General features: G+C 38.0%; 8 protein-coding genes across 11 annotated transcripts in view; 4 read left to right on the top strand and 4 right to left on the bottom strand.

Annotated features, from left to right (window-relative positions):
- The first annotated feature begins 39620 nt into the window (after positions 1-39620).
- LOC117291263 lies at positions 39621-46401 on the top strand. The gene is made up of 7 exons (XM_033772893.1): positions 39621-39648; positions 40093-40099; positions 40598-40612; positions 41890-41922; positions 44393-44458; positions 44950-45045; positions 45881-46401. Exons 1-7 carry the CDS (start codon positions 39621-39623, stop codon positions 45990-45992), a joined length of 357 nt encoding a protein of 118 aa, XP_033628784.1. The 3' UTR covers positions 45993-46401.
- A 978-nt stretch (positions 46402-47379) lies between these two features.
- Positions 47380-51830, bottom strand: LOC117291713 (dnaJ homolog subfamily C member 27-like). The gene is made up of 6 exons (XM_033773574.1): positions 51703-51830; positions 50804-50946; positions 50383-50455; positions 49905-50101; positions 49212-49282; positions 47380-48363 (listed from the first exon to the last, which is right to left on the bottom strand). The coding sequence occupies exons 2-6, from the start codon at positions 50936-50938 to the stop codon at positions 48249-48251; spliced, it is 591 nt and encodes a 196-aa protein (XP_033629465.1). The 5' UTR covers positions 50939-50946; positions 51703-51830; the 3' UTR covers positions 47380-48248.
- A 142-nt stretch (positions 51831-51972) lies between these two features.
- LOC117291507 (dnaJ homolog subfamily C member 22-like) lies at positions 51973-58434 on the top strand. Of its 2 annotated transcripts, none has more exons than XM_033773253.1 (4): positions 51973-52030; positions 54839-55516; positions 56165-56406; positions 56781-58434. In XM_033773253.1, the coding sequence occupies exons 2-4, from the start codon at positions 54919-54921 to the stop codon at positions 57006-57008; spliced, it is 1068 nt and encodes a 355-aa protein (XP_033629144.1). In that variant the 5' UTR covers positions 51973-52030; positions 54839-54918; the 3' UTR covers positions 57009-58434. The 2 variants fall into 2 exon arrangements, with proteins under 2 accessions (XP_033629144.1, XP_033629145.1); XM_033773254.1 differs by lacking the exon at positions 51973-52030 and adding an exon at positions 52067-52120.
- Positions 58435-58499: 65 nt separating this feature from the next.
- Positions 58500-86404, bottom strand: LOC117291264. Its single transcript, XM_033772894.1, has 39 exons — positions 86288-86404; positions 85816-85976; positions 84768-84819; positions 84165-84268; positions 83382-83463; positions 82288-82481; positions 81636-81760; positions 80883-80971; positions 80452-80559; positions 79876-79971; positions 79207-79281; positions 78540-78707; positions 77878-78102; positions 77466-77537; positions 76854-76924; positions 76075-76213; positions 75072-75140; positions 74198-74313; positions 73369-73485; positions 72855-73012; positions 72235-72411; positions 71515-71667; positions 70587-70675; positions 69734-69775; positions 69080-69260; positions 68677-68726; positions 68175-68252; positions 67412-67571; positions 66749-66818; positions 66219-66390; positions 65603-65722; positions 64887-65120; positions 64098-64475; positions 63366-63863; positions 62816-62858; positions 61569-61836; positions 60893-61105; positions 60055-60256; positions 58500-59256 (listed from the first exon to the last, which is right to left on the bottom strand). Exons 1-39 carry the CDS (start codon positions 86402-86404, stop codon positions 59026-59028), a joined length of 5697 nt encoding a protein of 1898 aa, XP_033628785.1. The 3' UTR covers positions 58500-59025.
- A 711-nt stretch (positions 86405-87115) lies between these two features.
- Positions 87116-100684, top strand: LOC117291547 (T-complex protein 1 subunit beta-like). The gene is made up of 14 exons (XM_033773338.1): positions 87116-87228; positions 89495-89623; positions 90806-90917; positions 91752-91828; positions 92432-92544; positions 93289-93415; positions 94122-94298; positions 95128-95255; positions 95562-95746; positions 96446-96613; positions 97595-97698; positions 98122-98221; positions 98605-98746; positions 99138-100684. Exons 1-14 carry the CDS (start codon positions 87226-87228, stop codon positions 99163-99165), a joined length of 1593 nt encoding a protein of 530 aa, XP_033629229.1. The 5' UTR covers positions 87116-87225; the 3' UTR covers positions 99166-100684.
- A 4878-nt stretch (positions 100685-105562) lies between these two features.
- Positions 105563-120720, top strand: LOC117291729 (protein split ends-like). The gene is made up of 18 exons (XM_033773597.1): positions 105563-105677; positions 107837-107937; positions 108325-108945; positions 109185-109339; positions 110075-110290; positions 110972-111426; positions 111628-111728; positions 112013-112538; positions 112983-113249; positions 113779-113912; positions 114798-114935; positions 116369-116426; positions 116988-117151; positions 117878-117973; positions 118356-118544; positions 118935-119135; positions 119661-119876; positions 120412-120720. The coding sequence occupies exons 2-18, from the start codon at positions 107872-107874 to the stop codon at positions 120691-120693; spliced, it is 3885 nt and encodes a 1294-aa protein (XP_033629488.1). The 5' UTR covers positions 105563-105677; positions 107837-107871; the 3' UTR covers positions 120694-120720.
- Positions 120721-122650: 1930 nt separating this feature from the next.
- Positions 122651-126343, bottom strand: LOC117291265 (phospholipase A2 AP-PLA2-I-like). Its single transcript, XM_033772895.1, has 4 exons — positions 126337-126343; positions 124566-124725; positions 123407-123543; positions 122651-122828 (listed from the first exon to the last, which is right to left on the bottom strand). The coding sequence occupies exons 1-4, from the start codon at positions 126341-126343 to the stop codon at positions 122677-122679; spliced, it is 456 nt and encodes a 151-aa protein (XP_033628786.1). The 3' UTR covers positions 122651-122676.
- A 3338-nt stretch (positions 126344-129681) lies between these two features.
- The window catches only part of LOC117291873, a 17947-nt gene continuing 3449 nt past the window's right edge, over positions 129682-144179 (bottom strand). For 2 of the 3 annotated variants that reach the window (XM_033773816.1, XM_033773815.1), the window contains 2 exons: positions 136214-136345; positions 129682-130889 (listed from right to left, as the gene is read on the bottom strand). In XM_033773816.1, coding sequence (XP_033629707.1) covers positions 130621-130889; positions 136214-136301 — 357 coding nt within the window. In that variant the 5' untranslated portion in view covers positions 136302-136345 and the 3' untranslated portion in view covers positions 129682-130620. Of the gene's footprint in view, positions 130890-136213; positions 136346-137500; positions 137690-144179 lie in introns of those variants that run through there. The other variant, XM_033773818.1, reaches the window with a different exon arrangement.

Here is a 144179-nt window from a genome sequence, read left to right on the forward strand (position 1 = left end):
TGTCAGCACAATTCTTCAATCATCCTAGATTACTTCTCAAATTTCCAAGTTCTCAAAGTTCAGGGACGGTGTTAATTACTCATAAAGATCTCTTCCTTCAATTCCATAACAAAAATCACTTGGTGTTCCCCCTTTGCCTTTCAAAACAATAATAATTTCCAGCACTTGGGGGAACACAAAGACACACTCGATTGTCATAGTCACAAACCTCAAGGAATACTGGCATTGGTATAGATTCATTTAGAAAAGAAAACAGGGGGAATTTGTTGGCGGTTCTCCGTCATCATGGCCGCCGGGTTAGACCGAAGGCCAGCACGGTATAGACGCAAGGTTGTGACACACATACAACATCCACACAGACTCCGAGGTGAGCATAAGCACTATATGGTACTACATCAAAGCTGAATCAGTTGCAGAAATGAAACGGAGACATTTTGACAGACATAATTTAAAACGTCTCCTCTCAGGTTACAGTAATCTGTATGAATAATTAGCCAGGTTCTTAAATCCTTATGAGCAATGCATTAAAATCTATGAGTGAAAAATATTTTTAAAAACATATTTGTTGAGACCTCAAACATGTTATAGTTTCGCTTGTTTCGGGATGGGTGCAAACAGAAAAATTAATTCTTGTTTTAATCATTGAAATTACTTGATGTGTTAAGACTTGCATAAACAATTCATAGAAATTGATCCGTCGGGAATTCTGTCGCTTATAGGAGAAAGATATTTTAAGAATATAAGGCAATTTCTTATGCTGGCAAGGCACAGATAAATAACCGTACAATTATGTCTGGCAAAAAACAAACATTCTAAGAAACAATGAAGGAGGAATACATGTATACATTCTTACCAACAAATACAGCGACATTTTATAATATGGATAACAAATTTAGTTAGAATATTTCTTGAATTCATGGAGTGATTGAACATTCTCTTCCGAAACTGGATGCTTCACCAAACCGTTGACAAATGTATCGATTATTTTGTTAGTTTAAGATCAGCCTTTGCAAGGCCACGATACCACAGGATCCTTAAAACCTATTCATTGAAATGACCACCAACAACCCCCCTCTGCTGCCACCCTGCCCCCTCCCAAAAAATACCAATAACTTGTCTGGGTTTTTTATTATCGAGAAAACAATATGAAGGAAGGAGTTATTTCACAATTTGGGTGTGTTTGTTTGATCAAATCGCGGAAGAAATATTGGTCAGGAAACATACTACTTTCACGTGTAATTATTCCACACTTATAAGTTGTTTCTATTTTGTTATGTTATCTATTACGTTTTGATCGTTTTCCCTGTTCTTTCAGGACATTGATATTAAACAAAAACAGCCAAAAGGGCAAAATCTTTTATAGCAAAAGTGTTTTTAGACCAAGGTTTGAAGACATTGCTTTGTGCCGTTATCGTGACCAGACACTTGGAAGGCTTGGTGATGACAATTTAAAATTAAGAAGGAACGCTGTCCTACTTGGTGATTTAACTCTCAATAAAACAAACAATCAACAGGGTTAAACAAGTGACCCAATCTTAAAGATTTAAGCACTTCATTATTTCTGAATATACCCATTTGCTACAGGGTAGGTTTATTCAAGCTTAGCGAAGACAGGGTTCATGTAGGGTTGGTACAGGACCCAGTGTCTTGGCTGCGGTAGTCATCATTGACTTGCTTGACCCAGTGTCTTGGCTGCGGTAGTCATCATTGACTTGCTTGACCCAGTGACTGTATACTAAGTGACTACTGTATAGTATTAACATCGACAATGCTAGTATAACCCTGTCAATTTAGATTCATTCTCAAACTAGTCATCAAGAAAAGACCTATATACTTTAAGAGATTCGAATTCACGTTTATCTTTCATCCGTTTTTGTTATTGACCGGGAAAATTACAAAGGAGTAGGAAAAAATACTTACTTTGTTTGAGGAATAAATCGAATTCTAATCATATTAGCCAGGCAGGGGTGTCTGTATGTCTTTTAGACACTCTGTTTTAAATGTGGACACCCTGTTTTATCTGTCATTTACTTGCAAAATGTGTTGTGTGTTTAAAAAAAACAGATACCCAGTTTTAAAATTTCTAGCAAATTTTGACAACCTTTTACCAAATACTGTCTAAAACCTTGGTTCAAGGAAAAGGGGTTATCCCAAAAATATGCATTTTGTTTGTAAGCATCTGGATTAATGAGTTCAAGAATCCTTTGAACTGCCGATGTGAGTAATAGCGTTTTTGTTGTAACACAGATTGTGACTAACTGCACAACTAATTCAAGCTAATTAGGAACTGAGTTGCTAAGGTTTGGAATGAATCTGACAGCGGTTGATCAAACGCCAATCCGCAAATTATTTTGTTGATGTCACCGCCGAATCAAAATGATTTGATTTTCAAAAACACGTCGTCGCAATTCCTCAAAAACAAAGTATGCATACGCATAAGGTTTAAATGAAATTACGATTTATGGGGGAATAAATTTGTTTGAACATTTCACAACATCTGTTTAAGAAATTGTTCGGGACTTTTACGGGAAGAAAGCTTGAAGGCGTGAGTGCAGAGTGTTGGTTCATGGCCATGAAGGAGACAGTTAGCTGCCGTGAAACGCGTTGTCTGGACGGTAGCATTGACTTGCTGTCACCGGTCGGAACAACAACCATGAATTTGCACTGAGAGCAGTCGGCCCGTTTGTCGGCATCAATACCTTGTGTTTTCAAGGCTAAAAGACATACCGAAAATGTGTAGAAATGATTTTTTTCAATTATGGCCATATGGATCAACGATCATAAAAATCAATTCATAAGTGAGATCTGAAGGAAAACATTAAGACGGTGAAATGTACGCCTCGCGGCCTGCGATTGAATAAGAAAACGTGAACACATTTTTTACCGACTCAAAGGTAAATCGTGCCACCGGCAAAATGTGATGAAACACGGCAGCGGAGAACAGTGGCCCAGGATGACTGGCTTCTTGTCGTAACTTATCAAAATAGTAAGTTGTTTCAAGAACAAACCGCGATATGAAGTGAAATAAACTGAAAAGACTTACCCCAAACAGAGAGGTCATGTCCAGGAGAAGAAACCAGTTGCAACCTGAGGTGGTCTCTGTTTTTTTGTTTTTTTTTGATGAGGTACAACAATCTATTTCAAAACAGTTTCCTTAAAGTGTCCCGTGAACTGCCTCCGTATTAAGTGTCCGTTATAATAAGCGGATGACACCAAGGCTAGCATAACTAGCTGCCTGACATGTATAGTGTATAATGCTCAAGACGGGCCAAGCGTTGATAATCTCAGATGCCTTGTAGGGTACGGTGAGGCGTGCAGGACACCCTCAATCTACCTGATGCAATACGGTTAGATCTCGGTGTCGGCTGGCCGGACGGACGGACGGACGAGGGGCTACGGAGCACCGAGTATGGAGGGCAGCGTAGCGTGACGACGGGGAAGTCAATAGACGTGCACCTTAACGCCTACCGTCGCTCACCGTTAGCTCATCACCCAGAAAGTAGTCAAGTAGAAGAATTATTCACGGGGTGATTGCTCCAAGCGGAGATATTGGAATGAATAGCTCCGCCCACCAGTGCCTATAATTACAACCCTTTGTGCTTTGAAGAGCCGCTTCATGGCGGATCTGTCAATGGCCTCTCGGCCCTCCGGCGAATTGGACAAAAAGTGACAGCTTAGATATGCCAGGAGAAGCAGCCAAAGCGAGGCTGTCCTTCTTAAACAAAAAAGCGCTGGAAATGAAGTCCTCACAAAAAGTATGTTTCGCTGGATATCGAATGAGTAGGTTTCACGCAGTGATGTTGGGCATAAGGAAAGCCCCAAGTGAGGTTGCCAACATTTTTGTGGCTAGGAAATAGTGCGGTCAAAATTCAAAGTAATATGAAGTGCCTGATTTCTCAAGTATATACCACTATTACGAGTCCAACACCACTAGTGACTGCATCTGTATGCATGCGACCCAATGCTAACGGTTTGATCCCTGAAGTGGCGTGGTTCGAGATGACATTTTAGTCTGTCATATCGGCACGAGAGGGCGGCAGTTATAAATTACGTGGGTGAAAAGAGGGACGCAAAACGAAGATGTAGAAGTTATTTTTATATTTTAGCCAAGAATTAAAAAAAAAATAGGTCCATTCTGTAATAATCACAAAAGAAGTGTTGGGTAAGCTTACACTTTGCCAGTGCGTTTTATACACGCTTCATACAGTTTGATTATCGAAAACGAATGAAGTTTGGGTACCCATTAATTGAATAAAAAATATGAGGCACTCTCCGTGTTATTGTTATGTAATATCTATCAAAATAAAATGAAAAAATTCGAACGAGTTTTGTTCAACGATATTCTCCGCTCCTTAGTTTAGTTATACTGGTAGAACGATCCGTAATTATAGAATGAAGATGAATTGGCAGTTAAACATCCTATATTCAAATGAGCCAACACCATACATTTAATTAGAAACTGCAATTGCATCACAAAAGACAAACTCGGTAAATTTGATTTGAAATCTGACACATATTCTCTACTATATAAAATTACGTAATATGTCATTTAGTTTATCCTTTTAATATTGTTATTGGTATTTGCAAGAGGGTGTGTGTTTAATCGAAAAAAAGGGTTTTCCCCTGAGGATGTTTTTAAACTGCCCCTTGAAGTTGAACACGACAGCACATAAAATAGAGCAATAAAGGACATACCATCTTAAAACCTGGAAATACAATATCTTTAGTACATTTTGCATTTTGTTTACAGGTAAATTTCATTTTTCACGTTCGTCCAGAAACAGTTTAGACCAGTGTTGCTCCTCCCGCCCCTCCATCAATTCACGAAATTCTTGGTGACATTCTATTAAGGGTTACGTGGGAATTTAGTCTGGCGTAAAGATATGTCTGGGGTCAAAGAGCAAGAGGGTCAAGCAAATCTAGGTCTTTATGCTAATTTTGTCCCTGGCGTAATGTAGTTCCGTCTTATTAGTCACGTGATCACTCACGTGGCTGTCAATCATCTCATAAAGGCACTCGGTTTCATTAGAGATATGAGATACTGCGATGGAAACCAAGATTTGTTTGTGCATTAAAAGATCAATTAAAGGCAAAGTAAATATTTAGTTTTAGGAACCGTTCGAATGTTCCAATCCTACATTAATGAAGATGTACACATTACAACTATGGTGTGAGCATTACATTTCCAAATATGGTTGCGTTTTTTAGATGTTGCCGATATCCGGAGCGACTAATGTCCACGCATAAAGAATAATCACTGATAGGATTACCAAAGTGAGAACGTGTCTCATATTCAAATTATGGGGCATAAAATCTTATACGTTTTTAAATAACCCCTTTATTTCGACTTAAATCGTTCGCAAAATGCGATGTACCACCGAAAGCTGCTGTATGCTTCTAACCAATAGTTTATATTGTCGTTAACTTTGAGAGTGATTTACCAAACGTTAACACTCCCTTTAAAGCTCAGTCGAAAAAATGATCTGAACCTAACATTGTTCTTGGTTAGAGAGTAAACAAATCACACTGCAACAATTTCTTCGCAAACTAAACAGGAATGCTTATTACCAGGAAGGAATGGATTAGTGTCAATCTGAAAACTAGCTACACTGCACAAATGTTTTAAAATTTACATCATTTGTGTCAAAAAGAATCAACATTAACACAATGACGGTGTTGAAATATCACTAACTTATGCAAAAATAATTACGTTTGTGTTATTGTAACGCCCTGGGATGTTAGTTTTGATTCTCTATTCAGTATCCATATGTACACCCACTTTTATGCAGTGTTATTTTAAAATTTCATACACCAATTTCAATCTGCCCTATGTTAAATTCGATGAAAACGGCACTTAAGGAGCCCAACATTGCATTTACTTATTACTGTTAGTGTTCAATAGCGCAATATGAATTGGTAACTTCTCAATTGTCAGCATAAAACCTTGCTTTGTAACAAGCAAATGGAAAGCTGTAGATAGTATAAAACATTGTGAGAAACAGCTCCCTCTGAAGTAACATATTTTTTTGTAAAGAAATACTTCTACTGTAGCCTTTTTAGGCATCTGAAGGAACACACATTTGTGCAACGAGAGTGTTTTCTTTCATTATTATTTTGCAACTTCGATGACCGTTTGAGTCAAAATTGTTTCAGGTTTGTTATTTTATGCCTAAGGTTGGCATACCTCAGTGAGTAGACTTATCTTTGACAATGAACAAAGGTGTCCAGAGCCTTTAATGGTTTTGATATGATCAGAATTATTTTTTATTTTTCTCAGTTACACTAATAAAAAAGAAACAGATTTTTTGTTTGTTTTTAATTTGTGTTTTTCGGTTTTTCTATTGCTGTCTGGTTTTGTTTAGGTATTTCTTAGCAAAGAAAATAATATTGAAGAGATCGCGCTCACATTTAAAAAAAAAATTTATAACAAAAACGTACATAATTGTGAAATTATTATTGGGTATATTATTGTTTTTAATGATAGCACACGAGATTTGAACAAATTCTTACTCATTTTATGCGCACCGTAATTGACACAAGCTATCTAAAAACAAGGAAACACTTTAGAAACCCACATGTCTACGACTGTTCTATGAGCACTTGTTGTTTATCATTTCTGCTAATAAAAGTCACACCCATGGTGCTTACCGAAAACATTGTTGATACTATTTTGGTTATTGTCCTCCTAAAATAATTTAATGAAACGGACAATTAATTACTTAAGCAAACGGACAAGAGAAATTGATAAGCTTGATGTATGGTTGAATTAGACCACAGGCTGATGGAACAAATTATTAAACATTGCATAAATCAACCAGAATAAATTTCACAACAAACAAATCAATAAATAGAACCTGGTTTTCCCTATCTTCACATGACAACAACAACAGCAACAAGATCAGCAGCACAACAAACAAACAACAAATTCAACAGCAATACGATACAAAAAATATGTTGTTTTATTTTTAAAAAGTACGACCGTGAACGCGTTCTTTATCAATGGTTTTGGTCCAACTACCCAGACCCAAGTTACAATTTGTAGCTCTGATAAACAAATATATTATATTTCCTTTGATATGACATTGTGCTGTTTATGTAGCAAGAAGCTGTTCAATCAGTGGGGGTGTGATTCAGGAGGTGTCGGAAGCCCGCCCACATCTCCCGCTCCCCGGGCAATTTATATTATTTCTACGTTTCGAAGAATTTGCTTTTCACTTTCAGTAACAAAGAACGAAAAAAAGAAATGATTTGCTCAGGAGGGACGATACATTTCTATGAGGGGAGAAGGGGTAAACGACTTTGGAGTAACACTTTAATTGGATATTATAATTCTCACCAACTATAGGGACCTATGGATGAGTGCAGAAAAATAGTTAATGACCTTACGCTTCGATCCTAGCAAAGGCTTTCTCGAATGTTTAGAAAAAAAGTATATTTCTCAAATGCTAAACAAATTCAAGTTAGCCATATAGGATCGAAACGTCGGACAGTTTACCTTTTTTACTTTGCAATATCATAAAGCAATGGAATTTTTTTTGGCTGTTAGGTCGTTTGTTCGAGTTTTGAGTGACACACATCTTGTACTGCAAAATCGATTAAGTCAGTTTATTATTACTATTCCTCTGTTTTTATATCTTAATATAATTTTTATTTTATACTCCATCGTCAAATTACGATTGTTACCTTGAACTCTTTAATTAAACAAACCGTGACTGTAGTTACAATTTCAAAAGCATGTGTCGATTTCGAAAGCATGAAAACGATGTCATCCTTCAGTATATAAAAGTTCATTGTCCAATGGAGACATTCTCCTAAGATTTTCTTAACCTCAAAGCTGAAACAAGTTAGTCATCATCACTTTCCTTGAAATGTTTTTGCTAAAGAACAAAAAATAGTTTTTGAGGAAAACGATTGATTTTGATTTTGCGAGTCAAAAAAATGATGGAAAACAGTGAAAACATTTCAGGATTTTGTATCCTTGTTATTCTCATGACTCCCATGATCGATTGAGCTTGAACTTTTACAGGTTTATACTTGCTTAATTTACGAGTGTATGTTGGGTCACATACAAAGCGGATTCTGGTCTTTGACAGTTGCCAATGGGACAAATGTGCTTTTTAAAAACATTTTAATGTTTTAAAAAACGGTCGCCCTTTGAAGTAACGTAAATTTTTTGAGAAAGAAGTAATTTTCCACCCAAATATTTGAATATGATACAAGACTTCAGGCCGGAAGCCTTTTTATCCATCTGAAAGCACACACTTTGGTGCAACTAAGGGAGTTTTTCCTTTGATTATTCTCTTACACTCCTTCAATGGTCAATTCTGTATGTTATGCATACTTTGGGATACGTGAGAAAACTGTTTATTGACAACCACCCATGCAGTTCATTTAAAGAGGTACATTTTATCATGTAAAGAATTTTTGCTTACTTCAACCTCAAACCAAATGTTTACATTAAAATATGACATTTTATGAACTAACAACGAACTACCCCAACCTCTTCCGTCTGATGCTCAGTATTATTAGGACTGCATAATATTGTCACATTTTTGTTATTTATGACCAACTAATAATTCCTGATGAATATTGATTGCGAGTTTAAGGCCTACGTGGGAGACAAGATTACCCAACAGTCATCTAATAAATTTAAAATGAAGCACATCATGTTATCCTTCGATACAATTTAGTATGAAGCATGAACACGTTTCTTAGGATGGCAAAAAGGATGAATAAATTTCTTGATTCATATATGTCATCTTTTCTTACATTTTTTGTCTGAGCTGCTATTTTTTATATAATATTATGAGTCTGAGTTGAATAACCTCGCAGGAGTCAGCTTGAAGGCCTGATCCTGCGCCGATCGCCAGCGGCAAACCTGGGCACTCTCGCACAGCCTCGAACCCCAACACAAACCTCGACAATGTTAGATTGTAGCGTGTTATTATATTGTTCTAGGAAATACCGACGCGCCTTCACTTCGCTAAACTTTCCCCTTCAATCAGGGAAGGAAGAATGTCCATCTACAGTGTTTGATTCCAATGTATTGTCCAAGCATGAGCAGCCTCCTTGCTATGCATAATAATAATGATGAAGGACACTTGTTTAATTTTGTCAGCGAGGGGAGTAAAATCATTAACTAAGCTACACATTCTATTGAATATTACTTATGTCCATCATAATATGAACAAAAGAACCTTTAGCTACCGTCACAATACTCAACGCATTAAGCGACACCATACAAAAAGACAAACCTACGATAGAAATTTACACATTCAAAGGGCGGCGTACACAGAGTGAAGGAGGAAATGCCAAATTTCATTTTGAAACATTAATTTAAAAATAGTTTCTTAATATTTTATTATTTATTTTTTCGTCTTGGTTTTTTTCATTTTGTGTTTTGTTTTCTTTTACAAAGCTTAGACATGCTCTTATCCGGTTGGAAGTATTACTTTTCAAATATCGAAAAGAGTGTTAGTGTTTATACTTCTAAATTAAACTGTTCATATTGCAAAAGTAACGGGAAAAAATGAGGAAAAAATGATCAACCGTTTTATTTGGGGAAGTTGGTGGGCGTCAAAAATCCTGATCAGAAAATCTAAACATCGCATACCCGTGAGACATGAAGTCAAAGATTAAGAAAAACTCGTGAGTCTTTTTTTTTCAGATGCTAAATTAAATAATCGTCATGGCGAATTAAATAATCGTGCATGACAGATACCTTGTCGGGCTTGTAAGTGACTTTTTAAACACTTGTTAAAGTGTATTCCATTCCCATTGTAAACGACATGATAAAACAAAATATCACAAATGATGTTAATGTGACCAACAAACCAACCCTGCAGGGGGTGACTTTCACGGATACATGAACTATTTATATTGGAGAGTATACTAAAATCATGACATATGGTTTTGGACCGCTAATAAACAATCCAGTTTTTCCTATAAAAACCCCATCTGAAACTAAAAAGTGTAACAGTTAACAGACTGTGGGTGCTGATCAATTTGTTGATTTTGAAGATTGTCTCTAATGCTCGATGTCTTATTTCGATCCGCCGAAATATTCATTTGAGTATTATGTGTCCCCCATCAAGTCTCTGTCAAAACATAGACCGCTATTCAGCATGTGTTTTCTTGACAAATAATAATATCAACCTTCAACTTTGAGTTTCCATGGATTTACTCTGACAAACAAATGTGTCGTACATGGGCTTCTAGTGGTAACCTAAACTGCCACAAAAATCAGGCAAAATGTTTCTTTTAATAAAGAAATCGCACAACATCACACAACTAATATATAAAATAACAAACCTGTGCAAATTTAGGCTCAATCAGTCATGGGAGTCGGGAGAAAATAACGGGAAAACCCACCCTTGTTTCCGCACGTTTCGCCGTGTCATGACATGTGTTTAAAATAAATCCGTAGTTCTCGATATCGAGAATTGATAATTGTTTTAATGTTTTCTTAAAAATTAAAGCATTTCATGGAATAATATTTCAAGGGAAGTCTTTCACCATTACCTTCTGTAAAACCTGTAAGTTATTTGTAAATCTGTTCAGAAAGTGTCCAATGGTTTTAATGTACTCTGACTGATGATTTCTATGTTTTTAATATCCTGCGTAAAAACAAGAAGCGCTGGACTGCTGGTTGGAGCGTAGGCTACACGGCGGACAGTCAGCTGCGCCTGAAGCTAACACCCGATCATGTAACTGTCACTAGAGAGCCTTTGACTGTATCGATTTACCCGCCTCTTTCTCTTACACAAAAATTTAATTTTAAAAATCACTCATAACTCCATGTTTCATGTTTATGAAAAGAAGAAGACAGAGAGACAGACGAAAAAAAACATGATAACATGGAATTTAGTTTTCAATGGAAAAATTGTGATTAGATGAATTTTACACTACGGTTTGTATACAGAAAGTTAAATTTTTTTACAAATGTTGTACAGCCCGTATACAAATGATTTTTTTTTTCACAATCACTATAATCATAATTTATATCGAATCAGAACTCGATGTTAACAATAACAAGCGTCCACAATGTAATACATTGAGAGCAGTTAATGTATTCGGTCCATTCAACGAATCACATGAAACAAGGACACAGTGTTCGGTTTAAGTACCCTCAACATTTTACTCGAGACGTGGAACATTTTGATCAACCAAACATTCAGCCGAACATTCACTACAAATGTTACCCCATGAACACATCGGAACACATCTCCCAAATAAAACCACGCAAAGAAATAGCTCAGGAAAATCCTATTCATTTATACATCACATCACTGCATTAGACAGAGAGTACTATTCCCAAAACACGTCTGATTAGACATAAATGATTTGCATAATTCCAGTGTGCAGATTCTAGATTATTTGCGTGTTTCTAGTTTGCAAGTTGAAAGTGAAGAAAACTCCGAAGTCGGGGTAGGCACCCCGAACTTGGTATGGGGCAAAACGGGTCTCTGTCACGGGTGCTTGTTACCCCTTGTTACCCGCCCGATAAGGTTTTACTTCCACAATCGCATTGGAGTCTCAAACATTTACAGCTTCACTCATTACGTATTCATCTGTGAATCACAAATCTATAAGCATATCCTGTACGATTATGCGCGAGATTACTGGATTTACTTTTAAAGCTGGTTCAGTCATTCTTTTTCATTCCTTTCGTTAAAAAACAAAACACGTTAAAAGCATGAGTTATATATAAAAGCGAAACAGCAGCAACGAAGTGTCAAACGTTTAGGCTTGCAATTTACTTGCATCTGATATAAGTCTAAACCAGGCAAATCACAATGAACACAAACGGTTTTTATGCAAGTTTGTTTTCCTTTCGTAAAAGTAAAGAAAAAAACACGAGTTGTAATAATTAGCGAGAAAAACGAAGCAGCAGCAACAAAGTGTCATATTATGTTTAGGCTATCATTGCGTTTACATTTCATGAGTTTTAACCAAGCAAGAATCACCTTGAATTCAAACTATTCATCGATTATAAAAATTATATTGTGGACAAATTACAAAGAAACTTCTATTTATGAGCATGAAGTTGATCCACCGTATTGTGATTCTCTGAATTCAAATCTTCGTTTTCTAGTTGCAACTCGAATCCACAAACGGCATTAACTTAGAAAATAAGAACAACGTATGTCCTGGTATTATGAAGATCTTCTCATGTGTTTGAACCGTGCCATCGAAAAGGCAAAAAAAAATAAAAATATTTATTGAACACCTTAATGTCTACAGTACGTTAGTGCAACTAATCCCATGACAACCCATTTCGGCTTTCTTCACAGTCTTTTCTTAATGGGAATATGGATCCATTTTGATTGAAATGGTTTATTTAAAATCAAGTTCGATAAATTGACTGTCACTATCTTGACGGTTGTCACTACTTGACAATAAGTTGATCTTATAAGTAACGAGCAAAAATCATCCAGGTTTAACAAGATGAAATCCAGATTGGGTTAAAGGAGGGTTTTACCTCGGAGCGAGGCTTCATGAAGCCAAGCTCCCCGACGGGCCTCAGAACGCGGAACGCCGCGCCCGGGTAACTGGTGGTGAGCCCTCGCTCGAGATACCCACGAACTCGGTGGTTTTCAGGAAAATAAAAACAAAACAATGGAAATGAAAAATGACTGAAAATTGCACTTAATCTACGTCTTGATAAAATGGGAAGGATGTTAAGTCAAGTTTGTTTCGACATGATTCAAATGAATTCTGTTATCGACTTCCAAGATTATGTTTAAAACAATTCTTCAAAAATGCTCTTGATTTTTTTTTTTAGCTTTAAGACAATACTCTGTCCAAGCTTTATTAAATATTTTGTGATTGGATTATTGGGTGTGGAAAATAATATGTGAGAAATATTAAAACTAACCCATTACAATGTTATATTTTTAATCAATAAATTCCAGGAAATCCTTTCAATGTTTTACATTAACTAAAAAGTCGGATTGTAAAAAATAATAATAAAAACAACTTAATCATGTCATTGGAACCAAATGTAGTATAAATTTAGCAGAATGTTCGACTTAGAAAATATTGAGAAACTCACAAATTATATACTGGACCAAATAACACAACCAAAGACCTGGAGTAAACAGTTGGAAATACGCCAATTGTGAGGAAAGAGACAATTTTAACGACTTTCGATCGCTGTTAGTGGAACACATTGCTATTTAAAAGTTACATTGTAAATCAGTTTCTTTATAAACAAATTATGTTTACCATCATAGTTTTTTTAATTTTTTAAATGGGGTTCTTGAAAGGGAGTTTAGTCTCACGCTCTCTCTCACAACGGTGCGGTAAGTATGGCGTGTTAAACTACCCGGAAAAACACCACTGTGTTGATACAGTCAGAACGTATGGAAACTTTGTTTATTCGTTCATTCATTCTTTTATTCATTCATTCCAATAATGTCGCAAAACCAACAAACATTATGAAATGTCCAATCACCTGCACCAAATTTCACCAGGATGAATGACAAAAAAAAAACAGGAAACAATCATGTTCAATTGAACTTGATAACAAAACCAAGTCTTGGTTATCTGTAACTCATAAAGATGGCGAAAGTTTTGATCGTTGTAGGGACGACAACGTCTGGAAGGCTTCGATTGATTTCTTCCGATCGCACGGGCAACATTTCGCGCTTATAAGAAAAGGCTTAGGCCTACGTATTTTCATTGTGAGCTAAAAATAGAAAATGGTAAATTGTTAATGTCATTGAACTTGGCGTCAGTGACTATAGAATCATTATCAATCTGTCTTTATCGAGAATGTTTCGGTCTTTTAAATGTTGGATTTTATTACTTTATCTGTAAAGTGAATGTCTCCAAAGTTTTTTTTTAGCATTATGTGGACCCTGCCAATTACTGGTAATGTTAGTTGGGTGCTTAGTGATATGTTCCAGTCGATAGTTATATAGAAGTAGTTTTTGAAATCGCAAACAACCTAATGGCATGGTAGTTATGTGCCAAAACATTCCTAACCACTCAATGGGGCCTACTCAGCTCCTTATTTATGGTTTAATATTTTTATCGTTTATTGTCATGCGCCTTTGAACAGGTTGGCCTGGAATTGGCGCAGTATAAATAAATTTGTATTATTGTTGTTATTGTTATTATTATTTGTATTCATGAATAAACAAACCAGCCGAGAAAACAACAAATATATCTGATCCTGCTTTTGTAAACAAACAAATTAAAACTATTATATTACGTCATCTTTTGTAAGTAAACAGTAACTGAGCTGTCTTCGCGGAGTACACAATCGTCATTAAGCAGTAGGTCTCGTCATAATCTGAATTCTTGAAGGAAAAATTTGATTTGAAAAAACGACTCTACATGCTTCCTGAACTGTGCGCAATTAGAATTGTTTTGCACTATAATGTGCAAAAAATCCACGCCACAATTCTTCTTCAGGCAAAATCTCGATAAGTCATCGCACGGGAAGACGAGGACTATACATTTTTAATTTCTCCCTAAAGTGTCCATGATTAAAACCATGAATGACATTGAGAAGTTTAATTTCTGAGCATGGTCCAAAAGGTGAAAATTGAATTGGTTAATGTCGAGCTATAAGCAGGGGCTATACACACTCCAAGGCCCCGCGGGAAATCTGACTTCAAAAGGCATCCATTGAGCATATCCACAGAAAAGCAAACATTGCAGGACAGTCTTTGGCTTGGTAGTCTGAATCAGTGACCTGAGATTTGGGTTTTTCAGTCCAGGCTGATTTTATTCCCCTGTAATCCGCTAACTAATCTGGCTGAAATATTCGGAAATAATATTATAAGCCTTGTAATTATTGTGTACTTATGATTCTAGGTTAACTTGATCACATCATCTTCTTTGCCTTTCAGGAAAACGTCTACTGTGTTTCCTTTTTCGTCGAAGGGCTTTGTTACAGTCTGAGGTTGAGGTCGAATGAAATGTCCAACATTTCTTTTATACTTTCTTCTGACTTGATCGGGTCAGTGCATGAACTCTTCACAAGATAGCAACGTGTTAATGTATCTATACATTGGTATCCATATACAAAAAAGGCTCATGGTTTATGGTACTGTATATTAATTATGTAAACTACAATTTTGTATATTTTAAATATTGTTATAAGTCTACCCCAGGGTAATGGGGTACATTCCTTTTAGAATAAAGAACCAACATTTAATCTTTTGTTTGAATTTTTACTGCAATTTTAAAGTGTTTAAAGTATAGTATATAAATGTTTACCTTTTATATGAGCTAGGTCTGGGAGGGCACATCTTTTTATAATAATATTAATCTTAATATGTGATTCAGTAAACGTTCACATGAGAGGACATTTTTTGGTGTATTTTCAGAATTGCGTCTGACGCCCCTTCCGCCCCGCCCCCCCCCCCCCTTCACCCCTCTTCTGTGGCTATTTGTACTGGGGTTCGACAACAGCCTTAATGCCAAGGGACAACCCGAACACACCACAGTGTGACGAAAGAGACGGGTCACCTTATGGTCTGAATGATGGGTAACACTGATAACTGATCATGCAACAAGTCTGGATCCCAGATCTATACACACAGTCAAGGGTGATGAATATAATTTGTTGGTGATGATAATTTACGGATGGGTCTGCATTCATCAATCACTTAACACATCTGATAAAGATCCACATAAGAGTCAGTGCAACAGGTACTTTTTAAGTACTACTTGTGAAAGGGGTCATTATTTTTCCTCATTTGCTGGTAATTACTCAGATTACGTAATCAGAAATATAGGTAGTTTCCTTTTTATTTTGTTGTTTTTCGGCAGTGACTTAAGCGTTGTAAAATAAATTAAGCGGCTTTAATCGCATATTTTTCATCTTTGTGCTATTTTGTTAGCTATATTGCTTTATTAAGATCATTACGTAACAGTCGCTCCTCCTCGTCTTTAAATGTTAAAAAATTATTCCACGGTGGTAAACTATTTTCATTTCAAACTTAATTTCTTCACAGGGAGTTGATTTGAACTTGCACAAGTTTGATCAACCTTTTTTTCGTCTTTGCTTTATGAAGATCATTACGTAACAGCATTCGTCTTTTTACTTAAACAATCAAATAACTCCAAGTGATAAACTTTTTTCATTTTAAACAAATTTCTTTACAGGGAGTTGATTTGAAGTTTGAAATCGCACAGGTTTGATTTACAGTATTTTCGACTTTGCTTTATTAATATCATTACGTAACGGTATTCGCCTTTTATTAAAAAAAAAAAAAATAGTTCCAAGTAATAAACTATTTTCATCTTTAATTAATTTCCTTATAGGGATTTGATTAGAAGTTGCACAAGTAGTATCGTCTTCGCATTGTTCCAGTGTGGTAAGGGAATCAATGGGCTAATCATTACGGTCAGGATCCAGGAATAATTTTGTCTTCTCTCTTCTTCATCATCAAGGAGTGATTGAACCAGAGAGAGAGGGACTCACCTGTTTTCTTGTTTCTTTCTTGTTTCTTACAGAGCGAGATGATTAAGATGACGACGTCCCCAACGGATCTTCGATCTTCAATGCTAACTTAAAGATATCCCCCAGTGTTATCTCCACCGTTTAGCTGGATACTCCCGCGGGGACACGATCTAGGCTCGTCCGTAGTGTATTGGGTCCCTTCTACCAATTACCACCGAGCATCGACGTGAAAATTACGGGGTAGTGAAATGAGACTGTCCGCTGTGCCTGAGCCTCCTCGTCGTAGCTGGTGGTTGAGATACCGACTTCCTTGGAGGCGTTTTCAGCTCCGTGGAGGCACCACGGCTGATGCCTGCAAGGGAAGAAAAACACAGACTCTGATAGAAACATACACGCAGACAAAAGCCACATCTACAACCACCCACCTGTGCCTAAGGCTAAACCCGTCGCCAGTGTATAACCCCTGGTACTGTGTACGTAAGACGCAGCCATACCAGGGTCTTCAACTCACATTCAAAAGGCATCTTTCCCGCTTTCGGCCCCATCCCGGCTAACGATCAAGCATGTATAACCTCTAGTTCGTTCACCCCCTTCGTGTTTTCATTTTCGATGTTTTACTTAAGAAGTCTCGGGTTTTTTGTTTACTTTTTTTCCTTTCTGCTAATCCGAGCGAGCGTTCACTCTCTTCACTTGCAAAGCGGTCAGTGACTTTCACGAGCGGGTCCGGGGTTGATCGTGGGTCCCCAGCCTGTGAGTGTACCGAGCGCGCGCACCGTTCAACGGTAGGATCGGACGGTGAGCTTGTTCATAATGCCGCGGGCAATCAAGTTGAATTGCAACAGTTTATACCTAGTTGCAATCTCCGCTATGAAAAGGCCAAGTTGGTGCCTGCGGAGAAGGTGAAGGATTCCTTTTTTGTCTTCCCCCTCCTTTTATGAAGGAGAGGCGAAAAGACAGGTTGTGTTTAGAAGCCACAGACTTCCATCTCGTAGCTTGACGCCGCTTTGTTAGTCCCCCGGGGTAACATTCTGAATCTATGTGAATAATACGATACCCTATACATATACCGTAATGGTGTCCATCAGACTCTACCAGTATTGCCAAATTGAGCGTGAGGTCACGAGTGGGGTAGACTAGAATGGTTACAAGAAGCTACCCCCTTCCCTGCCTGTGGCACGCAAGTGGGAGGGGTTAATGTCAAACTATCTCGATAACCCCTTAACTAACTCTGGGGATTATGAAGGTTCAGTGACAGTGATTGGTTCGTATATGATCACATGGTACTATCTTTACATAATGTCAATGGAAGGGGGCGTGGCATGGTGCCCGTGTCAAAGGTCAAAACTAATATGCACTCTACAATTGAATGTACACATTTGGGATTACGTTCGTATTTCCGACACATGGATTTTGAAGGAACTTGGCTTGGAGTTGAATAATTTTGAAAACAACTTAACATAAACAATAACACAAGTTTAAATAATGAATACGAAATCGGTTTATTTATTACACTCTTGTGAGTTATTCCATTATCATCTTGCCTTTTAATGTTTTTTTTTTTTTAAACTTACGTACACTTTTGAGAAACTTCGGTAAGATTGTTTTGCTGTGAACTGCGACCGGCAAGGTTGGATCCGAACCCACTACTTGTAAACGGCAGAACTGAAACACGACGCACCACCCATCGAGGTGCCAAGATCTATTCAATGCACACAAGACCGACTGCTCTGAGCGAACTGTCACCAAGCCATTGTGAAGGTTACAAATGAGTATCGTCAGATTGAAATAACTATTTGTTTTGATTAAGGGAATCAATGTGTGGTGAAGAGGTTTTCAACTAGTGGTTTAAACCCAACGAGGCCTGGTTCTTGATAATTTTACCGAGACGAAGGTAAAATTACCAAGAACCAGGCCTCGTTGGGTTTAAACCACTAGTTGAAAACCTCTTCAACACACTTTGATTCCCATTGCAAAAAATATAATTGATCAATGATTTCTTTTAACACCCCACCCCACCAGCTATGAAATGGCAAGGCCCTCGGGTAAACAACTCCTTATAAGCGAATGATGTGCGCGTCGCGCGTTTCGCGTGATTTGGCATAACTGTTTCAGCCGTTGCTCTCGACCAATAGGAATGAAGAAACTGTCTTTTTTAGTTATAAGAACAGGTGTCACACCCATGTTTCAACACTTTTTACTGGCCAATAACAAAGGTTTATACACACCACCGTGACGCGCTCTCCACCAATAGGAATAGCGAAACTGTCTGAGGTATTTATGAATATTGTTTAGCTGATCTTCTCGTCAAGGGAACTCGGCAAACTCAATTTAGGGGGTACAAACACCAAGCTGGCAACAGCCAAACTCTCTCATACAAACATTGGTTTTACGTCTATGATTATGAATTGCACAAATCAAAAAGTGGTGATTCAGTAGCTAGACCTCAATACTTATTCTAGTCATTGTGAAATCAGCGGTTAGCGTGTAGGAATCGAACCAACAACCTTGTGATTGCATGTTCTTCGGTCTAACCACTTGACAACGGTAACCCCCCCACGCAGCAGCAAAACTGCAGACCCTTGCTGTTGCTTCTACATCCATGTGCTCTTCTACGCAACAGCAACTAAACAGGCTCCAATAACATCAATAACCTTATTTTTGTTAGCATAAATTTTGTGATTAAAGGGAAGGTACACGTTTGGAAATTACTCAAAACAAATATAAACTTAAAGACTGACTTGGTAACGAGTATTGGAGAGCTGTTGATAGTATAAAACATTGTGGGAAACGACTGTTTTTGAGAAAGAGGTAATTTCTCCCTCAAATAATAAAAGACTTCTAGCTAGAAGTCTTTTATTCATATCTGAAAGCACACAAATTCGTCCAACAAGGTCGTTTTCTTTCATAATTTTCTCGTAACTTCGATGACCAATTGAGCCCAAATTTTCACAGACTTGTTATTTTGTGCTTATGATGGGATACACCAAGTGAGAACAGTGGTCTTTGACAATTACCAAAAGTGTACAGTGCCTTTAAGCAGCTTTATGAATTTAGCACAGGTAGTTAATTAATGAACGTACAGAGAAATCAAGGAATAATTATTAAGGGTATACAGTTATTGATGAAAGGGCCAGACACCAAGTTCCTGCTGGTAGAAACCTTGTCTCCACCGAGATTAAGGATTCTAGCTTATATATCATTTGTCCCAACCGATTGAATGATTAATGAATATCCAATGACTGAGTTTCTTTTGTCATCTTCTGGAAGACATCTCTTGAGTGGTAGTAGGTCGTCACCATTAACTCCCGTATCATTATATGGGATTTTAAAAAGTATCACTAATCAACATGGGCCCTCTCTTCTTCCCTCAAACTGTATCAAGGATCTTAATTGATTGGGGTGTTGTAAGATGTCAAATAAACGTCAGAACTGGTCATTCTATTTTGTCAAATGTGAGGAGGAATGAAAAGGGTGTACTTGAGGTGTTGTGGTGAGTTCCAGTCACCATCAAAGTCACACTCAACCTTGGTTGCCTCGGTATGGGCCTCGCACATCCCAAATGGTTTGACAGTTCGTCTTCAGATAAAGACAAACCTTGGCTCACTATATACAACATCTGATTAAAATGTTTTTGCTCTATTGTATGTCACTTTCCAATTTGTAGTAATTTACAGTACATCCCATTTGCAGTCAGATCAAGAGCCTTTTGGTACAGCTAAAGACACTGGACATCTTTGGTTATTGTCAAAGACCAGTTTTCTCACTTGGTGTATCCCACCATGATGCATACAATAACAAATCTGTCAAAATTTTGACTCAGATTATTGGTCAACGAAATTGCAAGAGATTAATGAAAGAAGAAAACAACACTTGTTCCACAAAATGTTGTGTTTTCAGATGCCTATGGGCTTTAGGTCGGTGTCGTATGCAATTGTGTCCGCCATGCAATACTGTCTGCTACGGACACTTTTGCATATGCAATCGTGTCCGGGGCTATGCAAAAACCGTCAGGTGGACATATACATGACTGTACATGTATGTGCACGCGTAAGCGAGCGTGCATGCACTGAACCTACATACATGCAGCATATTATGTTCACGCATGTTATGATTGCAGCAAAAAAAATTGCGAACCTGTTCCGTCGACCAAGGGCGGTTTAATTTACTGTAAGGACGGTTTTGCACGGGGGCGAACACAACTGCATCCGGACACAATTGCATTATGCAGCAGCGTCCGGGAGAACATGATAGCATATGCAAAACCGTCCGGCGGACACTATTGCATATGCAATAGTGTCCTCCGAATAGTATTGCTTAAAGGACATAATTGCATGCGACACCAGATGTCTTTTAATATTTTAGTGAAAAATTACCTCTTACACAATAAGTTGCTTCAGAGGGAGCAGTTTCTCACAATTTGTTGAACTATTAATAGCTCTCAATCGTTCGTTACCAAGTAAGTTGTTATGCTAACATTATTTTGAGTAATTACCAATAGTAGTGTCCACTGCCTTTAAGCTTCATTCAAACGTCTTCGGTTGATATGTTTGTTTACCGCCACTCAGTATTTGTGTATTATGTAAACGCTTCGGTTCATTGTCAAGCTTATTGGGTTAAAGGTAATTGCTTTCTATTCATCGGGGTTTAATCCCCGGTCGATCGGATACGTTCTCTCTACCAATGTTTGGATACCACTTCAGTCCCTCATTTAGTCTTGGTTCAGGACGTTTTTGATGAGTTGGTAGGCGCTACATGTACTACACACGTCGCAATTATTCCACCGATTGGGTGGTAGTGAATACCAACGTCTTGCACCAAGACTATCCCTCATTAAATAAACTCTTCGTTCACGATGCTGGGAAACATCAACGGATGTAGCTGCAATCTCTTCGCAGCTATTTTGCATTCTAATAGACTTGTTTAAGCTAGAAAATCGACTGTATCCGCTTTGACATCTCGATGGGATAATTGGGATTTCTCTGGATAAGAAGCCATGCTGGAACCGACAAGCTACTCGCAGCTACAGGGAAATGGACATTTCAAGTAGTCAAATCGCGTATTGACGTGTTCCAACGAAGCGTATGGTACTGGGCGTACTCTTTCAATCACAGAACACAAAACTTTCCAAATAACCTTAAATTATCGGCCCAGAGCGGGATAAGTTTTCACAAAAGAGCTCAGTTTTTAGTAGTGACTCAAAGTCTGCGGTAGAAAGCATTAGTCTATGGTGCTGTCAAGCTTACAAGTATTGCATACTGCTATTCTGCAAAAAAAGGTGGTTCTTTAAACTTACAATTACTCTCAAATTCGCTAAAATGAAACGAGAATTTTACTTTTTTTTGTTTTACTTAATTGATATTTTAAATGCTATAATTCTGGTTATAAAACCAAGGATTCCTCAAACAATGAGGTTAATTATAGCTCGCAAGAGAAAACCTGTAACAAAGGTGATTGCTTTGTGAACTATGTAACAAAAGGGGATACCCCTATCTATTCCACAATGTGTTATGGGTTCGTTACGTGCACTGCCGATGGTTACCAATCATATGTATATACACGGGACCTAGACGGCTTATTGCCTAGTGATTAAAGGCAGTGGACACTATTGGTAATTGTCAACGACTAGCCTTCACAGTTGGTATATCTCAACATATGCATAAAATAACAAACCTGTGAACATTTGAGCTCAATCGGTCATCGAACTTGAGAGAACCGAGAAACAATGAAACAATAATGAAACAAAAAACACCCTTGTCACACGAAGTTGTGTGCGTTTAGATGGTTGATTTCGAGACCTCAAGTTTTAAATCTGAGGTATCGAAATAAAATTCGTGGAAAATTACTTCTTTCTCGAAAATTATGGCACTTCAGAGGGAGCCGTTTCTCACAAAGTTTTATACCACCAACCTCGCCCCATTACTCGTTACCAAGTAAGGTTTTATGCTAATAATTATTTTGAGTAATTAACAATAGTGTCCACCGCCTTTAATTGATTTATTCATTTAAGTAGTTAAACTTGTTTGTTTGTATCCTCGTTGTATGGTCATTCTTTCTACTTGTAGGCGTATTGTACCCCTTTTCATTTTGCAATATAATTTCTGAAGCAACATCTGTAATTATATATTTGTATTGTAGTTTTGTTAATTGTATTTGTAATTCCTTCCTGATATAAGCGGTTTATTAGCAGTTAACCGTCGCATATTATTATTAGTATTATGGTTTATTATAAGAAATTGCTCATTGCAGCCTACTGGTTGCAAAACAGTGTACATTAAAATTAAAAAGAATACAAAAAGTTAATGGCAGGTGAAATAAAATAACATACAATAAAAAACAAGTAAAGAACTATTGTATGACAATTTTCTCGCACATAAAATCCGACAGAGAGAATTTGTTTCGTCAGAAAAATTAATTTGTCAGGTTTAAAAAGCTACTTAAACTATAGCCAAAGCAAACGAGTCACCAAAAACTCGACATGTCATTTTCAAAGACTCAATTTCAGATACTCCACAGTGAATTTTTTTGATATTAATCTTTTTTCCAGAATCCTGTGAGTCATAAAAATATGGTTCGATCGATAAGGTTCGACACCTTGGTTAAATTGTCATCGCTTCCTTGCAAATGTTGTCTGGAACTTTCAATACCTAGTTCATGCTTTATTCTTAGCACTTTCACTTGATTTTAAATCTAAAATTAGATTCAGTTTCGTATTTCTGTGTTTACTCTCCAAGTATTTTTATCATCTTTTATTTTTTAACAATTGGCTAAGTTTAATTTGAGGGAAACGTCATATGACATTACTCGATCAGACAACAGGCTAACCGCTAATTTCACTAGAATAAGCATTATCATCTTATATTACCATGAATCACAGTTTCTTGATTATTTTGTGCAACTCATATATAGTCATACACGTTAAACCAATGTTTGTATGAGAGAGATTGGCTGTTGTCAGCTTGGCGTTTATATGTCCCTTGTGGGAGTTTGCTGAGTTTACTTGACGGGAAGTTCAAACAAACAAACAAACAAACAAACAAACAAACAAACAAACAAACAAACAAGCAAACAAACAAACAAACAAACAAACAAACAAACAAACAAACAAACAAACAAACAAACAAACAAACAAACAAACAAACAAACAAACAAACAAACAAACAAACAAACCCCTCACATTCGTACTGCATGATAAAACGAAAACCGCAAACCCGCAATATAAACCGAATAATAAAACCACATATTGAAACTAAAAATGAAACATCATTAAAACCGAATGATAACACCTCCCCACCCACTGAAAATAATATTCGGTTTAAGGCCAACGTTATAGGGTGGGCCGCTGGAGGCCGCCAGATAACTGCATTGATAAAATAGTCACAACCTCATCTCAAAGAAAGATTATCACCAGTCAAAGAAAAATGTCCCCCTAATACGGGTTACCGTAAAGAGAGGTGTACCACCACCGTAAAACAAATCATAAAAAATAACGGCATAAATTAAAGTACTCCCATGTCGAGCTATTATAACAACCACTTCAGACTAAATAATTATTAGAAGTACACTAAATAACACAGGACAAATGAGAAGAACTTTTATTACTGAAATGGTCGTAAAATTTCAATAAAAAAATAATAATAAAAAACCGAGAAGTTAAGTTTACTTCACTTGGACCTCTCATCTTTATAACCACCATCACATCGTCAAATTCATTACCCGTGTTCTTGTCAACTGGATGTTTTTAGCGTTTTTCATACCAGTATTTAAAATTGTAAACACTCTTAACCCATCAGACCAAGGACAATCAGAAACAAAAGACTCAATCAAACGAACTTAAAGTCAAAACCATTTTACTGCTAATTGAAAGTGCAAACATTACCAACATAATAATATCAAAGTTGTCTACAAATGTGGCAGCTCTTTTAATTAGATACAACATGGCACCGTTATCTGCGGATTACAATAGAGAAAAACAATTTTTCCGGGCTCCCTGAATATGATGTAGGCCCTAAACTAAGTTTAAGGTTTGATTTGAATGTATGTGATTATTATCCGACAGGAATAATGTTGACTTTTTGTTTTGTCTGTGTGTTTTCCATATCCCTCTTTCTCTCTATTCTTATATTTTCACTCTACTGTTGTACTTGTATCTTGTATAATTATTGTTTGTTGTGTTGTCTTCTTCAGCCTTCGAGAAAGACTCTGCTAGGGTCAACACGTCAGGCCATTAACTATTGTTTGCATTTATATCAGGTGCTTTTGATTTGTAAGCATGCAGTTAGCTGTTAATGTTATTTTTAAAAATAATATTATCAAAGATAACTTCGTTTGTTTAATTATACGTTTAACAATGGTTGGAAAAGGTTTCCGTCAGAATTAATTTATAGGCGGGAATTTTTTGCTCGAATTGTTGAGAACTTACCAAAAGAATGTCTACACATCCTAATCTAACCTGGTCATTGAAGTTGTAAGAAAATAATGGCATAAAAACACCCTTGTTGCACAAACTTGTGTGCTTTCAGGGAAGGGATTTAGGCCTGAACTCTTTCTCAGATACAAACATTTTCTAAAGAAATTACCTCTTTTTCAAAAACTGCCGAGGGAGTCTTTCTCACAATGTTTTATATCAGCGTAGGTAAGTTTTCATGCTCTGTATTTTAAGTAATTACCAAAGGTGTACAGTGCCTTTAAGTAGTCTGGCAACATATTCGTACGTTGTGAGTCAAGTAATAATTGATAATTAAACTATTACACAATAAAAGTTTTTAAAAAATCCGTGGTGCACCATACCCAAATGTCATTACTTATAACTGCGATAATGAATGTCAGTTTTTGAAGCACGCATGACTTTATATCGTGGATACTTAAAGATGTCCAATCTTAATGGGTTTAGCCCTATAAGCTCAAATTAATACACTAACTATTTACCGTCTTAAAAGCCTCCTTACAATCTCCACATCCCTAACGCTGGAGCACTTTCCAAGTGCTTTCCCCTGAAGGCTGAAACAATTATCTCCCGCCATGGTCTCCCAAACAATTTGCTCCGAATCAAAGTTGTGTAACCTTCCCAGCTAATGTCAGGAAATTGGGACCGGTTGTAAAGCGTGCTTTACTGGGCGGAAGTTTCCCGTGCGGTAGGCTCGGCCACGGAGTGAGGAGTGAATGGGCTTGCTCGTAGGGTGCTGTTGGGAAGGCAGCACACCGGGAGAGTCTGTCACAAACTGCGGCAGCTCTGCTGGGCAGAGAAACATCATTTTCCAAGCGAAATCCCACATGGCTTTCAATGTATTTAACAACTCAGCTCCGGATTGAAGTGTTTTAATTCCATTGGCCTTCCACTGTCAATTGTTAATCTGTGATGTAAATTCATGTTTACTGTTGTGTGGTTGATAAGCTTAGGGCCTACCCTTTGAACCAATACGGATGAAAAGTCAAATCTACTGTACCCGAGCTACATACTGCCATCCCTTTCAACAGTATATCAAAGTTGTGAAATTCCCATTAAGTACTAAAAGGTCTCACTGATGACAATTCCAATTCGATGATTTAAAACAACCTTAATGTTTTACCCCCATCACCTCAGCAGAAATGCAATAAAACGCAATTTGACGCATCTTGTCGCCTGAGTAAAACAAGAAATTGCCAACAACACAAGGAAATAAACTTGGTTGCGTCTCCGATAACATTGAAAGTGTGGGTCGTGGGTCTTTTAAAATGGGTAAGCCCAATGATTGACAGCTCCTCATACAGATTACACTTACCCAACCTGTCCACAAATTGTAACCAACGGCTCTTTTTTCAATATTCACCACAAATCATTTAGTTGGGATCATAATATTTCGCCATGATAAGCAATCAAACACACGAGCGGGCAATTACATCAGACACGAATCGACGCCACACACAGTGCCTTGCAGGGATACTCCTTGCTGAACAGAAGAAAGAGAAGTTGAGGAACTCCGATGAGAGAAGCGTCTTTTTCCTAATGATAAAAGGGTGAGGGATGGAACACTTAAGCCCCGTCTTCAAACCACTATCTTTTCACGAAGACCATAATAACATGTCTTCATTTTTCCTACAGATGAGGACACTTCAAAGGGGTATTCGATATCTTACTCCTAAAGGTACATTTGTGGTGTCGCCATCACTTCATGCAATGAGAAAAAAAGGTCTCGTCTGAAGAGTGTAAATAGACCAAGTTTTAAGTCCATAAAAAGAAAGGATTGTTGCATATTTTTTGTTCAGCCATGCCACTTGGTGTGTTGCTCAATATGGCTACGGCTTCGGCTTTGGATTCGGCTTCAGGCTCCGTTCTCTCGTTTGAGCCCAGCACGTACGCAAAGCATGCGATAACAACCGCGGGACCAAGCTAGCCTGCGCCGAATCTGGAGCGGAAGCCGTGGTTTCGAAATGGGCCTATGGTAGTTTATTGTTTTATCAATTCAGGAATTCTAAAAATTGTCTATACCGCCCCTTTTTGAGCATGGTATGTAACTGATCCTCAAGGCGAGTTTTAGGGATCTACCCCCATCAAAGAGTGAGTGGTCCTTTCTCTGTGCCCCCACCAAAGTCCTGTCTCATCATTAGACTTTGCTTGATATAAACTAAACAAAGCGAGACGCTCACCTTGGCTGCCGCACCTCAGGCAGCCGACAAAAACAACCAAACCTTGCAATTCACGAAACACACCCCCTCGGTATTAACACAACTAACAAAACTTTGTTTTCAACAACACGGCCACTTTATTAAAGGACACACACAACAAAAGAAACAACATCGCCTTCTGATAATCATCAATCAAACGCACGTGTAAAACCCTCCTTAATACTGCCAAGGTTTCACTAGCGAGGCCATTACAATTAAATCCTCCCAAAAAATAATTTGTCATTTTTGCCCGAACACCATGAGTGTACTCGACACGACACCAATTACATGCCGACCGGTAGTCGTTCTTGTACGGGGGACAGACAGACCATGGACAGACGGACAAAAAAAAACTTGGAGGAGAGGTATGCAATAACATCACTAGATCTTTAAGTGTCGCCAATTATCTCCACATATCTTACGGAATTACTCTTAGACTGCGTTTTACGTTGCGTCAATTTATTACTTTAATTTAAACCGGGGGCAATTATTTTTTAACAAATTGACGACAATTACTTTAACTCACTCAACGGTGTCTTTGTTAACCAGAGAAGTAAAATGCTTTTTATTTGCAACGTATGTGTGAGGATGGGCAAGGGGTAAAAAATCATTCAATGAAATACATTTAATGAGAAGATGTGCCGTTAGCAATGCATGGTGTGTAGACAGCTACTTGTGTGTTACCGAGTTTTGTTATTGTCACTCCTTTCTTATCGAACAAACATTTTGTACTGTTTTATTTTTACAATAATTTTATGGAGATTATTAAAATGTCACTTTATCTAACACAAAAATAAATTTTCATAAAATAATAAGAGAAAGGACTTGTTTTTAAATTATTCAAACAAAATACCGAAGTCTTACTTCTTCAGACTTGGAATACATACACTAAAAGCAATATGCTTTAACAGGCACTGGACACTATTGTCAAAGACCAGTCTTCTCACTTCTTCTCACTTGGTGTATCTCAACATATGTATAAAATAACAAACCTGTGAAAGTTTGAGCTTGATTGGTCGTCGAAGTTGAGCGATAATAATGAAAGCAAAAAAACCCTTGTCACACGAAGTTGTGTGCTTTCAGATGCTTGATTTCGAGACCTCAAAGTCTTAATCGCAAACAGCGCAAAGCGCGTATAACATGAGAGTGGATAGAAAACGAGAAGAACTGTTTTAGATGTGGACATGAAAACCCAAATGTGGGACACCAATGGAGCCAGATAAGGGCTGTATTAAACCCTAGCCACATGACCATGTCCGGTCATGATTCGAACAGGGGTCTAAAGAGGTGCGAGGCAGGGAATGAGAACGTTTTCTTCCCCCAAACCTCGGCCTCGGCCTCATGGTTCGTTTGATAAAAATACTTTGTATAAATACACATTAATCCACTAATTAAGATGATCAAACCGAAGCCCAAGCTAAGACTCGAAAAGGGCCCTTTGGTTAAAACAAAATAGCTCAACTTCGGGCTAAATTTAACACAACACACTAAGAATCATTTTAGGATGAATTGTCATCGTCACCATATGGTTTTTATTGTGAAATCACACTTTGCTTAAGCAGTAAGGCTGATTTCCACTTAATAAACATTGCATTCAATATGCTTTCTGTTGACACACGAATTTACTTCTCCTTAAGGGGCGTATTCTTTTGAATCATATTGCACCAAATGACGCACGCGGCAGATGTCTGCCATGCTTTCTATTATTTTATGGACTCAAATTGCACATAAAAGATGTTTTGCCCCTGTGGAACAATGGCTTGGGCATTTTGCTCTATGGTTGAACATAGGCGTTGGCTTAGGTTCTATCCGCATGGTTGAAGCCCCGTTTGAGCTTCATTCCCAAACATGTGACGGAGCCTAATAAAAAGCCCAAACCCATCAAGCCGTGGTTTCGAATGTGGCTTATGATAGAGTCAAGTGAATTGGATTTAATGCCAGTAAACAATGCATTCTGTAATAACGCTAAAACATGAAGGGAACATTGGCAACTGTCTTATTCGATTCAGAGTACAGCCATAGAGCAAGGATACAGCCAACAAAAGCGTGTATTCCTTTTCTCACAATTATTTTTACAAAGTCCTAAACGAAACGCCTTTCACTTTCCAACCGCTTCAAGTGAAGCCTGCCCTCTGTCGTCCAACACCGTATTATTTCGACATTTTCTGATATTGTAAATGTAAACAACTATTCCAACGTTTTATCAAAATCATACGACATTACAGATGAGTCAGTTTGAAAGTATACATTTCAGAAGAAAGTAAGCATGCATAAACATGGTGATGGTTTTTTAAAAGTCAAGTGGAATCGCGTTGAGAAGGCAACATTTAGACAGAGGGCGGTATATAAAGCGGTTTCTGAAAACAATAGACCTTTTCGCAAATACTGGGGCGCGCGCGTAAAGCTTGGAATTAGGTGCATTGTGGTCTAGCTGGTATCCAAATTTGATCCATATCTATCCCACAATGCACCTCATTCAACAGTCTGCGCTTGCGCATTGGTATTTGCGATAAGGTCTATTCTTTTTCACACAAAAAATACAGTTTTGTAACAGCGCCCTCCATTGAAAATTTGACAGTCTTTTACTCAGTTACTAACTTAGACTTATTTAACTTGTATATAAATAATGGGATTTTAATCACCATTTCAACTAACGCGGTTAAATTAAGCTCGTATGAACGCCTCAAAAATCCCCGAGAACACATCAATTGTTTTTCATTGTTTCACCAAGATTGACATTTGCTGTTTTAGGGGGATTGACCAAAGGAGCTATAGGCCCGAGTGTGCGTTTATTGAAGCTGTGACGATTGCTACCAAACCAACGACGTCCCCCTTTTTAATTTTAGACTACTTGCAAATTAAAAAAAAAACATTAAAAAGTTCATGATGGGAATGAGCAACCTGTTTTCCGCACAACCCTTCTGTTAATTCGTTAATATAAGATAATTGTTCGTTCAGTGCTTTTGCATTAACTGATTGACGAAGAAAATGCCCCTCCATGCTCATTCATTCCTTTCCCATTAAACCTACTACAAAGAATAGCAGTAACAAGTTATACTCCAAAGATACTCTATTCTTATTTAGATTCTTTACCTTTATCACGTTATGTAGCTTCTGAATTCTTGCAAAACAGTCGTTATCACGGACCTACACCAAACACGGCGAAGTTGGTCGTCCATTTCACAAGATGTCCAGGGGGTCTCCGTAGTTTAACATACACCTCGCTGCGTGCCTTTCTTAGACTACAGGTTGTATACTACATTATTTTGTACACCATAATCAACCTTCTGAGAAGACTTTTCGTTCGATAATCCTATTTGGGCCCAATCCACTCCTTGGACCCAAATGGGGCTAAGTTCAAGCAACATTCTTACAAGGTATCGAAGGCATGGCAATTTCCTTTCTCCATGGATGTCACAGAAAAATGCAAATGCTTGGAGGTTTATGAATATTCATTCCTTTCCTTCAGAGATATTGCCTAAATTTATTCAAGTTCTTTTTAACTTTGTGTAAATATTCATGAAGGGCTTGGTGCCCGGACCCAATTGGCCATGGTTGTTTGGGGTCAATATTAATTATTCAGTATGCACACTTTTGACCCAGAGGGGATACCCCAACATGAGGAGCAGTGAACCTCAAGTTTAACCTTTCAGCTTATTTGCATAATCTTGGGGGTAAGTGTATTATAACAAAGGATCAGGGTGTCGGCTCATAGATTGTAGATAGAAGTGTGTGTGTGAAGTATGAGAAAGGATAGTGGGAAGAATTCAGTTGAGTTTCCAGTGGTGAAGAGTACATGCCATTTTGTTCTGCTGCTCTGCTGTTCTGCTGCTATTTGTACAGATATAGGTACAAGCTGTTCCTTAAAACCCATAATATTAAGTGAACATTTTCTGCGAGCCAGATTATATTTTGCAGCCAGATTAAATTAATTTATGCCAGCTGAGTGCGGAGGGTGTGATTTATCCACCCAATAGTTAACTTTGGCAACAAGGGAGACAGGTTGGACGACGCGATCAACAACCGTAAGTTAAATCCTTTTAATTATCATTTTCATGGAAGAACCAAGTGTATAGTTGTGCTGGATTTAAGTGAAAACCTAAGTAAGGAAGTTCTATAGTTGTGTTTGATTTAAAAGAAAACCTAAGCAAGGTATTGATAAGTTTGAAGTGCCCTTGAGTTAATTTGAGCTGAGGTGTCTAGGGACACGGGGAAAGTAAACCATCAAGTATTAAGATTGACGATCTTTATTGTGGGGTATATTGGAGTATAAACTCAAACTGAAGTTATTTATGAAGGATTGTGTATTATTATCAAATGGCCGAAATTATGGCAAAGTGTGTTTCATATGAATTTTCAGATGGCCTTTATGGGAGTGTGAAGGGCGGGCGCAAGAAGGCGCACCCAAGTGTAACTTTCAGTTGTGTTACATGAACATCCCACCCCTGCATGGAGTGGAAGTGAGACGACGTGAGTCAGATTTGTACGGCGAGGGGGAACGTACGCCCACCATCGTGGAGAGAGGATTCGCTGGATGGGCAAGTTTCGAGTATACAGCAAAGAGTGAACTGTGAACAAGAGTAATAATTCCCCTCGGCCAAGTAATTTATTGCGAGTAAAGTGGGCGTCCCAAGGTGTGGGGACAGACGACAAAAGGAAGTCAACGAGGAGACATTTTAGTTTTGGGAAGTGACAAACGAGATATTTTGAAGAACGGTGGTGGGGGATATTCATCCTCGGTTGGGAATTTATTTAACGCACTTAAGTTTGTATTGAGAATACTACTGTGGAAACAAGGTGGTCTTTTTTCTTTAATTGTAGAGCCTAAGTGGGGCTTAAGATAATCGTGGGGTTTTACTCGAGCTCGAGGGAGATTTGGGGGTTGTAATTAGTAAATACGCAAGTGTGTATAGATTGGTTGGTGCGGGAGTTGATTTGTTGTATAATAAAGTATAGTACCAATGCAAGAAATTGTCTTTCACGTATTATTTATTGTAGTTTGAATTCGGGAGGCGGATCGGTTACCCTTTGTTCTGACAATGGATTAACGGTACAATAATGTGTTCAGGAATGTTGCAGACAGCAAAAAGCTCATCATGTTGCATAATAGAGACGCCAAGAAACATTCTTTTTCCAAAAACACCTGTCGGCTGATGGTATCTGCTCGCTGATTGGATGATACCTGCTCGTTACTGTAATTCCAACCAATGGGAGACTTTCTGGGACGATAGAGGGCAGCAGACTTACCGGGTAAATTTATTGTTCGCAGAATTATGCGCATGTTCAGAACTACGTAAACAATGGAAATTTACCCGGTATGTCTGCTGCCACCTAGCGTTGGAAAGTCTCCTATTAGGCGGGTACAATTTGCATTCCACTTGCAAAGTGATATAGCGCTGTTAGATTTTGCGTCAAAGTTTCATCATAAGTTATCGTCTGTGAGTTTTTTTTGCACAGCAGTTTATGGATGACCAAAAATCAAATCGAATATGATTTTTGTTTATCATCTTGAATATTGATAAAAAGAATAAAACTATGAGCAAGTGTATGTTTTCTTGGAAGAGAAATGATTTCCTCTTTAATTTTCTAGTTTTCAATAATCCTCCTATATAATGAAGGTGATAAAAACTTTTCAAATTCGGCGGTAATTTTTTAGCCTAATCAATCATGACAATTTGACAAAGTTATGTTTTACCAAAGACCCGTTTTGGTTGAGGCAATCAACATTAAGGTGTCAGTATTATTTGGTCACCATGCTAATTCTCGGTTTGAGAACATTTAATAACATAATTACAGAAATGTTTCAGGAGAATAATTTTTTTCTAAAAAGATATTTAAGAATAGACACAGAGCTAAAAAAAACAATGATTTATCTGATTAATAACTGTACATATTAAAGGCAGTGGACACTATTGGTAATTACTCAAAATAATTATAAACATAAAACCTCACTTGGTAACGAGTAATGGGAGAGGTTGATAGTATACAACTATGTGAGAAACGGCTCCCTCTGAAGAAACGTAGTTTTTGAGAAAGAAGTAATTTTCCACGATTTTGATTTCGAGACCTCAGATTTAGAATTTGAGGCACAACTTCGTGTGACCATGGTGTTTTTGTCATTTCTTTATCATCTCGCAACTTCGCGACGACCAATTGAGCTCAAATTTTCACAGGTTTGTTATTTTTATGTTGAGATACACCAAAATGAGAAGACAGGGCTTTGACAATTACTAATAGTGTCCATTGTCTAGGCACTGCATAGACACCTTTTGAAAAAAAATTGTCAAAGACGAGTCTTCTCACTAAGTGTACACCCAACATAAATGCAACCTAAAATAACAAACCTGTGAAAATTTGAACTCAACGGGTCGTCAAAGTTGCGAGAGAATAATGGAAGAAACGCCCTTGTCGCACAAGTTGTGTGTTCAGCAGATGCTTGAATTCGAGCTCTCAGCCGAGGTCTCGAAGTCAGTTCAAATATTTTATTGAGAAATTACTTCTTTCTCAAAAAACTATGTTACTTCTTGGTGTTACTACCTGACATTGCTTGTTGCCAAGTAAGTTTTTACGCTGACATTATTTTATTCTGAATAATTACCAATAGTGTCCATGCCTTTAATTACACAATTCTTTCGAAACCTTCGAGGTCGGAAGAGGGCGTTGCGTTCGTGTTTATCATTTCACGATTATGGAAAAAAAGTTTTTAAAATAACCAAGTAAATAGACTTTGATTATATTTTAGCTGCAGTGTATTTGACCCTCGTTTGATGTTAACAGAGTTCGGGTACTTTTTGTAACATAAAACACAATGTCCACAGATTTGCATTGATCTTACCTCGTGACATTGTTTTACTCATTTCTCAAAAGAATACAGCACGTCAGCAAGTAATTTTAAGGGAAGCTTTCTACCATCACTATCTTCAAACCGGGTACGTTTTATGTAAAAAAAAGAAGAAAAAAAGAAACTGGCTTCAAGATCATGAAGGTATGAAAAAAGAACGGGGGAAAAACTCACTTGCAATCGAAAACTTAAATCCTGAAATCTTTAATTTATTTCTCACTAAAATATTTGAACCGAAATGACCTCAGCTGAGGTCTAGAATTCAATCGTCTGAAAGCACACAACTTTTTCTGTTTTCTTCATTATCATCTCGCAACTTCGACGGCCAATTGAGCTCAAATTTTCACAGGTATTGTTGTTTTATGCATATGTTGAGATACACCAAGTGAGAAGACTGGTCTTCTTTTAAATGTGTTCAATGCTTATAATCTCCCCCAGGTTTCTCATTGGTGTCTCGCGCCCAAGCCTCTGAGACACACGGCCGTTTCCGACTTGGCGTCTACGGCTATGGATACAGTTTGATCACCACCTCATCATGTTTTGAAGTATACGAGGTTCCCTTAGCAACTCCCTTAGCACTAGCCGTAGCCATATAAAATCAATACGCTGCTCTCGATCGCGTAAGTTCGTTTTGTAATTAGCGGGTATTTTTTGGAATTATTTGGGTATCTGCGGAAGATAACCTTCGAGAGTCGGAAAGGAGCGAACATTCGTGTTTTTTATCTACGGAATTCATCAGCACCGTCGCCAACAAATTATCAACTAGTCGGACTATATAGCACGGCACAATATGAATAGAGGTGTCACTCATGCGAGTCGCGGAGCAGTTTAATTCATCGGACTGAAGGTGTTGTTGCTGAATCATAGTCATTTGGGTGTGGGTTCGAATCCCAGTCATGACACTAACCCTTGTGTCTTTGATCAATTAACTATAATTGCTTCTCTCCAACAAGGGGTGGCTACCTGTAAGGTCAGAGATGGTGCTTGTAATTGATTAAGCTGAGTGCGCTACATTGGCAGCATAAGGCTGTATTCCACAGGGCTGAGGTTGTTTATGGAATAACGAATGACACAGGACCAGGGATTATAACATGGGCGGAACAATATTGTACTTTTTTGAGCTGCCACCTATGGGGGTTTCAGCGGGGGGGGGGGGGCGTGATAGGGGTGCAGTGTACGAGGACAAGTCAGAAATTATATCCTAATCTTCCCTCAAGTTATTTACATATTATTATTATTGTATCTTTTTTTTACAATTATTTATAATTGTAATGGTCTTATAAACTTATTTAAACAATCGACAAGAGGGGATCAATCAATGTGGAGATGCTGTCAAAAGGGAAAGGGATTGGAGAGGGGGGACTTGAAGACTTTTCTAGTTCTCTCATAACTGAGGTCTCTTGCATTCCGAATTACTATAGGTTTTCTCGGTCAATTTCGGAAAATGAGCAGCCAATTTAACCACCAGCCTATTCTATTTTGCACGAAATCGAATGCTACTGAAAAGGGTCATTCGATTTCGTTTTAAGACTAGTCAAATATACTTTGACGTTATTCGATTTAACAAAATAATCATTCAATTCAACAATTCATCAAAGCTGCATTCAAATTCGCAGGAATTTTTTGAGGCGTGTGTTATGTCATTCGATTTCATTTCGGGGCAATATTGAAATTTGTACAATCTTAAAAACGCTTGGTTAACTTGTTGTTTCCTTACGAATGTTAAAGGCATGCGGTAAATGTGTCGGCACTCTTGAGTATAATATGCCAAGATGTCTGGCACGCCAACAGATTGATGGTTGGTGAATATTTACAAAAACAACAAACTGGAAAAAACATTAAACAACTAAAAAAAACATTCATTAAGCACATTCAAATATCCGGTCTTGGTCAGTTAACCATTAAAGGTCTCGCGAAAAAAATAAATAAAGAAGAAAACAACCTTATATGGCCCTAGGTAAAGTCTACTGGAAACATAAAATAAAGAAAATAGGGTTTGCTTGATTTAAAAGTGAAGGTCGAAACAATTGCCATTTATATAGGTTTTCTCGGTCAAATTCGGCAAATTAATGAGCAGTCAATTTAATTTTCAGGGAGACCTTCAATGGTTAACTGACCAAGACCTGACATTTGAATGTGTTTGAATGTTTTTTTTTAACTATTTTTTTCAAAGGTTTTCCAGTTGTTGGTTTTTGTAAATATTCACCAACCATCTGTTGGCGGGCCAGACATCTTGGCATATTATGTTCAAGAGTGCTAACAAATTAACCGCATGCCTTTAACATTCGTATAAGGAAACAACAAGTTAACCCGGCGTTTTTAAGACTGCACAAAATATCAGAATTGACTGCCTCAAAATGAAATTGAATGACTAAACACACGCCTCAAAAACACTCCTGCGAATTTGAATGCAGCTTCGATGAATTGTTAAATTGAATGATTATTTTGTTAAATCGAATGACGTAAAAGTAGATTTGACTGGTCTTAAAATGAAATCGAATGACCCTTTTTTTTTAGTAGCATTCGATTTCGTGCGAAATAGAATAGGCTGGTGGTTAAATTGGCTGCTCATTTTACGAAATTGACCGAGAAAACCTATAGTTTATCTGTTTATTCGTATGTCTTGATAGTCGTATTTATTTGAATCCTCGTTGAGCGAAATTGGTTACCTCTTTACGAAAATGAAAATTATTAAATCAGCACAATTTCTTGTCGAACCAGCTTTGCTAAACTGAAAGATGATTGTGTGTCATGAAAAAGAATGAGTGTGTTAGGAACTTGAATGCCTCAAAACGAAACTGAATGACCGAATTCTGAATTTGAAACGCAGTAAAAAACGGAGAGGCAAGATAGATTTAATTCGAATGCATGAACATTAATTTGGCTGCTCATTTTCCGAAACTGACCGAGAAAACCTATTATAAGAAACAAGACACCGACTCAAAAGATTATTCTTGATTGTTAATTCCACAAGAGGGCGCTGTTTCACTGTGCACAAACTCTACTCCTTCACGCATATTAATTATGCACTCAGCCAGCAGGCAGACCACGTACAGGCAGGCAGCTAGCAGGCAGCTAGTAGTAGTAGCAGGCAGACATCGCGGCAAAATATTGAACCCTAAAATCATTCATTGCAGGCCATTTGGATTGGAAACGACTGCAAATGACAACATACAATGGGGAAACGTGATACTAGAGTGGTAAGTGTTAATCTAGACGGCAAACCTGGTCTCGATAATTCGTTGAACCATTTCTGTACGGTTCTGAATCCGAGGATCATGAGTATTTGATATTGAATTGTCCACATACTGACAGTGACACTGCATACGATTACGAGTGCGTTTTGGCGACCCAAACTAGAAACATTACTGGTCATCGGTTGATGTTTTCGCTGGGTCACACTAAATCCCGATAAAACACTTTCCGTATGGCGCCACCACTGTTTCACTCATTTTTACAAAAAGGGATATCTCATTGCATTTGAGGTAAATTTAGATATTATTACATTTAGAATGAAAAAGTGGTGGCGCCATAGCCCACATACGGAAACTTTTCCAAAATCAGCCAGGCGCCGCGGGATTCGCGATAAGGTCTTATTTCAAGCTTCCTCCATCGTTCTCCATCCATGCCTGGGCAGACAAGGAGCTCCCAGCTCCCAGTGGAAAAACTGCCTTGTTAAAGTTGTTGCAGTCCTTAAAAATCAACTGTAATATTCGGGAATAACTGGAGAGTATTCGTTCGAGACAAGATGTCTGCCTTCATAAGCATGTTTACATGTGCTTTAATATGAACACTTGAGGGCGCTATAACAATAGTGCGGAGACATTATCCTACATCAACCAACTCCCTTCAGCTTCAATCCTTGCTTGATCTAATATCAATGATCAGCCTGACATCCGAATTTAACCAATTGCATCCAATGGTTATTTGTTAAACCTGCCCACCTCGACAGGGCTCACATTCAACAAGACCATCGTAGGGCTTTACATGAATGGCCCGGGCCCTGTAGTTTTAGTAGATTGGAGTCTTATAATTTGTATAGCGCACATCCACCACCAAGGTAATCAAGGTGCTCAAACAAAGTATCAAATTATAAAATAAGACAGTTGTTGAATTCATGAGACCCATTTATGTATCACGGCCAGGCAAACCCCTTATCTTCTTAGTGATGATTGTAACTGGTTTGTTTTCTCTGTGCAATTACAGTTACACAATGCGCTGTATTTATAACTAAGTTACGTCTCATCCGAATGATGAAGAAATAATAGTTTTAGTGTCTTGCTCAAGGAGACGATTAATCATGATTGGGATTCGAACCCTCACTACTGTATGCTAATAATAATAATAATATATATACTAAATACCGCGCTTTTAAGCGGGTATTTAGTATATATTAAAATACTACGCTTCTAGGCATCAGAGCTTGAGTTCATCCACGACACTGTTGTACTACTTTGTTCAGATGAATGATTGGTTATTCCTTAGGCCTATGTGAACCCAATAGCAGCGGCCAGATCTTCAGGACCAGTCCAAAATGCAGGGCCCTCAATAAGAGATTACCTCAATCGGCCAAGACCAACCTGGTAAGTCCAGTTTATTATTTTTAATATTTTAGATTGGTTTATTTAACACCTTCACAGCCTTAAAGACACTGACACTGTTGGCAAATGTCAAACGCAGTCTTCTCACTTGGTGTATGCACAAGTATTGAAGAAACCTGTGAAAATTTGAGCTACATGTATTGGTCGTCAAAGTTGCGAGATAATAACAGGAAAAAAACACCTTGCCACATGAAGTTGTGTGCTTTCACATGCTTAATTTCGAGACCCCAAAATCTTATTCTGAGGTCTGAGAAGTGGAAAATTACTTCTTTCTCGAAAAACTTTTTGTTACTACAGAGGGAACCGTTTCTCACAATGTTTTATACTATTAACAGTTCTACATTGCTTGTTACCAAGTAAGTTTTTATGCTAACAGTGATTACTAACAGTGTCCAGTGCCTTTAAGGAGGCTGAATAGCAGGGAGCTTGGGTCCAGTCTGATCTTAGATTTTTAGCCGTCAGAAAAAAATCAGCAATATTGTTATTAAAGAATTCCGAAAAAGTCAACCATTCGTGTTTGTATATTTGCCCCTGGAAGGTACTCTAATTAACTTTTCCCTACCTTTTTCCACGGGCTTTTTCCACATATTTGTATGATATACAATTGTTGCATGCTGTGACGGAGTCCATGGCGTTTTGTACATCCGAGGGGGAAAATGGCACCCAAGGGTGTACAAAACCCATGGAACTCAAATCACAGCGTACAACAATTGTGTTGTTATACCTTGGTAATATGATTATTCTCAGAGTTATGTTGTCATCTTCAAATATAATAATGACGGAGTATGCATAACTTAATAAGCAGACGAACAGTTGTTCAAATAAGAAACCATTCTTCACTGTTCCCTCGAACCAGCGTCTGTTTCGTACTTAGCGCTGGAAATCGACCAATGGTATAAAACTTCACAATTTGTTACCGAGGTATAACAAAATACAGTGTATTCTGAGCAAAATACACTGTGTTGATTTAGAGCCCTCCACTAAAATTGGTCTAGCTACATGTATGTACAACACCGACTGTACTATGTTGTAGTTTCAGGTGTATACATTTTCATTGTTGATATTATGTGTAAAATGTTGTTATTGTTATTTGTCAACAAGGGATGAATGGAAGGACATGGTAGACAAGAAGCAAGGAGGATCGAGTACTTTGGCTGACTGGGAGAAGAATATGAATGATGTAAGAATCCTTCTTTCTAAGGAATCCAAGCATGCATAGCTTCATTAGCTTGGAATAGACAACACATTACTCCATAAGTTCCCTTCATGGCTCCCTGTTCGTTGTCAAATTACTTTTAAGTTGCTCTTGTTTGTTATTCATTGCTCTAATGACTCAGTAAAAGGCTGCTACTGCTAGGAGTCTAAGATCTTCAGATCTGTCCTGGCTTGGTGTCTCTCTCAATCACACTATTGGGAGATAATGTGTAGCGATCATTCTTACATGCAGGTCCTCTTCTTTGGAAACAAACTTTCTTAAAATATTCATCATACGTGCATCTCCTGTGAATAGTTTTTAGGGAATGCTCAAAACATTGTTGTTCACTCAAACTTATAGTCCATAAAAGATTGTTCTGCTTTCTTTCTTGTAGTTGCCAGGTACAGACGATGTGACCTATGTTTACATTCAAACCGCCCTCTGTTGATAAAACACTGTTTACGTCATGTTTCGCTGGGCAAAAAGATGCGTAGTCATGGTAAGATTGAATACACTTTCTAGCTGGCTGCCAAAACACAAAGGTTTTGCCCGGCGGTATGCGCGCGAATCATGTTATGGTTTTCGAGTGATGTCAGAGGTCACATCATATATACTACATCTACCTACTTTCTTTTATGTAATTTTTCTGTTTGACTGCGCCATGAGCATCATACCAGCGCCTTATAGATATTCAATGCCCTGTCCGAATTCGACACCAGCTGTAACTGTTGGCTTAACTTGAAAAGTGTGAAGCTAGAACAGAAGTGTCTTTCACTTCTAAAACTGTCCACTGTTGGTTAATAATCGTTTGTGACAAATTTGTTTTGTATTATTTTTTTCCCCAGCAATTTAAAGAAGAGCTGAGGAAGAACAGGGAAGAGAAGCTGAACCAAAAGAAGAAAAAGAAGAAACCGGTACGTACTGGACAATCCTCAGTCTTAGGGTAGCTAGGGTTGATTTATCTCGCTTAGCATTAAGAAGAAAAAGAAGAAACCGGTACGTACTGGACCAACCTCAGTCTCAGGGTCGCTAGGGTTAATTTATCTCGCTTAGGGTTAAGAAGAGAAAGAAGAAACCGGTACGTACTGGACCAACCTCGTTCCTAGGGTGAATTGATCTCGCTTAGGGTTAAGAAGAGAAAGAAGAAACCGGTACGTACTGGACCATCCTCAGTCTTAGGGCTGCTAGGGTTGATTGATCTCGCTTAGGGTTAAGAAGAAAAAGAAGAAACCGGTACGTACTGGACCATCCTCAGTCTTAGGGCTGCTAGGGTTGATTGATCTCGCTTAGGGTTAAGAAGAAAAAGAAGAAACCGGTACGTACTGGACCATCCTCAGTCTTAGGGCTGCTAGGGTTGATTGATCTCGCTTAGGGTTAAGAAGAGAAAGAAGAAACCGGTACGTACTGGACCAACCTCGTTCCTAGGGTGAATTGATCTCGCTTAGGGTTAAGAAGAAAAAGAAGAAACCGGTACGTACTGGACCAACCTCAGTCTCAGGGTCGCTAGGGTTAATTGATCTCGCTTAGGGTTAAGAAGAGAAAGAAGAAACCGGTACGTACTGGACCAACCTCGTTCCTAGGGTGAATTGATCTCGCTTAGGGTTTAGAAGAAAAAGAAGAAACCGGTACGTACTGGACAATCCTCAGTCTTAGGGTTGCTAGGGTTGATTGATCTTGCTTAGGGTTAAGAAGAAAAAGAAGAAACCGGTACGTACTGGACCATCCTCAGTCTCAGGGTCGCTAGGGTTGATTGATCTCGCTGCACCACTTTGGTTTCCTGGACGCCTTGCTCACTCTTAATCCGTGGTATTGTTCAAATTTATTACGCTAGTATTTGGCAGAAAGTCTGCTGATTGTTATGTCATAAGACAATCTCAAACATAAGAAGAAACTATAAATAAATAGTAATCTTGCAGGAACAACCATGTGTAAATCTCTTAGGGTGAGTGCTGGCTCTGAAAAGAGCCGGTTGGGTCTCGATGTTTCGAACAGTATACTCTGCTCGTCTTCAGGAGAATGTCTGAAAACCGGCTCTTTCCTTTGAGCCAACACTCACCCTAAGAGAGTTACACATGGTTGTACCCGCAAGTTTATTATTTATTTATAGTTTCTTCTTATTTCTCCACACCATGCAAAGCTTTAAACAATACTTAATCTTAAACATGTTATACTTTTATATTTGGCATTTCAGAAAAAGAAGTCTAAAAAGAGGAAGGAAGAGAGGGTGAGTATAGATGCTGGAATCAGACCAGTGTTTTAGACAGAATTTGTTAACTGACACTCTTTTGACATGACCCTTTCCACCGTTTTGTTTACAATTATAATTTTTAAATAAATTTTTTGGGGGTTGAATCAAAGAATTGACTTGAGTGGGGTTCGAACCAACCACCTCCGGATTAACTTGCCGGCGCTCTACCAACTGAGTTATCTAGCCCTATATTGGCGGTGTCCCTGTTTTGTCAATATCTTTGTTTTGGGGTGCCAATCAGAAGCCTTACAACCGTAAACTCGTGTAGCCAGGGATCACACCCAAATCACAATACAACCTAGGAATTATAATTTTTGTTAAATGATTTCTCTTCACAAATTTAATAACGTTACACACAAAAGCGATGCACTAAATTTTCCTTTATACCCGAAAGGTTGTCTGCCAATAACTTTATTTTTATAATGTTCAGACAGGCAATATACACTGGAAAATAACTAACATATAAACCATTAGAAACTTTGAGTTCTATGGGTTCAAGAATCTGTTGTCTGCTGCTTTGAATAAAGAAACGGATGTTTCAGAAGAATATCAATGGACAATGAGTTCCACAAGGCAGGCACATAATTAAAAATAAAAATACTTTGAACTAGGACATCTAGAAAGAGGAATTTTGAAATAAAGAAATTCTCTTTGTTGGGTGATTCTAAACAAAGAGTTGTCAATTCCAGTGTGAATATAAAAGATTTTATAACAATCACTTGTTTGTTGTTCGTGTGACGACACCTCTGTGATTAATTGATTTTCTGAAGGACAAATCCAACTTGATGACAATAGACAAATCAATTAAACGCTGCCCCGTCATTAACTGATCAATCACAGAAACTGTTATGCGACCAAAAGTCTCTGAAGCATGGTCAGACATCTGGTCTGGAATTTCATGTTTTGAGGAGAACAAGGTAATTTTTGTATTGCAAAGGGCACATCCAACTGAAAACCTTAAAAGTCTATTCATAAATACCTAAGACAGTTTTGCTATTCCTATTGGTGGAGAGCGCGTCACATGGGGGTGTTTAAACCTTTGATAATGACCAGTAAAAAGTGTTGAAACATGGGCGTGACACGCGAGCTTGCACCTGTCTTTATAAGACAGTTTCTTCATTCCTATTGGTCGAGAGCAATGGTTGTGCCACATCACGCGATACGCGCGACACGCACAGCAATCTCCTTATAAGGAGTTGTTTACCCGAGGGCCTTACCATTTCATAGCTGGAGGGGGTGTTGAAAGAAATCATTGAACAATTATAATTTTTGCATTTTATTTACTTTTTGACAAAAAGTGTTGATGTTTTTTGACCGAAAATGTATTTATGAATGGGAATTAAAGTTAAATTAAACCACTAGTTGAAAACCTCTTCACCACACATTGATTCCCTTATTTAAAATTTGTTGAAAGGGCACCAAGGTTTTGATTATTTTTTTTCATGATTCTCTTGTACAGCGCTTTGAAACTTTTGTACAAAGTGCTATATATAAACATTTAAATTACTATTCCAGGCAATGGACACTTTTGGTTATTACTCAAAATAATTATTAGCATAAAAACTTACTCGGTAAAGAGCAATAGAGAACTGTTGATGGTATAAACCAGCAATGTGAGAAATGGCTCTGTCTGAAGTAATGTAGTTTTTGAGAAAGAAGTAATTTCTCAATCAAATTATTTCATTTTAATAAAAGACTGAACAGGTCTTGAATCCCTTTTTAGGCATCTGAAAGCACACACATTGTGCGAAAAGGGTGTTTTTTTTTCTATTATTATTCACTTGCAACCTCGATGACCAATTGAGTCAAAATTTTCACAGATTAGTTATTAGTTGCAATGTTAATTTTTGGGATACACAAGTGAGAATACTGGTCTTTGACAATTGCCAAAGGTGTCCAGTGCCTTTGAAACCAAGGTCAACAGCTACAACCAGGGCCAACAGTGGCCACAGCCTCTGTGGCCAGCTGTGCAATGTGAGGCCCTAGACATCAAGCTGTGATCAATGCAGCCATAGAACGCTGGATGACAATAGGGAAAACAAAATATTTATGTAAGGGCTAAATAAATGGATTGATTGATCTATCACTCCAACCTTCCACATAATAAGTAATATTAAAACAATGCTCTTTTGTTCTGCTGGCCATTCTATACTGGCGTAAACTGCTGTTCGACAAAATTCTATGGTCAAAGAACCTTCAACTTTATTGCACCTTCATTATGAAATGACCTACAAGTTCATATTCACCAAGCTGACTCTTTTTAGATTTCAAGGGACCTTTTATGAAATCGCTTCTTTGAATTAAATTGTTTGCCCATTGTCTTGGTGGTTTTTTTTTTATCTACGAGTAGTAGATAGGTTAAAATGCTTGTATGTACAAGCAGTAAGCAATGTCTAACATAATGCCCATTGTCTCGGTGGGTTTTCTTTTGTTTTTTCTTGTCAAGTCTTCTCCTTCACCCTCATCTTCTTCATCATCGTCCTCCGACAGTCAACAAGAATCTGAGACCGAGGTAAGTTCAAGGATCATTGCCCAAAAAAGCTCTCAAAATTATTGGCTTAAGGCACCTTTCCAACCATAACCGAACAAGTGGATAACTTGCTGATAAATACCTCAACAGTTGATTTCAAAACCCACAAGCAATCCAACTATATTGTGGATAAGTTTGAGGGGAACTTTAAGCCCTAAAAAAAAAAAGAGAAAACAAAATAAGTTTTTGTGTAAACAAGTAAGATTTGAGGAGATACCAAGTACAAATGTGATAAATATCTCTTAGGAGCTGTGGTGGTTCTGAGAACCAGTGGTTTAAAAACTTAACTTTTCAATCAATATGCAATTTACCTTTTTGATCTGTGATTGTCTCAGTGTTTTTAGGGCTTGTATAATTTCATTTGAAATATTTATCGTATATAATATATAAAAATTAAAAAAGACTCATAGTTTCATTCTTTTTCCCCCTCCCAATCACATCACTCAAACCACACACCTCTCCCTGTCCACCAGCAGAGGAGAGAAAAGAAACGGAAAAGCAAGAAGAGACAGAAGAAGAAGAGGCGACGTGATGACAACTCTTCAGGCGAGGAAAGCGACAGACAGTCGGTGAGTTTGTCATGTGTGTGTTTTCTTGTCATCTTTTAGCCTTCGAGAAAGACTCTGCTAGGGTCAAATAGTCAGGCCATTAACTATTTTTTTATAGTTCTTACCTAAGACTGGTCCCGTCTTTAATTGCAAGGATAAAGACAGGCGCTGGTTTTACAGACACTAAGATTTCATTGTATACAATGATGTCTATTATTGTGTATATTGAGGAAAAATTGTCAAAGGACAAGGATCTGTACATGTATGTGTGAGTTACATTTATATAGAAGAAATATTGAATGCATTACGTTCGTTCGTTGTCGCAGAAAAATAATTACTCAGTAAAATCTGGCTTTTCCATTTCACTCAACTTCATCTCAAGAAATGGAATAGTCCAGATATTACCCAGTTTGTATATTCTGCACTCATACGCATCCAATAATCTCAACAAGATTTATGAATCGAGGATTGTTCATGAGGTGGTATAATTGGAAGTTATAATTTGATAGTTCCTGAGCATAGTTATCAGTGCATTAAGTGTTTGTCATTAAAGGCTACTGTACCTAGATTCAAACATACATGTACTGGCCTCTATTTAAGATTAAGCCAGATGTTGTAAACTGTACACTTTGAAAGTTATTGTCTTCATAAATATTTTATTGTGCGTTGTTTGTTATTTTGATTTGATTATGACGAATTTCTGTACAAAGACACATTGACATCTTGAGTTTCTGTCTTTAATATTTTTCAGATTAAATCTTCCAAGAATTAAGTTGTTGACATTCCGTGTCTCAATAATTAATGCGACGACCTAGTCACATTTATATATTATTTTTTTATTTATATTTATTTGTAGAAATCCAGTACAGAAAAGAGGAACAAATCTAAAAAGCACCACAAACACAAGAAGAGACGGCGATCCGATAGCGATGACGAATGAGTGTAGTCAACACTGCACAGCCTTGTAGACGCTACTCGATACCAATGTCATCGTCTGGTATTCTCGTTTGGTGTTTTTTTATTTGTGATCTCCTGCTGCCTTAAAAGTTGTGTCAGTTTGGCAATTTGCCAATACAAACCCACCTACTATTCTGTAAAATCTGAATAAGAACAAATCTGCCATTTTTGGGATGTTACTTTTTATAAAAATGTCACAAATTCATTTTGTAGAAAAATTATCACAAAATGAAAGAAAAGATGATGGAAACAAATTTCAACTGATAATATTGTTTACAGAGGTTTTGATGGACTTTTTATACATTGGCATTACTAGTTTTGGCTTTACTGAATGTGGTGTTTTGTAACATTTGTATAGATTTATTGGGAACTCTCTTCTCAATTCTGTACTTTGTTTTTTAATGAAGTTGCCACACAAGGTTTGGGGGGGGGGGTGGGGGTGGGGAATCACGCTCATACAACAATTCAATTTAATTTATTCTATAATCAACACCCCCTCTTCCCTAATGCTGTAGTTTCATTATTTCCCAGAAATCCTCATTTTGGCCATAGGAAACATCAGGAAAATTTAGATTTCAGCCTGAAAAGTCTATTAAGGCCTACATCATGTGTACGGGTCAGCCCTTGTACTTAAAAAATACCACATTTCCTACTTTTTGTCAGGACCAAATATGTCAAAATAAAGGAATACTTAACAGACATTGAAGTCGAATACTGCACGGTTCTGACTTGCCACAAATGTTTGCACATTAATTGCACCAAATGAAACATTCTCATATAAACTCAAAAGTGTTGCATTATGGACAGGTTATCGCTTGCAAAGTTAATGTTATTTCAGTGATTTGTATCAGAAAAAAAGTTGCCCTGAATTTGGCTTCTTCCAGTTTCAAAAAACAAAATTTAAAAATCACATAAAATTGTTTCACCTTTAATTTTGCAAAGGGCACTTTCATCTGAAATTTGGACTTCATGTGAAACTTGTTAAGGGGCACCAAGGTGAAGACCAGGTCAACAGAGGTCATGGCCTCTCTAGCAAGTCAAGGCATTGTCCATGCCATGGCTGTGTGTTACGATCCATACTTTGCTCATGATATGTACTGTATGTGTTTTTATGCCGAATAAATAATAATAATAAATAATGATGAAAAAGCCACAAGAGTTTCAGAAATGCGAGATTTTTTGTTTGCCTGACAGCCAATACAGTGTTTACCTGAAAAGAGAACCTATTGTCTAGCGCCCTCTTGTGACACACTCTTGTGTGGATTAACCTTAGGGCGCAAGAAAAATTGCATATTGTGTGGCTGATGCAGGCAAAAATAACAGCAATCTCAGACTTGAAATCTAGTCTAATCTAGTATCTGTTGTAAATAAAACACTCCAGTCATATTCAACCATTCATAAGTGTTTATTTATTTATTTGTTCATCTGTCGTTGTTTTTTAAATTTGTCTGTGGATAGCTCAAGATGTGTTGATCAACCCAACACATTTAACTACATTTTGTGGATGTATATTTTTGTTGGATGCATCATGTTCTACTAATTATTTGATGCAGAAGTACTAATAAAACAATGACAAATTGATCCAAATGAATGCTTTTGAAGTTAAGTCTTTGTACAGTAAATGTTGTGTGATTCAGGAATTTGAGGAAGATGGTAGAATCTACATGTAATCTCGCAGAACCAAGAATTTTGTGTTCATCATATACTGTGAGACTAAACACAACCTCTGGACACCCAGAAGGTTTCAAGGCAACCTCGGTTACTCCACACACTTCACATATCCAGCAATTGGGAGGATACAAGCTTTTCTTCGGAAGCAAACAAACATGGTTAGTCTTGCAACTCCAATGAATAAAAAGCGTTTATATTCCTACTCATGATGGACACCTGTATAAGATTCCAATGAGGCTACAAGTGACATCAGTTACATGTACCTCTCACACTCGCAAAACCTCACACAATTCACATAATCCAGGCTGTTCTTCAGTGCCATCTGACCAAGGTTTAGTAATGTACCTCACAAGGATAACAAGAGTTTACAATCCATTTGTTTAACTCCAGGGTACTCATGATGGACACCAGTAAAGGAGTTCAACGCCTCATACACTTCAACTTCTTTCCTTAATGAGGTTTAACTGAGAGTACCTCTAGCACCTCACAAAATATCTTATAAAGACTTAGCAGAATTCCAGTTCCTGTTCATGTATATTATCTAGGCTACTTAAGTTTGGCACCTCCAGGAGTTCAATCAGAATCATTCAGCGGTCTCATGTTCCTATTGCACCAGACTGTCCCTGTGTGGCACTGAGAGAGGCTACCTCTAACACCTCACAAAACATCTTCTGAATACCCTCGCCACTTAGAGCAGATGTTTCATAATATCTGGAGAACAAAGACACCACAAAAGGAAAGTTTTTAGTTCTGCTGAATTATGATATAGAAAAGTTTGCGGTAACACCATGTAATAACAATCTCTAAATGAGTTGGGGTGGTTCTGAAAAGAACCGTTGGATTAACTCAACGTTTCGATCAGTATGCTCTGATCGTCTTCGCTGGAGAATGCTGGACTCTGATGCTGCATGCTGCTTAAGTACTGGGCGGCGGATTAGCTGTGATGCATGAAGGCGGGAAATAGAGGCGGGAAGGGAACTCGATGATGCGTGGTGAAACGTGTTGTGGAGCCTTGGGTGGTGTGTGGGGGGTGTGTGCTCACTGAACCGTGTCAGTAGGAACAAGCACAGGGGATAGTGAGGGTGTCGGGCCTAGGTGACTGAGGGTATAGATGACCCAAAGCAGTCTAATGGTTGGGGCCTAGGGGGTGACCGTGGATATAGAAGATCCATTGGTCGGGAGAAGGGGGAGCCAGATGTCGCTGATGTGGAAGCCGATGTCTTGGGGTACGGTGTCATGCTTGTGGATCTCTATGGCCTCTCTGATGCGTCTAGGGTGCCACGCCTGGATTGGAGCGATGATCAGAGCATACTGATCAAAACGTCGAGTTAATCCAACGGTTCTTTTCAGAACCACCCCAACTCATTTAGAGATTGTTATTACATGGTGTTACCGCAAACTTTTCTATATCTTACTTCCACCATGCAAAGTTTCAAATCCTACTCTGCTGAATTAATTCTTTTGGAGAAAATATTTTTAGCTTAGATTGCTAAATAAGCCTTTTTGAGTTAAGGCGGTCATGATAAGAGTGTACTGAGAAAACAAATAATGAAACTTACTTGAGTTTTCTTGAGGCTGCCCACTTTGCTGCTTCGTCAGGTGTAATTACCCTCTTGCCTTTTATGTCAATCTGGGGGAATAATGAGTGTATTTGAAAGCATTTGTACAAATGTTTATTTAGTGGTTTCGGCTTTTGTGTGAACGTGTATACTGACAAATCTTTCATCTGAAGTCACAAAAGATGAAAAGGAAATAATACTAAGAAGTTGCAGCTTCTTTAATTCATCATTTTCTTTTGGAAGAGTTAGATTCATCCACACCTAGTGTATCATGAATATACCATATAACCAACTTGTTAAGAATTCATCAAACTCAAGTTTTTTAAGTGGAAATAATAATTTGTAAGGTCAGGGATTAAATTGAAAAATTGTGGGGTCTTAAAATATTTTTCAGGTGGACCAGTGCTGGTATGAAGAGTTAGTTTTCATATTAAAATCAATTTTAAATAATTACCATTCCTGTTGCCAATACTAATTTGGCTCTTTTCAAACCCATAGCTTAGGCCCCGGCTTGGGCTCCCAATTAGGCTCCGTCAGCAATTTTCAAATAAGAACTTTTAGTATGGGATTGCAATAGAGGCAGGATGAAGCCTAAGCTGAAGCACAGTGTTGTGATGATTTTGTTTGAGAATAAATTGTTTTGGGGAGGGTTGGGGACTGCAAAAACAACCACCATAATTTCAGATGGTTCACCTTGTTTGCCACGACCACAGTGTGCATAGCGCCCACTCCGTATCTCACTGTTTCTTTTAACCAGAAGTCCAAGCTTTCAAATGAGTTGCGATTGGTCACATCAAAGACTAAGATGCATGCGTGAGTGCCGCCGTAGAGTTCATTACGTACTTCAGAATATTCCAACTGTCCGGAAAGATCCCATAGATGGACTCGCACTGTAGACAAAATATTAAAAATAAACATCTATGTTTCATTAGGGTATTATGAGTTGTCCACAAGAACTCAGAAAGTATACATCCTTTTAAATAAGTGAGTGTGTTTACATTGAACTACTTGGGTTATTAAACCATGGCTTCCATGGTTAAACTTATTGAATAAGCTGTTAATTTGCCTACCCCCAAAAAAATAAAATCAAAAAAAATAAATTGGAATCTCTTCTAATTCAACTGAATACACAAAAGCTGTATGGTCATAATTGCCTTCAAAGTTTGCTTACAGTCTTCTTTCTTGACTTTCTGTATTTTAAACCCATAGTCAACACCAACTGTAGGTTGATATGTTGCAGAAAACTGTAGAGAAAAAAAAAAAAAATTAAATTCAATATAATATTTCTATATAGTGCAAATCTAAAAATTATTTCGAGTGGCTTCTTAAAGTTTATCAGATTGAACAAAAAAATGGTAGGCTACGAAACTGTCAACACATTTAACTCACTAATAATGTACAATTTTATTTTCTGCAAAATAAGAGCTATTAAATGGCCTGACATTTCAACCATAGAAAGAGTCTAAGACGACAACACACTTAGACAGGTGTAGTGTAACAGAATCAGTCAAAAAGAGAGAGAAGCACAAAATGAATGAATCTTTCAAAGAATTTGTTACGACCAAAAGTCAGAATATCAAGGGCTTAATCACCTTATCTTCACAGAAATGCTTGATGATGCAGGTTTTACCTGCAGCTGATGTTCCTACGGCGATGACCTTGACCCAGATGAGAGATGAGACTGCATCTTGGACGCAGACAGGAAGATGCCCTGGTTCTCTATCCATTATGTCATCTTTAGAATAGAAACCAAAAGAAACAAACCAAATGATTGGAGTGACACTCACAATCACATGGGTTTTTAGTTTATTACCGGTAGTAGACCCAGTAACTGGGGCACTGTACTCCTTTTTTCGAAATGTTGACATTCTCCGTCATACTAGTTATTAGTACTAGAAAAAAGGAGTACAGCGCCGCAGTTACTGGGTCTATACCGGTAGGTGCTTTACTGGAGCCCCAAGATTTGGACATGCAAAGTGTAAAAAGTCGCTTTGCATTGGCTTCGGGTGAAATAAACATGCATAAGTTCTTGGAAAAGAAATATATATTTTTTTTCTTCGATATTTGAGTACCAAAGGGGTGACCTGTACATGTACACACGGTGTAGGCTATAATTACAATAACAGTTTCTTTTCAGATACATGTATGTTGTAAATGTAGGTCTACTAGTAAATTTTACTAATCTATGTCAGGTCCTGGCAGCGGCTTGTCCTGGCCAAGCGGTCAGCCACACCGGACTCAAGCTCTGGCTGGTGTTTATGATCAGCAGAGTGTGAGTTAATTTCAAGTCCTGGTCTAACCATATGGAGCTGTGCAAAGTTAGAGGTTTCTGCTGAAAAACTTTATGATATTGAATTGATAGTACTTATTATAAGTAGAATAGATCATGATGATGTTTGTTGGAACAAAAATTCTGAATTTAATTCAATAATCAATTATCATCAGTGAAAGTTCCCCTTTAAGATAATAACGAAAGTTGGGAAACTTTTACCTCTGTTAAAATGTCAATACAAAATCCATGTCCAGCTCCAACATATCTAGTAGTACTACTAGTAGATAAGTTCTCATCACCTTCCCATCTTCAGTTCAGTCCCCATCTGTTCTGTGTCGCTATGGACGCCCAAATGAACTGGTTAAACAGCGCCCTCTCCAATTATCTTGCAATTTATCAAGTACCTTGACGTGTCAAACGAAGTAACAGCACTGAACGGATCAGGGTGTCATTTTCAACTGAAATACAGGTGTTTTTTTCGATTGCTTGCAAGGTTCGGGAGATATAAACTAGCCAAGCAGAGAAGTACACGTCGTACTTAAGCATGGTAAGTATTTGCAAGTATTCACAAGTATTTGTAAATCACAATTGTGTAGTGCACTGTACACTGCCGTTTACTTTGAAGTCAGACAGACAGGTAGTTTTTAAAAGTAACTTTAGATTTTATTAACTAAAGTTTAATCAAATAATAATTGCCAATAGGCCGACCTTGTTTTTGTTATTTTTGTGTAGCAGACTTTTGCGGTCCTACTACTTGCCGTCAACTCGCCGACTTGCCGTCTACTCGCCGTCAACTCATTTTCGCGCCGTCAACTCATTCAATTTACATGAAAAATCTATAGAAAGGGGGGCACGGAAGTGTTAAGTCTGGGCTAAACTACATATCTCATGGTTTTCGGTACAAATTTCATTCACAAAAACGACTTTGTGTTGATAACAAAAAAGTACCAATCATTGACATCTTGGGCAAAGACTAATCATTGTAAAAAAGCAAGATGGCGGTCGAGAGTTTTTCGGGGAAAAGTTTCCGTATGGCGCCACCACTTTTTCATTCGATATGAAATAATATAGTATCTAATTTACCTCAATGAGATATCCCTTTTTGTAAAAATGAGTGAAAAAGTGGTGGCGCCATACGGAAACTTTTCCCAAATCGGCTTCCAGAATTTTTTTTCACGAAACTTTTCCCAATCGGCTTCCAGAATCACGAGAAAAAAACTCAATTTTTATTCCGAAATATGACCTAAAACTTGCGTGAATGCTCTTTGAGCTGATACTTTACAGTTCTATGCTTCTTTTGTGGATTTTAAATGTATATTGGAGGAGTTGACGGCGAGTTGACGGCGCTAGTGAGTTGACGGCGAGTTGACGGCAAGTAGTAGAACCCGACTTTTGCCAGCATTAAGCACTTCTAGCGCTTACGAGTCAACTCTGTCCCAAGTCAACTCTGTCCCAAGTCAACTCGGTCCAAAGTCAACTCGGTCCGTATGGTTGACGGGAAGTAGTTGTATGTTTTCTTTGAATTGGAAAACAATCATAACTATGTCCTTTGACCGTTTTTTTTGTGTACATGTAACGGGATAAGTGTGCACCGATGTTCAGGGTATAATATTCGATGCCTTCAAAAGCGACCCATTTGTTTCTGAAAATTTCTGTTGAAAATTACCGATTGTGTTGGCCCCCCAAAAATGTCTTAGATGTTTCTTTGCTTTCAACCAGAGCATTGTTTTCTGTATGGCTCTCAACAATTCATAAATTGACAAACATTAATAACTGAATCCTCTTTGATTTCTTTTCAAGTAACTTAAATTTAAAATTAAATGATATAAAAACAGTAAGAATTACATAATTAATAAAAAATAAAGAAAGGAAATAAAGAAAACTTTCAAGTTAACTTATAAGAATATTAAATAATATCCAAAATCTACAATTAAAAAGCTAAAACTATTAAGGAAATTAATGTTGTTCGAAAATAAATAACAAATATTATTATTGTTTAAATAAATTTGTCCCTCCCCCCCCCTTCCCTCCCGCCCGTGCAAGCTTCCCTGTCATGGGACCGAGTTGACCGGTACCCGAACCACCCCTTCTAGCCCCACTTGTGTGGCTAGTTGGCTATGGCTGTGAACCATCTATGATCAAGTAAACATGGGGAATTAGTAAAACTCAGCAAATTAAAAAGGAATTATTTGCAATTTAGTTTTTATATAGGAATTGAGGCATTGCATGGTGGAGTGTCAATATTTTTTGGTTTGTGGTAACACCACATGTGCCCACTTGCCAGGTATAGTTTGTTCTTTAGAGAACTGTCTTGAACTGTATTTCTTTATTCTACCTACCACGGAGTAGATTTATTGGATGTTTGAAAGACTCAGTTCTGAAAAGAACTCCTGTCCTGCTTTTTAACTACTACCTAGGCGGAATTTAATTTTTACTTAAAAATTAGTAAATAAATTTATAATAATAATTTGTTAAAAGAGAAAAAACTTTAAAAATAAAAAGGGTTTTATGAACAAAATACTATATTTATAATAATAATTATAAAATATTTCAACAGTTAAGCAAAGCACTAGCACTCCAGCCAGCCTAGAACCATTCCTTTATTGTCTCCACAAACCTAGTCATAGCGAGGTTTAGCTGCACGTTACGTAACAAAAAATATGAATGTTTAAAAATTGTGCTGTTTCTAGGTGACGTCACCACTTAGGGCTTATTTATTTTCATGCTCACGTATCACGTCGTGCGCACGTACGTACCTGAAGTGAAAAATGGGATTTTCAGGTATGCTAAAAACGCGAGATTTTAACAACAAATGACGTTCTCGTTCATGTTGCTCGTGTAACATGCAGCCTAAACCTCCCTAATAGTTGAGTGACGTGTACAAATCCATTCATATCTTTTTGCCCTACACGTGATGTTTACATGCCGACCGTTTTCGATTTGTAATCCGATATGTGACCAGCATTGCGTACCAATCATTTATTTTCAGCATACGGATATGCATGTTAGACCTACATTTTTTGCGTGCAACGCTGGTCCACACAAAAACGGTTGCTCACATTATGAAAATGTAACAGGAGTTAAACCAATTTTGTGTGTCTTGTAATGACACTTTTTTCTGGATCACATCTTTGGTGATGAAGTTGGCCACACAAATGGGGCAAGGCTATGAGGATAACAGTTTTTTTTGTTCAAAGACTACAGCCCAAAAATTCTCAAAGTGTATCAGAGATTTTATTTTGAGTAATCGTGGAATTGCCCAAATAATGATACTGAGCAGTAAAAAAGTCACTATACATTAATATTAAATGCTAGAACCAATTGATAACTTTTTCCTTTTTACTTTTGCATCTAGATGAGGTGATATTTGACACAAAGTGTGGCGTGAGTTTAATGTGAAGTGCACACACAGTAGAGAGGAGACGGTGATCCAAGATGGCAAAGAATCTATTTGTGGCGTATGTGCTCTGGTGGTTTTTGGGATGGCTGGGTGTGCATCACTTCTATCTGGGTCGAGACAGACACGCATTCGTCTGGTGGGCAACTGGTGGCGGTATATTCGGTCTGGGTTGGTTTCGTGACATGTGGCGTCTACCCACGTATGTTGATTCGGCAAATGAGGAGCCGTACTACATGGAACGTCTCACTGAAATGATCAGAATACGCAAATCACCACCGTTCAACCCGAGTCGTTTCATCGGCCAAGCATGCTTTGGAACTTTCCTGGGGTACCTGTCTATGCTCGCCATCTCCGAGGACTTTGCTGTGGCGTACCCGATAGTCCGAAGCCTCGTCGTACCATTCTGTGTTGCCATCGGTGTCCACATTGTTGGAAATATCGGCCGGGAAACTGGACATTTTAAGTGGGCGATAGTGGGAGCTGTCATACCCGCAGTGAAGCTAATCAGTAACCCTCACATTGTTGTATACATGGCTTTGCTTAGCGCCATTCTGTTCCAGAGAGATCGAAGCTTCAAAAGGAAGCCCAGTCAAAGAGGCTTCTGTAGTCGTCTCTTTGTGCTTTTTGTCGCTGGTAAGTATTTATGATGAAGGAAAAGCTTGGTTGCATATGGTGTCGCACCAGTTACCCCAGCTCACTTTCATACTGTTCCCACCTACATGTAGGTCTGTATTCCACAGTGTTCCAGCTGCATGTTTCAAAAATACCCACAGGTTTTTACACTTACCCCTACTCCAGAGAAGGGATGGCAATTCCCCGGAGTATGCCCATGTGCTAGGGGAATAGAGTAGTTTGAAAAGGGCTTAATAGATCTTTGAGGAGGGGGGGGGGGGGGCGGCTGAGAACTTGAGAAGGAAAACAAAAACTAAATGGTTACTCACTTTAAACTCCATACGAGTAGACCCTATCAATTCTCCCAATAAATATTTCTGCTAAAATACTGTTAAGAGACAGCAGAAGAATTAAAAACTGAAGACACAAAATGACCATTAATCATGTTCTCAAAATCAACAACAAAACAAACATTGTAATTCCCCCCCCCCCTCCTCTTTTAGTGTTAAAACAAGACAATTTTTGCTTTTTTAACCACCAACCTGCTAACATGTAAGACTTCATTCTTGTGGATATGGGACGCAGAAGCGCTATATTTTTTCTGCATTCCACTCGCGCTTTTGTAATAATAAATAATTAGTCTGTATTTTTTGTAAATTTTTCTGACAGGATCTATGATCATGAGTTTGTGGGGTTCTGCCCTCTACTTCAACGCGTCAGTCACGACTTCCGAGGGAGAGACCATTCGATTCAGGGATGCTGTCGACCACTTCTTCGGTTCTCCCATCTGGAAGGAATTTAAAGAGACCATTAAGGCGCTGTTCCATGAGGGATGGGAGAAGGGTTGGGAGAATATGTGGAGTCGATTTGTGCAGTCCTTAGATCCTGAAGGAGAACAGAATGCTTATCAGGCAAGTTTATACCTTTTTTTTTTGGTACAATCTTCCGGGTCAAAATCGCAAGTTATCCCTGCCCACTTGCATGTTTTTTTGTAGCAGTTTCTTGAGTAATCGATTTCCTTTGAAAATATCTTTGCTATGAAACCCTTGACTTGATTAAGGAGAGACGACAAGGATTCTCATAATTAGTTTTGGGATTGTTGTAATATGAACAAATTGAGTTGGCGCAAGGCTGAAAATCTGAAAACTTCAACAAATATGAGAAAAGTGATCTGGGATGTCCTCGTTTCCAAACAGTGGGAGAATGATAAGAAGTCCTCATGTAACTGGGTCAACAAACATTTATGTGTTTGTGTCTGTGTCTGTGTGTTTATCATTGGAAACAGGTTTTAGGGCTTTCCAAGGGTGTGACCCAAGCGGAAATCACCAAGCGTTACCGGACGCTCGTTCGAGAGATGCATCCGGACAAGATTCGCAATGGAAACAAAGAAGAGGCTGCTGCGGCTTTCATGAAGATTCAATCAGCCTATGAGACATTGTCTAAGATCAAGGAGAAGCGGGCTCGGAGACAGAATTACCGGAAACAAAAAGAGTATGAGTTTCATGATATGTAACTGAAATCCTAACCAAATCTACTCCTTGAGAAATCATCACATGGCCATGGTTTGGCAAGTTCAATGGTCGATTCACATGACAACTGACATCATCGTGCATGATAAGTCTTGGTTGTGGCATTTTGGGGGGGAAGATTGTTTGTGTTAATAATAATAAATAACATGTTATGCCAAAGTCCGCCTAAATAAAAGATACTCAAGGCGCTTCACAGAGATACTTTTTAAAAACTTAAGGTCCAAACGCTATTTATCTAAGTAAATAAGTCAAGTAACCTAAGAATTCTAAAACAAATTGTAGAATTGTACAAATCATTATAAAAAGTTTGCTCATCTGGAGGTTGCTATAGAAAAGCTTACCCTATAAACAATGTGCCATAGCAACTGTCTCTACAGTCTGGGGAATTCATATATTTAATCGGTAGCTTCTTTGTGACTAAGCATGTCATTTAACACGGACATTATTCTAATCTAAATCGCATATGGTTTATTGTGGACACCTTATTTGCATAAACCCAAGAACAGGTATCTTGCCAATTTAAGTTTTCAGAATGTGACTTTTAAGTATAAAAGTATAATTTAGATGCCACAGTTGATCTTGTCAAAGAAACGAGGCTGACTCTGTGAGTATTAAACAATTTATGCAAAATTTGTATCTTTTTTTCAACCAGTCTGGTGCCTTGAAAATTAAAACTATCAGTGCCATATGTGTATACAGGGAATCTGACAAAAGATGGCTGTTGAATTCAGAAAAGTTTACAGTATTATTTTTTACTGAATTGATCAGATTTCTTTCTCAAAGTCTTCAAATTTTCTTGAAAGAAGTAAACACAATCGTCAAACGGAGACCAAAATAGTTTTTCTGGTGATGCACAGAGTCTGGAAACCTCCTGAATTTATTTATTTCCACAAAACCTAAAAAAAATGGAGAAGTTAAAAAGATAAAAGTACATCAAATTTACAATAAAATATTGCAACATCTGGGAGGTTCTGTGTTCAGAATAAGAAGAAAACCCAGGCCCAACAAGCTAAATTTTTGAAATGTTCACAAGCAACAATTCTCAGCCTTATAAACTGCTTGGTTATGTTTACAGAAATTTATAATGGAGACGGTTATTAATTGGTTTGGAGATTTTTAGCATTAGTTAAATACTCGGTTTTAGTTTCACTTGGGTACTATACAATCGATATTACAGAATACTTGATCAATGCTACAATTCACCAAAATTGGTATTTTCATTGTTTTGTTGGTGTGTGAAATATTTTTATTTTAAATTTCAAGGAATATACACAGAATTATGCATCACTTTGATTGTACCAATTTCTAATACTTTTAGCAAATGAAGAGTTACATATACATTAGGTAAAATGTTATATTCTATCTTTGAATGAACACAATCAAGTAAAAACAAATTGTCTTTGGAAATTACAATCAAACGTAAATTGTGGTTTTTGTTCCTGGTATCAAATGTATAAATTCAAGTTAATTTACACAATTGCAATTGCCCCTTACAAAACGGAACACCCAGACATATCAAATGTAGTTAAGGCCATTTGAAATAGCACTATTGCATACCTGCCAACATTGAAACGTCAGAAATATGAAACAACAGTTTCACGAGTCCTCGTATAGCGACACAAAAAGTCGTGCGAGTAAAGCTTATTATATTACATCACTACAAGTGGCACTCTCTATTACAGGAACTTTTTTATCTCGTCATTGCTCGTATCTTGTCACAAATAGGAATGTTCTGATTGCCTCTTGTAATCTAAAAAATCTGGAAAATTCAATTTAAATAGAGGAACAGTTGGCAGGTATGTATCGGACAAGTAATAACCATTCGTCCTTCACCTTTGACCTTAAAAATTCAAGTAAAAAGGGAACCCTCATATGTACCCGACACCCCTTAAAAGTTGCCTTGCCCCCGTACATTTTTTGAATCCCCTCCCTACCCCCAATTTAATGAACCCCAGACCCGACCCCCAGTCGTTGTACCCCAAAATTATCCTAGCGTACTCGTCATTCTTGAGGTATAGTGATAGGATTTGTCACACAGCCCTCTACTTTCTCCTGCAAGCGTGGTAAATCATCGACATATCTTACACTGCTCCCAGCTGATGCTGGCTTAATCTTGGGAAGTTTCATCGAGCTTTGGTGAGAGATGGTGGAGTTATGTGGCACGATTGGCATCCGCGTTCCCACATATGGAAGATATGGAAGGTATATGTGCGTCTTCTTTATTTTGGACTCCTGAAATTGAATTTTGATATGTGAAAAATATTCAGTACAGTGTCGTGATTGAAACCTTGTAGTACAATGTACATGTATATCGGTCTTTTCAAAATTTCCATGGTGCTACCTTGTACGATTTTGTTACTTCAAACCTGTATTTTTTCAAAATGTCCATAGTGTTGCCTTAAACTTAAAGGAACAATACAGAATTGGTAAGAAACAAAAATTGTGAAGATCACAGATTTACATCAAACTTACACAGTCTAATGATGATGATAGTAGAAAACATCCCTTGAAATATTTCTGTCTGAAATTGCATATTTGATCAGAAACAAATAGTCTAATTTCTTGTTTGGAGTTTATCGCTCAGGGAGCGTTTTATTCATTTTTGTTTTGGCATCGAAGCAATGCATAAATTTGCAATCGTTTTTTCACTATTCTCTTGGACCCAAAAGGTCAATCGATCTCAAACTTCTACAGGTTTGTCAGTTTATATATATGGTGGATTACATAAAGTGCTTACACTGCCAGCAACTGTTTTTGCAAGCAAACCAATTCTGTAGTCTTCCTTTAACTAGAATGTTCTCCCATCATTTAGAGTTCCAATTCCTACTGCATTTTTTGTTTCTCCATTTGAAATATGATGTAATTGTAGATCAACTTTTACAAAATCTCGTGCAAAAGGATTTTCCCCCATGGCGAGAAGACTTGTTGTTGAAGATCTGAGTAGAAGTTGTTGCCTCAAAACCTGTACACATGAGTTTTGGCTGGTACCTAACCTACGCCCAGTGATCCTTTTTCACTATTAATACAAACCTTTTCCACTGTTTCTTCCCTCTCCTGTATCCTAGCTGGCTCTGGTTTTCTCACTGACGACTTCTTGTTGAGTTTCTGAGAGCAGACGACTGGCTCTGGAGATGACCATCGGTACTGGAGTCTCTTTAACCCAGTGGAGGAATGTCGTTGAAGGAGAGGTAGATGGGGAGACTTCTGCTGGGCGTTGACCATCGTGGCACGCCTGATGATGAAGATGAATTGGTTAAATTAATCTACAGAGTGGAGAGCTTGAGACGAGAGTGGGAGAATGGATTCAGGGGTGCCAGTCATTGCTGACAAAAAGGTCTGAAATTATGAAGGTAAGTTTAACCTTTCCATGCACCATTTGTGTTAGCAATAAATTTTACACATTAGTTTACACAATAGCACGCTTAAGAGCTCTTTTTCCCATTTTGAAATCTGTGTTGCTGTGCACTCTTTAGTTTTCGTTTTACAACTATTTTTCTGAAGGGATTTCAACTGGTCGCTTGCGAACCGGATGGTTTATGAAAGATTCTATTTCCGCCTTTTGGTAGCCATTGTAGTTGTAGATTTTACAATTTTAAGGAGCTTCTGGGTACAGTGTGTTCAGGCCAGGACTATAGAAGAATTTCTTCATTTCTGGAAAAAATAACAGCCACTTCTTTCACCAGGCAGACAAAAACATAGTCTGAATTTAGTCTGAGATTTCTACTACCTGACTACAGCTACACACATGTGTGATTAGTTCTGCAGTATGTGTGTCCTCAGCTTTAAGTGTTAGAAAAAGACACAACAAAATTTAAATTCTGAACGTTGATTTTTGGCAAAAATGTGATAAGCATACATCTGATTTTACCTTTTGCGTTTTTCATCTAAGATCCTCATCTGATAGAGTGAAGGATAGAGCATCTGTTGCTGCAGCCATTGTTTCCGTTGCTCCTTGTCCCTATAATCTGGGACCACTGTTGTGAAAGAGACAACCTTACGACCATTGACATCTTTATCTCTAATTGGACTTTTCGTAGTCCAACTCATCTCCAGATTCCCGTACTGGCTGACCCCACTTGATCTAGTAAGTATACATAGGAATTTTTTTTAATTAAAGTTATAATTTTGTGGTACTCTGAGATTTTAACTGCCAATTTTCCTGTAGTTCTATTTCTCTTCAACACATTTTCATACATGATTGTAGGGACGACAAAATAGTTGCAGACAGTGTTGATGTTTGGTGCGACTCATCATTTAGATCTTTGCCATAACTTTATTAGTATGTTTTTAGTGAACCATTTTGTGTGGTTACACTTACTCAGGTAACGCAGAGATTTGGCACTTGCCCTGTAAGCGCAGAATGGTTATTGCAATCACAGAGTTCAGCGGTAAGCAGAGCCATGAAATTGGGCCATGACAAGCTTTTAAACTAAAATAAAAGAATGTTTTTATCCTTGCCAACCTACACAACACCTTTAAAATTAATTTTTAATGACAACCAAAATTGTACTTATTTGACTTGAAATTATGTTTTGATACTCAACCTGTTTTTGGTATCGATTGTCAATTTTTCCGGAACTGGAGTACAGAAAACCTCCCCCTGCCCCGCCCTCTTCTCCACCCTCTTTGGGTCCACAAAGACCTCGTCCAATAACCTCTGACCCTTTTCCCCCTGTGCACTTTCAACCTTGACCTTTGATGAAATGCATTTGATTGGTTGGAAGCTGGCTGGTGCATTGTGGGATGGCAGTGCACCCTTTTGTTTCTTGCGTCGTTGGACGAAGGGCAAACTGAAGAATTCCCTCCAGTTTTCTGGTTTGGAGATAATTCAGGGAATAAAAATATTCCTTCATTCGAATTTAAAATAGTCTCTTTCAGTTTCAGTGATGTATAGATCTCTCTGTCACAATTATACGCCACTGTAGATGTGATTTCATGCTGAGGTCACTGGCGTCAGCCAGCAATGCACCCTAAAAGACGATAAATCACACAGGCCATGCAGGCCGGAAAAATATGATAAGGATTTTGTACCTTGTTGTGATAAGATATTTGTTTAAATCCAAACCTATTTAATGACCTCACACCGCCAGTTAAAGGTTGCAAAACATCTATGGTACTTAAATATAAAATCGGACCATCTGGACAGAAAAGCATTTTTTTTAACGTTTTTTACAACAGGTTAACTGTTAGCCACAAAGTGTGTGAGGCAGTGTAAAGGAAGAGGACATGACTTTGACAGGATGATGAATAATCTTTACTGTAAGTGCAAAACTATTTATATCTTTGTGTAACTTGATAAAGCATTTTTTTCTGCAAGACATGATTTCATGTTGAAGGCAGTGGACACTATTGGTAATTGTCAAAGACTAGCCTTCACAGTTGGTGTATCTCACATGTGCATAAAATAACAAACCTGTGAAAATTTGAGCTCAATCGGTCATCGAACTTGCGAGATAATAATGAAAAAAAAAACACGTAGTCACACGAAGTTGTGTGCGTTTAGATGGTTGATTTCGAGACCTCAAGTTCTAAATCTGAGGTCTCGAAATCAAGTTCGTGGAAAATTACTTCTTTCTCCAAAACTATGGCACTTCAGAAGGAGCCGTTTCTCACAATGTTTTATACCATCAACCTCTCTCAATTACTCGTCACCAAGAAAGGTTTTATGCTAATGATTATTTTGAGTAACTACCAATAGTGTCCACTGCCTTTAAAGGTAGGGTCATAGTTTGGTAATGAACCAATCTCTTATCTCGATTTGTTAAAATTTGTGTGTACTTTCACTACTCACTCTGAATCTGATGGCTTGTATATGTGTTAGTGGAAAGGGTACTCTGCATGGAACAAAGGAAATGGAAAAAATCCCAATGAGTCCGAACCACCACAACACTTTTTTGTTACATTTTTTAATCACTGTAAATAATTATGTGAGGGCAGAGATGGTTCTTGTGATTGTTTCAGCTTGGTGCACTACATACTTCCCAGGGAGCTGAGATAGTTCAAGGAATGAAATAAATGGTCCAAAGACTGGCGCGGTGTAAAATATTGTATGCACAAAGATCATTGAAATTGAATATTCAATTGTCATGGGGGCTTTCTCCCTCGTTGTGTGTGTTCCCTTGGTAAATTACCTTGAGTTGAAGGAAATTGATTCAAAAGCGACACTATCACACAAAATTGTCTTCACAATTTGCTGTATGGGTAACGATCTCCGAGGGTACAGAATCTCCTGCCACAACTGGCCAGTATTTAGGTTTTAATATTGAATGTGACAACAAGAGTGAATACGAACTAGCTTTGTAAACCATCCAAAATTGAACCGTTATTGCATCTAAACTTACATCATCCAGCACCACTTTAGCCTTCCCGCTGATGGCATCGTGTTTCTGCAAGTTCCTCACAGTCAGTTTAGACATTGGTCTCTCTGGCATTGACCCCTGACCCAAGAGGTCAACCTCTGTGAAGAATCCACTACTTCCTTCCACTTCTCCCTGCCTCCCTTTGTCCTCTCCATCCATCTTAGGCATACTGGTCCCAAGAAGGCTGCTCCCACCGACCCCTGACTCGCTTGGTAACTCCCAGAAAGGTATGAGGGGTTTAGATGGCATTTTGCTGAATGCCTCGATGACAGCTTTGACCCTCTGGAGGGCGGTATTACTCCACTCTTGTGACGTGTCTGTCTCCCACTCATCAGAGTCTGAAGGATGAATCTGAGCTTGTCTGCTGTAGTATGTGTAGAAGCGGGAGTTGCTTGGTATGTAACTGGATTTACGTCTTCGTTCTGCTTGCTGAAGTTGCTTGAGTTTCTCGTAGTGTTCATGATGGCAGTGAAGCTTAGCCTTAAAATTAACATAAACACAATACTTACCAGCGACACATATTTTACTTGAGAAAATAGAATTAGCTGTTGCAAACTGCCTACCAGCCAAAAGGACCCTTGGTATATATACAAAAAATAGGTAATGGCCTGACGTTTCGACCCTAGCAGAGTCTTTCTCAAAGGAAAACTCTGCTAGGGTCGAAACGACAGGCCATTAACTATTAGTTTGAAAAGATTTTAACTGATTACTGACCTGCATTTTGTACACCATCTGATCTTTCTCTAGGCCAATCGTCTCATCATGAGCTTGAAGTAACTGAGCGTGTTTTGTCTTCCGTCCGTGTGTCAGTATCATGGAGCGATCATAAGACGACGCTCCATCCTCTTTCCCGACCGGCATCTGAGGGAGCCATTCATCATTTCTGCGCATCTCATCGGGTTTCTGATCCCTTGGAATTGGTTTAAGTCTTCCAGTGGGAGCTGGGTGTACAGAGGCTCTTCTGTTTCCAGTGGGGCGTTGTTGCTGTTTGCATGTTTTTCTTACCCTCTGGTCAGGTAATGGCATGTACTTCCTTTGCATATTTGACACTTTGCCTCTCCAAGGCTGGAGGGTCTCCGTTCCAGAAAGTTCCTCCTTAAACAAAAATTATTATAAATAACATAATTTTTAAACATAACTTACCCTCAAACACAAAATTAAAAAAATTATTTCTCAAGTTTTTTTTACTTTCAAGGGTATGTTTAGTTTCACTTGGCTAAAGTTTTTGGCCAATTGTAGATAGCTGAGTTGATGTGGAAGTTGCAGGTTCGACCCAACGTTATTTGAAATTTACAATTTACACAGTTGGTTTCTCTTGTGCTTTAGTATGTGACAAATTAATAAACACAACAGACGAACAGAGTATACTGTTCAAATCATTGAGCCAACACTCCCACAAAAGAGATTTATTTATAGGTTCTTCCTAATTATCCACACCATGCAAAGCTTCAAACTATAATTATAAACACAACAAATAAGTAAACAACAAGTAACCAAACTTACATCATCAAATGAAAGGTCCTCACTGGGCCGCCTACCCAATTCCATCTGATACTGTGACAGCCAGTTATCTACATTTATGACCGGAGAAACACAAGGTAGGCCTTCGATGGGTAACACATCTTCCTCGTTGTTCCTCCTGCGAGCTAACAGCTGGATGCGGGAGGGGTGTAGGGTGGAGGGCCGATGATGGGTGGGGTCGGGGGTGTAGCGTCGGGCTAGTTCTTGTATCACCTCCTTCTAGAAAGGAAGTCATTTACAGTTCAAATTTCAAACTTATGAAGGGATTGATAAAAATCAAAGAGAAATAAGTTAAGATTTATTCTAAAAGCTCAGTGATTAAGAGTTTTTATTTTTATTTAAATTGGCAAATATTGTGATCCGAAGTCAAGTTACACAGTCAATACAAAAGTTATACAATGTTAAAAGTTCTGTGATTGGCAGTTTGACCACAAAACAATACAATACAATATAGAACACACAAAGTTTGAGCTTGGGCCAGTACCAACCCTCCATAGAAATATTGTTAAAATCAAGGAGTCAAGCATTTGAAGACACCAACAAACACGGCTGCTTTCTTTGCTCACCACAATGAAAAGATACTTTCACATAACATAAACAATGTCTGCGATTACTTAGTCAGCTCTAACAATCCTAAATACCTTTAGCAAAAAATGAAAACAAAACCATGTAATATAGGCTTAAAAATTTGGATGTACCTCCTGTCCATGGTATGTTCGTAGGAAACCAATCTTTTCCAGGTATCCCATTAAACCAGATCTACCTTGTATTCCAGCCAGAGCGTCAACAGCTTTTACAGTTTCCTGTCTCACATCCTCCTGACATAGAAAAATATAATGTCATAAAATACCTTTAAAAATACAATAACGGACATTTTAAATACTTTCTCAAAATATTACTCGACGAGACTGCCAATCCATTATCTAAGAATTGTTTTAAAACATAAAAAATACCAAACCAGCCCCTTCTCTCTAACCTATTTGTCGCCTTCATCGTTCATCCCTTTTCTGTGTACTTTCTGCCTATCTCTCTTTTCATCTCTTTCCACTGTTTCTGTTACACTTATATACCTGTTTATGTGTGTTGTGTTGCGTTGTCACTTAAAAAGCTCTGCTAGCCTTAAAAAGCTCTGCTAGGGTTGAAACGTCGGGCAAACTATTTTGCGCATTCATACCATAGGTCCTTTTGGTTGATAAGCAGTTTGCAACAGCTTATTCTATTTTCTCATAAAAAATACCGTTTACAAAAATCACCTTAAAAATATTCATGGTCACTCCAAAAGACGACATAAATGGTTTATTAATTAAAACGCACCTCACAATCAGCAAGAGCAGGTAGGAGACTCAAGATGACATCTCGACGATCGAGACCAAAGCTCGTCAGTGTCTTGACAGTGTTTGCTCGGACGATGGCCTTACTGCTCTTCAGCTGAGTGCGGCACTTCGTCAAGACGGTCTCTAAGAGAAGATCACTCATGCCAAGATGTCTGGGATGAGAGAAGAATCAGAAAGATCGTAAATCAGGGTTGACAATTTGGAGATAGGACAAGAAGGAAAGAGGATTTCTTGACAAGATTTTTTTCTTTAGCTTCTTAAGCATGTTGCATCATCTCAAGAAAGATGAAAATGTCCAACAATTTCAATCTAATGACATATCAATTAATCTGCACTACATGTATGTATAACAACACAAACAAAATGAAAATCAGTTGAAATTAACAGAACATACGGTTTTGTGGGCAAAATGAGACAGAAAAAGTCCCAGGCTTGCGATACCAAAAAATGGTAGCATTCTGGAATCATGTTTTTCAACAACTTGAGTAACAGTTTGTCATGACAACTTACTTGTATATTTGGACGAGGGCCTCACATACATGCCTGTACTGAAGATCTGCTACATCATCAAGGAGATCCACTGAACAGTAAAATGTACAAAATATTATAATAATTTAACCATCATGGCCATTCTTTTTGTTGTGCCTGGCATCCCAAATTTGTAGGTCTGTAAACCAGCCTCTTGTCTTTTCTACAGACAATTTAATGGTAAATGTGCTACCAGTGTGTCAGACCTGGATCCTCCTACTGAGATGTTTGAGCGAGAAAGCAGGCTCTCTGCTTCTTATTTCTCATACAATCTAGCTTTGCTGAGATGTAGAACAAAGAGTCATTCCAACAGCTTTATTCCACGTACTGCATCTCTTTGGAACTCCTTGCCTGGTGGATGTTTCCCTCCATCCTACAATCTAGACTGATTTGAGAGGAATATCAATTCCGTCCTTCAGCTCCCCAAAGTTATTTTCATCTTAAAATATTAATTTCTCACACCCCTTGCTTTGAACCTTGTGTGGGATGAACTTGCGTACACAAACAAACCATCAAATAAAATAACTAAAGTTCATAACTGCTTATTGAGAACTGCCTCCATCTTTACAAATAAGATGAGAAATGGCGATAGTATGGTGATGAGCCATTTACAAGAGGACACCCTCCATCTTCATTTCTACTTACACAGTGTCCGAACTACAGGTTCAACCTGTAGTGAGATGCCTCTAGGAAACCAAACGTTGGCCGCAATCTGCTTAAGAAGCTTTGGAGTCCCGTCGTCTGGGAAAATCTCCTCCTCCTCATCCCCGGAATCATCCTCCATCGTCATCCCAGAAGATTTCATCTGAAGACAACAGTTTATATGGGTACCGAGGAACTGTATTACTGCATAATAGTTCAGCCCTACACCGATGTATACTTGTGCATATATTCAGTGTCACTGCCAAGCAGTTAAAGCCATTGGACACTTTGGGTAAACAGTATTGTCCAAGGCCCACTCTTCGTGTATCACAACTTCTACATAAAATAACAAACCTGTGAAAATTTAGGCTCAATCGGTCATCGGAGTCGGGAGAAAATAATGGGAAAACCCACTCTTGTTTCCGCATGTTTCGCCGTGTCATGACATGTATTTAAAATAAATCCGTAATTCTCGATATCAAGAATTGATATTGTTTTAGTGTTTTCTCAAAAAGTAAAGCATTTCATGGAATAATATTTCAAGAGAAGTCTTTCACCATTACCTTCTGTAAACCCTGTAAGTTATTTGTAAATCTGTGAACTTTTTTTTTTTATGTACCGAAAGTGTCCAATGGCTTTAAGAGCATCAGATTCAAGTTCTGGTAGTTAAGTCATCGGGGTGTAGGCTCGAATCCTGGTCATGACACTTGTGCTCTTGAGCAAGATGCTTTACTATAAATGCTATCAATAACCTTTGTCCTTTGACCTTTACCTTTCTTCTCACAATGGCTGCTTCTTTTGTGTTAATTCCTCGGGACTTCCTTCGCTGCTTCCCTCCTTTTCCCTGACAAAGAAACAAGGAAAGTTTATCAAGGAAAACCACTCGACTGTCTCCACTGGAATCTATGCCATGGTCGTCTTCTCTCAGTGTATGCAACACAGAATCAAATGTCAAGGTTCATTGTTCAAGCAGCCACCATGTCGCAATCAGGTCACAGCAAGCCAGATAAACCATGCCACCATCCTTGGTAAGTTCGGATAACTGCAAATTGCTTCATGTGTTTTTGTAATGTTGTACCAACTGACTGGGTGAGTTGGTAGAGCATGGCATGCTAATCTGGAGGTCACAGGTTCAAACCCTTCTCTAGTCATTTTGTCTTTGTTTAACAACAATTTGAATATTTAGTGTGATGACATTTTTTTTAAGAGGACGGTTTTGGAATAATAAATTTTCTTAGCGAGCTTTAAAAATACTTTTTTTCCCAAACCTTCTTGCCCAGAAGTTCAAGTTGAGGAATGGCCACCTTCCCTGGAAGTCCTGCAAAAGAGACAACACGGGAAGTGAAATCCTTTCAAGAAATATCTTGACTTGTGCACATTTATTCAAATTGTCCAGACTAGGCAGTTTGGCTTGAGTGCCGCCTCATTCCTTCCATTTCACTCCTCACCAAATTGTTTGTTCTTTGAAAAGATTGATATGCCTGTGCAGGAAGCTTTTTGCACTTGGACCTAATGGACCAGTCCTTCTACAATGCAACATAGAGGGATGCTTTTTGCACTTGGACCTAATGGACCAGTCCTTCTACAATGCAACATAGAGGGATTTGGGACTGTAGAAAGCCTATAGCATCACCCTTAGCAACAGCCCAGGCCAGACATGACCATACTCACCCATCCCAGACAACTGCAGTTTGGCCAGTGTTTGCCTGCGTTGTTTATCGCTCATGTCGGCCATGCCCAGGTCCTGGAAGAACTTTGTCCTCGAGGCTTCATCTTGAAGACTTTCGTAGGATAGATAATCCAGTTCCTCCTCCTCTTCAGATGAAGATGGGACCCAGGTAAACGGCTTGTCCTGAGGACAAGTCAAGGCATAGCACAGGATTGGGACTTCAGAAAAAAATAGTTAAAAACTGAAAGCTTACTGATTATAGTTATTGGCAAAATTTTACCTTTGGTTTATTGAACCCTTTGATTGTTTTAAAACTTTATAAATGAAGATACAATAGAGCTAACCTGTGAAAACTTCACTTTAAAAGTAGTCATGTTTTTAAGATATCGCCAGAAATTTGTTTCAATTAGTACAATCAAAGCAAGCCCAAATTTAACCTATCAACATGTTTTGGGGTTTTTTCCATCCAAGAATGTCAAGTGAAAATGTTGTATAGCTTCTGACTGGCTTCCTCGAACAAAGATATTGACAAAACAGGGAGAATGACAACGCCAGGGTTACATAGCTCTCGGTTGGCGCAATCCAATGGTCGTCGCAGGTTTAAGTCCCATTCAAGTCAATTTCTTTTCCAATTTGTTTATTCTCTAAATACTTACACAAGAATCTGACTCTGCGGATGTCTTCGTCATGACTTCAAACTGAGAAAACTGTTCAAGAGAAAATTTAGAAAATTAAATAAAAACAAGCTGTTTTGAGTAGAAAGCAAGTTTTATTTATAGCAAGTGAAGTCTCAGAACAATGGGCTGAATTGTTTGATCTTAAAAGTTTTATATGAAGCAAAATGTAAAATAAAATACTATGTTCTTACATGTACAATGTATATAGCGCTTTATCACACCCCATCAAAGTGCTCAGTATTTTTTCCTGCAGGGTATGTGGAGCTACATTTTTGAAGTATGAGACCTATTCCTTTTTACAACACCCCTTACAAATATTCTGCCTTTTCATTGGTTTAGAGCGCGTCACATGATATGTCTTAGTTTTACTAGATGGGTCTTGTGATAGTGCATCGTTTGCCGTGTGTTTCTAGTCTGACAACTACCACACGGCGTGCAGTACCCAGACATCTTTTTACCCACCTCGAAACCCAATCAGTTGTGCATCTGTGTATCTGAAACTTGCATACGAATGTTACGTGTATGAAGATGACAAATAGTCTGTTGGGGTGGTATAAAACAAATATTGACTGCTTTAACTCGTGATGTGGTTAAAACTACGACTCCCTCGGTGATCCCCTGACCGTTCCATTTTTCCTCGGCTGCGCCTCGGGAAAATAGAACGCTCCGGGGATCACCTCGGGAGTCGTAGTTTTAACCATAGCACTCGAAGCAGTCACTATTTGTATAATAGCACATAGTTATGGTTTACAAGGTGCTGTGGTGCAATTAGCTGCCGATCAGACTAGGGGCCAACCCCTTCTCTTTAGGAGATATGATAATGGACACTTACTGCTTTTGGTTTCCATGGGGATTCTGGGATTGGCTCTAGGGTGTGATGATATCCCATGATGCTCTTTATCACTGAATTAGGAATATAGCCTTCGAGAAAAACAAACAGAAACCCCGAATTCATACGAGTAAACAGATCATCTATTTCTAAAGCAATGGGATGTGAAGTGTTGCAAATTACTTGCAAAGTTCCTATAAACTAGAATGATAGAGAGATATAGTTATACAGTAAATCTGTCGGGACGAACCCAACTTGTGTCTGCGAATTAAGTTTAGCAGGCCCAAATAAGAATGGAACAGTAATTGTAAAACTGAAGTGACTAATATACATTTGGTTTGCGGTAACACCATGTGTGTATCTACTTGCCAGGTAGAGTTTGTTCTTAGAGAACTGTCTTTCTTTATTCTACTACCACGGAGTAGATTTATCGGATATTCGGGAGACTTCTCAGTTCTGAAAAGAACTATCCTGCTTTTTAACTACTACCCGGGCAGAGGTATAGAGAATTGGCTGGGACTACTACTTTAGCTTATAGGATCGTAATTAACTGCACTACCGCGGAGTCAGTTCTTGAATTGGTCTCAACATTTCGACTAGTGTGCTCTCATTTCGACTAGCTTGCTGTAGTCAAGAGACTAAGTCACCGTCTTCAGATTATTTGTACACATCATGGTAATGACAGGTTGAGTGATGCTGTACTATTGTGTCTCTTCTGGCTGTACATGTGTAGCAACTAAAATGATAAAAGGCTAATGGAGCCAAACAGAGTGAAGAGAACAAGTTTCAAAATAAAAAACTAAATGATGGAGTGAGTTCCAGTGGGCATAGTAGGCATTAGGGCCCTTAACGGGAGAGATATTCACCCCCCCTTGACTAACTCTGCCTTTTGTTTTATCTCCCCAGATGTCATCAGACTCCATCATCTTACCATCTGGTGCTATTGGCCATGGATTATACTCCTCCTCCTCCTTCTCCTCCTCAAGGAGTCCTCCAAGCTCCGCCTCCTCTCTGCTCTCATCTTCATCGCCGTCTTGTACCAGAGCCTCCTCCTCAGTGGCTGAAGGTGCATCATCGGCATCATCTGATCACAAAAACAAACCACTACTTAGAAACACGACTTTGGGGAGATTTCACTCACACTGAAGCCGATGTACATGTGTAAGTCTGGTTCCTTCTCTTTGTTTTGTTTGTTTGATGGGTTTAGAGTTTATCAGGCTAGAAAGAACCGATCCGGCCTGTCAATCAAACTGTGAGCGTTCACCCATTTGACCAATCACAGCAATGATTGTGACCAGACAAACTCGGTCCTGCGTGCGCGTATATTTGGCACGCGCGGCAGAATCATGCAGAATGTCATTGGGAGTGCTCGTACACGTGTCTTGCTCACGTGCGCGGTGGGTGGAGCTTAGTGGAAAGCCGGAACGGTCCATTGGAGCGGACTCACTAGTATAAACTGTCAAGTGAGTCGCCATGTTTACACATGTCTTAATTAATGAGAAGTGCTATCCCCATCAAAACTGTAATAACAAAAAAGTATTATACTTGAAACCTTGAATCTTCTTTAGAAATTAAACTGAACAAAATAAATAAATAAAGCCAAAAACATTTAGTTCAATTTCCAAGAGCTCTCAACTCTTGATAATTTTACCTTTGACCTGTGGAGAAACGTCCTTCTCTTCTTTCTGCTGAGATTTAACAGCTCCATCTGATGGAGTCTCTGGTATGACAACGTCTTCGATGATGGAGGGTTTGAAGATGCTGAATCGAGCATGGTGCTTTGTCTGGCATTGTCTCACCGAAGGGACAGACACTGCCTTAGGCTCATCTGACATTAAGAAGAATGAAAATAATATACGTTCTTATATAGCCCTTTGTCACACCCAAGGGCATCTCAAATAATAATAAGAGTGACACAAGACGTTTTTTATGGTACATAATGCAGGAGCCTCTATGCACGAAACATGTATCATAAGATATATAAAGCAATTTGTACAGATTCAGACAAATGCCCCTTAAAAATCTGAAGAGAGTCAGCTTGGCAAATATGAAGAGGTAAATGAAGTAAGTTGCAATGAAGATGGGGAATTTATTGGGGAAAGTAGTTTGTGTCGGCAGGGATAACGAAGCCTATAAGGTATGCAGAGCTATGTTCACGTTTAAGACGTAATTTACACCATGTAACGGTTTACATGATGATGTGGTGCAATCTGAAGCCAAATCAAACCAAAAAACACTGGAGCTATCTCATTCTCAGAAGATTGTACTAACCCAGGGCTGGAGCCAGGGTTGATATAACCTCACTGTCTCCTCTGTCTCCAGGGGGCCCTATACTCTGGAGATGCTTTTGCAGATGATCCATGGATTGTTGCATATGACGTCGGAGGATGATGTCCGTTGGGAAAGTAGGCAGGCTGGATATATTAAACCTAAGAAATTGTTTATAGAAAACAAAAATTTAAATAAATCTCGTTTGTGTCCTATGCACCCTCAATCCTGTGTAAATAAGCTATATCAAATTCACAATAACTGGTGTCCTATTTGTATGTGCAGAAAGGAAAGTAAATTTTGGGGTGAACAACAACAAATTTACTAGATTTGGATTTGAACCTGCACCATCCAGATTAGCGTGCCAGCGCTCTACTCATCGAGCCATCTAGCCCTAATGTTTTCAGTCTCTCTATTTTGTCACTAAGTAATCTTTCTCTGTTTTAACATCTGTATGAAAAAGCAGGTGGACTTGATGTTATCGCAGTATGAACGGAATACAAAGAAGCGCAGTTACCAGAGTTGGAGGTCAGGGTTGAATCTGATTGGTTCTTCTATTTCCTCGTCCTTAAAGTCCATCTCGATGACTTTCTCCATGTAAGACAGAGGCAGGTATGTACAGATGCTGATGTAGCTGTAGACAAAGGGAAGATGTCTCTTGAGGATTAAAGGCACTGGACACGTTTGGTAATTGTCAAAGAACGGTATTCTCACTTGGTGTATCGCATCATATGCATAAAAACAATAAATCTGTGAAAATTTGGACTCAATTGGTTAGAAAATGATGAAAGAAAAAATACCCTTGTTGCACAAACGTGTGTGCTTTCAGATTCCTGAGAAAGGCTGAAGGCCTGAAAGTTCAAATTCTACGTTACTTCAGAGAAAGTCGTGTTTCACAATGTTTTATACTATCAACAGCTCTCCATTGCCTACTTCCAGATAAGTTTTTGTTGCTAATATTTTGAGTAATTACCAAACGTGCCCAGTGCCCAGGCCATGTCCGAATAAGCCATTTGCGTGTTAGGTTTGAGTATTGCCTGGGACAATGCCTTGCTTGATCACATCAGTTTGAATTCCTCAGACTGAGGAAACAGTTGTCACATGATTCGGAGCAAGTTATGTCAGTAAGAGATTGTAAATAGTACATTACCATCTTAAAAATGGTAGGCCATTTTCAAAGCGACAGCAAACACCTTTGATTTATATTTGCCAAAGTTGGCAGCACAGAACTCATTCGAACAAATATTTTATGCAAACTTTCAGGCAAGCGGAGTGCGCACCCCTGTACTTTGTCTTCAACCATTTATAACATTGATGGCGCAATGGCCTGGTGCGTATATTTTTACCTGACATGATTTTGGAAACCAACAAGTAGATCTCCTCTATCGTTAGCAAAGCAGACACTGCGTAGTGACGGATCAAAGCATAACTCCCTCACCAACGTGTTTGTCAGATCCCATAACTATCACGAAACAGAAACAAAAATTCTACAATACACGCATCGGACAATCCTATTAAATTGAACAAGAGTTGAGTGTTTCCAATTGTGTAAACATATTTTTAAGTGTAAGTTGCCAGAGGGATAAAATCAATGCATGTAATGGTACCAGTTTGATTTGAAAATATATGAGAATGATGAGTCTCATAAGTAGGATTTGAACTTTGCAAGGTGGGAGTAAAATTAGATGAGGTTTGTGGTCGCACCGTGTGTTAGTCTCTTTTGAGTAGTGTTGGTTCTGAAAAGAATTAACGGTTGACAACTTAATGTTTCAATCAGTATGCTCTGATCCTTTTCAGGAGAAATACGATCAGATGATCAGAGCATACTGATCGAGATGTTGAGCTGTCAACCACAGGTTCTTTTTAGAACCAACACTACTCAAAAGAGATTTACACATTGTTATGTCGTAATCCCTAAAATGGCTGACGCAAGTATTGATGTACGTTTATAATATTTAATGTCAACTTCTTTGCTCCATGGCTGGAACGAACTCTTACTCACAACTGAACTCTTGTTACTCATTCCAACAACTCAACAGCGCATGCGCAAAGCTTAAAGTGGCACGCGACTTGAAGCGACTACACTATACACATGGTGCTACCTCAAACCTCACCTGATGATGAGTCTCGTACATGTATGTCTTGTATGTGTCATGTCATGGTACTCACTCAATTTAAACGTTGATTGAAGGGTTAGAGAGAGAGAAAGTCTGACTTTACCTTGACTGATCCATCGCTGCTGGTCGATGCAAAGATACCAAGTGATGGACAGCTACATAAGGCGGTCACCTAAAGACAAAACACAGAGAGGGGACTCTTGAGAAAGACAAGAAAAATACTACCTCAAATCTAATTAAAGTTGAATCCAAACTTCAATACCAAACGCACGGGGAAAGAAATGTATCCGCCAATCTGCTAAAATGAAGTGCAGTCACAGACTGTGAAATGAAACAATAGAAAATGCACATTCAACTTTCATTCTGTTGTTAATTTAGTAAAATTTAACTATGAATTAGAAAGAAAGATTGCGACTAGCTCAAACACAATGCATAAGTTTAACACAAAGTGGAGGTTTACGGTTTAATTAATTATTCATTGTTTCTTGATAAGGTTTTTCTGTTTGTCCTCTAATTTTTGGTTTGCATATTATGTATAAACAAAATTGTAAAATGCATATTCATTATGTTTATGTATATGCAGCACACAGGATAAACCAAAGAGAAACCTTTATTGTGACCTTTAGCCAAGGATGCCCTACTCAAACTACTTAAAGGCAGTGGACACTATTGGTAATTACTCAAAATAATTATTAGCATAAAACCTTACTTTGCAACGAGTAATGGGGAGAGGTTGATAGTATAAAACATTCTGAAAAACGGATCCCTCTGAAGTTAGGTAGTTTTAAAGAAAAAAGTAATTTTCCACAAATTTGATTTTGAGACCTCAGATTTATAATTTGAGGTCTCGAAATCAAGCATCTGAAAGCACACAACTTCGTGTGACAAGGGTGTTTTTTCTTTCATAGTTATCTCGCAACTTCGATGACCGATCGAGCTCAAATTTTCACAGGTTTGTTATTTTATGCATACATGTATGTTGAGATAGGACACTAAGTGAGAAGACTGGTCTTTGACAATTACCAATAGTGTCCAGTGTATTTAATGTACAATATACAATTTATACCAAGGAAAAAATCTTTGATTTCTTTCGTTGTTTCACTAACCATCTTGGTGTGGTTGTGTTCCTTGAGATGTGTATACATCGTAGCACTCTTCAGCATCTTAGATGTCGTACAATGTTTCTCATCCTTCTCTCCTGCAGTCTCTTCAACCGTATCAAGAAGTTCATACACGTGGATATCACTGAGAGACAATCAAACAAGGATGATGGGCAAGAGTGTCTCAGGACTTCATCTGGGGGCAATTTCTTAAAGCCGTTTTACAGGTAAACAAACTTTGTCGTAAAGATAAGAAAAGAGAGTTTGTTTTAAAGTCAAGAAAATTTTGTTAAGGATTGTAATTAAAATGGGTATCTTACGTAGCCCAATTTAGAGGCTCTGCTTACTTCCGAATTCTGTGATCCCAGTCACCATTCTTCGCTTACAGGGCAAGCTCCTACTTTCTGCATAAGCTGTGTAAGTGTGGAATGCCTAGAAACGCACAAAATTTCCTGGTTCTGTAAGCACCGATAAGCGTTAGCAAATATTCCTGTGAAATACACTTGACATAAGCATGGTATTCCCCGACTCCATAAGCACCGATATAAGCACTAGCACCGATATAAGCACTACCAAGGAGACACGCTTGACGTAAGCGCATAATTCCCTGCTTCTGTAAGCCCCAATTGTTACTCATGGTAAAGAGTTATGGCATTGGGCCCATGCTTAGAGGAATTGCAGGCAAGTAAGTGTGCTTTTTAGCAGGGAGTTAACGCGCTTATGCTACTAAGCAGCGCGCTTACGCTAAGCTGAGTAAGCTTTACTAATAGAGAAGCAGTACTCACTTGTTAGGTAGAACCATACAGAGTGAGTTTTGTAGCATGGACACATGAGATGGACAAAGAGAACTTGTGATCTACAATGACAGAGTAAGAGACGGGTTATCAGTGAAAATGAAGATCAAACTGAGCGAAAAGACAGTGAACATGAAGACAGTTATTCTTCACTTAAAGTAATGTGTTATGGCCGAGGGTGCCATGGCCGAGCGTCATCGTTGAGTGTGTCCTAGTCAAGCGTGTCACAGCTGAGTGTGTTAGGGTCAAGCGTGTTGTGGCCGAGTCTGTGGTGCCAGAAGGTCTAGCACATCACATCAGATTAAACTTCTGATGGCAGAGTCATCAGAGCTGTGTGGGTTCGAATCTTGGTCAAGTCAGTTTGTGTCATTGACTGAGTCTTTTGTGGCTGAGTGTTTTGGGACCGAGGTCTAGTGCATCAGACTCAAGTTATGATGGCAGAGTCATCAGAGTGTGGGTTCGAATCCTGGTCAAGTCAGTTTGTTTTCTCGGGCAAGGCACTTACATGTAACTATAATTGCAATTCTCATCAACCAGGAGCAAATGGATACCTATGGGGGTTGAGCCATTTTACTTTTGCAGATTGATGTTTTATCGTCTTACCATTTTCATACACGTCAGATTTACTTTCAAGTTCTTGGTTCCAGACAGTTCAATGGCCCACACACACACATTCTAATTGATGAAAAGAAAATCACAAAAAGATAACATAAAGTTCACTGGTCAATATTTTAAGGGAAGTTTTCTACCCCAATCATCTCGTGTGAAGACAAGGAGGTCTGTAGAAAGCAGGTGTAGATGGTCTGCTTTTGGGTACAAGTCATGGCAGCGGTCACCTTAAGCTGCGTTGGATAGAATGTGACAAAGTGGAGTGGTTGAAGTGTGTAAGAGCTGAGAATAGCGCTTGAAAGAGTGCAGGTGAAAGCAGCAACTCCAGGAATGCACCCCATTACAATTTGAGGATGAGGCTGGCACAGACGCAAGTCTATGCCAAATAAATGAATGAATGTTGTACCTTGTCTGAGCCGCAAGACAGCAGCCGATCCGCCCCTCCGACGCCATTATTCTCTCCATCACACAATCCATGAGATGTTTCCAGCACGGTGACGTGACCGAGGTGTGCCTTGACCGGTATCTTCATGAAGTGATCTTGAGCTTCAAGGAGAATGATCTGACCGCTGTTGAGTCCGGCAAAGATTAAAGACTCGCTGGAGGATTCCTGCTTACCAAGAGCACAATCCTGCCATCAAATAAGAACAATTAATTTAATTGAAATTGTTTTTAGCAAACATTACAAAAATTGCAAATCAACACAATACAATACAATAAGTCGCTCTGAGATATGGTGGACACACACATGACACTTTTAGGTATGGGTAAACTTGTCTGTATACACCCAAACCAAACACTGCACTCCTATAGTGTCGGCCAAAATGGCTAATAGTGATAGTTTTAAGAAGAATTCAAAAATGTTAAAACACCTAGCAAAGTGCTGAGGAACCCAGCTTGGTGGGCACAAGCATGTACAGCATATCCGCCTCACATTGACCTGTAGTATTCCTGGACCCAATTTTATAAAACCAGTAAGCACAAACAAACTTGCTAAGCACAGACAGGCATGTCTTGCTTAGCAGAACCAGGTACCAGGATTCCATAAAGAACACACAATAAACTCACCAGTTTGACCAGAGCCAGACATAACACACACTCATCAGGAAGGCCCGGTATCCACAACTGATTGGCTGTACATGGATTAGTACCACTCTCAAACACTAAAACATCACCGGTTGCCATGACTGTGTAGATTACGTCATGTTTAGGGTCATACACGAGGTCAGTTAGAACCTGTGGAAGGAAACCACGATTACCAGGAGTAAAGAAAAGACGGAGACTGGTTTTTAAGATTATGAGGCTCGAAAAGGAATTGTTGTTTGTTTGTGTTCCTGTAGAAAACAAAGTGGATAATGGCGGACCCGAAATGTGTCTTTAAATATAAACCTTTTTAGTATCTACTGCTTATTGGTTACAGAAGCATTTTATGAGATGTCCAGTGAATCCTTTGTTGCCTTTTAACACCCTCTGGCTATAGGTTAAGCATTTGAGTAACCTGGGAGTTCTTAAAATAACTTTTCAAATTTCTCAACTGTTCACTGTCGAGTCTTTAACCACCGATTCTTTTCAGAACCAACACTTCTCAAAAGTAATTTTGACATGCATGGTGTTACCGCAAAACTCTTTTAGTAATGTCTCTAGTAATTGGTATTTGAGTAATGAGTTCTTAGTTAAAATTCAGTAAGCGTTGTGTAATCTGTTAAAATAAGTGTGTTCTGAATGCTAATCTCACCTGGTAAGTCGCCATTGGGTAAATGATTGTCAATATGGTCCCAGACACAGCTGAGATGAGGCGAACACCACCATCCTAGGAAAGAAAAACGATTGCGAATTGTCTTATGTGTTGAATTGACTGAAACTCGGAAATAATTTGTGTTCGCAGGTAGTCTTGGTCTGTGCCTACATGTAGCTACTGCAAGGGGTGAGAGTCGGTCTTAAACTAGGATCAACATTTTACGAGGTATGTTGAAATGTTTGCATTATTTCAATCTTTTGATAACTCCTGGTGTTTAAGTTGTGAATGAGCTCTTCAGAACAGTATATCAGCTTTGAAGAAGTAGATCAAAGGACAGGATTCTAAAACATGTATCTGAAGAAAATATCGCCTATTTTCCAACAAGCAGACTTAAAAAGTATGAATTCTGCTAGAAGTCTGAACTTTTAAACTCCAACAAAATTATATCCATGACTGGTTTTGCTTGAGTTTGACTGATTCCAAACTGCAAGCCAAATCAACCTTGTGTTGCACATAGGCAAGACATACCAATAAAATACATGTTTTCAAGTTGCTGTCAGGAAAAGAATTATGTAGTGGAACACAGAAAGGTTACAAAACAACCAGGGAAATTCATTATGCCGAATTTTCTAACAGAAATTAAGATGAAAATACAGAAATACAAACCTCTGCTGCACATAGAATTCTTGTGGGTGCTGTTTTGGTTTTGACCTTGGCTAGTTTGTGAATGCAAGACTGCACTGGAGTGAAGATATGGTGGAACTAAAACAAACAAACAAACAAACAGACAACCAGTTGTAAACAAAATAACAATTCAAAACTTTTACCTGAAACTTTGTTTCAAAGTCATTTAGCATTATTGATCAATGCACAGCCATGGGTACACGCTTTGTTACAAAAACATCAAAGGAGCTGCAGATAAAAATTGAGGAACTCTCTGCAGATCTTGTATTCTACAAACTCTCAAGCATTTTTACATTCATCATTGACACAGCAATTGTTAATTGATTTATAAATAACATTGATACAGCTACTACATGTACATCAGTGGTTTTCAAACTTTTGTTCATACAGTGGACACAAAAACGTGTAACCCATGATTGTGGCTGTACACTCCACAACATCTAGCATGCTAAACAAGAGCGAGTGGAACTAAAACAAATCTTGTATTTCTGCCACAAAATACTTTGTTGATTTTGAACATTGAAAATGGAAAATAAGAAACATTTGGAGAGATCTTACTTGATTGAAGTTGTAGACTTTGACATCGTGGAGGGTATGGTAGTATAACTGATTATGATTGGCTATTCGCATGCCAAGAATCTTCTCTCCAACATCCAGCCTTTGGGTCTAAAGAGGAAAATATTTTAAATACAACAAAAACAACAATAGTTTCTTTGTATTTGCTTTGTTTAGGATTGCATACCTGGGTATCAATGCCCTCTGCTTTTATTGCAGTGTCTTCTGATTTTGGCTCATCATAACCTAGGTGCTTAGAACACACAACTGTTACTTTATAGAGAAAAGTTACCGGCCAAATTACAGAGAGAAGTGTTGTTGTTTGTGACTGGTAAACGGTAAAAGCAAAGCAACTCAATCAAATTGGCCAAGTTTTGTGTGTGTGTTCTAGTCTTCTATCTTTTTTAGAATAACTTTTTGTTTCTTTCTCTCACCAGTTCAAAGGTATCTAAGCGCCACATTCTAATGGTTCCATCCTTTGAGCTGGAGATCAACAACGGATCAGTGGGATGCATCACTAGACCTTCAACGGACAAGAAACAAAATTAATACAGGTTCAAATTAACAGTAGGTAAACTTTATTTCAATAAAGTTGTTGACTCTGAGGCATTGCATGGTGAGGTATCAATGTGTATTTAGTTTGCTGTAACATCATGTGTGTACAATGTACATCATGTATCTACACTTGCTGGGTAGATTGTCTTTATTCCAAAACTAAGAAGTCTCAGGTAATCCGGAAAAAAAATGTTTTAAGTGATGTATTTGGTATTTGTTCCTTTTCAATTATTCAATTCAGCCATTTGGTTGTAGTGTGATTTCCAATATACCTTGAATTAAAATAATAAACTAATTGTCACCAGATGCATACGTCTTCCTCTTCTTATTTCTTATTCTGAACTTCAATAAGGTAGATTTCTTTGTTCAAAAGGCACAGATTTTACAGGCGAAGATGCTTCTGACCATAACAGCGACCCTCATCATAATCAATTAACACATTAAAAAAGCTGACACCTATGTTTTGACGCCCCTATGTTCCGACAACCTTATGTTACGACACCGTTACCGCTCCCCTGAAGTGTTTCTCTCACCCTAACCTTAACTGTACTGATATTGATCATGAAGGGTTATCAGAACATAGTCAAACATTTGTCAAACATAAAGTAGTCACCTTAAGCCAGTTTTCTCACCTGTGACACAGTCATAATGACCAATGAACTCATGCACCTGACTATACACCACAGCATTCCATACTTTAATAGATCCATCCATGGCTGCTGTGATGAAGTATTCAAGACGGCGGTAGAACACGCAGCTGGTCAAAAGGGAAATAATTAGGGCATAACAGAATGAGATACTAGTCCTCACTACTTGATCGCTACCAATTGATGATGGTCGCTGTTAATGGGCCATACGGAATGCAAATCTTGATTCAAGTTCCCCTCTCTCATCACTCCTGGGGAAACCGCTCTTTCTCTCGGTCTGGTCCTTCCCTATGGAACTCACTCCCCATCAAACTGAGAAAGGAAACTTCCTACCACACTTTCAAGAACAAACTCAAACCCATCTCTTTAATAAGCAGTTTCACCTTCTGTTTATTTGTATTTGGTTATCAGATAGCACTTTAGCTAGGGGATATCTCTGTGCTAGGAGTGTCACTATAATGACAGACTGGCGTGTCATAAGTTTCCATTGTTATTATCAACTACATGCATCACACGCCAAAATTTAAATAAAGGATTATAACTACATGTAAACAACTGTAAACCATTCAAATAAATTAGATCAATAAGGATTAGACATCCAGATGAGGTAAAACCCTCTTCTAGTGGAGCATCTTACCTCGTCAGTGCCGTCTCGTGCCAATTACGAATGAAGAACACCTGTTTGTTGGTCTGATAGTCAATAATGCATACCCCCTCATCACACAGGACAACAAGCTGACGATGTTTCTTGTCTATCTGAAGATCACGAACCCAGTCATTAGGAGTGATTTGACATTCCATTGGACGACCAGGTGTCAAGGGATCCCGAAGCTGGAGAACCAAAGTAATCGAGTATATTCTTTAAAAGAGCAACAGGTCTTTTTTTGCAAAATGATTTGTTTCCCTTTTCATTACACAAGATTGGTAGAGCTGACAAAACAGCTGCAGACAATGTTCATGTTTTGTGTGATCAATCATACATGATATAACAAGCCTGTGAGAGTTTTGGCTTAAAGGGAAGGTACACGTTTTGTAATTGTCGAAGACCAGTGTTCTCACTTGATGTATCCCAACATAAGCATAAAATAACAAACCTGTCAAAATTTGAGCTAAATTGGTCATCGAAGTTGCGAGAAAATTATGACAGAAAAAACAACCTTGTTGGAAGAATTTGTGTGCTTTCAGATAGGAATAAAAGACTTCTGGCTAGAAGTCTTTTATTATTTTAGTGAGAAATTACCACTTTCTCAAAATCTATGCTACTTCAGAGGGAATCGTTTCCCACAATGTTTTATACTTCCAACAGCTCTCCAATGCTTGTTACCAAGTCAGTTTTTAAGTTAAGATTTGTTTTGAGTAATTACCAAACGTGTACCTTCCCTTTAATCTGTTGTGAGAGTCGGGAGAAAATTGTGAACAACCATGCACAGTTTTTAGCATGGTAACACATCATGTTCTTAGTTTGGGATGTTGCAATCAAAACCAGCTGTTTTTTGTGTGTCTTGGGGATTTTCAGATACAAGTTTCTCAAATAGAACTTTATTTCAGAAGGAAATATTTCACATATTTTTATTTTTTTTCCCTAGCATGAACTTCACAATCGGTAAGCTATCAGACTAAAATTAAACCATGTTTTTTATCCAATCTTTTGTAATACATTTCATGACAAACATAATCAAATATTACTGTATATATATTATTTTTTCTAAGTAAAAACAAAAACTACGGTACCTCAATGTGAGTCATCTTCCAGGTTTGAAGGCAGCCATGACCTCCGGTTATTAGCTCATCGTTGCACTCATTATATGCCATACTAACCATAAACAAATGATAAACGTGTAGAAACAAAAGATACATTCAAAATAGAGAGAAAGAGAGTTTCACAGAAAGAAAGTAAAATATAGAGTTAAAGGCACTGCCATCGATTTCACAAAGAGTTGGGACTCGTCTTAACTCGAGTTAGGACGAGTAACTCGTCCTAACTTAGGAGTAATCTTAAGGTGTGCATGCTACAGTGCAGGGTTTGAACTCATCCTTAGATTAGTCTTAAGTTAGGAAGATTTTTGTGAAATCGACGGCTGGAAACCTTTGGTAATTGTCAAAGACCAGTATTCTCACGTTGTGTATCCCAACATATGCATAAAATAACAAACCTGTGAATTTTTTTTTACTCAATTGGTCATCCATGTTGCAAGAGAATAATAAAAGCAAAAATACCCTGTTGCACAAATTTGTGTGCTTTCAAATGCCTAAAAATAGTCTCAGGCCTGAAGTCTTTTAATATTTGAGTGAGAAATCACTTCTTTCTCAAAAACTTTAATGGGAGCCGGTTCTCACAATATGTTATAGTATCAACTGCTATTCATTGCTCATTACCAAGTATGTTTTTATGCTATCAATTATTTTGAGTTTACCAGTGTCAAATGAAGAGCAAATATAAAATAATCTAATAGGAGAGATAACCATTTTCTGAGATGGGAAATTGAGAGGTGGAATGAGGGTTACATTTCTTACCAAAGCACGGTGGAGAGACATGTTATTTGAGTCAACTCAGCACAGTTATGTATCAGATCGCTAAACGTGCGTAACGTCATATCATTGCAGAATCCAACAAACACCTTAAGTACAACCAAAATAAAATTAAAATATTTAATGCAAAGTCAAGCTGTTAGATACCCTCTCCCAAAGCCTTCTACATCCTATTTGCTGAAATGAAGGATTCATACAAAGCTTGGGGCCATGGGCCCAAATAAAAAAATGCTTGTTACTGTGTCATGCACTCCAGTTTTAATCAAATACATGATTTTTGAGGATTGGGGTTACCTGTAGGCAAGTGGGCCCAGGGAGTCAGGTTTTAAGGGTATGTTCACAATAGGCCACCTATTCCAAGAACCCAACAACCCAAGAGTATTTAAATATCAAATGGGAGAGAAACCTTTGGTAATATCAAGAGGTTATACTAACAACAATGGAATGGATTTCGAAACCTCTCTTGTAACAGTGATGTTCGGAACATTAGTATTTCCTTTCACCTTTTAATCAAGATGTATAACTAATTCAATTGTAACTATTCAATTGTAACTATGTTATTCACACAAAGAACAGACGTGTTGTTACCCTGTGATGAGCAATGTATATCATTCTGGATATAGCAGCTTTCATGGGAAACCTGAGAGGGAAAAAAACAAAAAATAGTCAACAGGTGTTTAAACAATTATTTATTTAGTCAAGTATGAAGTCAAATAAGAAAAATCTTTTTAAAGTAACACGGAAGTTAGAAAATTAGGCAGACAATTCTTTGTGGATTAAAAGTGTCAGTTCATTGAGATTTTCCAGATCAATTTGGTGAAGTGAGTTCCCACAGTTGACCCTCTTTAAATTAACCTTTGAACTTTTGTAAATAATGACCCCTTACTTAGGGATACGCATCACCTAAAGTTTGCTATTTTCCTTTTATTGATTGAACCCCAAACCAGGTCAAGCTGGGTCAAGTGTTAAACCTTGATGCCCTGAGCTGTTAAAGACACTGGAAATCTTTGAAGACCAGCCTTCTCAAAAATAATAACATAATAAACCTGTGAAAATTTGAGCTCAATTGGTTGTCGAAGTTGCAAGATAATAATGGAAGAAAAAACACCCTTGTCACATGAAGTGCTTTAAGATGCTTGATTTCGGGACCTCAAAATCTAATTCTGAGGTCTCAAAATCGAATTCAAATTTTTTAGTGAAAAATTACTTCTTTCTCGAAAACTACGTTACTTCAGTGGGAGCCGTTTCTCACAATGTTTATACTATCAACAGCTCTCCATTGTTTGTTACTAAGTAAGTTTGTATGCTTACAATTATTTTGAGTAATAGCCAATAGTGTCCAGTGCCTTTAAATGCCAGGCAAACTCATCAAGATCAATTTCTAAGAAAGAAAATGATTTTATTCTTTAATTCTGCATGGCTGGATTTCACTAAAGAGCTAAAATTAGTCTTAAGATCTGATCGATCTTAAGCAAAGTGTCATGCCATAATGGAAACACTGGCACTGGCACTGGCAAGTTAAGTTAAATGCATTAAAGTTAAGTTAACTCAGTGTTATTGTATTTTTTTTAATCAAGCCAAGGGCTTTCTAAGTTAAAGCAATTAAAGTTAACTTGAAGTCATCTTATCCACTTACTTGATACACTTCACAGCGTTTTCATCTAAACTACTGATGGTCCAGACATAGATCTCATTGCAAGCTCCAGTGTCGATGTGTGTGACGTAAACATCCCTAGCCGTGGAGTGATAGAATGCTAAACAACGCACCACATGGGGGTGATGCATGCTGTGGTACAACTATACAAATTCAAATGAAAACAAACAATAACAATAAATTTGCAAAAAGTTTATAGCAAATTATTATTTCTTAAAATTAAGCAAAACACTTTCTGTACAAATTTCCCATGCATATTATGAGATCTAATAAAACAAACATAATAACTTTTAGTTGCGATAACGTAACCCACTCGGCAGGAGGGTTGCGTTATCGCAACTAAATAACTTTCAACTTGCTTTAAAAAATACCCTAAATAGTAGAACTAGTACTAGTAGGAAAGTGCTGGTGCGCTTTATATTGACTGTTACAATTACAAACAAGATTTCCGTACCTGTAGACCGTAGGGAATTGTTACACACATGTCCTGTGGATCCGAAGTTCGGACAACAGTTTGCAGATTTTCCTTGATGGTAGCCCATGACTGGAACTTAGCATCGATCAAGGCCATCTTGTATTGCAACTTGTAACTATAACCCTATCTGTATAATCTGATATAAAAGAAAAAAACACAAAATCTGACATCGTAAAAGAAAAAATAATATTAACAACTGTCCAGAAAAAATCTATAGATACATATTCTGGTAATTTTTCTTTTCTTGATCATACAACTTTACAAAACACTTACCTTGGTTTTGAACTACACAAAGACACAATGTACGTTGTTTGATAACATGACAATAAATGATCCACACACTACACAACCTCATGCCAACAACAACATGCTGTTTTGTTTACAAACATTGGCAAAACTTTATGCGGCGCGCGCTTAAGTACGCCCTCTTGTGACGTAACAGTGTTAAACAAAAAATATCGATCGTATGAAAGGGCGCCCGCTTGTGTTTTTGTTTTCTCCTTTTAAAAAAACAGTTATCGACTTTCTTTTTAACGAATACCGAAGAGTTGATAATTTTCCACTTTTGTTTCTCATGGCTCCCAAAATTGGTTGAATAGATCGATTTGCCGTGATTGAAAAAGAAAACCACAAGTTTAACTGACACTGTTCTTAAGTTTTAATTTTGAGAATTATATCAAATATAGAAATTAAACTGTCAAATTCTGCTAGTCCGATACTGAATAATGATAATCGAGGGAAAATAAGAATCGATAGTAGTGCCCCGATGACTCGCCGCATATCGCATGCGCATTGGATGCACATGTGCACACACTGTGCAGAATTAGAGTAGAGAAGAAAGCTTCCAGAAACGTCCAAATATTAAGTGATTAGGGCGTGCATTTCTACTCAATTTTTTAACCACAAATTGTGCAAAAATGGTAAGTAGTTTGTTATGATATCCTGATATTCCTCGATTGAGTATGTTAATAAAAACTAGCAATGGACCTTCAGTAAAAGGGGAATTCTTCCTCATAAATTCGAGATAATGTGAATTGTGCTTGAGCAGTCGAGTGTTGCCCGGTAACCGGACACTGGAGAAAGGTTGTTCGTACTTCGTGGTTTGAATGAAATGGAAGTTTGTTTTAATACAGTAGTAATTTCGATTTCTGCATTATATTATTATGAATTCAAAGAAAGGAAAAGTTTCCGTATGGCGCCACCACTTTTTCATTCGAAATAAAATAATATAGTATCTAATTTACCTGATTGATATATCCCTTTTTGTAAAAATGAGTAAAAAAGTGGTGGCGCCATACGGAAAGTTATCCCAAAGAAATATGAGTTTAAACTCTAAAGGGAATCCAATAATATATTTTTGATTTTTGTTTTGGAAAAAAGTTGTCAAAAATATTAAATTTTGTGGATTTTTGCAATAATTTTTTTTTTCTACTAAAAAATAAATAAAACCGTAAACGGTTTAATTGTAGTACTAGGCTAGGCCTAATACTTATTGTTTCTAACCAATCAATACAGTCGCCTTTGCCCAATTTTATGGCTCTGCTCACACAACAAGAATTTTGGGTTTCTCAAGAGTTTTCACAGGTTTTTCAGCAGTTAATTGTTGTTGTTGTGTGCGTACTCCACTTAAACAAGGCATTCTTCGCTTACACAGGCTGACAGGTAGCGCAAAATTTTGACACTTGCACGGTGAGCTTAGATTGGCTATTGTAACATGTGTAAGACTAAAGAGTAGTTGCGATAACGTAACCCTCCTGCCGACGGCGTAGCCGGAGGGTTAAGAGTCACTCCCAATCGATGCAGGGCGAAATATTTTAGACCACAGATTTGCTCATTTTTTACCACTTTCAAAAATCATGACACAAATTCTATGAACACGAAGTTAATCCTCAATGTCTAATGAATAACATTCAAAAACACAATTGAGAAAATATTTTGAAAAAAAGGACAAAAACTTACCAGATTCCGGGAGCGAAACAGTCACAAATTTCCCAGGTTATATTTTTGAACCTGTTGCTGGTTACCATGCGCTGACCCCAAGCGCTGAACCCAACCGCAGGTACCAGCCAATTGAATTGACGACCTGCCGACCGAGCCGCAGCCGAGTTTGACTAAACCATTCTGTAAAAGGGGTGTTACAAGGGGTGCTGCAGTGCGGCCGTGCTTGAAGTGAGTGAACAGCGGGCATAGTAAATTGACAGCGCACACGCACTGCCGCGCTGCCTTATAATACCCCTTTTACAGAATGGTTTAGTCCAACAGCAATGAACATCGGGAAGTCACAAAATGGCGAAGCGACAGGTTCAAAAAAGAACCTGGGAAATTTGTGACTGTTTCGCTCCGGGATCTGGTAAGTTTTTGTACTTTATTTCAAAATACTTTCTCAATGGTGTTTTGAATGTTATTCATTAGATATTGAGGATTAAGGTCGTGTTCATAGAATTTATGTCATGATTTTCGAAAGGGGTAAAAATTGAGCAAATCTGTTGACTAGCTGTCGAAATTGTACGTGTTTGACCATTTCGCCCTGCACAGATTGCGTCTGCTTCGTAACCCTCCGGCTCCGCCGTCGGCAGGAGGGTTACGTTATCGCAACTAGTGTAAGAGCAGAATTTGGCGGTAAACAGAACCATGAAACTGGGGCTTGGTCACTGGCCATGTGTGTGATGACTGTCAAATTTCAATGTCAATTCAAATATTGTTAATTTCTTCAGAATGTGTTATGTAGAACTATGCCAACACATGAGAGACATCAAATTATATTTCTTGTTGGATCCTGTATCTAGGCATGCTGGGGCACTGTAATTGTGTCATCTTTGGTTTTGTACAATTTGTGCCCCAGACAAGTTCTCACTCTCAGTCTCACAATGCCATCATCAATTTGCTATAATTGTCTGAACACCCAGCCACAAAAAACATAAAGTGACAAACAGACCCCAAAAATAGCAAAACAAATTGCCTACTGAATTCCCAATATGTCAAAGATGCATCATCAGCATTTAATTGTAGATAATATGCTCCAAATTGATGATATTTCTAGTCCACATCGGAGAAATAAAGAAAATCGAGACTTGAACCTGCAACCTCCGGATTAATATGCTGGTGCCCTACTTATTACTAGCCCTATGTTGGAGGTTTTCCCATTGTGGTTTATTTCTTGATATTTAATATTTGTTGTTTGTTTAGTTTTCACCAGTTCAGATTCTGAAGCAAAATGCTGAAGAGGAGAAAGGCGAGACGGCTCGTCTGTCATCGTTTGTTGGGGCCATAGCCATCGGTGATCTCATCAAGAGTACATTGGGGCCAAAGGGAATGGTGAGATATAACATACTATCTGGCCTTTGTAAAACTGTTAAGCAGTAATACTTTTTTTTCGGCTTAGCATACCAGGGAGTTATCCGCTATCAATCACATAACATTTTTCTATCTAAGTGAAAGATTCTGAAGGACTTGTGTTCAAGGGAGCCAAGGCCATTGATGTTTGTTGTTTTTACTTCCTGTTAGCCCTGACATCGATTTCAACAAACACTTCCTGACTTAGGATCAACCTAAGGACTTGGGACGAGTTAAGTTCCGTAACCACACCCATCCTAAGTTAGGACGAGTTACTCCTAGGGTTTCGTGAATCCTCTGCAGAAATCGTCTGCAGTACCCAAAATTCCTGTGGAATGTGCTGTTGAAGAGCATTAGGAGTATGCCCTCAAACAACAATTTGTGCATCACTTGGTCAGGCATAGGCCTGGGCGAATTATTCAAATATCCGGTTAATGGCGAATAGGTTTTCCTATCCGTAACCGCGAATGCCTTTTTTTTTCTTAACCGGATATCCGCAATGGCCGCGAATACCTATTTATAAACCGGATAGTCCTGTAATTACAACCAAGTAACCGGATATTCTTTAATATCCGAATATCCGCGGACTTCGGGCGACAACTGATAGGAATGTTTTGTCTGAATCCTTATGAAACTTCTATTAAGACAGCATAAATTAAGTATTTAACTATGCTCACCTCCGTGATGAGTTGAAGCAATGACATTTCTGACGTAATTTGTTCAACGATTACGAAAGTTTTTTTCAGGAAGAGTCAATCACCATCAAAAGAAAAAGCAAATCGCCATCTTTAAATTAGATCCGGTTATTTTTATGAATGAACCGAATGACACTGTCTAAAACTAAAATCATTCCGCCCATAAGATCTCATTCACCATTCACAAACGAACATACGCGCCCTCTAGCGGCGAAAAAAAACTATTTGAATATCCGGTTAATTTTGGATAGTTGGCATGCGGTAACCGAATACCAAAATTTCACTATTCGCCCAGCACTAGTTGGGCATTCCAATCTTTAATATCAAGTCCGAACAAACCTAAGAGAGGAGGATATGGGAGGCCACAAAATTGGGTTATTTAATAATTGACAATGGCTTGAGATCTTGTATTTTTTTGCTTTATAGAGTGTGACTTAACATAAACTCTGTTCATTTTATCATTGTTTAGGACAAGATCCTTCAGTCGACCAATCCTATGAACCCTCTGACAGTGACAAATGACGGAGCCACCATTTTGAGATCAATTGGTATTGATAACCCAGCAGGCAAGATCCTTGTTGGTAAGTCATTGCTTGAATTTGGGGAGAAAATCCACATTACTACATGGCTTGTAGCTCAAAATGTTTACTTTACCACAAGTTATTTTACAAGACCAGAGTGAAAATGAGTTGAACAAGCAAGATAATTGAAAGATATCACAATCATGGTCAATATTTTTCGCAAAGATATTAAAAAATGAGGTAGCCTTTATATTCAAGTCAAAAACATCAGACCGCCAGGATGGCCCTGTCTAGAGTTTACTGGCCCAGTGATAAAATCACAGGCCTAGGTCCTCCAGTCCAATTTTAATATTGAGTCTTGTAAGTCTAGCCTAACTCTTTCTGAGCAAATAGTGGCGTGTCATGGCCGAGCGGTTGAGAGCACCGGATTCAATCTCTGGTGTTTGATCAGCAGAGTGTGGGTTCAAATCCCGGTCGTGACACTTGCTATGTAAAATTCGGGAGGTAATGCTTTCTGCTCTACCGGCCAGGCTTTGGACTGATGATACCCAAGCCTACATCCGTATGGACTGTAAAAAGGGTAACCCTGTTTCAGCCCTAGGAGTAGGTGGCAACGGCCTCTGGAAAAAAATAATTGTAGCCCACACCTTGAGTGGCCTTCAGGCCTTGTGTGTCTGGCGACTTGCATAAAAAAAATATAAAAATATAGTAATTATTATTTGGTAGCAACTATGTAATAAATGTGTATCCCTTGTCTTGCATTTTGAATTTACCAGTTTTAAAATTTATTATTTCAATTATGTAAAATGCGATGCAATGATTATTGGTGTAATGATTGTTGAAAGACTGGTTTACAAAGGCTCACACATATTATTGCTTTCCTGCTTAACACAGACATAAGCAAGGTTCAAGATGATGAAGTCGGAGATGGAACGACATCTGTGACTGTACTTGCCTGTGAGCTGCTGAGGGTAAGTCATCGTGGACTATTCCTGACATCAATCATCTGCAATTTCATGGTGCAATGATTCCTCCAATTTAATTCAACTTTATTTCCATGGCTTTTTCAATGTTGCTGCTGCCTGGTGCAAAAATGGCCTCTGTTTATGATAACAGATATGTTCACATCGTCAGATCAAAATGATGTATCTCAATATTGAAAAAAATAGTGTATCTCTCGTAGAAGTATCCTGTGCAAAAACTTTGTACCTCGGTGTGTACCTGTGTACATCTGGGCTATTTAAAGCAAGATCTGATTTTCAGACAACTTCAAACTTGTGTGTAAACAAGTTTTTTTTCATTATGAGCTTTCTTCCATCTTTAAAGTGAGATTGTTTGAAGTCTTCTCTTCATCTCCAATTCATGTATATTTTAAATTTAAAAAATATCAAATATTTATAAATCGCCAAATTACCATAGTGGCCTCAAAGCACAAAAATACAAAGATAAAAAAGTAACTGCCAAATTACAACATTCCAATGCAAAGGGGTATCTGAAAAATACAATTTAAACAGGCAATTATAGAATGATGTTTTCACATGTTGCTTTCATCTTATTTATCTTCATGAAATCAGGAAGCAGAGCAACTTGTTGCACAGAAGCTGCACCCACAGACCATCATAGCTGGCTGGAGAAAGGCTGTAGAAGTCGCTGACCAGGCCTTGACCCAAGCTGCAATGGACAACAGGTACTGAGGCTAGGCTGGGGCATTTTAAACTCTGCAAAAGTTTAACGAAACAAACTTTGAAAACCCTGTCCGAATTCCATCGGCCTTTAATTGAAGCAGATAGTGGAAATCAATGAGACCTTCCTTTTCTTTAATGTTAGCCCCAAATGTTTTCCAGGAGGAATGAATGACAGCCCTTTTGCTAGTCGGAATGTTCCTTACCTTACTCCTGTACAATCTCAATATAAACCACAAGGAAAACTGACTGGGTAAATTTTGAAATGATTTTTGGGGTTGAACAAAGAATTGACTAGAGTGGGATTCGAACCAACGACCTCTGGATTAACGTGCCGGCGCTCTACCAACTGAGCTATCTGGCCCCAGGTTTCTATGTAATTTGGGTGTGATCCCTGGCTACACGGCAGTTAACGGTTGTATGGCTTCTGACTGGCACCCCCCGAACAAAGATATCAACAAAATAGGGACACCGCCATTATAGGGCTAGATAGCTCAGTTGGCGAATAGAGGTCATGATCACTCTATTAATATTCATTTTTGCCTTTACCCAAACACCGATGTGTGTTAGCACTGTATACTCAGTACTTACCCGAGTTCTGTGAAAAAAAATCACAGGCATATTACTTGGGTGGGATTCAAAATCACGACCTTTGCAATTCTAGAGCAAGTGCCACTCTATTAATGTTCCACTTATGCTTCATATAAGTCAAATCTCTTAATCTTTGACATATTTATTTTGATTAACAGTGCTGATAAGGAGAAGTTCCGCAAGGATCTGTTCAACATCGCTATGACAACACTCAGCTCCAAGATTGTGCAACAGGGTAGAGAGATGTTTGCTGATCTTTGTGTCGACGCTGTGCTAAGATTAAAGGTGAGAGTTGAAAGATTATCTCTTGGATTAAAAAGGGCTTCCTCTGGGAAAGTAAGGTAGTTTCCAACTTTCGTTTGGGGTAAACCTTCTTAAAGGTTAATGAGCCTTTTCAGTTTCCTGGTGGTAGTACAGGATATGGTCTTGTTCCCAGGTAGTTAAGGCGTATCTACATTTATTTGTCTAAAAACTATGGTTTGTGGTAATACCATATAAACAAATGTCTGAAGAGCTGTGGTGATACTGGGGAAAAAGTGACATCTCTACACTTTGATCATCATACAAAGCAGGGTTTTCTCTTGACCTTTTCAGTGACAAGCCAGCAGGACCAGTTCACTTGTCATTTCAATAGTCTGCAAGCTTTTTCACTAGCCAATATTTCAAATTAACTGGGGATGCGTTTTAACACTGAACTAGCCAGCCGGACCACTTGGAGAATATTCTGACTGTGTTTTTAGACTGGCATTTGGCCAGCGTAAGGGAGAATGCTGCATAATGATCCTTTTCTAGGAGAAAGCGTACTGCTTGAAACATCAAGATGTGACCCTGCATTAAAGTATTAGAGAAATAACTATGGTGTTTTCTAGACTTTTTTCTCCTCCATGCAAAGTTTCAAATTTCACCAACTGAGACATTCAAAGATACATCAGCAAATTGTTGATTCCAAGAATATGTTTTGATAGTTTTTGTGTCTCGTTTATTTGTGCAGGGCAAAACTGACCTACAGGCCATCCAGATCATTAAGAAGCTTGGAGGCAACATGAGCGACTCGTATCTTGAACCTGGATTCCTGTTGGACAAGAAGATTGGCGTTAACCAACCGAAGAGGATTGAAAACGCACGTGTCATGGTCGCAAACACGGCCATGGACACAGATAAAATCAAGGTAAATACTACACGTGGTTTCTTGCTCGGAACGATTTCACAAAGAGCTAAAACTGAGCTTATTTAAGGAACACGTTGCCTTGGATCGGTCGAGTTGGTCTTTGAAAAGCGTTTGTAACCATTTGTTATAAAATGCATATGATTAGAAAGATATTTTAAAAGTAGAGTATAATGATCCACACAAGTATCACTCGAAATTGCGTGGTTTTCCTTTTACCTCATCCACAAACACGTCGGTCGGCCATTTTATGGGAGTCAGATTTTTGACTCCCATAAATGGCCGACCGTGTTAGTTCGCAAAGTAAAAGGAAAACCATGCAATTTCGAGGCAAGTGTGTGTGGATCATTGTATTCTACTTTTAAAACATCTTTCTACCCATATGCATTTTATAACAAACGGTTACAAACGCTTTTCAAAGACCTCCTCGTCCGATCCAAGACAACGTGTTTCTTTAATAATAATTACTTAGCAAAGTGTGATGTCAAATCCCAATCACTATGTGAATTTTGATTTTTTAGATTTTAAAAGTTTTGGTTAAAGTACACAAAATGTATTAAGTTTGGTTTTACCCTTACGATGTATGTTAGCACTGTATATAATACTCAAGTACTGAGTATACCATGTATACATTGCTAACTCACATCGGTGTAAGGGGGAAACCAACATTAATATTCTTTTTGGTTCCAGAGTTCGCGTGGATGGCATGGGCAAAGTTGCTGAAATTGAACTGTCATTCCTTGTTTTGTTATCCTGTGTTTGGTTCCAGAGTTTTGTGTGGATGGCATGGCCAAAGATTGAAAGTAAACATCATTCCTTGTTTTGTTTTCAGGTGTTTGGTTCCAGAGTTCGTGTTGATGGCATGGGCAAAGTTGCTGAAATTGAACTAGCCGAGAAGGAGAAGATGAAACAAAAAGTGGGAAAAATCCTGAAGCACGACATCAATGTCTTCATCAACAGGTGAATATGACCCCCCCCCCCTCCCTGCCAAGCAAACTGGAATTTTGCTTCCAAAAAAAGTTGGTTGACAACTTATTGTTTCAATCAGAATGCTGTGATTGTTCTCGGGGGAAGTAAAGACATACAGAGCATACTGATTGAAGCGGTAAGTTGCCAACCACCACCTGTGTTTTTCAGCACCCCCCACTACTCAAACAAGATGTTCACATAGTGTTACAGGAAACCTCTGATTATACTTCCACCATGCAATCATTCAAATTCTACCTGAAAAACAAGTTGTTGAAAGTATGTTGTTTTTTACCACAGGCAACTTATCTACAACTACCCAGAGCAGTTGTTTGCCGATAGTGGCGTGATGGCCATCGAACATGCAGACTTTGATGGCATTGAACGTCTAGCTCTCGTACTTGGCGGTGAAATTGTTTCAACCTTTGAACACCCTGAGATGGTTAAGGTTGGACACTGCGACCTCATCGAAGAAATCATGATCGGTAAGTTGTGAACAAAGTCTTTGCTATTTTTCAGACTAATTACTCTTAGTCAACTCAGTTCTACCACATTATTTGTTTTCATTATCTCGAAGATGACAAATCTTGAATTTTTTTTATCTGATCACGTAAATAAATGAGAAAGTTGTTCAAAGTCAATCATTAAATTCATTTCTGATATTGTATTATCTTTCTTGCAATGAAAGATGGGATCCTAAAAGCAATGTCAAAAGCAACTGTAGCGGGTTGTGGTCGAGTGTTAAAGATCACCGGACTCAAGTTTTTGCATTTTTTTGTGATCAGAGTGTGGATTCGAGTCTTGGTCTTGATGTTTAGTGTCCTGAAACAACATATTTAACTATTATTGCTTCATTCCCCAAACAACTTGAATAATTCTTAATTTGTGGCATTTTGTTTGGTGCTTTTTCGAATTGCAAATTTTGTGATAGTTTGTAATGTTTGGACCATTTGCAAATTTGTAACTTCTAACTTCGCAATGGTAATTAATTGTACATGTTACTGTGATTACTGTGTTATTGTATTTAATTTTTATTGTTATTAGGCCTACTGTGGTTGTGTTTGTAAGAGTTGTAGTGTGATTTTTATGTTTCAGTTCCCAAATGGATTACAATTATTTGTATTTTTAATGTGGACATAATAAAGAAATATAATCTAATCTAATCTTGACTTGACCATGACCAGGTGAGGACAAGTTGATCCGATTTGGCGGTGTAGCTCTTGGTGAGGCCTGTACCATTGTCCTACGTGGAGCAACGCAGCAGATCTTAGATGAGATGGAGCGATCTCTTCATGATGCTCTGTGTGTTCTCTCCCAGACAACTAAGACGTATAAGACTGTGCTGGGAGGAGGTAAGAATCATTATCTTATTGATGCTTTGATAATCTTCATGCCTTTCTTCCAACTGAGTGTGTGCTTTTTCTTCATAATCAATGCTATTATCGGGTGTGTGTTATTGCCCTTCTTTAGTCTTATTTGGCCATTATTTTGCCCTTGGGTAAAAATCAGAATATTTTTATTAATAAGGCTTGAAAAGTCGATTGGAGCCTATGTACACCATGTGTACATGTAGATCAGACCTTGTACTTGATAATGTTCCCATTTGTTCCTATTTTTTCCAAGGAACTAATTATCATGCCTTGTAATATGGTCTAAATACATGTACATTCCAACAAGCAATTTTAAAATCATCTGTGTCAAGTACAGAAGCACTGATAGTAACAATGTTTTTAGAGGTTTTATTTTGTCTTGCGTTTTCAAGACATCTCTATATTGTTGATTTTGTTGTTTATTTGTTTTCTATATTGCATTGCAGAGATATGTGTATTTCCTCTGGGTCCATGTGGCGCATATTTTTGTGCTTTATTGTATATAAATGTGTTTTAATGCATTTTTACTCCATTTGCTTCGTTTTTTTAACCGTTGTGGTTTTTAAATCAATTAGCTATTTCTGCTCATGTTTATATTCTGTATTTTGTGTACAGCGTATTTGATTGTACAGCGCTTTGAAATAGTGTTAAAGCGCTTTGTAAATGCAAGTAAATTAAGTTTACCACCTGTTACTATTTTGGTAATTTTTTAGTAACTTTTCAATACTTGCCATTATTCATTATGTTTTGTGAATTGATTTGCATTTGTCTTTATATTGTGTTTTTCTCTTCTTAATGTTATTTGCAGTTTGGTGTGAAGAAAATTGTTACATATTTTAACTCTTGAAAGTAGATTTTCTATATTATTTTTATTTAATAAAAACAAACTAAATTTGTTTGAACTGAACTGAATTCTATAATTTGATCCATGTCTGGTTCTTTCCTCCTCCCCACAATAAACAGGTTGTTCAGAAATGCTGATGGCTAATGCCGTTAATCAACTAGCAGTACAGACACCTGGGAAAGAGGCAGTGGCCATTGAGGCCTTTGCCAGGGCCCTTGCCAAGGTTTGAACCCCATTTTTTAACTTTTTTTTATAATATCGATAAGATTCAACCTTCATCCAACCTTTTATAAATATTCCAGGACCAATATGGGATGCTATTAGGGTTAAGCTTGGTCATTTTGAGTTTGGACTTGAGGAGATCTTTGGATGGGATTTTTATTTTTGCTTGTGACTCTCATTTATTCCCACATGTGACTTTGCAGTTTTACATACCTCGGGGGGAAAAAACACAGTTTATCCTTAGGTTTTTCAGTGACCGGCTTGTAAGCGGGACCACTTGTAAAGAACTTTAACTGGTCCTCTGGTGTTTTAACTAGCCACTTGAATGCTGATAACTATAATTAATTGGGTTGTTAACATCAATGCTATGAATGTCATCTCTCATTATTATGACTGATTTTTTGTTTTGTCTATTTTTCCACAGTTGCCGACCATCATTGCAGATAATGCAGGTTATGACAGCGCTCAGCTCGTTTCACAACTAAGAGCTTACCACACCCAAGGAAAGAGCACCATGGGACTCAGTGAGTAGCTTTGTCCAATAATTCTGATGCCGATCATCTTTTTTCGTCAATGAAATAGTGTCTGTCAAACTGATTGCTGTGCGTCTTCTGTATAATTATCTGTAAAACTAGTTTTATGTCAAAATTAGTAGAGTCAATAAAATATTATTATGCAGCGACGTTCCCCAGAAAAATAGTTCAATGCATGTTTGGCTTGTGACATGGAGTAGACCAACATTCACCTCATGAATATATTCTGCAATAATAAAATATTTTGTTGTTTATTCCCCCGGGTTGCTTTGTTAATTATATGATACAGATACAGATATAGAATGTTTGTATGATAAAATTTAGAGGCCTTTTAAAAGTTAATGACATTTATCCTTGTAATTTTGTTCTTGTAGACATGAACGAGGGCACAGTTGGTGACATGATCGAGCTAGGTATCATTGAATCTTACCAGTTGAAGAAACAAGTTCTCCAGAGTGCGTCTGAGGCTGCCGAGATGATTCTACGCGTGGATGACATCATCAAAGCTGCACCAAGGTAAATAGGCCATTAATGATGGTCTTGGTTTACAAATGATTCCTTTTTAAAAAGGCAGTTACTTCCTTTATAGGGTTGTTATACTGACTGAAATTTGATGTTGGTTTAAAAACAATTGTTTTGAATAAAGTCTCTTTAATTGAATTTCGTTCAGATGCACAAAACTTCATAATTTGATTTGCATTAAATATTGTACAAGTATCATCAGCCTAAAATATCATGTGCTATTGTATACAAAAATGAAATTTTAATTTGGAACTGTTTTTTTTTTTTTTTTTTGAGGTATTTTTTTAGTTTAAGAGGGACTATTGTTGTGATCATAGATGATCTGAACATGCCCTGATCATCACTGACTTCATTGGGTTTTTGTTTTCTTTACTTTTTTTTTTAGGCAAAGAAATGACCCTGGTCATCATTGAGGTTAAATTCATCTTAGCATCATCACTTCAAGCTAGCGTGTACCCCTCCCCTCTCTGCATATGTCTCTCTCCATCTCTGTTCGATGTTCTTTATGCCGTAATTTATTAGGCATCTTCCCAGCACCATTCTGAGGATGCATGGACAATCTTAGGGCTTCAGTATTAATTTTGTTACTCGGGCCTGAAATCTATGTTCGTTCAATGTTATTTACATTGTCGAAGTAAATAGGGCATCATTCAGCATCGTTCAGCTAGCGGATCAGTATTAATCGTATAACTAGGGCCAGGCGATTGTGTGTTTGTCTACATTTCAGTTAATCCGTCAAAGATAATCATTGTAATGGATTGCACAAAAAGGTCACACTTACATTCGTATTTTAAAACTCAGTACTGCAGTAAGAGATTGTGACCCTCCATATTGCGAATTGTATAGAAACGTCGTCTGATGGAGCCCTCTTTGGCTCGCTTCTCTCAGCTTATGTTAATTGACCCTATGGGGGACTCGCACACACCAGGGTACAAAATCCCTCTCAGACACCAGTAGTTTGGATAGGAACTCTTTGAGCTTTACTTATACACTCCTTGCGTGTGATGTCACACATACCCGGACCCGAACAGCGCCTATCATTGACTGAGATTTGTGCGCAGCACGCGCAAGTTTGTAATGTTTGACCTCGGGAGTGGTGGCTAATGCAAGGGGTTTGTACCCATAAGGATACCATTAATACATGTATCTGTATAATCATATGCCGAGACATGGCTATAAATACTGTTGGGTTTTTTGGACTTGGTTTGTTTTTTAGCAACAATTTCTGGAAATATCATCTGAAACAGGAATTGTGTTGTGTTTTAAAAATGTAGACACTGTGTTTAATGAGTGGTTTATGCATAGAGGGCTTTTCCTCTTGACACTGTGGCCCTGGTTCGATTCCCAGCTGTAGGGCCATGGGAGTGAGTTGGTTCTCTCCTATGCAACGTTTTTTTCTTCTGAAAAAGTCGAACACTTTCGGTCTCTGCCTGTGCTGTATGGTTATAGGATCAATGTGGCTGACTGCCAAAGGCACCCTTGCAGTTCAACTCCTCTAAAGTTTGCCATATTGTCATTTGAATAGAGACACTAAGAATACTCTGGCCTCGGCTATTAAAAGGTGAGAGGGAATAACTGTTTGTGGAATAAGTGCATTGTTTGTTTAATGCAATTGTATTTCTTTAACGTTTGTTTTATAATTAGGTTTGCATTTTGATAGTTTCGGCCATTTCTGCACAATTTATTTCCTTTAACAAAAGCGAACAAAAGGTATGCATTGGCAATCTGTGAAAACAAAATAAAAATTGTTCAAGTATGGATATTGATGACATACAATTTTGTCTTTGAAGAATAGGGTGGTAGGAAGATATCTACCACAGTAATCTTTGAAATCCATTGAGTGATATGGCCGCTACTGTGTGAAAATATAGTGAATGTTATGTCCTGTAAAGTGACTTAATAAGTGAAAATAAAAAAATTGTGCTGAAACTACAGTGTATTAGTGCTTTATTTGAATTCTTTATTTGAATTCTTCTGTACTTTGAAGGGGCGGTCAAATCGTTGCGATGTGGCATTGCATGGGTTCAACCACACTTTCAAACCGTTTAATTAAGAATGCTTTATTGACTTCTGTACTTTATGTACTTTAAAGTTTTGCTGACAGACATAAAAATCCTTGTTAACAAATAACTCAATTTTGACACAAGATGCATCTCTTTTTTCAAATTGTCTAGAAATCTTTATTATTCAGTTGTGTTGTGAATGAATCTTTCCTGATAGTTGCACATACATTGATGACTTATTACATCAAAATATTCCCCCCAACTGAAAAAAAAACAAAAGCGAGAGGAAAAAACAATTGTCCCAAACCAAAATCATTGGCATCCCAAGGAGCCAGAGGGTAAAGTTTATACTGTAAACCCATAAAAATCTACACAAAATATTAAATGTTTTCACAATGATTTATTTTGGTTTGAGCAACGCCAGAATATTAATTTGAGGGCAAAATACATCTATCAATTATAATAGTTTCATTCTTTACTTTTGAGCTAACTTCTTTTTGGCATTATCTTAACTGGTAGTATACAAGTAAATAACAAGCTTGGGATCAAAATAGTAAATATTGCTCAAGTCTTGACAGTCCCTTTTCGAGGCAGTCATAAATCTTTGCAATGTATTGTTACCAGTGTGCACTCCCAATCAGGCCTACTGTTTCTCATCATACCAAACGGGTACCAGACATATGAACTTGATTTTACCCTGCACACATGTATAAGGGTAAAATAAAAATCACATACTATGTTAAGCACCAGACTACTCGCACGTTTAGCCTCGGTTACATTATATTAATTTGATCAGAGAAAAAAACAAGATGCCTCTCTCACAAAGCACACTCGCTAAGGTTTGAGACTTGTTCATCTTTGCATAAATGGCACAGAGCCAGGGCTGTAAAACTTAAATTTCAAAACGGCAAGTAGTCTTAACAGATCTAAGGGTAGCGCACATTGTACAGTCAATTACTCGGAGCTTAATCCTGGTCTGCTTGCCATGTGGTCAAGGTGTTATCACCATAAACACATCAGGTACAGGAAGATGGGAAATGCAGGTAGAAGTTGGGCCAAAAGTTGTTTTAATCTGGGGGGAAAAGTAAGAACAAAACTACATTTTAGACGCAACTCGAATTTGAATGACACACCTGTAGTCCAGTTAATTGATAGTTTTTGGACCCACTATAAACAAAATGGCATACATGTATAAACTGGAAGTGTAAAGATTAATGTGTGAACTTTGATTGAAAAACAACTTGTATTTTATATTTCCCAGTATTTTCAACATCGTTTAATCTGAACCTCCACCCTACCCTTCATCTTTGAAAGATAGTTCAGCTATTTCGGTTCTTCGCTTATTCTTGACCTGATAGATTACAATTGATTAGCCCAGCCCAGACGTTGTGGCTATCTAATTATCAAATTCAGGCAAAATCGTAAGAAAAACTTTGAAAGAAATATAACTAAAGTATTACTAGACTGTTCTTACCATTTATGACGGACAGTGACATAGACACGCAGACATCTAGGGTCAGACATAGATCCCCACCCACAGCAGCAGAAACAAGATACCAAAACCCATGAATAGACTGGCTACCAGTGCTACCAAGAGTTCTTTGTAGAAATCACGTGTGTACTTGGTTGCAGTGACCTCATAGCTGTAGTCTGGGTCAAGGATTATTACTATTGGACTTTTGTTACATCAGGGTTCTCCCGAGGATTTCTCCAAACAGTTGGGCAAACTGGGCTCATATTTTGCAAGTTTGGCCGAGGCACGCTGAACTGAAATGAAGTCCTCTGAACGTTATCCTTTTTGAACAACCCCATTTAGCATATATGTCTTGATGCGCTAGCTTGTTGCATAGACTACTTCACAAATACTGTGATGAGATGCATGCTGGTCTAGTTAGCGAACAAACTTATTACTAAATAGACCAGCATGCACCTCATGCGCCAAAGCAAAAAGTAGTCTAAGAAATTAGGCTTCTGAAATTAGATGCTTCAGTAATTGATAAGAAATGGTTGACCCTTGACTGGACATCTTTATTCAACATAATTGCCCAGTTTTGAAAAAAATGTAAAAAACCCTAGTGACTGCCAGAAGGGCCAGTAAGCTCGTCATTTCACTAACCCATCAGCTTTTTCACTTGTCCATAATTCATAAGAAAACAGGTGTTTGTCAATACTGAGCTAGCCAGCCGGACCACAAGCGCACAATATTGACTGGTCCTCAGATGTTTTAACTAGCAATTGGCCAGCGGACTTCTACTTCTACTTCTAATTGGATGCTCGGGTCCATAAGACAGGACCACTATTAAGGGAGACCGCTGCCTTGGACTGTGCAGAAATACTCTTTTAAAAAAGAATGTGAAACTAAATCATGGTACAATCACTGAAAAAAAAATCCCAAATGAGAAATAACCGGCGCTTAAAGCCATTGGACCCTTTCGGTACAGAAAAAACAAAAAAAGTTCACAGATTTACACATAATTTACAGGGTTTACAGAAGGTAATGGTGAAAGACTTGAAATATTAGTCCATGAAATGCTTTACTTTTTGAGAAAACGGTTAAACAATATAAATTCTCATTAGCGAGTATTACAGATTTATTTTAAACTCATGACACGGCGCGGAAACAAGAGTGAGTTTTCCCGTTTTTTTCTCCCGACTCCGATGACCGATTGAGCCTAAATTTTCACAGGGTTCTTGTTTTATATATAAGTTGTGATACATGAAGTGTATTTGTTGTTTTATACATAAGTTGTGATACACGAAGTGTGGGACTTGCACAATACTGTTTACCAAAAGTGTATAATGGCTTTAACTGGTGAAATAGAATTGTAAAGGATACACGAAAAACCAGGCTGTGAAGAAGATTCCAATGGATAGGAGAGTTAACGTCAGATGAGGAAACACGGCCGGGTTGACCGGGCTCAAATAACGTGCCATAGACTCCACTGCAGCCTGGAAATGAAGAATAAAAATATACTACAATCAAAATCAGAAATTAATAAGTTTAATAAACACATTCATCTATATTTCATACATATTCAAATGAAACTATGAAATTTAATGTAATTTAGCTTACATTCTTGGATTCTAAAAGAACACAAAGGAATAAAAAACACAAAGATAAGTGAGAGAGATCAGAGAGACTGACACTGACAATTGCAAGAAATAGTTCACCATCGTTTTTCGTAGTCCAAAATTTAAAGCTTTTGTTCATGAAAAAAAAAAATGAAGGTTTGTTAAATTGTAATCCAATTTGTATCCTAGCGATGAGGAATAAATGTAGTCAATGCACACTACTTTAACCGTGGTTAGTTTAAGTTTTAACTAATATTATAATAATAATAGAATTTGATTTAATTTTTTGTAGACCCAGTAACTGGGGCGCTGTTCTCCTTTTTTCGAAATTTTGACATTCTTGGTCGTACTTGTCAAAATTTTGAAAAATAGGCCCTAATATAGGGTCTACACTTTTTGACACATGACAAAAGTGGGTAGGGCTAAAAAGTAAGAATAGAGATTAGATTTAGAAACAGCAACATTTGTTTTGCGGTTTATTTATATTTTAATAATGCTCCATGAATGGAATTGAGCAAACCTACGTCGCAATTGTTATAAAGGGAGGGTAATGGTGGAATTAGGTGAACCACTAGCCCACTGTACATAAATTCGCTACCCACAGCTCACAGTACACTGTGTTGTGTACATGTACAACCGAATTCTGTACAACAGCGCTATCGTTCGTTACGGGAGGGGTCCTACTACTTGCCGTCAACTCGCCGTCAACTCACTTGTGCCGTCAACTCGCCGTCAACTCCTCCAATATACATTTAAAATCCACAAAAGAAGCATAGAACGGTGACTTATCAGCTAAAAGAGAACTTGCGTAAGTTTTAGGTCGTATTTCGGAATAAAAATTGAGTTTTTTTTCTTGTGAAAAAATTATCTCGAAGCAGCAAAACCGTCGGCCGCCATCGTGCTTTTTCATATGGATTAATCTTGGCCCAAGATGTCAATGATTGGTACTTTTTTTATCAACACAAAGTCGTTTTTGTGAATAAATTTGTACCGAAAACCATGAGAAATATGTAGTTCAGCCCAGACTTAACACTTCCGTGCCCTATTTATAAATTTGTCAAGTAAATTTAATGAGTTGACGGCACGAAAATGATTTGACGGCGAGTTGACGGCAAGTCGGCGAGTTGACGGCAAGTAGTAGGACCGTACGGGAGTGCCACGTACACACAAGACACAACAAATTACCGATCAAAACAAAACCATCCCTCGTTATTTTTCAGTATACCCAAGTATTTATTACGGATAAAAACTACCAAGTCTCCCCGATTAAAACCCTTTCTACCTTAGACACTAACAACTTAAATTGATGGACACTAAAAATAAACAGATTTAACCGATTTAAAATGTACTGTTTTCACTGTCCGACTTACCATTTTTCCTGATTTTTGCGAGAGGTGAAAGGTTAATATTGTTCGTTTGCTCGTTCAATAATATTATGTACTCCTATGATTCTAATGCTCCATTAACACTAAGGTACATTATGTTTTATCAAAAGTCTAGATAAGTTTTAAATATAACAATATTGGTATTAATGTTATTTTTTTACATGCAATTTGGTAAGCTTAAACATTTGTTGGTAAAAATTTGTCTTCAAACAAATCTTTGCTGAAAGTGGACATTGCCTTCTTCGAAGCTGTATTTATTTTTTCCCTCTGTGTAAAGTAGAACAGTCTGGCCGCTGTAGCTAGCTACCGGGCTAATCAATTACTAAACAACAGGTTAACAACGGGTGGCACTGTGGGGAAAGATACGGCGTCCACTATTTTAATACCAAGTTGTAATAAACAATGTACGTTACACACATCGAATTATAATTTAACGGATGGTTATGAATCCAGTATTTATTCAAGGTAAGTTTACATAAATTGTTTTCTAGTGTACCGTACCTTTTGCTCCATGGTGGTATGAACTATACAAAAACGAATACAAAGTGAAATTGATATTACAATGATGATCAGGGAAGGAAACAGTGAACAACAGTGAAACTCACGAGTTGTCTTATTGCCACCACACACAAAGTACCAGTTCACTATTCACTCATATGCAACAAAACTGTATGTATATGCAATGTATTATCTGTATGGTTTCCTAATTTAATTACTGGTTGCTGTTTCATCCACATTGTTAGAATGAAGTGTTTGGTACACATTTGTGATTTGTTTATGTTTTTAATAATATAATTTTAAGTATATAGTTATATTGTTTATTATTATTTTGTAATTATTTGTTGTCCTGTGCAAAGTAAGAATTGTTTGTATATTGTTGTAATGCTTGCATTTTGAGAAATGGCTTCAGGATTAAATCAAATCGACGCTAGTCCCAGTAACTGGGGCGCTGTACTCATTTTTTCATATTTTTTTTTAATACATCGCCCCAGCTGGGTCTAAATCAAGCCATCATTTTCTCGCCGTTTTTTGTTTTTTGTTTTTTACACCTGAAGTTGTATTCAATCAATTGGGTAAATAAATAGTTTTCATTTAAACGATTTTTTAGGGGGAAAATTGTGAGTTCTCCTTCTCTCCCCTTCTCTCCTCCTTCTTGTCTCCTATCTCATCCAGTATCAAGGTATCTACCTGTTATCTATGCTGGGAAGAAATAGGAAAGGAAAGTTAGCATCAAATAATAATTTGTCCTTCTAATCCATGATTGTTAACAAAACAGCTCATTGTGCATTTCATGTAGGCCCCTATCACAAAAATAGTTTGAAATGGTTTATTTTTATGGCATGCTGCAAGGGAAAGAATGCATATTTCAATAATGTTTGTAAACTTGGTTATAATAATACATGTACATGTTGTTTTGTGAAGATTAATCTTAGCAGAAGCAAGATTGGAGTGGTCGCCTGGTCATGACGGTTCATAATTCATCTCCCCCCTCCCCAAATGATTTGATATTCAGAATTATTTTCAGAATTCAGTGATTGTCTTTATATTTCAAAACATCATGGGGAAACACAACATAAAAGCCCAACTTTACATCATTTTACATTTAGGCCCTTTTATCAATACAAAATACAAATTAACCTCTTTTAAAATGTATAAATAAAGTGCTGACCTTTATAAATGAGACACTCTAGTGCCACTAGCTAGGTTACCACTCAGGGGCCTTGCTCTCATGTTGACATTGACTTGGGTGTTTGTTTACTTTTTCAGAAGTGTAAACATAGATAGGCCTAGATAGATTTCAATATGAATGGTCGGTAGCGTTGCTTTATTATGGGTAGGCTGGGGTAGTGTAGTACAATCTCTCAATCGTAATCTGATGATCCTAAATTAATTTGATAAACCTGTTGGTATCCAATTGAACCCAAGGTTTTCACTCCGCGTTGGGCTCTAAACCTGGCATACTTTCAAAAATAACAAAACCTTAATCTGTTTTTTAAGTATTCAAGGGCATTTCGCATAACACAAATTGATATTTCTTATGGGACCCTTTTTTGCTAAACATTATTTTAAAAAAATCTTCAAAGCTTTACATAATATCTTATGTAAATCCTCAGAGAAACACTAGTTTTTCGATCCTGGTAATTGGTGAAAACAAATTGAGTAATTAGTAAACTAAAATAACAGAGAAACAGCATTATCCTTGCATCATTGTAGCTACAGTAGGCCTATGTCATATTTTGATTTTGTACTTTCTCGCACCAGATACACTCTGTGCAAAAGCATAACATTTTGAGGCCTGTTGGTTTTGTGGGTACATCTGGGATATTTTAAGTTAGCTACAACATTATAGCACTCTCAATTTTGCATGTAATATAAATGCAATTTTATTGCGATTTTTAGCACTGACCATAATCCTTGCTCTATGCACAGACACAGCCATGTGTTCGAAATTGATGCTATTGAATTTCAACATGTCAATTTCAAACATATGGCTGTGCTAACAACACTGCAACTCCTAAAATAGCAAACATACATGCAGCTCATTTCGAGATGATTATTTCTGATTCATGTTATAAATGATAGTAGTAATGTGAAATAATCATGGTGTGTTTCTCTTCTTGCAGATGAATAAATAGCTAAGGAAACACATCTTGTAAACATGTTAAGCTCGTTAGCCAAAGGATGTGGCTCTTGGAGAGGCGATTTAGAGGCTACCGGAACAAGGGTAAGAGAGGTTCAATTTTGTCCACCCCTCCCTTTCCCCTCCCTTGCAGTATTTGGGGATTCAATTTTCATTCACTTCATTTCTTATCGTTGTGATGAAAAGTAAACAATCACTATACTAGCCAAGAACCCATGATGAATCAAAGACAAAGAAGGAAGTTTCAGTTTTAGATGTGGGAGGAAGACCCAAGAGAATTATTCCAGGAAAAGCCCACACAATGAAGGGACTGTGAACACCCAATCCACATAGTGCCCCCTTCAATGGGATTTGAACCGGGATCCCAGACGTGGAAGGCAAAGAAAAAGATACCACTACTTTATCAAACTGCTTTGTCATACTGCTTTAACAAATTATTAACTTATTGTATGAATATTTCTTTTTGAACAGGGCAAACAGAAGGCTATTTTATGTACAGGCCTCGGAGGTGAAGACACAAAGTTTCTTGAGAAGTCAGTCAACATTCCGCTCCGAATCAAATCAGCTGCTGTAACCAGATCATCGACGGCATCATCGGAACGAGATCAACTTGCCAACGCCATCAAGGCTAAGACGCCAAAGACTGAGTACTCTAGACCAAAGTCTGTGTGTAGTATCTCTCCGAGACCAAAAACACCAAGAGAGAAAAGACTGCGTTCAAAATCAGCGGCTGTTATTTTGTCTCCAAGGTCAAAGAACACGTCATCCAGTGCAACATTTGCCAAATATGGATCTAAGTTCAACGTCTCAGCCAAGCACACCAGTAGCAGAGAGGTCAACTCTAGGAAGTCATTACCATCAGAGGTCAAATGTCAAAGGTCGGATGGCCAACTTGAGCTTCCGAAGACTTTTATGACTCGAAAGGGAGCGTTGATGTTGTTTACTGCTCCAGAAAATTTGAACTTCTCTTCAACGGACCAGAAATGCTTCTACAAGAGTGGGAAGGAGGAGACGGATGTCAGTAAGTTATCGCTGACTTTAGGAACTGTCAACAAGTTGACGTCATCGGTACTTGGCTATGGCAATCAACAGGTATTTTTGCATCTTTACAATTATTAATAATTTTTTACAATTAATTTGAAGATGGGTTTCGAAAAGCCTTTTTTTTTTCTTTTTTTTAACAACGATTGGTGATGTAGAATTGATTTCTAAAACTATGAACTATATATCTTATATTTTTATGTTTCAAAATCTTAAAAACATCTGCTTACAGGCTAAATGAAATATTTTAACTAACCAAAAATGGATTGATTGATTGATTGTTGTTGTAGATTGAGGCAGCACTGGACAGTGATCAAGGCTCTAGGGAGAAGACCCACATGCAGTTTATACACGATGACCTGGCAGATCAAGAGAATGTCGACTACAGAGCCCAACCTGGAGCAGACTTTGTTTTCTACCTTAGAGATATGCAATCAAGAGCTGTGTAAGTTTGATCAGCAGGATTTTATCTTGATTTCGGGATGAACAAAGACAAATTTACTAGAGCGGGATTTGAACCAACGACCTCCGGTGTAACGTGCCGGCGTTCTACCAACTGAGCTATCTAGCCCTATGTTGGTGGTCTCCCCATTTAGTCAATATCTTTGTTCGGGGGTTGCCTGTCAGAAGCCGTTCAACCGCAAACTGCCGTGTAGCCAGGGATCACACCAAGGTAACGATACAACCTGGGAAGCGGATTTTATCTTGTCGAGTTTCTAAGATTTTTTTCTAAAACCTAAGTTTTAAATGTGCATTATTATATTTAATTGGCTTATTCTTCATAGATTCACCCATAAAAACAGTACAAACACAAATACAGACAAATTTTGCTAAGCAGAGCTGCTTAGCAGAACTTGACCTTGATGCGTTAGTCTGCTCAGCCCTGACACCCTAATATTAAACAAGGTCATTAATATTTGGAGTACCGGTATTCACCAAAAGGTACACCCTCCATTTACTGACAAAGCCCATTGGGTGTATATTTTCAAGGTATAGATCTGTAGCTCAGGGGTGAGAGTCATTGCTGACAAAATAAGATCTAAACTTTAGAAGTAATGTTGAAATTAGCTAGAAGGAACAGTCCTAGGCACTATGAAAAGTAGATCAAAGAGCATGATTGTTTTGTCTTTTCAGACAGGCAGTGGCTAACTATTTTTTTTCTTGTTTTTCTACATTACAGGGTTCGTAATCTGATCCGCACACCATCTCAACAATCTCTTCTCTCAGTGGATTCTACGGCCGAGCTGACCGCTGCCTTTCAGACCATTGACCCTAGAGGATCAACTGAAGGGAAAGGTCCGTTTCCGGCTGATGTGAAGAGGCTTGCAGGGTCGCAACGCTGGAATGTATCCAGTGCTGGAAGCATCAGGCAACACTCCAGAAATGCACACTCCAGGTAAGCAATAATAAAAGCTACCACAAAATTCATTATCATTTTCAGTTTAACTTCAGACCATTTGTTTGGCCTGGTGGAAAATAGTTTTTATTGTCTTTAGATGAAAAAAATACTTCTCTTCGATCTACTTGTATCTAGTGCTAAATTCATAATAGTTCCCTAAATTGTATAAATCTAGGGAGTACTAAGGGTAGACATACAGTTGTTTAAACATAACTCCTAAAATTTAGATCCTATGTACAATTTTTTTTGTCAGCATCGACTTTCACCCCTGGGCTAGAAAACTATACCCTGATAAAGTTACAACAATGCGCCAAATTGTCATCCGTTGTGCTGTCTGATTATTATCTCCTTATTTCAGGTAGACAACAGGTTATGAAATAAAAGTGTTTGAATGAAATAACAATATTTTGAGATCGTTTTGTTAAGGATTCATTAAAAAAGTAGAAATTCAAAAAATTTGTTATACGTGTATTATTACGTCAGGGCTTTAAGCTGGCTTTTCCTCACTGGGTGAGTTCTGTAGTGTAGTGGTTCAGACATCTGCTGTAGAATGCGAGTGTCTTAGGTTCAAATTCCCCAAGATGCCTATTGAACTTGTTTGTCTCAGAAAGCATTAATTGATTAAATACTTAGTCCATCAGTTGGTTGAAGTTCTTGTTTCTGTTTTCAATTGTCTAGACCTTCTACCTCTGCATCTGGCCGTAGTACGTCACTCTCTGTAGAGAAACTTGCTGCATCTTTAAAAAGTTCTCCCTATTTGGGTCATCCTCTAAGTGCACCTTACCCACCAAACTGCCCTCCGTCCCCCGAATTCTGCCAAAGGCATGGCAGTCCTCTTTCCCGTCACTCTTTAGCTTCTGCAAGGTCACGTCATGTTTCATCGGCACACTCTGTGAGGTCACATAGGTCATCCAGAGTTAATGGATTTAATGAGGTCGAAGGCGACAATGCATCGCAGGGGAGCTTCACTAACTTATCAGCTGCCGAATATGCACAGGAAAGGATGGGCAGTGAGGGTGCATTTAGCACGCCCATGGATGATGAGGCAGGTAGTTTCCATGGCAACAGTGTAAGGACAGGTGGTTTATCTCCAGGCCTCAGCTATTCAGAAGTTGACATTTCTACCAGGGATGGTGAGTTTTATGAGTTTAAAAAAAAAATGATCTCAGAATTGTTCTTGATCTTGGTTTTCCAACAAGTGTAATCTTGGCCAATCAAAAAGCAATAATAATAATTCTTGTATATATTTTCAATTGTATCACTTTTCAGCTGAGTAGCTGATATCCTCGTTCAAGAATAAATATTTATTTTCCTCCATAATGCTTTTTTTGCAGACGTCGTTGGCGACAACACGAGTCACGGTGACGCTTTATCGTCTCACCAAGATGAGATGTGGAACCAGGATCCACAACCTTACAGTCCCGTCCGAAATAATGTAAGCCAATCAATTAAAGTTCAACTATGGTTTTTTAAATCACTGTGAATAAAGCTTAAAGGGAAGGTATTGGTAATCACCTTGAAAGGGTGTTTTTTTACTTTGGTTTGGCATCCAATGTTTGGCATCCAATGTCCAATGTGATATTAGCAGATTGGTAGATGTAATTTTTTTTAATTTTTAGAATAAGTTGTTGTAGGTTTTGTTGATTATTTAGAATTGTCAGAGAATCACTATTAAATCCAAATATAGTCATGTTATTTATACATTTCTTCAAACAACAGGAGAGCAGGCCCACAAGCTCTGTGTCACGCCACACTTTTATTTCCGGCACTACCAGCGTGCCAACCACAGTGCAAGACGGTCAGCAAGACAACCTTGGAATGCAGATGGACGGCCAGTTTGATCATGACGTCTTGCTCGTAGACCAGAATGCGCTTCTTCTTGAAATTTCCTCCGACCATGAGGATGGACTAGACGCCCTCCAAGAGAGCGCCAACAGTGGACAGTGGCCGGTGATGGACAGTACCGTAATGGACGGCAACGACAGACTTAGTCCAGGTTTGTCTCCTGCTAGACTCAGAAGTCCCGATCATCCTCAAGCCAGGTCTTTAAGTCGCCCAGGATCTGAGGCCAGATCATTAAGCCCTCGACTCCAAGTTGCAAGTCCTGCCCTTTCAAACCGATCCACTAGAAGTCAAGAACAAGTTCAGTTCGACAGTGAGGAACAAACTCCAGATTTTGATGGTGCAGAGACACAGCAGCTGCCAGTACCAGGGGATCAAGAAATGCCTACTTTACCTAGCAAAAGTAAGTGTTTTATTCAACCCCATGGCCTCAACATCTAATAAGGAAATGACAACATTTTGCCTTTGCCTGCTCCTTTTTCACAGATATACCCCCTTCTTAGTCTGTCTTCCAGCCTTTGATTTGTGTTATTTTTGTCGTTATTTGTGTCGTTATACTTGTTGTTCAACTCATTTGTTACAGTGCAAGTTTCTGTTCTATAATTCATGATTTTTAGGATACTAGCACACTCTTCTTTGAAGTGACATTGCCATGCTGATGTCTTTGTCTTTGTCAGTGTAAATTGTTTGCTATATTGTTTGTTTTGTACCAAGGCTTTTGACTCTTTGTAACATTATAAAGCGCTCAGTGACTAGTTTGATTTGGGGCACTGTTAAAATCCTTCTTATACTTATGTTTACTTGAACACAAAAGTAAGTTTTTGTTATCCTCTATTATTTATTTCAGGCCCTTCACCTGTACCGTCTGAGAGAGTTCCTGATCTACAGCCAAAAGAGACAAGACCACGAAGTGGAATCCCTACCAATCAGCAGGGTCTACCGCCCTCCAATGCCACCCCTTCATCGACCCCAAGGCTACCACCAAGGAAAGCAGACTTGGGTGATGTTGTGAATAGGGTAGCCGAGAAAGAAATGGGAGTGCCCTATACGACCCTCGTGCCACCCAAACTGGGTCCTTCTGGAGATCAAAGAACAAAGACAAGAGCAAGCCCAGGTATGATTGCTCAAATTCTTGTCTGATTTAGGTCTTCATTTGTAAATACTTAAGTGACTACCAGAGAAAAACCAACATCTTTATTCCAAGCTTTGCAACACAAATCAGGTTTTCATGTCATCTTCTTTTCATGCAAGCCTGACTCCCCATGAAACTGATTGTATTATGGATCTATCTATCCAAATCATCCAAATCGAGTGACTTTGGCTATTGCTATATGGCTGTTGGCTTCAATGATTAGAATAGGACTTTCGCTAAACTAGCTGTAGCCACTGCTGAAGCCATTTAATAAGTCAGACCTTGCTTTGGCTTGAGTTTTTCCCTTCATGAATATTTCTAGTTTATTACTGTTTGATTATTTTAAGTACTGTTCTCCCATTTGCATTTCTTTTTACCTTTTTTAACTATTTGTTGTTCAATCATGAGGATTTTAATTATTCATAATGTTTGTTGTGTTGGGAAATTTATTTACTTTCAATCTAGAGTTTCTTCACTATTTTTATTTTGACATGTAACTGTTTGTTTACAGAGAGGCAGTCTCCATCTCCAACACCTCAAGAAGTCAAACCTGACGCTAAGCCACCGACTCCAACTAAAAAGATCTCTAAACTAGACCTTGGAAAGCTGAAAACCATGGTCAAACCAGCAGAGGCTAAATCCAAGGTGAGAAATGCTACCTCGTTAAAAAGAAACATGAAATTGTTAAACTCCCCTCAGTTGTGACAAAGTGCTAAAACTATTTTATCATAGAGCTGCTTAAGTACAAAAAGTTGCTAAGCACAACAAAAATATGTGATAGCTTTTAATGATGTATTTAAGTTTGGTAAAGTTTTAAAATATGTGATAACTTTTTGATGATGAGTTTGAGTTTGGTAAAGTTTTACACAAACTTGTTTACCCATTTATTGTCTACCATTGAGAGTGTGTGTATAATATGATTTACATTTGTATTCTTTTAAATGAGCAGGGTCTATGGGCTCATTTTTTTTATTGCAGTTTTGTTTTACTCTTGCCTTTTCCCTGGACGGCCCTCTGCTTGTAATTATGTGATGGGCTCTGCGAAAATGAGTCACAACGGGGAATTAACTTTTTGAGTTTTACACATAGCTGAAATGAGCAAACAACAAGTTTCAGTTTGACATATCTTACACACTGTGGGGTGTCTGGTTCAAAAGTTATGACCTTTAAAAAAATAGATTATGTCACAATCTGCAAATGACCCATACTGGGGAAATAACCGTTTAATAAAAACATCACCTATTGATGTCCAGGGGATGAACACAAAGTTTTATTCACCTTCATCGGTCAAAAACAAAGGGTTTTGGTTCACAACATGTGGAAATATAGACCCTAAAGAATCAAACAAACACATTAAAAAAATATTTAAATTTGGTTTTGTTCACCCTCCCATCACTCAACAGCACTGTACTGGAAAGTGGGTTGTGTGACAAGCAACTCACTTTTGTAGAGCCTGTCACATTGTATTGTCCGAAGCAATACAACATAAATAAAAGCATTACAATTTTCTTTTTCCTTTTTCATAAACAGTCCCCTAAGGTAGGAAGGAAGAGCAAAGGTAAAGGGGTGAGACCCAAATCCAGTGGAGTACAGTTCATTGATAGCTTGAAAGTGGACAGCTACGAAGGACCGAGTGAAGATGAAGTGGAGAAGATGGTACAAGAAGAGGTAAGGAGAAGGGCGGAGTCGAGGGCGGGGTTTTTCTCCTTGCATTTTTTTTCTTTGACTATTTGGTCTTTGAAGTCAATGGACACTCAAAGACCAGTCTTCTCACTTAGTGTATCCCAACATATGCACAAGACAACAAACCTGTGAAAATTTGAGCTCAATCGGTCATTGAAGTTGCGGGATAACAATGTCGCACAAATTTGTGTGCTTTCAGATGCTTGATTTCGAGACCTCAAATTCTAAATCTGAGGTCTCGAAATCAAATTCGTGGAAAATTACTTCTGTCTCGAAAACTACTCCACTTCAGAGGGAGCCGTTTCTCACACTGTCATTACCAAGTAATGTTTTATGCTAATAATTATTTGAACTTATTACCAATAGTGTCCACTGCCTTTAACATTATATATGTTGTGGAATGTTTATTATTTGCACTGATTGATACTAATGACAGCTTTGACTTTTGTGTTTAGATCCCAACCAGTGCTGATCCCCACCTACATTTTCACTGTTTTCTTTTTAAAATTTATCAAATGTTTTTTGAAACTTGTTGCTGTTACTTCATTGACACTTGCTGTTCTCTTATCTTTTCACCCTGAATTATTTTTTTCAGTCTTTTTTAATATTATTGGCATTTTTTGGTGTTTAGACCCAAAACCTCACTGTGTTTTCTTGTTAAAGTTATTCAAATATTTTTAGAAACTTAATTGATTTGTTGTTACTTCATTGACACTGAATGATGTTATTTCTGCTCTATTATCTTTTCACATTGAAGTTTGTTTTCAGTTTTTATGATATTGATATTTATTATTGTCATTTCTTTATGCTTACCCCTCCCCTCCCCCATTGTCACTGTTTTCTTTTTAAAGTTATTTTAAAAGTATTATTGGAATGTAACATTTGGATTACTTCCTTACATCGTGTGTTATTATTATTGCTCTATTGAATTTTCACATTATCTCTCTGTAAGTTTTTATTTTAGACAACTGAACATGCTTTTGTGTTGATAGGCCTACTCTATTGTTTACATTAAAAGAAGTTTAAAAATTGTAAAATTGATAAGAAGGAACATAAATAAGTTAGATTGCAACTAGTTTAGTAAAGCTTGTTGATAAAAAAATTATTGAATTATTTATGGAACACCAAAAAGGCCTACATCTTTTATTGGAATAATGCACTTTTGTCGTTGAGTCCTCCTGTGAAATATTCCTAATGTTTATTATTATTAATTTTTAATCATTGTTATCAAAAGATAAGAAGGAACATAAATAAGTTAGATTGCAACTAGTTTAGTAAAGCTTGTTGATAAAAAAATTATTGAATTATTTATGGAACACCAAAAAGGCCTACATCTTTTATTGGAATAATGCACTTTTGTTGTTGAGTCCTCCTGTGAAATATTCCTAATGTGTATTATTATTAATTTTTAATCATAGTTATCAAAAGAACTTGAACTGAGTCAGCTCACTGAGGGAGAAGAATCACAGCTTTTAGGTGAGTGGCAATTCTACATACTTTTTTTAATGTTTTTTTTTGTGATTTAAAAAGAGTGTTTTATTTTTCTTGTCCATGGGCATTTTAACTTAAATTAGTGAGATGTATCTAAAGATGTTTTGCTGATTAAAGCCCAGTTCATACTTCCTGGGAACACAATGCAAATTTTGACGTCACAAACTTGCAACAAATAATTTGCAACAGTTAAACTCCTGTGAAACATTCCCTGCGAAAAACAGCCATGTGTCGTAAAAACTTTATTCGCATTCGCAAGAAGTATGAACCTGGCTAAATAAATGAAGATGAGGATACAAGCTTCCTTTTTGACTTCTGTAAATGTCACTCAAATTATTATTTTTTTTGTCCAATTTGGTAATTTTTTATTTCAATCGGTTGTTGATTGTCTTTGTTTCTTTACCATAATAGAGATGAATATTTACTTAATGTGAAAATCTGAGTTTTCTGACCCGGACAATTTTAATTGGAAATTATGTATTATGTAAATTTAGTGACAATTTATTGACAATTTAAATTCACTGACTCCTCAATAACTCAATCCAGCTGTTCCAGAAGAGAAGGCCGATGATGCGGTTTCCTTAGGAACAGACGATGAAGCTCTGGAAAGAGAAATCAAGAAACAATCTCAGCAAGGGAAGAAGAAAACTAAGAAGCAGCTGGCGAAAGAAAAGGCAGAACTCAAAGAAGCAAGACAGCAAGAGAAATTGGTAAGAGTTGATTTGGCTTTCACTTTTCTCTGAAGACGATCAGAGCATACTGATCGAAACGTTGAGTTGTTCTTTTCAGAACCAACACTACTCAAAAGAGATTTACACATTGTGCTAGCGCAAACCTTCCTTTCCTTACTTCCACCAAGCCAATTTTCCAATCCTACTAGCTATCACCTTTTATCCCCTCAACTATCCATGTGTTTTTGTTGATACAGTATTACATTAAGATAAATCTTCTACTTGCGAGATGAGACAGTTTCAGACTTTAATCCAAATTCAGATTTTTAAATGTCTGCCTGTTGTAATATATTACTAGAGTGGGATTTGAACCAACTACTTCAGTTCTAATGTGCCAACGTTGTACCAACTGAGCTATCTAGCCTTATATTGGTGGTCAAATAAGTTGCGGTTCTTTTAATTCGATATAAAGGCATTTGCTCTAGCACTGAGGACACTGTTCCCAAAAGCTCCTTGGAATCTAATCTATAACTTCAGGGGTTGTCAAAAGTTGGAATTGCCATTATTTAAAAAAACCTGCTAAGATCTAGATAATTTTTAATGACTTTTTTTTATCAGCAATGACTCTCACTGCAGAAGGTTTGGAAAATCACAACTTCACTTTCAAATTTATTTAAAATAATTCAATTGTCTAATGGATTTCATTGAGTCTGGTTTTATCCCCTGTGCATAACACTTATGAACCTTCTTGAAAATCTGTTACAGCGTCTTGAAGAAGAGAAAAAAGCGTTAAAAGCAAAAAAGAAACAAAAGGAAAAAGAGCGAAGGCAACAAGAAATCGCAGAACAGAGGCGGATACAGGTAAGTTTGGGATTATACTACGGAAATATCTATAGAGCTAAATAACTATGATTATGATGATTGGTGCTAGCCTCATGGGCTCTTAGATCACCCTGTTTGTTCTTAAAGTTGAGAAGTTGTACTATTAGTTTGGGAATATCTATAGAACCTTCTCAGATTCAAATATTTGAGTGAGAAATAATCTCTTTCTCAAAAAAAAAGTTACTTCAGAGGGAGTTGTTTCTCAAAATTGTTCATACTATCAACAGCTCTCCATTCCTTGTTACCAAGTAAGTTTTTATGCCAACACTTATTATGAGTAACTAACAAATGTGTCCACAGTACCTGTAAGTGGAAATAAACATAACTTTAACATCTGAATCTTGGGGTCTGTTTTCTTCAGATGGCGAAGGAGGAACTAGAAGATGCAGCATGGGAGGCAGAGAGAGCAGCCGAGGCTGAAGAGGAGGCAAGGCAGATGCTACAAGAGTCTAGAAAACTAGCAAGAGAAGAACGAGAGGCGAGGAGGAAAGCTGATGCGGAGAAGAAGAAACAAGAGAAAGAGAAACAACGACAGGAACGCAGGAAAATGGTAAGGGTGATGATGATGTCGCATCATTTATTTTTTCTCTTTTCAATATTCTGAAAAATATTCTGAAGGGGGAGGTATTTTTTTATTTTATTTTTTTTGTTGAAGGACGGCCTTGTAGAGGTGCTGGTCACCTATTCCTCCTTGAACCTCACTGGCTTGGAATTTAATGCAATTTGGAATATTTGTATTTATTTTTATTTTCTCAGTCATAGTTATATTTTTAGGATAGTAGCTTGTAGTTTCTTTAAGTGTTTGCCAATGTGAAGTGTAATAAAAAATAAAAATAAAAGCTAATAAAATTTGTTGGAAGAAGAAGATTTTATCTTGAAATGTCTGCATCTTTTGTAATTTATGTTAAAGTCATCTTTTCATCTCGTATTCCCTTCACAGGAGGAGGCAGCCAGACAGCGGGAGCAAGAAATGGCAGAGCGTCTTGCAGGAGCAGCCGAGAAGCGAAAGCTCCGAGAGGAGGCAGAATGGGAGAGGCAAGAGAGGGAACGTATGGAGCAAGAAGAAAGAGAACAAGAAGAAGAAGAAGAAAAACGGAGACAAGAAGAGGAGGAGGAGAAAATCAGAGAGATGGAGAGAGAGGTAGGTTTAAAACAAACATTTTTTTTAAGCTTAAGGGTATCCTACTCCAGCTGAATGCAATTCATGTAAGCCCATAATTTATGCTAAGCTGTTTTGATTTAGACCTCTTGCACTAGTTGGAGCGCACTTCCGAATTCACTTATGGACATTTTGACTTCCAAATGTAGGTGCGATGGATCTATGGCTTTCTTTCGATAAAGTGTTTGTTGCCATTTAAATTAACACTGTGTATGACTGTTTTGTTAGCTCTACCAATCCTGTATAACACTTTTAAGCATTCATACATGTCATAAGGCCTTCTCAACTCCTTTGGAGTATGCACCAGCAGCCAAAATATACAGACTTTTTGCTAATCATTAACATCAACAGTCTGTACTGCTGTACTACATAGGCAGGTAATCTTAGTATAATGTCTTGCCCAATGACACAAGTGACATAACCCGGATTGGAACCCACACCCTAAGATTCAGATACCAGAGCTTTTATGTCATGAATAAACACAAAAATGTGATTTACTTTTTCAAGGCTGAGGAAGAAGCCCTCACCCGGCTGGTCAGGGAGAGGGAAGAGGCGGAGTCAAGGATGAGGCAAGCCAGACAAGATGCAGAGAAACAACGGCAAGAGGAAGAGAGATTGCGTCTTGAAGAAGAGAAGAAGAAAGACAAAGAAGCGGAGAGACAACGTCTTCTTGAGGAGGAGGCAGAGAAGAAAAGACAAGAAGAATTAGAAAGAATCAAGCGGGTTAGTTGTCATTAATATTTATATTGTATAATGTGAAAGAATTATCAATATTTATACAGCAATTGGAATGCTTACAGACAAGCTATAGTAGCTTTCTAGGCAACCCTACAGGCCTGTAAACAATTATTTGGGTTTCTTTTCCTTCTGTATTTCCTGATGCATTTTAGTAAAGTTTACTTGCTCTAATTTTGTTTTCTTTGACAATCTATAGTATTGTTTAATTAAAATATAAAACAAACACCAACAGTTCAGAATTTGATATCTTAATAGACCGGGCAAGTCTTGGTCCAAGGTACACTGCTTTAAAGGAAAATTTCATTTGATATTCATTCTTGAAATTAACCCCTATAAAAACTTTTGATTAGGAGATTACAGCAGCTTTCGATAGTAAAGCTTTTTGAGAATTAGAAAACATTTCACTTCAAAATAATGTGCTTATGTAAACAGATATCATATTTATGCCAAAAAATTTGAATCTAAGAAGCATTACTGCAGTAAAATAAAATTGACGTCATTTTATGATTGATTGTCTCAGATCCAACGAATAGAAGAAGAGGCTCGCGAGAGGGTCAGGAAAGAGCTCGCCCGCCGGAAGACATGGGCCCTGAGACGTCGAGAGCACAACCAAGGGCAGCGAGATCATCTGAATGGTATGAGGCAAACTCAAGGAATGACCAGACCTTGGGTCTTCTCTTACTACGTTCACTGGCCCAAGGAAAACTATGAGAAGAGAATATTCGTCGCCAAGAAAAAGCAGTTCCGGGCAAGGCCAAAACCAAAGCCATTACCGGAGGCGGGACCTCCTGCAAAAGCATAAAGAAGCAGCTTATGAAGTATTTGCCAATTTCTTTCAAATAAAAACTGGAGTGTGAGCAAGTCTTTGAATGTTACTGAAATTCAAATTTTCTGTTTTCTGAATGGTTTTTAAATGATCAAATATGTGTTTGAAGTTGAATTATTTAACAACAGGAGATATAATGAAGTATTGCCAATACAATTATATTTTGGATGAATTCTTTATTCTTTAAAGCTTTCTAAGTCTTTCTAACAATTTTTACCAAAAACAGATTTAACATGGCCACTACTGAACTGGAAGTTTTTGTTTTTAAACTTTATTTAGTCTTAAGTAAAAGGCAACAGGATAGTAAAACACTGAAGTCACAATTAATTTTCACTGTAGAATTTTAACAGACTTTGTATCGTTAAAATGCAATCCGTAGAATGTTTTCACAATACCATTGCAGTCTCTCTGATGCACTTATTAAAATGCTGATTGTTATTTCACTTTGGGTTGTTCTCTATTCATAGCCATTCAAATTTGTTTCAGTGGTGCTTTCAAAATTATTATAGATCAAAGTATGTGCTCTTCCATTTCAATATGATCAAAGATAATTAGCATTTAACTGACTTTGATGGGTGCTTTTCTTTTTTAAAGTTATGATGAACAAATTGCATTTACCGCTATCGTCAAACCTTGGTAATGCGCTTGTGTGTACTTGAGTACAACTACCAGCCAATGAGCGGTCTCCCTTTGACCCCCCAGTGAGGGCACTGTTTGAAGTCATATGCAAGGGGTTCTCTTTTAAACTCTTTTGCACATCTTAAACTTTTTGAGTCTTGCCACTAACTTTAGACATATTTTTTACTTATAAATAATACTTTATACTTTATACTTTATTTGAGGAATAACTAGACCTTAACCTGTAAGAAAACCTGAATGCCTGCTAGGTTGGTAAGATTAAGAAAGTATAGTTTCTTATTTATGACAGTGTTACCACCCTACTCTTGTCCAATGACGTAGTTCTGTGTATCATTTGCATATAAAAGCAAAGAGCTGCCGTTTTTCGAGTTTGGTTGGGAAAACTTCTTGAAACAATGTATTTTTTTGATCGGTCTTTTTCGTAGATGAATGGTAGTGCTTGTAGCTACAAAAGTTGATTATTCAGTATCTATGATATGCCATTAAAACTCTTCTTCCAAAGTGCTGCGTTGGTGCCCGCTTTAAGATCAAAGCTTTTGTCTGTCTTTCAAAGATAACTTAAAACTTGTTTTCTATTACATTCCATTTTAAAGCATATTGCGTTAACTTGTGACATGCACATGGTATGCAATGTACGGAGTTAAAACACCAGTGTGTTTCACAATTTATATTTTCGGTGCACATAGACTTTAAGAATTTGAAATATTGATATTTTGCGTAGATGGTTTAATGATAAGTGTGTGCAATCAGAGGCACATGAGAAGAAAAGTGAAGCGACCGATCGAAATAAGACATTTTAGTGATTTGTTCACCACTTTGGCAGTTTGGTTTGGACTGGAGGTATTACTAAAGACATTCCACTGTAAATTCGCAAATTACTTTTATAGAATGTATATTATTGTTTAAATACGCAAGTCTTACTTTTAGACACTCTAACGAACTCTCTATAGTAAACTCTAGTTATTATCTACTCGCCTACTGACAAAAGAACAAAATAACTATAATGAAGCTGATTTTTAGAATGAATAAAATCACAACTATTGTGTTAAACTTAATCCAGATAGCTGTGATGTCGTTATTTCAAGGTAAGCGGCCGGAAAGGCGGGTGATTCCTTCTTGAGAACAAGGCGTGGTCGTCTGATTGCACTGCCCTGGTGTTCTTCAGATGGTTGTCGGTTTGGAGAGTAAGGAAAATAAGACTTGGAAGTACAAATGTTTGGTTGTTAGTCGATCCCTTTAAGACTTGATGTGAATAATCAATCAGGGCGTGGTCTGGGGCGTGGTCAGGCAATCAGGTCGTGGGCATGTGCACTTGGATTACTAGCACTTGCTCGATGGGTAGTTGTAGAAGGAATTCTTGTTGAAGTTGCCTCTTTCATTGGCGAAGCATTGAGCACCTTTGCGGTCGCATTCACACATGAACGCCCTGCATTTGGCGTTGCTGTCGCTGGCTGGATACTCTTTTTCGGTCACTGTAAATAAAATATTTCAATTTAAAAATTAACTTGAGAATGGCTCGCATCAGAACTCTTCTTACTCGTCTTAATATTGTGAAAGATGCTAATTTTTGGATGGTTGTTGTTATACATTTCTGGTTTGAATCCAAGGATGCCTGATAATAGAGTGAACTTTATCACAGTGACTGGAAACCTGCTGAAAACAAGGGTGCTTGCTTTGTGAACAAGAAACACCGGGGTTAACCCCTACTCTTCCACGATGAGTGTTCTGTGTTATTTTTTCATACCAATTCTAAAACACAGAACCTACGGTTTAATGTCCAATCCAGAGGACAAACGGTATGATAAAGTATCTTGCTCAATGAGTGACACAAGCGCCACGCTGGGACTCGAACCCACACTCTGCTGATCAGAATTTAAACACCAGAGTCCGGTACCGCTCGGCACATCGGTTAACGTTTACACAAAATAGTCACCAGTGGTTTATGTTTGTAGGATTCCTACCCTTCTCTCATTTTGGGATGGTAAGATCTTTGCCCACACCCGCCTCCCACCCCTATACCTCCACCTTGTGTATGTGTTTCAATACTTACTGCATCTGATAGCACAGTTTCCTGCTGCGTCGATAGATTCCACGTACTCATAGTCTGTGGCGTATGTGTCAAACCACCCGCACCCATAGTCTGGTTTAACTGCTTCGGTGTAGCATTGATCGTGGATCTGGCAACATCTGAAGTACAAGAAAAACATGCAACATGGTGAACATTTTCAGTCGTGGTTAAGTGTTTGGGGGTGCCAAGTTACAAACAAACTAATTGAATTTTGAAGTTTGAGTTCTGCTGTTTAATTTGAAAAATAGTGCACACAAATTTATCGTCATGGCACAGCTTCGATGTGCGCACTGGGTTTCTATCTGGTTTTGCCAACTCCTACAGTTCTTACATCATTGCAATGCGTCCACTTTATAAGAATGAGTGGAAAGTTGGGGGAGGGGCAGTTTGTAAAGTTTAGATAACTTTCTGAAAAGTTGGCGAGGGTTATGCTTACAAGTTTGACTAACTCAGTGGAATGTCGGAGAGGGAGATTTTTTGTTTAAAGTTTAACCGACTTAGTGAAAATTTGGGGGCTACAAAGGTTTACCTGACTTGGTGAAAATTTGGGGGCTAGTCTAAACATTTAAACTGAAAAGTGTTGGGCTCACTAAAAATGTTATCTGATGACTTAGTGAAAATTTGGGAGATAATCTCAAACGTTAAGAGTATACATGTATTAAAGGGACGTTTGGGGAGGACTACTAGTTTAAAGGCTGCATGTGGAAACTATTGGTAATTGTCAAAGATCGGTATTCTTACTTGGTGTATCTCAACTATGCATAAAATAACAAACCTGTGAAAATTTGAGCTCAATTGGTCGTCGGAGTTGCGAGTAATAATGAAAGAAAAAACACCCTTGTCACACAAAGTTGTGTGCGTTTAGATTGTTGATTTCGAGACCTCAAATTCTAAACTTGAGGTCTCGAAATCAAATTCGTGGAAAATTACTACTTTCTCGAAAACTATGTCACTTCAGAATGTTTTATACCATCAACCTCTCCCCGTTACTCGTCACCAAGTAAGGTTTTATGCTAATAATTATTTTGAGTAACTACCAATAGTGTCCACTGCCTTTAAGAAATTTTAACCGACTTTTAGAGGAAAGTTTGTAGGCTAGTCAACAAAAAAAGTTAAACCATGGAGTAGGGATTAAACGTACATGTCTGTAGGATCGACTGGTGTGCCGCTACCTCCATAGCCACAGAAACACCCGTAGTCCGTGTAGTAAGACATCTCGTAATAACCGATGTTTGCTAGGCACGTAATCATTTCACCGAAGTCATCGAGAGCCTTTATTGGACCCTGTATCTTCTTAGCATCTGCAAGAACATGATGTAGCAAGTTTAGTGTTTACCCGGGATGGGGTGGGGTGGGGTTGGGTGGGGTGAACTCTTTGAAACTGGGCACTGTTTTTTTCAGCAGCAGTGGATTCGAATCCCAGTCACGACACTGGAACCCCATAGAAAGGCACTTAACCATACTTCGTCAAACTTTAGAGCATTCTGCTCTACCAGCCAGGCTCTTATAGTGCCTCATCCTTACGGATAGGAATTCATTTCGGTTCGGCACGGCTGGAGCGCGACGTATGAAACAAAGCCGTGCTTTCTATTCTGCCGAGCTTTGCACGACAGTGCTCGTCGAGCTAATGGCCCCTGACGCGCCAAAATTCAAAAAGTGGTTTCAAACGTCGTGCTCCTGCCGTGTCGAATTAAAACAAAAATCGTATTAATTGATATCGGCACGGCAAAAGAGCGACGTTTGAATGATGGTAATATCGAGCCACGTCCACGTGTGGGGGTGTATAACAATGTGCAATTTTCACATAGGATGGGGGGGGGTCTATGTAGACCAGGGCCAAATTTCCAAGCCTGTAAACACACAAAAAACTTGATAAGCAATGAAACAGGTTACACGCCCAAAATACACTAAGTATTTGTGTGACTGGTGCCCCATTACTTTTGCTTAGCAAAGAAATTTGTCAAGGAGTATTTTTTATGAAATTTGGCGCGTAAAAATGTGTTGGCAAAGTAGTTCATTGCTCTGCACTGTGACAAGTTCTCACTCACCCACAGTATTAAACTAAATCATAACCTCGGGGGTGAAACCCGACAAGTAGCCACTCTCTGAATGTTAATAGCGGCACGGTGTGATACAAATCAATTAATATTAATCGGTTTCACTTACTCGTGAGGGCAACTTACGTTGCGAGAACAAGCACGAAGCCCTTCATGGTAGCGGGTGTTTCTGTGGTACTTTACGGTTGACTTGAAATGGTCGGTCACGGTGATAGCTGTAGGGTACGAAGATCTCGGTACAGTCAAGACGGCTAGAACCGGAGATGCAGCGAATGAAATATCTCCTGTCGAGACCTGATATTTATACTTTTTGACACTTTGTTTTATTTTATTGGATCTCATGAAGGCATCTGATAACATTATAAAATTCCCTTGTTGAGGAATACAATGGTTGGTATATATAGGGCCTAGGCCTTTGCTAAAGTTAATAGAAATTGTTTCAATTCTTACTTATTTGAAAAAGGTAATCTACTACACAATTATTGCTGATAGCTTTTTGAGGACTAAAACGATTGACATACGATAGATAAGCTTGAATTAATATAAATGGTTCCTACGCAAAAAGGATAACATTCATACTGTTTGAATAGATGGGCCTTTATTTAATATTACTATTCTGATAACGCTCGCACACCAAAGATGTGCTTTTGAAAGTGCCGTTGTCTTCAATGAAAGATGCACAAACTTGTTTTGAAATTAAAATGTGCATTTTTGCTCCCCAGAAGTCTTTGTCAAGTAATCTCCTTCTAATTAAGCTCATTTTAGATGCTTTGTCAATCATCAAGTTTTGTTTTCGATTTGAATGGAGTTTTTGATAACCATGTCATGACGGTCCTGTAGAGCCTACGCACAAACCCGCCATTTTGGGCAAAAATGTTTTGTTCAAACTTTTGGTGGAGTAACTTATTTCGAGCACTTCCAGCAATTTATTTCGAGCGCACAAAATCTGTTTTAAGCGGTTGAGGAAACATCACGACCCCGGTAAATCACTATGCCCTATTGTTTAATTCGGTTGCGCCAATTGAATTAAGCCCGATATGAACGAGCACAAAATCCCCAATCATCAAGTTTTTGTATTCGATTGGAATCCAGTTTTTTGGTAATCAGGAATTTTATTAAACTTACCTAGTATTAGTCTGCTGCCACCCAACGTTCCAAAGTCTCACATTGGGCCGTAACATTATATAATACAACTGTATCAACTCCATGAAATAGCTATTCTAAATCCTTTTTTTGTTGGGGTAACAAAAGTGACAAAATGATGATTTATAGAAGAAAACATCGACGGACATTTTCTCTCATTGACCCCCCCCCCCCCCCCGAACTGCACAAAATTTATAAATTATAACCACAGTAAATAACAAAAGTACATACATCATAAAAAGTTGTGAATTCGTTGCGGTACACAGAGAAAAATACAACCTGCAAGTACTTCTGTCAATTCAGGGGTTTTCATTTTATTGTTTGTTTAAAAAAGCATACAATCGCGATCTATCTTATTACAAATAGTACAATTGACTAACTATAAACTTATTACAGTCAAAATTTAAGCTTAATTGTATTCTTTATAATTGGTGAGACTGGGTAAATAAAATTTAATTATAAAGCGAAGGGAATGCAATGCCCGCATTTTATTTTAGCATGAAATTTGAAAATACGGGATTTGCAATTTAAATAACCCAAAGACAATATTTTGAGAACATTATTGGCATTTGAAAGTTTGGTATGATAAACATGGACTAAGGCTGAACTTCCCCGTACCATAATTATTCAGGGTTTATTATGAGCGTTTTCGAAACCACGGATTTTCGGATTGAGCTCCGTCCGACCGACTGAAGTCCCGTATAAGGTATACTTTCTGTCATAGCTGATAAAGCCTGAGCCCAAACCCAAGCAGTGGTTTAGAAAAAGCCTTAATCCCGATTGGGAATAAGTGGGGCTGCATGGCGGGATTTTGAACCAATATGGAGCCTCGAGATGCGTAAGCAAGCATTAACACCCCTTCACTTTACCCCCAACATAAAACGCCGAAAAAGGAAATAAAACCAAAGTTTAATTTGCGGCACTCTCTAACTGTACATAATTAGATGTAAATTTTCCTGAAAAACTACGATGGATGTAAATCGTTTAACAAAAAGTTTGAAAGTGGGCGTTTTTACAGCTCTTTAAAAATGGCCGCCCAGTGTGGCTCGCGCGGTTGTACGCGAGATAATCTATGCCGTCAACCTATCATAACTCCATAAGGTAGCTTGTCAATCAATAATAAAGTTGTAGAAAGTTAGAACAAATTTCTCGAACATACTCTTTCGTTTTCAAAAGTGTGGGGGCGTTGAATTGCATTATGCTAAAATTGTGTTACCATGGCCTTGTCTATAAGGCGGAGAGGTTTGTTTCCGATGACTTTGTTCACAATGGGCTAGGTCATTCAACAGTTCCGGATGTGAAATGTTGTTATAGCAATGTTCTTCCTATTTTGAGTCTTGTGGGGGTAGTTCAACCAGAGCCAATTGTGAACCTCTACAAAATGTTATACACAACTTTGTGCTGACCACGACACATGCTGAAGGCCGACAGGCGACTAAAGTATTAAGGTGTTTACAGTGTAAGGGTGCTTTCTTCTTGGCAAAATGGAAACTAAACACAGTTTAACATCCACAGAAGCCCATACAAAACTCTCACTTCCAGAAATAGAGAAACAGTTTTATGTACCAGTAAAAACACGAAAAACCTGGTAATCCCCGACATTTAAAACCGGACATTATCGCTCACAATATATTATATAAATATGACACATACAACATTCAATCTACAAAAGGTACAAATCTCATTTCATAAAAAGACAATTCTTTTTCCAAACCAATTCCAATCGAAGCATTCCTACAATCTTCCTTCTGTTTTAACATGACACAGTTGAAATAATGACGTCAGAAAACGTTTGCAATTCGACGATCAGTCAGTTATATTCTGGTTGCGGCATGTTCATTGAAAAACGGGTCACAATAAGACTTTAAGGTCGAACTAGTCTTGATTCATTTACTGGAGGAATGGGAATGAACGTATAAACCCGCCACAAACACTTTTTAAACACAGAATTACCCTCTCCCGAATTCACAAGTCAAAATAATGTGAAAACGATGCGCTTAAAGGAACACGTTGCCTTTGATCGGTCGAGTTGGTCTTTGCGAACTAACACGGTCGGCCATTTATAAATGGCCGACTGTGTTTGTCGACGAGGTAGAATGAAAACCACGCAATTTCGAGTGGTACTTGTGTGGATCATTATATTCTACTTTTAAAATATCTTTCTAATCATATGCATTTTATAACAAGCGGTTACAAACGCTTTTCAAAGACCAACTCGGCCGATCCAAGTTAATTGTGGTCATCCATGCTTGTTAAACTTTGCATAATTATATTCAACAAAAAAGTTGATGGTGCAGTAGTTGGTTAGAATTGTTTAGTATAAATTTCACAAGCTATAAATATGAAACTGTTATTCACCGATTCCCTTTCTCACCAATGTGTATCTCTATGGTTGGTAACGTTAGAGTTTTCTGGTTCGGTTCGTGTTCAATGTCTCCACTCTCTAAATGTAAAAGAGTGAACAAAAAAAACACTCTTTACATTTCAAGCTGTCCCTCGTATGGCTCTTCAAAAAGAGTAGCGGTTATTTCACTCTTTAAGAGGGGTTTCACTCCAGGACAGAGTGAAAAATCACTCAAAAAGATGCAAACTTCAATCTTAAAGAGTGGAAGACCACTCGAAAAAGAGTTGTCCTTCATATGGCTCTTCCAAGAGTGCTTTTTCACTCTTTTACATTAAGAGAGCATGCGTAATCTTACAGACTCTATTTTAGGCATATTCACGAATTAAAATGTTATTGCAAACAGCTGTTTGACATTTTCACGACCCGATGGTTTAGGGAGACCAAGTTTGCAACCAAAGGGGATCGTCATATATCGTTTGTATACTACGTGGTATGTCATGGTCGAGCGGTTAAGAACACTGGATTCAAGCTCTGGTGTTTAATCAGCAGAGTGTGGGTTCGAATCTCGGTCGTGACACTTGCTGCTTAAAGTGGGGAGGTAGTGCTTTCTGCTCTACCGGCCACGCTTCTGATTGATGATACCCAAGCCTACATCCGAATGGACTGTAAAAGGGACAACCCCGTTTCAGCCCTAGGAGTAGGTGGCAACGGCCTCTGGACAAAAATTCTAACCCACACCTTGAAGTGGCCTTCAGGCCTTGTGTCTGGCGACTTGCATAACAAAAAAACAGGGAAAACTTAACTATTTTCAACAATGACCACCTTATTTCGAGGCCTCTACTTCCTTCCCTTACATGCAAAGTTCTTTCTGCCGTCAAAATGCATCTTGATGAACGGCGAGGTTATCACAGTTAATACCGCTGCATCCACACTGTTCAGACTAGAATAAAATCAGCTGAAAAAAAATACAATTCAGGGATCGTCACTTTCAGGACTCCATGACCTCTCCCGCATATATTTTTGTCTCTATCGAATGATTTGTGATTATTGTTTAATATAATAAGGGTGATTCTGTGGCAACAGAGTTTGGTCTATAAACTGATCAAATTCCAGGTGCAAATACACCGAGCAACTAAACCGGTTTACGATGGGTGGTTATATTATGGCCGCCACTGACGCACGGCGGACAACATGGCGAACCACCACTGTCCACGAAAAATTCTCCTTTTTAACAGTCATGAGTTGGTTTTGAAGTTTTCGTGAAGCACCCACTTGCTAATCTTCAATTGAAGAACATTGAAGACTGGTGATAAAATTCTGTTCCACAAAGGGAAATTCACAAATAGACAAAGTACCAGAAAAGACGATTATGACGCAAAGGGTGTTTTTTTATCTCTGCTCTTTTGCGTTCGCATATTAGTGGAAGAAAACAGTGAAATCTAAACATGCTCCGACTTGCAGCAACAACACTGGCCTGCAGTTTCTGTAAAGGTTTACGGTAAATTACCATCATTGCTTTTTAGTGAGCTCTCGGCAGCATGCTCTCGCACACCCATCAAGAAAATGTTTTGATATTAAAAGTTAAACTGGGCACATACTCCCCCACCTCAACTAAGAGTTCGACGATTCCATGAGAATTTGGGAACGAGGTATCAAGACACCGCCTCGATCATTGGTGGACTCTCCGGTTGAACGTGTTGCTCCAACGCGGCTAGTTTCCCCCGGAAGTCGTCACAGATAACCTGTGCCCTCTTGGAGCGAAAGATGATTTCTCTAGTGTTGAGCACGTCGTTGAAGTCTAGGAGCTCGACCGAGAAGACACGTTTAGCCTGACCAAACCGCTTAAAATCCTGGAGGGGCCATTCGAAGCTATTCTTGGCTCCCATGAAGCACAGGTGCGTCGGCGTCACCTTCAGCTCACCTTTTTACAAGAACAAATAAAACCATAATTAAAATGTTGATACTTATACAACAATAATACAATAAAATTCGTAAGTAATATCAGTAAAATCTTAAAGACGGCATGATCCTGTAAAGATTGCAAGCTCATTGTGGCAAGCACTCTGCTATGTAAAATGTTTCACTGTAAAATTACAGTAAGTTACTGGCAGCCGAGTTGCCAGTAACTTACTGTAAAATTTACAGGAAAGTTTTACTGTATTCATATACAGTAACACTGTGTCATGCTGTAATTTTATTAACTGGTAAATTACTGTACTTTTCGGTTAGAGAAATGATGCCGTATTTACACGGTAAATTACTGTAATATCTGTACATTAGTTATAACTTTTACTGCACAAAAAACGTATATTTACAGTAAAAATTACAGTTATCTCGATTGAAGTTTACAGTAACGAAAGATTATATTGTAGATTGTTGTCCGACACTTCAAAACCAACAAACAGTGACAATTGTTTCACGTTTTAAATGTTTTATTGCACAAAATTCTTAAACCAACCATAACAGTTGGCAACCAACTGTTACAAATTCTTACAAAAACCTGAAACTGTTATTAAAACATTAATAACATCGTAATATGCAATTATCTCACTTGAACTGGCTTTTAGTAAACACACATTCTCAGCACCTATTATGACAAGTGTTATGTTCATTGACTTTAACAAATGATTATGGGATATCACATCACACAACAGGTACAGATCCAGTGGGGGCACTCAATCACACTTGCTCTGACCCCCCCCCCCCCCCCCCCCAACAAGGAAAAATAAATAATTAAGTAGACGTCACTGAAATTACAAAAGATTACACTCTGCAGGGGTGAGATATGTATTGAGGTGATTCAAAATATAGGAGAGTCAACAAGTGTTGCACTTATGAATTTTGGTGAATCAAAAGCAAAACAAACTTTTGGGCCTGACCCCTACCCCTCCAACAAAAATCTGCATCTGCTTTTCCAAGTTGAAAGTATCACTGAAAATGTACAAAAATCCGAACTGGAGGATGAATTATAGCCACCCAAATATCATTTTATCCCTCTAGTCCCTGCACCTCCCGAGTTTGCTGAAAACCAATTTTTCAAGATTCTTGCAGTAAATTACTGGAATCGTAGTTCAAATTTTAAAAGATAGCCATGGCTTAATACTTATGCAAAATTTTTTACCCTTTCGGTAATATTCTATAAAAGTACAATTTCTCATGGGAACAATAAATGCCTCTCGTTAAACGGCTATGGTAATTTTTATGGCGAATATTTGTTTTGTAAGGATAAAATGGACACAATAGCTTTTTAAGGCTTTTATCTGGCTCAATGCTCATACTGATCAAATGCGAAGGCGTTAGTTTTCGACAATCATCATGAATGATTAATAAATAGTTTCCTTTGTGATTACTAATGAGCATTTTGTTGGGTAAGAGCAAAATTATTATATCATCATTAGCTTCGACAAGTCAACTATGAAGGGAGAAATAATAATGATCTATAAAAAACTAGATGGGCTAACAAATGCGTAGACCTACTAATGACTATCAAGTTTTCTGTTGATGTTCCTTTTTTTTCTACAAACACAAGCTAGCCAGGTTTCCTTCTACCGCATACAGTGTATCGCTAGGCGGCTGGGCGGTCCAGTGGCTAAATGGTTAAAGGCACAAAATGAAAAATTTAACATTTTTAAATTTAACAGTTCATTACATGTAAAAGCTTTTAACTTTCAAATGTCTTCTCATACCAAGTAACGTCCTTATAATCACTGGTTAAAATACATATTTGTTTATATTATTTTGTACTGTACTGGCTTTCAAGAAGGATTTTCCCATCACTTCAATGAATAGAGGCTAATGAAGTGTTAATACACCATTTCCATGATCCGTGTACTCATCATAGCATCCTCAACAAATTCAAATACCTTAAATGTGTCAGAATGTCAAAATTGTCAAATGTCAAAATCGATGAATACATACAGCCCATACAAGCATAACATAATGTCAATTTTTACTATTTATTTGCAAACAGGTTTACAAACCATACTCTTGATAAAGATCAAACATTTACAGGTTTGCAAACCATACTCTTGATAAAGATCAAACATTTATAGGTTTGCAAACCATACTCTTGATAAAGATCAAACATTAACAGGTTTGCAAACCATACTCTTGATAAAGATCAAACATTTACAGGTTTGCAAACCATACTCTTGATAAAGATCAAACATTTACATAAGAAAGTTATGGGATGTTATTTAACACCAACACCATTTCCAAAAAGTTACACCTTGTAACTAATGAACTGTTTGCTGTCCCCAACATTGCGGCTATTCTTAGGTCCATTCAACATCAGCAAGTTTACGTACAAATGTGACAACATGAGAGATGATAAGTTCCCTCTTTCTTTGCACCTCATGGCCTGTCCTTCTGCTCTTCACTCTATCTGCGCTTTTGTTACCAGTGTCAGGGTTGATTCTCATGAGGCACCTGTAAACAAAATATTCACATTTACATGAATAGAATCAACAATGGGAACAAGTCAGTGCATATTTTGAGAATCTACTTTTTATTTGCTGCTTGTTGGTGTGATTGAACTTCATTACTGAGGTCAAAATGATGAAGCCTTGGAAAATCGATGTCTTGTAGAGTTGATTTTAATTACAGTATTAGTTACAATCCAGCACTAAAACCCAAATTACAACTTTTATTTTCTCTATTTAAAATTGTAATGAAAATAGGGCTTCAGAGGTTTGTGATATATAGTTATATATTGTTCACTTCCACAGGACGCTGGCTATTGAAAAATAAGTCTAGCAAAACTATTTGAAATTAGAGCCCCCTCTTTGGGTGTGCTCGATTACGTTCTTGCCCAGGTCGACCCAGATGTGCTTTCCCCTAGCATTCACTTTCCCTTGCATTCATACCAATGCATCATGATGCAGCCGACTGGCACTGCTTTCAAAATGTACAAAAATCTTCGTGGATAAAAAATAATAATAATTTCATATCGCAGGTTAATAATATTAAACAGTACTTGTCTTTAGATAAATACAAATTGAACTCTCACTGTGAGGTGCTGTTTTAAGGGTGAAAATGTGTATCAAACCGAACCGAATGCAAGGGTCAGACCTAGGTCGACCAGTGAGGCTTATTGTAAGCACAAATAAACTGTCCCATATCTAGTCAAACAAAGAAAATAACATTACCTCTGAATACATTCTAGCGTTGTTGCTGCTTCTGCCTGATACTCTAAATTGAACACATAGTAGGATATAAAAATGAAGGAAAGTCCCAAAGTGAAATCATCTGGGTGCAGCACACTTTGCCATCAATGCAAACCGTCCAACTCACTGCAGTAAGAATTCATTGTCCTATAAAAATAAGAACACAAATTTTGAACAGTTTATTTAAAAGAAACCCATCGGAATTAATTAAACTTGGCTGCACAACAGTACACCTGTATAACACTAACATCAACTGACAGATGAATGCAACCCTTTAAAGAACATGGTCCAGTTTATAGAGCTGTTTAGTACATGAACGTGGTAAGCAGAGAATTTGTTGATAGAATAACATGACTATCAAAATTTGCTAAGCTTACAAAAGTTTAGCTTAGCAGAATCGGGTAACATGACAAAATCCTGGACGATGTAAATTGACTGCACCTGGTTCCCGGGTCTACTAAATTGTACTTGACTGATTAATTTAAGTTTTTAACTTCTAGGCCTATCATCACTTCAAAGTTCAATCCAAAAAAAAAATTGCACCATGTGCACCGAAAGCCTAAAGTAAAGACGAAGGAAGTAAAGTAACGTTAAACATTAAAATTAAAAAATCAAATTATAAATGTTTTTTTTTTATAATGCATGCCCCAACTTTTGCAAAAAATATAGTTTTCTACAATACAGTATACACACAGTTCAATCACTATCTTAACAATGCGGTGGATGTAGGCCTACTGTAGGGGCATACAACATGTACATGTCCAAACACATACGTTTAATATCCAGACAACAACACGACGAGCATGAACCAACGTCAACGGTCACGTCAACGAGCCACTTCTGAGCGCAGCCAATGTCTCCCTAAAAAAGTGTTTTACCTACACAGACCAGTCAGTATACATTTCAGATTAAGCTTCATCTTTCACTAATGACTTTGGTTAAAATAAACACGAAGAAATTTACAGTTTAACAACTTAGCGACAAACAAAACATGGAATGAAACACTCACCTCAACTTTACACCAATCCAAAAAACAAGATGGTGGTTCATTAAACTTTTTGAGCGGGTGATGCTTGGCAACCAACAATTGTGGGCGTGTCTACGTGACGTACTGTAAATATAATTCACAGTAATATCCCTTCTAAAATACGTGCAACAAAACTGCTGTCTTGAATTTACTGTGGATTACTGTAAACAACTGTAAAATGCAATTACAGTAAATTACTGGGCACAAATACAGTAACATACTGTCAAAGTTACAGCGCCATGTTACAGTGTAGGGTCGAAACGTCGGGCCTTCAAGTATTTGTTTGCAGGATTGCGAGCTGTGTGGTTTGGGTCAGCATTCTACTATTGTGTACATGTATCTTTTCTCTACTATACTTGCAACTTGATTGCCAGCTGTGCGATTTGGGTCAGCATTCTACTATTGTGTACATGTATCTTTTTGCTATTATACTTCATTTGCTTTCCACAAAAAGTTGTCGACTTAAAATCCCCAAAAGGTGTTTGGCCATGCCAATGAACGGGTCAATGTTTTGTTCTGGGTTTATAGGAAACTCAGTTCTAAGATCAGCAAATATTGGACTTGCACCGCCGGCCAGTTAAGGATAATCCTTGCTTCATCGGTCGCAATATAGTTGGTTGGTATACATATTTTGTTGGTACCAGTCACTGCAATGAATTACGTGCCCTTATTTCAGCTCATCAAGATATATTTATGCCAAGCAGAAATATTACCCTTAAAGGCACTGGACACCTTTGGTAAATGTCACAGTCTACTCTATCGCAACATACGCATACAATAACAAATCTGTGAAAATTTGGACTCAATTGGTCATCGCAGTTACACGAGAATAATGAAAGAAAAACACCCTTGTTGTACAAAATAATTTGTGAGAAGTTATTTTTACCTCTTTCTCATTAAACGTCACTTCAGGGGGAGCCGTTTCTCACGACGTTTTATACAATCAAGAGCTCTCCATTGCTCGTTACCAAGTATGTTTTTATGCTAAAAAAACATTTTGAGTCATAACCAATAGTGTCCAGTGTCGGTAAACATTGTGTGATCAGAACTTACCTCTATCGAACTTTTTCCGTATGTCTTCCCCGAAGATATCCACTTTATAAGCGTCGTCAGACCCGTTAGTGCTCTGTTGTGCTCCCATAGCGGACGAAGTAACATCAGCTGATTCAGGATTCAGGAACAAACCTACGGAGTTGAATAAAATACAAAGAACGTGACTAATATTGCGAATCGCAGATGACTAATTACGAATCATGTGACTGCGAATCCGAGCATCATGCACTGAGTCGAAAGATTCGCTCGTGACTTTGTTCGGGTATTACTCTATAATTGGGCACGAGCGGAGAAGTAAAGAAACGATTTCCAGTTCGGGAACCTGCAAAATCGTTCCTGCCCTGCGAGAAGAAAAACAATCCCCAATCTTTGTAGTTCTCACGAACGTATTCAATTCAAAATACTCGACAAAATAGTACCATGGCTTGATTTCACAAACCGCTAAGATGCATCTTAAGATGAGTTGCCATTTACACTCTAATACTGACCAGAAATGGGTCAGGCCCCACGGGAACCAGAATCCTGGAGTTATTAAGATGCACCATTAGTATTGTGACGTTATACTTTGCTTAAGCTCGCGAACACAGATAAGGGGTTAAGCTTTTTTTCTCGAATTGTAATTAATGAAACAGAAAATGTCTTTGGTCTTTTTGGCGATCTTTTGAAAAGTTAATTTTATGGTGGGTGCTTGCTGCTAGGCTTGGCTGAAGATTAAGCTATGAGTCTAAAGGGTATACGGCTTATACATGATGATGTTTTGCAGACAATATCAATCTCCCGCCCTTTTAGAGCACTTTGTTTAGCAAACAAGTGATGATTTCATTCATGATGGTCATGCTCTCTCTTCCCGGCATCGCAGATGGTAACATAGTTAATGTTCAGGATACCGTATGATTACATTCTGTGAGTCATCACATTTATGGATGTGTTTACAACATATTAACCCAATATGGCAATCCAATTTCTTCAAGTCAGAGCGAATTTATGGAGAGAGTAAACCAAATTGTTATTACAAGACTATAAAGATGTGTATTTTTTTATTTAAACGCAGCGCGGCTCAGAATGGTGAGTCAATACACAATGTATGGAATACGGTTCGTCGGTTTGCTGTCAGCTTCGCCGAAAGCCTCCATTAAAAAAAAATCAAATTATAATTTTCAACACATAATTGTGCATGTGCATTCATACGTGGCTTACGATTTATGACAACAGTACAATCCAGACAACCGTGTAATAAATATACAGCAGCATTCAATTTACAAACCACAAATAATTAATTAGTCTTACTTTAATTAATGATGTATGGCCAATCCAGTCCGTAGTGCGTATAGAGTTAGCGTTGTCTGTTACCGTAAGGGCGTTCGTCACCAAATGACACTCAAAAGGCCCAAGTGGTTATTTTACTCAAAAAATGCCTTAATTTCTGTCACTCGTGGGATGTTGCACCCGGTAATATTCACATAGTAGTTATATGATATTACTACAGTACTAGTGTAGCAATCGTGTCTTCGGTCCAGTTCACATGGCTGGGTTTTCTTAATAATAACATGGTGTGCAGTACGGTGTGAGAACGCGGAACGCTATGTTGTAGAAAACACAAAAACAGACCATGACGACGCGCAGAGCGCCAGCTGGTGTCGACAGATGAGACTTGGGCCACTTTCATGGAACTGCTTAAAGCCATTGGACACTTTCGGAACAGAAAAAAAATTCACAGATTTACAAATAACTTACAGGGTTTACAGAGGGTAATGATGAAAGACTTCTCTTGAAATATTATTCCATGAAATGCTTTACTTTTTGAGAAAACATTAAAACAATTATCAATTCTCGATATCGGGAATTACGGGTTAATTTTAAACACATGTCATGACACGGCGCAACGTGCGGAAACAAGGGTGAGTTTTCCCATTATTTTCTCTCGACTCCGATGACCGATCGAGCCTAAATTTTCACAAGTTTGTTATTTTACATATAAGTTGTGATACACGAAGTGTAGGCCTTTGGACGATACAGTTTACTGATAAGTGTCCAATGGATTTAAGCAGCTCTATGCAATTGGGCCCAGTATACACTTCGGAAACCATAGCAGTGATTATCAAAATTTGTAGCCCTCAAAATCTTCTGAATGATAACGTTTTCGGGGTCATGCAATACTTATGACAAGTTACTTTAACCTCGGGATTCTGTGCTTCAACCATTTTTTGAGGAATCCAATTGGTTTTCTGAAGTGTTTTTTTTCTGGGGTAATTAGCAAACATTCCAAACGGTTGAAGAGAAAGATGTAGTTTAGTTGTCCGAAATAATGTTTGATTGGTTTTCAAGAATTTGTTTGAATATTTTTCAATATTTAACATTTAGCTTTGGTTTTTAAAGGAGTGGTGCACCCTACAGCGCCCTCCATGGTGACCTCGGAATGTCAACAAATATGTAACTAATATATTTCTTTCGCGTCATAACAAACATGTCTGGCATTTACATAAACATCCAGACACACACATGGAAAAACAGGGGGAATTATTCCGGCGTCGTGTAAAGAAAGTCGCAAATCATCAGTCATGTGTCAACCTATTAGCTTGAATGTCCCGTAGGCCTGTTTTATACCAGCCCCCAATCTTGATGATGCTTGGTTTGCCAATTAATTCACTTAATGTCTTTAGACAAATAATTGCCAGAGGCTGATAGACGCGTAGACACCCCTTCAAAGCATTCGGCATACAATCTACATTTTGCGGAAAAGAAAATGGGTCAACCATCTCAGACCGACATAAGGAAGCTGCGCATTTCACAAACACTGACCCTACGGCCATTTTGCTTTTGAATGAGCAAAACCACAAAAAAACATGACCGGAGATTTTGCCCACAATGCAAATAAGAAATGAACCTTTTGAACCATTATTGTTGCGGACGATTGTTACCGCTAAACCTTTCGACCTTCCATCGTATTCAGAAGAAAAAAATGCACGTCCAAAGTGGGCAGCTCCCCCCCCCCTCCCTCCCCTCCCCGAGTGGACATAAGATGAACCTCTTATGGCTGCTTAGTACCACACACAAACAATCTCAAAGTAGCCGTTTTATAAATTATACCATGACAACCTTTTTCAAAGCTGATAGGCACACAGGTGTATAATCATCAAACAATTTTGTTCACTGAAAAATGGTTACCAGGCAAAATTCCACGTTATGTGCACAGTTTGTGACTGGTTTCCTGCTTATTTTTGCTGCGCAGAATTTGTTAATAAAACTGATTTGCTTCAATTAGCAGCTCAGTCTCAACACAATTGTACACGTCTCAATTTCGTTGAAATGCCGAAGCAGAAAATGTTGATGAAAATTTGCCTGCTTGATACAAGCTAAAGCAAGCTGAATACCATCGTAATGTGACATGATAATATAAACTTATCCTAGTAAACGTAATTCTGCTCTGCTTGGCAGCTTTTTGTGCTTTAATGCACTGAACACGTTTGGTAATTGTAAGTTTCTCACTTGGTGTATCCCATCATATGCATAAAATAACAAAGCTGTGTAATTTGTCATCGATATGAAATTGGGTCCAAATTTTCCACAATGGAATATGGTGGGGATTGTTTTCAGTTCGTTCGACAATTGGCCGAGATCGAACTGACGGTTATGGCTACGGCTGTCAGTGCAGCCATTGCTTCAACGCACGTTAACGTGGTGATCCCATCTGCAGTCGTAGCCAGTAGCCACTAAAAGGATGCACTAGGCAAAATGACCATTCAATTTAATTAGGCGCGTTCTATTCTGTGTGCAAAACGAGGTTGTGGTAAACCAATTTAGTTTCCCTTCCCGCGCAGTAGTTTTCTCAAATGCCATGAACTTTCTATGACGAACACGGCCATTAAATACGAACGAATGCTCGCTCCAGACCTATGATAGAAGAAAATGACTTGTACGTTGACACGTTTCTCGCTCGTTCCCGGTCCCACTTCTTTCACGATCGCATTTACTTGGATTCCCTTGAGTCTAATTTCATCAAAATAGTTATAGGCTAGACGGTGAATAATGAGTTGTACATTCCTTAATGGGTGCGTTCGTTTAGCTCCCCTGGGTCGACCCCGGTGTATCGCGGTTTTTTTTCTAGGACGAACGTGGGTAATTATCTGCACACGTTCGTCCTGGGCAAAAAAACCGCCACTAACCGGGGTCGACCCAGGAAAGCTAAACGAACGCACCCTGTATAGAGACCCATGAGTTTACCCCGTCATTACCCGGGAATTGAGACCATATTCCCCGAGAGTGCGCTTCCTTAAAGTCACCTGGAAGTGGTATTTTTTCAAAATAAAGCTTTTGTCACTAATATATGTGTTTTGATGAGTGGAATGTGAATAAACAGTTAACTAAGGTTTTAAAAAATCAGTTCTTATGTTATTTACAAATTTAAGAGTAGACCCCGACCCGAGAGGGCGCTGTTCGTGACGTCAATCGAGGCAGACTTTGCCTGTAATGAGTAGAGTAAACACAATTGCAAAGTATATAACGGACCAAGTCGTGAGTTTGTACGTTTAAAAAAAAACCAGGTGTATTGCTGCTGAATGCAGAAAAACACTTTTTGAAATGTACCAACTCACGACTTGGACGTACATGTACTTGCACGTGTGTTTACTATACGCATTGCAGGCAAAGTCTGCCTCGACTGACGTCACAAAAGGGGTAGGCGGAGTCAGCCCCCAAACAACTTTATATATTTTTTAAACATATAAATCGGGACAAACAATTACTAAAAAAATTGTTTTATTGTTCGTAAGCATATACTCTTATGTTTGAAAGAAAAAAAAATTATATTTCCAGGTGACTTTAAGAAGAGCCAGTTATTATCATTGGGATACTTGTATTGATTACCGCATACTTAATTTATACACAGCGCATACAAGACGCATGCCCGAAATGTCTTTCTATACTCGGAATGACTTATGTGTACACTTTATGTTTAACGTGGAATGTTTTGTCATCTTCGATATTACCGAGGTTCATTCCAATTAAAGTTCATGAAACATTTCAGATGTTTGCATGAGGTGGCCTTCTATACGAATACCGCTGGATTAAAGTTCTTAAAGAGAAATGAAGTGATCATGAATGAAAACAATACAGAAATTTGAGATTGCCAAAGACTTTATAACAAAAGGTGTATGATTGCATTATATACTAATTTCAAGAGTGGACTTATAGTTCACTATGAGGAAACGGTTCTTCTTAAGAATGAGATTTGTTTTGTTTTAGGATTTTTTTTGCAAATAAGGCAGGAGACAACCTGAAAAATAGGGGGACATTCAATATTCAACTTTTTTTGTGACAAAATACAAATTTTACTCACAAAAAAAAGAAGAGACCCAAAGCTTCTGCTCTAACAACTTCCGGTTCAGATTGTCCGTGGCAGTTTTTATGTCACTCTTGAAACTCAAAGAGAGGGAAACGAGTAGAGCTACAAAATACATTTAATGTAATTGGATTATTGTTTTTATGCATTTTCAATTCTTTGAAAGGATGGGGAATTATCTTACTATAAACACACGTCCTCAGGTAGAGTCAAGTAGGTGGTAAGGGTCAGAGGTCATTTGGCATGCGGGGTGAAGATGTTGTAAACAACATTTACTTGCTATGTCTAAACCATATTTTAAAACTCTAAAGTGGATGACCTCCTTTAAGTGCCAGACAAATACCGCAGTCTGGGGACGCAATCAACTTTCGGTAAAAAAGCTTCTCGTACATTAATGTAATCGCATTGCTGCATAGTCAATCGCGGGAACATTTTTGCCAATACTGGGTCTTCAGGCTGGGGTCTTAGTGGCATCAGCCCGTGTATAATTCTCTCGTAGGAACTTAAATAAACCCCACCACGGTAGTAAACTGAGGATCAATGGCGATGGTTTTATAGGGCTTTAAAGGAACACGTTGCCTTGGATCGGACGAGTTGGTCTTTGAAAAGTGTTTGAAACCGTTTGTTATGAAATGCATATGGTTAGATATATATTTTAACAATATAATTTAATGATCCACACAAGTATCACTCGAAATTGCTTGGTTTTCCTTTTACCTCGGCGACTAACACGGTCGGCCATTTATGGGAGTCAAATTTTTGACTCCCATAGAATAATGGCCGACCGTGTTAGTTCGTATTAAAGTAAAACGAAAACCACCCAATTTCGAGGCAAAATTGTGTAGATCATTGTATTCTACTTTTAAAACATCTTTCTAACCATATGCATTTTATTACACACGGTTACAAACGCTTTTTAAAGACCAACTCGACCGATCCAAGGCAACGTGTTCCTTTAATATCGAACTACATAACAATCATAAAATTTAGGTAAACAGGACATCTGTTTTCGTCCTAATCCAGAATTTAGTTATCTGAGTTATGCATACTGACAGAATTTATCTGGCCCTCATCTGAATTATAAATCAGCTAATGTCAGAGTCCCGGATATAAGCCCATCCTGCTGTTTCTATTTATTGTAGCTCTTTAAAGGCAAAAGTGTTTATTTGGTTTACGGAGTCGTTTCGTTGTTTTAATCCTGAGTCATAAAATGTGTGGGGGAAAAAATAATTCAAAAGTGGTAGAGTTTCTGAGATATCGCCAAAAATCGAGAGCGGCTGTGTCCACGCAGGAAGAATGATCCGTAACTGAAACACACCTACATCTGAGACACGTTTCATGCAGAAACGTTTCTCAAATTGAATGTTTATAATCTCCCTCTCTAAAACAACAATTCTTACAAGGAAATCGCTTCCAAAAATGTTATAGTATCAACAGCTGCAGTGCTTCTTACCAAGCAGAGAGCCTACGTTTTCATGGTCTTTCATTTTGTGAGTAATTACCAGAAGGTATAGGCCTACTGTGCTTTTAAAAATGTAATGTATAGAATTGTTTATGAAAAACAAATGAGTTTCATTCTGAAAACCCGATGATAAAAAAAAAAAATTCATTCCAGCCTCCAGAGAAATACGTCCATCTATATAAGTCCAGGCAAACCGCAGCTGTTCATCTGAACTGCTACAATCGAAATGATGGGAGAGGAACGCGCACAAGAAGGTCCTCTACAAAATAAGACATAGAAATTATGTTGTCCTTTTACTTTTTCATGATAAACATCGCGAATGTGACGAGGTTTTCACGGGTCTTTTGGACGGCGTTGTTGGCCGTGGGACTGTGGGGGATTGGAATGAATTAAATGTGTATTGCCACAAAAAAATGTATTGTTTTTTAAAGGAACATTGATTCTAATTACATTTGCTGCTACAGCTATATCCTGCCTAATTTTCCATTTTAAAGGAGCAGATGTTGCCCTATGGTATATACCAGCTGGCAGTCATTTTTTAAATTGTCTGTTGCTGTATTTCTGTGTGTGGGGGGGGGGGGAGGGGGAGGATGGGGGCAAACTCTTGCTTTAAATGTTCTGTTTGTGGAATCAGACCCATCAGCACTGTGGGCGTATTTCAATCAGCACTATGCTGATTGAAGTAGGCCTGCCCCTACGTGGATTCACCCGAACTAGCTCCTTAGCATAAATAAAGCACACTGAGTCATGGTATGGAGGTTGGTGTAGCATTTCTAGAATGTTAGCCTCTCTGCTGCACATGGACAAACAACATTAATCATCTCAATGTTGCGGTGCCAGCCCCATGTAGGCCTACATTAAAGGCACTATAGACACTATTGGTATCAAAATAATTTTTAGCTTAAAAACTTGCTTGGTAACGAGCAGCGAATAAATGTTGTGAGTTATAAAACATTGTAAACAACGGCTCCTTCTAAAGTAATGTATATTTTTTAAGAGGTAATTTCTCACTCAAATATTTGAATCTGAGAAAGACTTCAGGCCCAAATCACATTTTAACAGTTTACTCCATGATAAAATGTACTGTTTTAGCGACTTAAAGTATGTTCATTAATTGGTAAATACTCCAACATTAAAATGATCAAAACGTCGAAACTTACGTATTA

Source organism: Asterias rubens, chromosome 6 (assembly GCF_902459465.1).
Source record: "Asterias rubens chromosome 6, eAstRub1.3, whole genome shotgun sequence".
In the NCBI taxonomy this organism is placed as follows: domain Eukaryota; kingdom Metazoa; phylum Echinodermata; class Asteroidea; order Forcipulatida; family Asteriidae; genus Asterias; species Asterias rubens.

Bases quoted from the DNA above. Each gene is read 5' to 3' on its own strand.
- LOC117291263 (XM_033772893.1), top strand. From the start codon at position 39,621: ATGGTAGACAAGAAGCAAGGAGGATCGA. The intron at 41,923-44,392 runs GTGAGTATAGAT...TTTCTTGTCAAG, and splicing joins AAAAGAGGAAGGAAGAGAGG to TCTTCTCCTTCACCCTCATC. The intron at 44,459-44,949 runs GTAAGTTCAAGG...CCTGTCCACCAG, and splicing joins AACAAGAATCTGAGACCGAG to CAGAGGAGAGAAAAGAAACG.
- LOC117291713 (XM_033773574.1), bottom strand. From the start codon at position 50,938: ATGGATAGAGAACCAGGGCATCTTCCTGTCTGCGTCCAAGATGCAGTC. The intron at 50,102-50,382 runs GTAAGCAAACTT...TTTTGTCTACAG, and splicing joins GAAAGTCAAGAAAGAAGACT to TGCGAGTCCATCTATGGGAT. The intron at 48,364-49,211 runs GTAAGTTTCATT...TTTGTTCTCCAG, and splicing joins GCAGCCTCAAGAAAACTCAA to ATATTATGAAACATCTGCTC.
- LOC117291507 (XM_033773253.1), top strand. From the start codon at position 54,919: ATGGCAAAGAATCTATTTGTGGCGTATGTGCTCTGGTGGTTTTTGGGA. The intron at 55,517-56,164 runs GTAAGTATTTAT...TTTTTCTGACAG, and splicing joins CTTTGTGCTTTTTGTCGCTG to GATCTATGATCATGAGTTTG. The intron at 56,407-56,780 runs GCAAGTTTATAC...CATTGGAAACAG, and splicing joins GAGAACAGAATGCTTATCAG to GTTTTAGGGCTTTCCAAGGG.
- LOC117291264 (XM_033772894.1), bottom strand. From the start codon at position 86,404: ATGGCCTTGATCGATGCTAAGTTCCAGTCATGGGCTACCATCAAGGAA. The intron at 76,925-77,465 runs GTAAGACGATAA...CTGTCATTGTAG, and splicing joins ATCTGACGTGTATGAAAATG to ATCACAAGTTCTCTTTGTCC. The intron at 64,476-64,886 runs GTAAGTTTGGTT...TTGTTTAAGGAG, and splicing joins AGGACCTTTCATTTGATGAT to GAACTTTCTGGAACGGAGAC.
- LOC117291547 (XM_033773338.1), top strand. The intron at 89,624-90,805 runs GTGAGATATAAC...ATCATTGTTTAG, and splicing joins CATTGGGGCCAAAGGGAATG to GACAAGATCCTTCAGTCGAC. The intron at 96,614-97,594 runs GTAAGAATCATT...CACAATAAACAG, and splicing joins TAAGACTGTGCTGGGAGGAG to GTTGTTCAGAAATGCTGATG.
- LOC117291729 (XM_033773597.1), top strand. From the start codon at position 107,872: ATGTTAAGCTCGTTAGCCAAAGGATGTGGCTCTTGGAGAGGCGATTTA. The intron at 110,291-110,971 runs GTAAGCAATAAT...TCAATTGTCTAG, and splicing joins TCCAGAAATGCACACTCCAG to ACCTTCTACCTCTGCATCTG. The intron at 119,877-120,411 runs GTTAGTTGTCAT...TGATTGTCTCAG, and splicing joins AATTAGAAAGAATCAAGCGG to ATCCAACGAATAGAAGAAGA.
- LOC117291265 (XM_033772895.1), bottom strand. The intron at 123,544-124,565 runs GTACGTTTAATC...CTTGTACTTCAG, and splicing joins CCAGTCGATCCTACAGACAT to ATGTTGCCAGATCCACGATC. The intron at 122,829-123,406 runs GTAAGTATTGAA...TTTTATTTACAG, and splicing joins AAACTGTGCTATCAGATGCA to TGACCGAAAAAGAGTATCCA.